General features: G+C 47.7%; 3 protein-coding genes across 7 annotated transcripts; 2 read left to right on the forward strand and 1 right to left on the reverse strand.

Annotated features, from left to right (window-relative positions):
* Positions 1-319: 319 nt before the first annotated feature.
* On the forward strand, positions 320-13,170 carry CAVIN1 (caveolae associated protein 1). The gene is made up of 2 exons (XM_059148227.1): positions 320-962; positions 10,663-13,170. The coding sequence occupies exons 1-2, from the start codon at positions 492-494 to the stop codon at positions 11,362-11,364; spliced, it is 1,173 nt and encodes a 390-aa protein (XP_059004210.1). The 5' UTR covers positions 320-491; the 3' UTR covers positions 11,365-13,170.
* Positions 13,171-25,409: 12,239 nt separating this feature from the next.
* STAT3 (signal transducer and activator of transcription 3) lies at positions 25,410-99,180 on the forward strand. 5 transcript variants are annotated; one of them, XM_059149473.1, is made up of 24 exons: positions 25,410-25,632; positions 66,584-66,734; positions 68,294-68,438; positions 69,199-69,297; positions 75,599-75,694; positions 75,883-75,964; positions 76,161-76,255; positions 76,433-76,584; positions 80,917-81,075; positions 81,186-81,278; positions 82,204-82,263; positions 86,026-86,055; positions 86,155-86,248; positions 86,361-86,408; positions 88,781-88,864; positions 90,213-90,311; positions 90,408-90,543; positions 91,696-91,748; positions 91,974-92,068; positions 92,171-92,310; positions 92,820-93,029; positions 95,926-95,968; positions 96,305-96,367; positions 97,065-99,180. In XM_059149473.1, exons 2-23 carry the CDS (start codon positions 66,607-66,609, stop codon positions 96,327-96,329), a joined length of 2,166 nt encoding a protein of 721 aa, XP_059005456.1. In that variant the 5' UTR covers positions 25,410-25,632; positions 66,584-66,606; the 3' UTR covers positions 96,330-96,367; positions 97,065-99,180. The 5 variants fall into 5 exon arrangements, with proteins under 5 accessions (XP_059005456.1, XP_059005453.1, XP_059005455.1 ...); XM_059149470.1 differs by having other exon boundaries at positions 25,411-25,632; positions 92,820-93,032; positions 96,255-96,367; XM_059149472.1 differs by having other exon boundaries at positions 25,411-25,632; positions 92,820-93,032.
* A 1,275-nt stretch (positions 99,181-100,455) lies between these two features.
* STAT5A (signal transducer and activator of transcription 5A) lies at positions 100,456-121,397 on the reverse strand. Its single transcript, XM_059149469.1, has 19 exons — positions 121,289-121,397; positions 120,310-120,447; positions 119,820-119,976; positions 118,328-118,417; positions 115,660-115,834; positions 110,562-110,692; positions 110,142-110,293; positions 109,549-109,704; positions 108,947-109,126; positions 107,169-107,256; positions 106,937-107,059; positions 106,476-106,568; positions 105,550-105,756; positions 104,849-104,943; positions 104,624-104,754; positions 104,013-104,168; positions 103,269-103,320; positions 102,827-102,934; positions 100,456-101,777 (listed from the first exon to the last, which is right to left on the reverse strand). The coding sequence occupies exons 2-19, from the start codon at positions 120,435-120,437 to the stop codon at positions 101,615-101,617; spliced, it is 2,385 nt and encodes a 794-aa protein (XP_059005452.1). The 5' UTR covers positions 120,438-120,447; positions 121,289-121,397; the 3' UTR covers positions 100,456-101,614.
* Positions 121,398-125,288: the final 3,891 nt, after the last annotated feature.

The raw sequence follows: 125,288 nt of genomic DNA on the forward strand, positions 1-125,288 counted from the left end.
GTACTTTTGTGCGTGAGCAAAAAAAACACAGGAGGGAAAAGGAGAGCCCCACTCTTGGACCTGTTTCCCTTCCCGGGTTTACAGCTCACATTCCTCCGCCCCAGTCCCGCGGCGTGGCCTCCGCTGGCAGCCGAGGCCCTAGTCTCCCGCTCCAACTATTCCAACCATCCTGGGAAGGGTGGGGCCCTCGGCTCTTGGGTCCCCCTCGGTTGCCCCCCTTCCCCACCATCGGTCTCCCCTTCGGCCCCGGTCCCTCCCTTTCTGGGGTGGGGCCAGCCAATGGGCGAGGAGACTCTGGGGTTTGGCCCGGGAGCCAGGGAGCTCACCGATTCCCCGCCCTACAGTTCTGGCCACCGTCCCGGTGCGCACGGACGTGGCTCGAGTTTCCTCGGCTCTCCGCTCTTTCTCGCTTTCCCCCCTCCTGCTCTTCCTCCTCTTCTGGGCTTCAGCTCCAGCTCCACCCGGCCGGCCCCGCACGGCTCCGGCTAGCCATGGAGGACACCCAGCTCCATATCATCGAGCAGCCGCTTCCCGGGTACCCCGATGTTGGGGACCCGGGGTCCTCCCCAATGGCGGCGCCAGCGGCGGAGGAGCCGTCAGGGGCCGGCTCTGAGGAGCTGATCAAGTCGGACCAGGTGAACGGCGTGCTGGTGCTGAGCCTTCTGGACAAAATCATCGGCGCCGTCGACCAGATCCAGCTGACCCAAGCCCAGCTGGAGGAACGGCAGGCGGAGATGGAGGGTGCCGTGCAGAGCATCCAGGGCGAGCTGAGCAAGCTGGGCAAGGCACACGCCACCACCAGCAACACCGTGAGCAAGTTGCTGGAGAAGGTGCGCAAGGTCAGCGTCAACGTGAAGACCGTGCGCGGCAGCCTGGAGCGCCAGGCCGGCCAGATCAAGAAGCTGGAGGTCAACGAGGCTGAGCTGCTGAGGCGCCGCAACTTTAAAGTCATGATCTACCAGGTGAGCTGCGGGGTAGACGCGTCTGGCCCGGGGTCTCCGGAGCTTGGGGTAGGAGGACCTGCCCGCCGCGCAGCGCTCCCGCCAGCCTGGCGTGGGTGGCTCACGGGACCCACCCTCCTTCCGGGAGCACGCAGAGGGGCGCGCTTTGCACCCCACGCCTTCTCACGGAGCCCCGTCCCTCTGGCAACAAACTAGCAAAAAAGTTAGGGGGCAGGGCTTGAGGACGTCCCCCCTCGCAGACTGTTCCCAGCTCTGCTGTGCGAAGTCTTCCTGCTTGGCGGAGGTTTTGGGGAAAGCCAGGGGTCCGTGGCGGCCGGTGGGCCCACTGTAAGCGGACACTGGCGGCGTGGCCCGGGTTTGGGGCCTCCGGCCCTGCCCGCCCGATATAGCGGGTGATTCAGGGCTCAGGCACGCACCGGCGGGGGCTGCGCCAAGCGAGGGCAGCGACCGCCAGCACACGCCCCCGGACCCGCATGGGCCTCGGCAGCCCCCGCGTCCTCGGGCTGAGAGCTGCCCCGAGCCTCTGGGCACTTTCAGGCCCTTGGGGACGCAGGCAGCGCTCCCGACCCCTCTCTGCTAGATGGAAGAAGGCGCGGGGGTTGTGGGGGGTGATTGGGGAGGGGAGGTGGGGGTGCAACGTAAGGAGTGCAAGCGGGGTTGGTGGGGCAAAGCCGACAGTCCCTGCCGGGCCCGACGATCCAGGCGCAGGAATCACCCTGCTGGCCTGCGGGACAGCGGAGCAGCTGGCAGACAGGCGGGAGGAGGCTGGCACGCGCCAGGCTCCGCCCAGGCCGCTTGTTGCTTCCTTTGCTCCTCTACCGGTTTTGCTCGGATAAAAATGCCATTTTTGTATCCTGACCGCAAATAAACCTGGAAATCTCAGTGTTGCTGGTCCTCCCCGCTCCCTCCTCCCCAATCACATTAGAAGAGGCTCTGAGCTGAGGGCTTGGGGATCTTTGGACGGGTGGGAATTTGCCAAGCCTCTCCTGCTGTCTTCTTCCCACTGGCCTGGTTGACGTTCTCACCCCAAGGAGGTGAGATCGGGGGTGAAGGCGTTAATCTATGCTCCCTCAGCCCCTTCCTCTCCCTATAGAAGGGAATGGAAAGAAAAGGAAGGCTACATTTCCCACACCCTCTAGGTGAGAGAACCTGTCAGGGAGCTGTGGTTTCCCTGACTGCACCAAGCTGGATTCTGAGTGACCATCTGGGGTTCAGTGAGGTCCTTAACTGGGTCTCTCTAAGAGGAACTAAGAGAGATGCAGATTAGGACAAGTGTTTGGGACAGTAGACAAAGGGAGATGGGTGAACTTGTACCCATCCAAGGAGATGGTGGTGGGACAGATACAGAACTGGCACGGTCCCCTTCCCTCCAATGCCCAGAGACTCCTCCCAAGTGGCGCTAGTTCCCCCATCAGCCCATATAGCACTATCTGGTAGAAATGTTTGTCTAGAGCTGTTTCACTTAATCTAAATGCTTGGAAGACTGTATGTGAGAGAGATTTTAAAAGAAATATGATAAGTCCCAGGAAGGGGGTGTCACCAAGGGAAGAACACTCAGGTGTCTGGAACCACAGCTGCCAGCTCTTTTCTCCACAGCCTCGTGTATTAGAGGGTTGCCACGAAGGGCTTGGATAGGTTCCTGTCTTCACTCTAAATATCCCAGACCATAGAACGTGGGAAAGTTCTCAGACTCGAGGTAAACCTATGTCAAAGGTAGAGATGCTGAGAGAAGGATGAATCCTTAGGAAGCAAAACTCCTGTGCAGAGGCCAGTGGTATCTCTGTTACTCCCACTCAGCAGCTGGCAGGGATCTGTCTGTCATGTATCTCTGGGGGTGGGGGGTGGGGTCTAATCACAGCCTGGAGGTAGAAAGAATGGCTCAAGCTGGGGACCCTGTGCCTCTAAACCACAGGACAACTAACTAATAAGTAACACTGTTCCAACCTGGAGAGGAGCTCAGAGGCAAGGAAAAGATTCCAGCACCAGGGGTGGGGCTCAGGGAAGCATCACTTCCCTGAGATGCAGAGCAGATGTCCAGGTAAGGGGCGAGGGTGTGGGGTACTCAGCAGCTAAAGAAAGAGCAGAGGCTGCTCCTTTCTGAGGTCTTCAGGCCTGGGAAGAGAAGGAGGTAAAAATAGCTCTGCGCCTTGGCAGACCTAATAGGGAAGATTGGGGGCGGCAGCATTTATGGTAGTCAGGCTGAGGGGCAGGATGCTTGGGTGGCCAGGCAGAGAGAGAGAGAGAGATTTGGAGAAAGGCCTCCTGGGAGAATGTGAGTTTTCCCGAGTGGGAACAGGGGAGTGGATACTGCATTCTCCGCTGCAGATGTGGGAGGTGATGATGCAGCAGTGGGGGCAGGGTGGAAGGGAGAATGAAAGGCCAGGAAGGCCCCAGCTGTGGGATCAGGCCACCTGCCCCCCCCATACCTTTTTCCTGGGGGGGATAAAGAAGAGAATCCCTTGTGTGGCCTCATCCCATATTCAAGGAACTGTTAGACATAATGATTCCACAGGTTAAGTTTGTATTCGATTCCCCTGGCTCCCCCATGAAATTTAGCACCTCCCACCCCAGGATATCAGAGCCCTCACCTTGAACCCACTTCTGAGTCATTACTGTCCTCTGGCATTTCCCTATCCCCTAATAAAAACTAGCAGTTTGGCATCCCATCCTATCAGGGTGATACCTAACTAGGCAACATCTAGTGAAGGAGAAGAACGAAATCTACTAGTAGCGAAGGGTCAGTGGACTGAGAACTGACTGCTGGGAAGATCAGGCAGATCGTGGGCACTGCACAAACGGGAGGGGCACTGATCATTAAAGATTCGGTTCTTCCAGATAACGATTTGGATATTACTAGTGTTCTTTTAGAATGCAGGAAAGGGGCCAAAATGGAAAGAAACACTTTCTGGAGCAGTTGTGATGAGACATGATCTCCACAAGGACCCTTTGGACCTGCTCCCAGTGCTTGATGATATGACCAGGAAGCATTTAAGAGATTAAGGACTTTCAGGCTTTAAAAACAAGGGCACCAAGGCTGGAATGAGGGCTTGCTGGCTTTTCCTCCCCAAATCCTAGCCTAACCCCTACAGCTCTTTACTGGACTCAAGGCAAATTAGGGCTCTCTGTTCCAGAACTCCAAAGTTTTGTTCCCAAATATTCCAATGTGAGGCTCTTGCCCCGCTCAGTCCCTGAGCCTAGTGGCCATGGAAAGAGTGCTTACCACATCCTTCCTCTGAAACCCTGAGATTTTCCTGGTCATTGGATCCAAAGCAGGGAGGATACTATTAGGGGTAATCCTAAGACTAAAGGAAATAATACTCCTCCCTCTGATTTTTTTTTTTTAAATAACTAAAGTCTGACTATTATAAAGGTCAAAATCAAAAAGGGATGCAATGACACAAAATAAGCTACTGATAAAGAGAAGTGAGAGGATACTGTTGCTAGGCAACCAACCTCAGAGATGAGTAGTGGTTTGTTCCATTTCACTGAAGCATACCATTGTGCATGTTTCATTATTCTGCCACTACAGATTTTTTTGAGCTGGAAGATGCTTCAGAGATAATCAGCTTAAGCTCCTTCATTCTATAGCTGGGGAAGTGGAGGCCCAAAGAGGGGAACTTACTTGCCTACTGTCACTCAAGTCAGTGGGGGGGTCAAAGCTGGGACTAGAACCCAGGTGTACCCCTTCTTCTGCTAAATTCTCTGCTCCCCACTTCCTCCCTCCATTCCCGGGCTCTGCGGAGAAACCAGGGCAGAGATTATTCCAACAGTGGGTTTGTTCTGGCTCCGTCATTCTCTAAGGGAGACAGTTGCACCATCCTGGCACTTGGGCTGCTGTCTGAGTACATGTGTGCGTGTGCATGTGTGTATACACGTGAGGGTGCAATCAACATTACTAAGAGTAGCTAAGGTTGGTGGCCATTAGTTGCTTAGTCTCCTAGTACTGAAGCAGAGGCAATGGCCGATGACAAAGGACCAATGACAGTGAGGGAGGAGGGAGGGGTACAGAGAGTAAAGCATAGAGCTCCCTGGCCGGTATGGGTATCCCCCTGGCATAGGCTCCGCAGCTGGCTATGAGAGGACCATGTTGGCTTTCTCCTTGGCCTTCCCTCTCCTTATACTCCACAGGGAAGGTTGGCACCTGCTACTTTGTGTTTTTGTGGCTGCAGGCGTTTACCCACCACTGCTGTCACTGGAGTCTGGTAGTGCCCCTAACTTATCTCTCTCCCTGACTTCTCATGATGGTCCAAGGCAAGAGTGGCAGCTCAGCCCCTCAGGAGGAAGAATGGGAGCTGCTGCTAGGTCTTCCAGGATGCAAGCCCAGCTGTTCCTGATTTCTCTGTGTATCTTGGTGTCTGCTATCCCAGGCATGTGTAGGGGGAGGAGTGGCAAGGAAGACAAGAGGTGGGGACATGGCCAAAGGGAAACAACCAGGATGTCCCTCTTCCATGCCTCTACCTCTCCTTATCCTGGGCGGCACCCAGTGCCCACCCTGCCCTGGGGAAATAATAAGAACTAGGACTCTGAAGACAGTAGAGTTGTTCGCCTACTTGCCTTCTTTTTCACTTCTCAGAGCCTCTCCAGCTAGAGTCGGTAACTGACCGCTTAGAGAGCCCCTTCTACATTGCAGCAGCCTCTTACTCCCGCACTCCAGCCCTCAACAGCGTCATCCCATGACTATGGCTTGGTAGGGGCAGAAGGCAGAAGGCTAAGGATGGGAGTGGGGAAGATTATAGAGGGAAGAAGAGAGGAGCTCTGTTTAAACTGTTTATTAAACACGGGCCTGGGTTTGTCACACTTTCATCCCCGGGGCCCTCTTGATGAAGCATATAAAATATGGTTCCTTTCCAGCCTGATGCATGCCATATTCCCTTCTCCCTACTCGCCAACTCCAATTCTGCATGCCCACTAAGGCCTCTTTCTCTCAACCGCATCCATACCCAACTCAAGCCCCATTTACACCCCTTTTCCTCATCTTAGCCCGAGAAGAAGCTGAAAGCACCCTCTGACCTGGCCACACCCAAGATCGTGCCTTTTGACCTTCTGCCTGAGACTGAGCCCATTGACCTGAAGCCTGAGACAGTGCCTGAGCTCCCACCCTTTGACCAGACGCCTAGGACACTGCCCTATTACCCAGAGCCTGTGTCTCTGCCCACCCCAGAGAAGCCGACAGCTGGTGGGGGCGCTTAGGGTCTTTTGGGTGACATGGCGCAATGGGCATGGGCCGTCACTTCAGTCCACCACCAGCTCACTGCTTAGTGGTGGTCAGTGCTGGGATGAGAGGCCTTTTTCAAGCCCTGGGTTGGTGGTGGATATGGTGAAAACACTCTCGCAGTACGCAGAGTTCAGGCAAATGTGGTGTGTGCAATGGGGTGGGAAGCGAAGGGACGGGGCCCTCCCCCACCTCTGGGTTTCTGTCTTAATAGTAGACGCTCCAAACCCCATATTGGAGCTGTAGCCCGTGCTGCCCTGCATGAAATTGCATGAAACTGTGCCATGGCATCTGATTCTCCTTCCTGTTCCCCTTCCGCCTCCTCCTCAGGGACAGGCCAGTTTGGCTCAAAGCTTCTTTGGAGAGGGCCCTCATGAGGCCTAGGCCTGGGGTCTGTTCTGTGCCCCATACACCCCCTCCCTGGAGCTGAGGAAAACATTTAAACTTATTTTTTCCATTTTTTTTTTTAGAAAGTGTTTTGCAAAGGGATCCCTTATGTTTGCCAGATCCTGCCTTGGGTGGGGCACCCAAAAGCTGCCAACTCGGAGAGGCCGGAAGGGGGGACATTTTAGCTGGCTCTGGCTTGGATCCTCTGGCTTCCCTATAGCACAAAAGGGTTTCCTCCAACTTTTTTTCCTTTTCCAAAATCATCCTCCTAAGGAATCCTTTTAAACATTTTCCCTAACTGTCCCCTCCTCCACGAAATTTTAATGCTACAGATATACTATCTATTTACATATGTATTGGGACTCTTTGGCACTACAAACTACTGGGATACCTAAATTCACCTCTCCCCTCAAGAATTAATTTCCACCCTCTTGGGGGCAATATGAATCCCTCAGCAATCCTGAGATTTTATGACTTTCCCTCGTTTCTACCTCTCCCCAAGTCTTGCCCCTCTTCTAACTTACTCTCTGAGCAGATCCTGGGTCTCTGAATGCCCTCTCCAGAGTCTTCTCTGGCTAGTCCCAGGCGGTAGTTGGGGACAGAGCGTAAAGTCCAGAGAGTCTCCTGGGGTGCCTGGCTCAGTCAGTAGAGCCTGTGACTCCTGATCTCAGGGTCATGAGGTTGAGCCCCACATTGGATATAGAACTTACTTAAAAAAAAAAAAAAAAAAGATTAAAGAAAAAAAAAAGGAAAGAAAGGCTCCTACTTAAAGAGTCATATAACATTGTCCCTTCTCCCTGACAAATGTGAAGTGCCTGGCCAAGGACTAGGCACATAGTAGGTGCTCGATTAAATTATAATCATATTAAAATCTTCTTCCTAGACCAGAGGATCTTCAGTTTATAAAGCAGAGTTGGGCAGTGGAGTGGATGGGGCGGGAAGTTTCCCTGGGGCTCCTGAAACCCATCTTGGACTGGTGCCTTCCTGGGTTGGAGAACTGTGTGTGCTTGGTTGGGGGGAGGGAAAGCTGTGCATGCTTTTGCTCAGACCTGGTCATTAAAGGTAACTCTGGAAACCAAGCCTGTCGGGAGTGGTGGTTTTCTTTAATAAAAGCGTGAAAACAGAACAAGCAGAGCCACCCCCTGAGGCCCCTCCTTTGGTGGAGGAGCTCTGCCAGGGCAGCAGGGGTGGGACAAGGGTCCCTGGCCATTGTGCCCAGGGTAGGGGGAGGTGCTTTGGAATTGTGTTGGTGGTTGTTGTAGCAACAGGCTGATGGGGTGGACCCAAAACAGCACTCCAAGCCTATGAGTCATAGGGGAAACCTGGCTTGGAAAGGGGGAGAAAAGAGAAAATCCATTAATGGAGGAAAAAAGCTAAAATCATAGTGGTATACCCTCTGCAGAGCCAGTCTACTGGACGTTGTCCAGGGAGTTAGGTCAAGTTATTTCTTCCCCCATCCCCTGATCTTCCACCAAAGCAGCTCTTCTGGTGTAAGCTATCACTGTGGGGGGAACCTACAATGAATGGTGTTAATATATTTTCATATAACTTTCTGGATTGGGAGAGACACCTCCAAATCCAGGAATAAACCCCCTTCACTGGGATTGTTCCCTGATGTTGTATTTGAGACCTTTCAACAAGAATTAGGAAGATGGGATTGGCTACAAGAGGTCTGCGACTCTGTCCTTAGCCCCGTTCAAGCTCAGCTGGCAAACACTTTTAATTTAGGAAGCCAGAGGCCAGGAAAACCAGTCAGCTCAGCCTTTAAGGGATGGGGTGGGGCAGGGGTGAGGGGGCGGTGGTAAGGGGAGGCATCAGGGATGTTGGGGGTGGGGCAGGGGGACAATGTCGATTTGTTTTCCAGCAGCTGGGACTATTTCCTTACTATTCCCCCCCATCACCCTAATCCTTCCCTAGCCCATCCACATTGTCTGAGTTTAATGAAAGGAGGGGTTCTCTACTATCCTTTGGTGGAGCATGTGTGGGGTTTTAGTCAGAGAGTCTTTGAAGAAGATCAGAGCTGAAATTTTTTTGATACTGGGGTTGCAGGTAAATTCTGGGTGAAGGATGAAAAGGTAGCAGAGAGCTTAGATCATGGAGAGTCCTAAAATGGTGTGTAAGAGAGAGGACTTGAGTAGCAGGCAGAAAGACTGTAAAAAGGAAACCCAAAGGGTACAACTGGAAATAAGGAATGTTAAGAGAGGTTGGGATCCTCTTACACTCAAAACAAGGAAAACAATCCCTTCAACTCCTCTGTGAGTGATAAGAGGGAGAGGGATGGCAGAATGACAGTACTAAGCCAGCTATGGCAGACGGAGACTACAAGTCCCAGAATGCCCTGAGCCCAGATCACCTTGCCTGCTGGGAGGTGTAGTTAAATAATGACAGCTTGAGGTGGCTCGATGCCCAGCAGTACTGGTGTCCAGTTTGGGAGAAAGGGTGGAGCCAGCATTCTGTCTTTGTCCTTGCTAATGCTATTGACAGGGAGGGAAGGAAGTTGGGAGGGGGTGTTCCTAGTTTTCAGTGTAAACCAGGAAACTCTTGGGGGGATGTGGATGGGAGGGAAGAGGAAAGAGGTTGGGGGCTGGGGGAGGAATTTCTGTAGCATGTGGTGCTGAGATACCAAGTAGAAATGTGTGTGTGTGTGTGTGTGTGTGTGTGTGTGTTTATGAGAGGGGTCAATTCATGTTGCCTCATTTTTCTCAGATGGGTTTTTTTGTTGTTTTTTTTACAATTCTGGGAAATTGTCTTCAGAAATCCCTTTGAAGCAGTGCCTGGGTGGCCCAGTGGGTTAAGCTTCTGCCTTCAACTCAGGTCGTGATCTCAGGGTCCTGGGATCCAGCCCCGCATCGGGCTCTCTGCTCAGCAGGGAGCCTGCTCCCTGCTCTCTCTGCCTGCTTTGCCTACTTGTGATCTCTCTCTCTCTCTCTCTGTCAAATAAATAAATAAATAAATAAATCTTAAAAAAGAAAAAAAAAAAAAAGAAACCCCTTGAAAACCTACTGTCTCCTTCCTTCATCTGAAGTCCCTAAAGAGGGTCTAAGCCAAAGAGTTCTGGGTTTATGTTTATGTTCTTGAATATGCCCTCTTGCCCTTTCTGTGCTCAGCCTCCCTTACCTTCTTGTAGAGGGTAATCCTGAGATTTTGGAATGTTGGCCCAGAGTCAGGACCTTGGAAAATCTTCCCAGAATGGAAGACAGTGCTGGTGCTAGGTACTCCCAGAGGCAAAGGGAAGAACTGGCTCTGAGCTCTAGATCTCAGGGACTCTGGGACCACTACCCCATTCCTGGCCCCTTAAGCTCTGGTCTGGGGAGAAAAAAATCACAATGGAAAAAGTAATCCCTCCCTTCCACTCCAAGGCTGGGAAGTCAGAACCAGAATAATTGTCCATGTTGGGGAGAAAACATGCTCTTGGCTGCCAGCCAGCTTCTTCCTCTTTCCTCTCTCAATTTCTACGTGGGTGTAATGACCGCTGCTGGAACAAATCAGTATAAGGAGATCAAGGATGGGGCGCATGGGCTCAGCACAGCTCTCCTTCCCTGAGACTGGTTTTGAACTTATTTGAAGTCTGGGAAACACTCCCTTTATCTCGCCTTCAAGTTACCGTACCTGGGGGTCGCCTGACTGGCTGTGAGCTCACTCCCTCCCCCCACCCCCTCAACGACTTCTCAAACCCCTTTGCATTTTTTGGTCTAGCTAGAGCAGTGTGCACCAGGGGGCGCTCTGCCCATTTCCAAAGTTAAACTGTGTTCCCTGAGTTAGGAGTAGTAAGATGCGTGGACGCAGGATGTAGGACAGGTTTGGGGACTGCAGAGATATTTAGCTCAAGTGCAATGACTGCACAAGCCGGAAGCTCCGTTCGCTCCTCGCCCGGTCTGTATAGTTACCGTTCATTTAGCACATAATTTACCGGGCGCCCACGCAATGTCCAGCTCACTGGACACTGGCACACCGGCGAAGGGGTCGGGCGGATGTCACAGCTACCACGCACTCCCCCGAATCACCACCCACCCTCCTGCCGCGGGTTCGTCCAGGGTCCCCCAGGTCCCCGCCCAGCCCTCCGCTTTGCCCCCTCACCTCTTCGCTCTGCTCTCCCTTCAGGACGAGGTGAAACTGCCGGCCAAAGTGAGCATCGGCAAGTCGCTGAAAGAGGCGGAGGCGCTGCCCGAGAAGGAGGGCGACGAGCTGGGCGAGGGCGAGCGGCCAGAGGAGGACACGGCCGCGCTCGAGCTGTCGTCCGACGAGGCGGTGGAGGTGGAGGAGGTCATCGAGGAGTCGCGCGCCGAGCGCATCAAGCGCAGCGGCCTGCGGCGCGTGGACGACTTCAAGAAGGCCTTCTCCAAGGAGAAGATGGAGAAGACTAAGGTGCGCACCCGCGAGAACCTGGAGAAGACCCGCCTCAAGACCAAGGAGAACCTGGAGAAGACGCGGCACACGCTCGAGAAACGCATGAACAAGCTGGGCACGCGCCTCGTCCCCGCCGAGCGGCGCGAGAAGCTCAAGACCTCGCGAGATAAGCTGCGCAAGTCCTTCACGCCTGACCACGTGGTGTACGCGCGCTCCAAGACAGCGGTCTACAAGGTGCCACCCTTCACCTTCCACGTCAAGAAGATCCGCGAGGGCGAGGTGGAGGTGCTAAAGGCCACCGAGATGGTGGAGGTGGGCGCCGACGATGACGAGGGCGTCGCGGAGCGCGGCGAGGCGGCCGACCTGCTGCGCGGGAGCAGCCCCGACGTGCACACGCTGCTGGAGATCACCGAGGAGTCGGATGCCGTGCTGGTGGACAAGAGCGACAGCGACTGAGCGGACGCACGCGGGGCTCTGCCCGGGAGGCCGCGCCACCCTGCCCCGCCATTCCCCGCCCCCTCCCCATGCCTTTCCCTCTGGACCCTTCTCTTTCGCATTCTCTCTCGGCCCCACGCGGGCTGAGATGTTTCTAAATTGACAACACCGCCCAAGGAGCACCTCTCCAAGTCTTAACGGCTGTTAAGATGGGAGGGGGAGGCAGCCTCCACCATAGATCGCCCCAGTTTGGGCACATTCTGGGTGGGAGTGGAGAGGGGAGTGATGTGTGTCATGGTTGTCCAAGTCAGGGATCTTAAAGGAAATGGCTGTCGTTTCCGTGGCTGCCCCACCCCACTTTGGGGTAGGCTGCCTTCCCCGCCCCCCCACCCAACCTCCACCTCACACTTGTACCCAGCTGCTGTCATTCCTGCTCACTGAGCTCTTGTTTCTCATCCTGATCCCTGGAGGCTTGAAAGCTAAAACTACCATAAAAAGAAAGAGTGAATCCTGAAGAGGACCCTTGCCCACACGGGAGGCCCCATACTGGAAGGACTTAAAAGCAGCTTTCAGGAGAACCTCGGGCAGTTGGGGGAAGAGGGCAGAGTGAGCGTGACCCTGGAATGAGAGGCTGGCACTGTTGTATCTGTATAGGGTTCTAACAAGGAAGTCTGCAGCCAAGCAGAGCCCTGGGGAAGGAGGAGATGATGTAGGGAACATTTACGATGTTTCTGCATCTGCAACAGCAGCACATGGCTCTGGCTTTGGGAAGAGAATGGGAAACAGTAGAAAGTGGAAATGGGTGAAGAGAGGAGAATTCTCCTCATTAGCAGCCTGAGAAACACAGGACAAGAATCCCGTGGTAGTGGGGTTCTCAGAGGACAGCGGGACAATTTTCAGAATAAGGAGGAAGGACAGTGAGAAAGAGATGATCCAAAGAGGAGAAAGAGGTACGCCTCACTCACCCCTGTCCCTTGACTGAGATAATGGTGCCCCTTGTGGCAGCCCATTTCTCAAATCCAGAATATGAGGGTTCCAGAAGGGGGCAGCACCAGACTGCAGAGAGCTGGGAGGTAGCAGGGAGGCGGACTGGAAGGACAGCAACGTGCTCATGGCCAGGCCACCAAGCTGAGAGCTGGAGGGGACATGGAGAGAGTGTATGGAGCAACCCGGCCTTGGCTCACTCCTGGTAGTTTCTTCTCAAGGTCCTTCCCTAGAGCTAGTATCATAAAACTGCGAAACTTGCCAAGATCTCTGCCAAGACCTCCTTGCCTTTGTGGGTTCTCCTGAATCATTGGGGATGATGGGTATGCTACTTCCAGTCCTGTTGTGCACTGAAAGGTTCTCCTCAGGACACTTCAGTACACCCCCCCCCCATTCCTCTCCAGTAAAGGCCGCTTGTCAGAAGCAAAGACAACTCCCTTCCCCTTCAAGCACAGCCCAAAAACGAGGATTGAAGGCTTCCTCCTCCCCCATCTCCTCTGCCTTATCTTCCCTGCTTTGCTTTTTAGAGTTGCAGCTAATAGTTTTAAGGGGTGGAGGGAGGGAGCCTGGGGACACAAACTTTTTTTTTTATAATACAAAGCTTTGCTTTCCGCTCCCAACCCCTACCCCTACCCCCCTTTTTGGTTCCCTTCTCTCTTCTGAACGGTTGGAGACGCTTCAGCTGAGGGAGGATGGGGATTGTGGGACAGGGTCCCTTGGTGCTGATGGGCTGAAGGGGCCTGAGTTGTGGGCAGTTACAGTTTCCTGTGGGCTCCTGGGAGCCTCTCATGTTGCTGTGTCCTGGTAAGCAGCCCGACCAATAAACCCGCTTTTCTAAAAGGATCTGTGCTGGATTATATTGTCTAAAGGCAGTTACATAGGCTGAGTGGTAGAGGACAGGAGAGAACCAGGGTGGGGAAGAGGGAGAGGACTGTTGGTTTAAACCTGTCCCATGTGCCTGGAGTGGGTGTGGGAGTGGGATATTATTATCATCCCCATTTTAGAGATGAAGAAACACAGAGTGACTTGTCTAAAGTCACGTACTCAGTAAGTGGCAGAGCTGGGATTCTGAGCTGGGCAGCCTGGCTCCATGGTCTTAACTGTCAAGAATCTGTAACCTTCTCTTGGTGTGGATCCATTCCCTGCTGTCAGGGCATTAGCCCTTCAGACACACTGTTAACCCTACTCAGTTTGAGCTTTCTCCAAATCCACCCTTCAGAATCAGATCTGGCCTAGAGGATGCAACCTGGGAGGGGAAAATTCACAGACCCTGACTCAGAGGGCTGAATGTCATAGAGAAAGGATTCCAGTGCATGTTGGATGTGCCGGTCATAGCCACACAGCATAGTTAATTCTCCCCACAATCCTGGGATGAGCACCTATTTTGTTGTCTATGCAGTCTCTCTTCCCCTTGAGTAAGCAGCCTGCCCTACCTGTCCACAAGCTATGGATTTTTTTTTTAGAACAATGGACTCAAGTCATCATGTGGATTCCACCTATATATCAGAATCTCCCTAATGAAAATAGTGTCACTTCTGGGGCTCCATCCCAGCTTTTTCCCACAACTCAAACAAGCTGAGCCCTTCCTCATGAACCATGCATTTCCCTTCAACTCCCCTATCCCTGCCACCAGCAACAAGTACAGCAGCAGTCTGGAGTTCTAAATCTCCCAGAAAGGGTTGGCTTCCTGCCAAAAGAAATGAAAACAGATGCTGAAAATTCAGAGCCTGGGAGCCAGGAAACTTCCTTCTTGCCAGGAGAGGATCCTTCTTCCTCTGGGATCCAGATGTACAGCTGTGAGAAGCAGGGAATGATGTCAGGACCCCAGCTGTGAAGTAAGAAGGCCAGGGGAAGTCCTGAGATACCAGGCTGTAATTTACTTCTCTTATCCACAATCGGGCACCTGACACACACACATCCCTTCTACAAGCCATGCCTCTCACTGGTCCACCACAATTTTAATACCAGGGCAATGACTTTGCTGTGCCTTCCCTACCCAGATTATCCTGGGCACTGCTTTGTGAAGAACAGTCCTAATTCTCTGAGCAGCCACATTTCTGCTACCCCTTGCTCCACGGCAAAGTGAGGGACCACAGCCTCCCCAGAACCAGAAATTACTCCCTTCCGTCTTCTCTTGCTGCTGAAGTGAGGAGGAGGGCGGGTCTCAGGTACTGATGAGATAGTCAACAGCTGACCAATAGGATTTGAGGGCATTCCAAGGTCCCACAGCTTCAAAGCATCTTTTCCACAAAGTAATCCTTGCCCTGAACTTGCCCACCCATCATTAGCATTATTTCCATGACAATAAACTAGGGGTATTGTCTTCTCAAAGGATAACAAAAAGTGCGCCTTGGGATCTAAGGAAGTTCTACAGCCTCAGATTGAGTTGGTCAGGTCTCTAAATTGTACCTCCAAAGCGCTAAGAAGGCTGGGGTCTGTTGAGGTCAGAAGAAAACAGTTTAAGCCCGTCTCTGGTCCAGACCCTCATCTGCTCCCACCTGGATTTTTGAATGGACTTTAAATTCTCTTTCCAATCCATTCCCCAAATTACTACCAGATAGAGATAGAAGATCTAGAGATAACAGATTTTTTTTTTTTAAAGAAAACATACCTTACTCGGGTGCCTGGGTGGCTCAGTGGGTTAAGCTGCTGCCTTCAGCTCAGGTCATGATCTCAGGGTCCTGGGATCGAGTCCCGCATCGGGCTCTCTGCTCGGCAGGGAGCCTGCTTCCTCCTCTCTCTCTCTGCCTGTCTCTCTGCCTGCTTGTGATCTCTGTCAAATAAATAAATAAAATCTTTTAAAAAAAAAAAAAAAAAAAAAAAAAAAAGAAAACATACCTTACAGTTTAAACCCCTTCTTCTGACCAAAGGGTTAAACTTAGTGACGTGGCTCACAAGATCCCTTAAGAGACTAGTCCCCACCCCAGTTCTTACTGGTCTTCAACATGCTCTTTACTGAGTTTGCTGGCCAGAAATGGACCACACATTTTCAAACCTGTGGGCCTTTGCTCAGGCTGCTCCCTCTCTATGGAATGGCCTCCCCTTCACCACTTTCTCTCTTAAGCCAACCTCTTCCCCAGCTCCACCCTGATTATACTATCCCTGCCTTTTTCAGGGCTCCCATAGAACTTTATTTCAATAAACACTTGTTGAATGGATGAGAAGACTCCTTCTATTGAGTCATAAACTCAAACCAGCTGCAATAGAAACAAAGCAAAAAAAAAAAAAAAAAAAAACAATCATGGTGCCTGGGCTGGCTCAGTCGGTAGGGCACATGAGTCTTGATCTCAGGATTGCGAGTTCAAGCCTCATGCTGGATATAGCGATTACTTATAAATAAATAAATAAAGGGGCATCTGGTGACTCAGTCAGTTGAACAGCCAACTGGTGATTTCCGCTCAGGTCATCATCACATAGGTCATGGGATGGAGCGCCCCCTCCCCCTCAGCTGGGAGTCTGCTTGAGATTCTCTCCCTCTGCTCCACCCCTCACTGGCGTGCAGGCTCTCCCTCCTAACTCTCTCTCTCTTTAAAAATAATAAAAAAATAAATCTTTTAAAAAAGAATGAAGGGGGAAAAAAGCTGAAAACAAATGCAGAAGGAATTAATGTGATAAAATAATTCCTGGTAATAGGTTCCAAGGGTGTCCAAGATGCAAATTCTGATATAATGTCATTGGAAGTTTATTTCCCCTCTTATTTTATCTTTTTCATTGTTTGTTGGATTAATAATCAGATTTTCCCCCATGTTTTGGCAAAGATGACCATCAGTAACTGTAGGAGGGTTCCTTTCCAAATCCTTCCAGCCAGAATTGCAGATAGGATGTCCATTGGCCCTAAAGGTCATAAATAGGTCATAAATCTGAATCTCTGTGCCTCTGACCACATCTAGGTTATGTACCACTTCTGGAACCATAGACTAGAGAGTGAAGGAAGGCTGATTTCCCAAAGGAAAATTGGGCTGCTGTTATCAACAGCAAAGGGAGAGGACGATAGCCAGACAATGAAACAACAGTGATCTGTTTGTGATACTGTGCTAGGAGCCAAGAGACTAAAAAGATAACATATCTAGCTTTTGATTTTAAAGCATTTGCAATTAGTGGGAAAAGCAGATATACAAAATAGCTCAAGGTGGGAGGTAAGGGAGGTAAAGCAAAATGCAAAAGCAGTACACTGGAGAGGGATTAATCCTGCTTGGGGAAAATGGGGACATTTGAAAGATGCACTCCTAAACATGGGTAGGATTTCAAATAGATGTTGGTGGAGGGCTGAGATAGCATTTTCCATGATTTCTGTGCCACCAGAGCCTAATGGTGTCTCAGTTATTGCAGTGGTTAATGATTATTTGGTTGGAAATATAAAAAAAAGACACTGGCCATAAAGGGAAAAAGGAACCTACATTGGAAGGCTGCCAAGATATCCCGTGGACTCCAAGGAACCGCTGAACAGCTAAGGTAGGAAGAATAGGAACCAGGGGATCTCCAGGGACTTCTGAGAGGGAGTTGATGGATAGCCCTCTCTAACATGCTGACATTAATGGAACTTAGCTCTAAGGGCTCCCAGGCTCTGTGGTTCTCAGTTTCAAATTCCAGATTCCTGGCACAGAGAATCTGATTAAAGCAGTTAACATCAGTGTTCACCCTGGATTTAATCATCTATGGCCAGGAGGACAGGCTCATGTAATATAGGCGTGGCTGAAAGGACCCATTCCAGTGTACGATTGCAGAGTGGGGAGAGGAGCAATCCCCAGGAAAGAAGGATTTGTTGAGCACCAGGCAGGACCCAAGAGGTATCTGTTAATATGGTAGGTATTCAATAAAGGTAATTGAACGAAAGCAGTGATGTGGGACAGGGAAAGTTCTCCAGGCAAAGGGGATAGTGTGTGGAAAGGTAGAGGCAGGAAAGCTGAAGGCATGATTGAGGAAGAATTAATAGAATTATGGAATGTTGGAACTAAAAAGGGTTTTGTTTTATAGATGAGGCAATAGAAGGAGTCATCTTACAGAGGATGTTGCTGGGGACCCAGAAGAGAAAGTAATTTATCTGCACCTAGTAAGACTCAGCACAAAAGAGCTGACAGAAGAGAGGTGGCCCTGGAAGTGCTAGGAATATATGAGTGTGCCAAGGGAGGGAATGTGGGGGAGAAGAGAATGGAATTTAGAATTAAAGGCAGGAGTGCCCATCTTTAGGGATGGCACATCTTAGGAGGTCATGGGGATTGGAAGGGGGGAGCAGCAAAGTGGACCATGGATAGTCAGAGAGGGGGAAGTACATCCTGCTACATGCAGGGCACTTTCATAAACATTATCTCAGGTAATTCTGAGCAGCATTGGATGTCCCTCTGCTCAGAAAAGACCCTGCCCTTTCCCTCCAGGGCTCTGCTGGTTGACCTAGACCCCTGCCCCATCCATAGCTGCCTTGCCAAGGATGTCCTTTCTGGGCCAATGAAATCCTCTCAGCCAGCAATTTAGAATTTTGAGCTGACAGCCAGAAAGACTGAACATTTTCAGCAACAGCTTCCAGTCATAACAAAGGATAGACAGAACTTGAGTGAGATGTTCTGCAAGGACTCGCTCTGGTGAGGACCCTAAAATTGCCCTTCCCAGGGTGTGGTTGTTCAACTCTTTACTGGAATTTGGGAGAAATCTCGGTTTTCTTCCAACAAGTCTCCCCGATTTTGTGATTTAAAAAGACATTGCATAAGACAATGAGAGCTAATGTCTATTAAGGGGTTGCCATGAGCCAGATGTTGTATCGAATGCTTGGCAGGTTATCTCATCTAATCTTCATAGCAACCTATGAGGGAGGTGCTCTCATAGTTATTTCATTGAGGAGGAAACTGAGGCTCAGAGATGTCGCACAACTGGCCCAGGGTCACATTGCTGCGTAGGTGGGGTGGCTGAGTGGTGAACACTGCTAGGGTCTGGCTTTTTTCTTTTCTTTTCTTTTCTTTTTTTTAAGATTTTATTTATTTGGGGCGCCTGGGTGGCTCAGTGGGTTAAAGCCTCTGCCTTCGGCTTGGGTTGTGGTCTCAGGGTCCTGGGATCAAGCCCCGAGTCGGGCTCTCCACGTGGTGGGGAGCCTGCTTCCTCCTCTCTCTCTGCCTGCTTCTCTGCCTACTTGTGGTCTCTGTCTGTCAAACAAATAAATAAAATCTTTTTAAAAAAATTCATTTATTTATTGGACAGAGAGAGACATCATGAGAGAGGGAACACAAGCAGGGGGAGTGGGAGAGGGAGAAAGCAGGCTTCCTGCGGAGCAGGGAGCCTGATGTGGGGCTTGATCCTAGGACCCTGGGATCATGACCCTAGCCGAAGCAGACAGCAGACGCTTAACAACTGAGGGACCCAGGTGCCCCGGGGTCTGGTTTTTATCAGCCATGCTTCACAGTTAATTTGAGATTATCTTCCTTCCGATCAAAGACATTTTAATGCAAACTAATCAAAGTCAGAATTATGTTCTCCATTCAAAGATGTGGATGCTGAGGCTCAGAGAGGGTAAGGAACTTGGCCAGGGCGGCACAGTCCATTCCATGTCAAAGTCAAGATTCAAACCGAGTGTGTCTCACTTCAGCTCCATCAGCTTTGTAGTTAATGCAATGGCTTCTATTGACGGCTGCAATGGTCAAGGGAGGAGAGAATGTCTAGGAGACAGGCGAGTGATTGACAGTACCACATTCTACTGCAACGTTAAGTAAAATGACAACAAGAAGACATTAGCTTTGATGAGGAGGGGATCCCTGGTGGCCTTCAAAAGCACTGTCCTATGAAGAAAAAGGACAGAAGCCACCTTGGCAGAACGAGTGGAGGTGAGGACATGGGGGCCATGATGGGAAAGGGCAGGGGTAACTTGAGGGTCAAGATAGGAAAGAAGGAATATCTCCAGAGACATTGAGACAGAGACATGACCAGAGACAAGGTCAGGAAGGAGAGGAGAATTGATAAAACTCAAGAGAGGGGAAGGGTGAGACCAAGAGCACTTCCACTCATTCACAAAGCATTTATTGAGCACCTACAATATGCCTAGCACTGGGAAGAGAAGGGAGCAGCAAGCAGGTAAGATTCATTTTCCTGGAACTGACAGATAAGAAAATTTATACAGATAAATAAATGAGAATGCTAAGAGTTCACAGGAAACAGCACATAAAGATAGTGATTAACACACTGGAAGCAATTGTCAGTGGGGGTAGTTACACAACACAGTTACACCTGCCTCTCTGAACAAGTGAGACCGGTAGGGTGAGAAGGAACTAGCATGTGCCAAAGCTGGCAAAGGGTTGGGGGGGAGGCCTGTGCAAAGGCCCTGAGGTGGAAAAGGGACTAGCTGGAATTTAGTGGGCAGGAGAGAGGTTGGTGGAATAGGCAGAGACTTGACAGGGATAAGAAAAAGGAGAACCATTTTATCCCAAGCCCCATGGGAAGCCACTGAAGGGACAGAATGATATGGTATGAATGATGTTTTAAGCAGTATAGGAAAAGAGCTTTGCCTTGAAAGTATTGAGGAGGGAGGACGTTCTTCAGACAGGAGGAAGGAGAGATGATCTTCTCTATTATTTCAGTGAGGGGGAAGTTGGGCAGTCCTGATGAGCCTTTCTGTTGCTGAGCCCCACAGGGGTCCCATCACACACCCAAGTTGCCCCTTGCTCCCTTGTGTCACTGCAGTGAGGCACCACTCATTTGTCACCCCCAAGATTCTTCTCCAAATCTCTTCTTTGCCATGTCTTCTTCTTCCTTTTTTTTTTTTTTTAAATTATTATTTATTTAGGGATGCCTGGGTGGCTCAGTTGGTTAAGCGGCTGCCTTCGGCTCAGGTCATGATCCCAGCGTCCTGGGATCGAGTTCCGCATTGGGCTCCTTGCTCAGCAGGGAGCCTGCTTCTCCCTCTGCCTCTGCCTGCCATTCTGTCTGCTTGTGCTCTCTCTCTGACGAATAAATAAAATCTTTAAAAAAAATTTATTTATTTATTTGACAGACAGAGATCACAAGTAGGCAGAGAGGCAGGCAGAGAGAGAGGAGGAAGCAGGCACCCCGTTGAGCAGAGAGCCTGATGCGGGGCTCTATCCCAGGACCCTGGGATCATGACCTGAGCTGAAGGCAGCGGCTTTAACCCAGTGAACCACCCAGGCACCCCCTTTGCCATGTCTTCTTGATTTAGAGTTTACCTGCTAGTTCCTCCAGGGAAAAGAGAGTAAATAAAGTTTCTAGAACCTTACAAAGTTTGATCAGTCTCCCTTCCTGATCTAGCTTATCGTTCCAGAATCTCTCTGAAATGATAAATGGGAGCTTACCCTACTTACTTAGTGTTATGTAACAAACCACCCCAAAACTTACCAGCTTAAGACAATGTCAACACTTATTTTGCTCATGAATTTGTAATCTGTATAAGGCTCAGCAAAAACCACCCACCTCTGCTTTACTTGGCCTCTGTTAAGGTGACTTGGGGCTGGAATCATCTGGGAGCTGGCTCCCCTCACAGCTGATGCTTGCTGTCAGCTGGGCCTTAGCGGAACTGCTGGCCAGAACCCCTTCATGCGGCCTCTACATATAGCTTGGGCTTCCTCCATCAGTTCCAAGGGTGAGTGTCCCAAGGGAAAGAGTGCAGTGGAAGCTGTATGGTGTTTTATGGCCTCACCTCAGAAGTCACACAGCATCATTTTCACTGTGTTCTATTTATTAGAAGTGAGTTACCAAGGGAATGGAATAAGTCTATCTTTAAATGGGGGAAGTATCGAAGAATTTGCAAACGTGTTTATAAACCACTACAGGCTTGAATGGGATGGACGCTGATTTATCCACTTAGATGGGTTGAGGATGGTGGGCACCTCATCTTTCCACTCCTTAAGACTCTTCCTTAGGAATCCAAACGAAGCCTCAGCCTGGGGATATAGTTAAGGAAGAGCAGCTATTCAGGCTCTCAAGTTAGACACACTTGGATTTTTTTTTTAAGATTTTACTTATTTATTTGACAGACAGAGATCACAAGTAGGCAGAGAGGCTGGCAGAGAGAGGGGGAAGCAGGCTCCCTACTGAGCAGAAAGCACAATTCAAGGCTCAATCCCAGGACCCTGGGACCATGACCCGAGCCAAAGGCAGAGGCTTTAACCCTCTGAGCCACCCAGGCGTCCCATACATACACTTGGATTTGAATCCTGGTTCTGCCATTTACAGGGTCTGTGTTCTTGGGTAAGTCACTTAAACTAGGATAAGCCACCTATTTGTCATCTGTAAAATCACAGTATCCTCTTCATGGGATCATTACAAGGATTAAGTGGGTTAATAATTGGGTTAATAATATATGCTCAGAGCAAGAGCTAGTTCATAGTGAACACTCCATGTTAGCTGTTGCAGAAATGATTATTCAATATATGTTTATCAATATTTAACCCATGCTTAGTTGAGTTTGCTAGATGCTTCATGCTAGAATTATGAAAATAATATTGCTATAATAGTAATAATATATGCTAGAATTATGAAAATAATTCTAGCATATAGCTAGGGGTTTAAGCTTCCAGGAACCTACAACTATATTCCTACAGGAATATATATATATATATTTTTTTTCTATGGGAATATATGTATATATATTCATACATATATATATATATATATATATTTTTTTTTTTTAAGTAATCTTTATACCCAACGTAGGGTTTGAACGCATGACTCTGAGATCAGGAATTGTATGCTCCATGGACTGAGCCAGCCAGGCATCCTTGGGATGTGTTTTAAGCATGCAAGCAGAGTCCAGGCTTTGGAGCCAGCCATACCTGACTCTCATTCTGAGTTAGTCCATAGTTTCTAGTTGTGAGACCTTGGACCTATCTTCCACTGTCTCAACCACAATTTTCTCAGTTGAAAATGAGAATTACGGTAGTACCTACCTTACTGGGTATTGGTAAGGATCAAAAGAGATAATCTAGGGAAAAGGCTTAGCACAGTTCCTGGAGCACGGTAATTACTTACTATGTGTTAATTATTAATTTCATTTATCAGGAAATAGGCTAATTAATGGAGACATTGCAGTCCAAGGTAAAGAGCGCCATCCTGGATGGGGAAACAAGCTGCTAAAGGAGTCCGGCAGGAGATTAACTTTGCCAGGAAGAATCTCAGAAAGCCCTGAGGAGGTAACGTTGGACTGGGCTTTGAAGAATGAGTAAGAGTTTTTTGGCTGAGAACGAGGAAAGAGAAGGCATTCCAGGCGGAGGGAAGAAGATCCACAAAGGGATAAAGTAACAGAAGGTGTTGACATGTTTGGAGGAAGGTGATAAATTCAGTGTGGGAGTTTAAGGTGTGTGGTATGGTGGGAAGAGGGCTGGAAAGCAGAGTTCAGGTCAAAACATTGGCTTATGTGGGAGAAACTGTGAGCCATCTGTAAGCTGGGGGGATTTGGTAGAGTGTGGAGAAAGGCCAGTAGTGGGGCTGGAGAGAGGTTTTATAGGTGGAACAGACAGGCTCAGGCGAACATTTTATGTGACCTGTGGCGGGGGTGGGGGGCAGTGAGGGAAGCAAAGGCCACCTGCTGAAGAGTGAAGGGAAGAGGGCAGGGTTTGTGTGGATGAACAAAGCTATGGGATGGGGAGTCCAAAAATTTGACTCTAAATCTACCTGGTATACTGCTGAGTATCTCTTTGATCTTGAGAGTGTCACACTATATATATATATATTTAATTTTACGATTTTATTTATTCATTTGACAGACAGAGAGCACAAGCAGGGGGAGCTGCAGGCAGAGGGAGAGGGAGAAGCAGGCTCTCCGCAGAGCAAGGGGAGCTCAATGTAGTACTTGATCCCAGGACCCCAGGATCATGATCTGAGCTGAAGGCAGTTGCTTAACCAGCTGAGCTACCTGGGCACCCCAAGGAGTGTCACACTCTTTTGTCCTTAGTTTTCTATTGGTAAATAATACGGCTTCTATCAGCTACACATAATTTTTTTTTAAAGATTTTATTTATTTATTTGACAGAGAGAAACCACAAGTAGATGGAGAGGTAGGCAGAGAGAGAGGGAAGCAGGCTTCCTGCTGAGCAGAGAGCCCGATGCGGGACTCGATCCCAGGACACTGGGATCATGACCTGAGCCGAAGGCAGCGGCTTAACCCGCTGAGCCACCTAGGCGCCCCTGCTACACATAATTATTGTGAAAAAGACAAGAGGTAAAGAGTAAGTGCTTTGTAAGCAGTAAATAGTTAAACAAATATCAGACCTTACGTTTTTAGGGAGGCAGTAGTCGCCTGGAAGAGCACAGCTAAAGCAGAGTTTAGGTGAGATGGAAGGTAAGGGTATCTGTTCTACTGTTCAGGGGTGAAGATAAACACAGGAACACACACACACACACACACACACACACACACCCCAGACAAGTACAGTAATTTCCACACTGGGACTGGGCTGGGTCTGCAGAAGGGGATGGGAAAATCAATTCCACCACCAGGGACTTTACCAATTGTGCTACAGACACCTTCTCCTCTTAACTTGGATTTAAGGTGGTCCAAAGATCCAAATCTGGAGTCTGGCTAGGCTTCAGGTATCTGGGGAACCATCAATGAGTAAAAGTTATGCTGCTGATTTCTTGGGGCTAGAATTCATAGTCTCCAGCCGACTCTCAGAAGCACTTGTGACACCCTTACCCCTGCACCCCAAAAGTTAAGAGCCATTGATTTTCTCACCAGAAATTGAGAAATTTCTCACCAGAAAGTGATGGAAGTTCATTTTTAATTTTTGACTTTTCTGAACTACATCAGTTTTTGAAACATGAACATGTTTCACTCAACCATGAAATGAAAAGTTTCATTGAAAAAAAACTCATTGGGGCTCCTGGGTAGCTCAATTCGTTAAGCATGGGCTTTCAGCTTGGGTCATGATCCCAAGGGTCCTGGGCCTGCTTCTTTTCTCCCTCTCCCTCTGCCTGCCGCTCCCCCTGCTTTTGCTCTCTCCCGGGCCCGCTCTCTCTCTCTGTCAAATAAAAAAAATAAAATAAATAAATTTTTAAAAAAGAAATGAAGAAAACTCATCAGGGGTTACCTGGATGGTGTCGTCAGAGCCCTGTTTAGATCTCATCTTTATACTGTTTTGTAGTAAACACAATAAACACAAATATTAATAGCTGTTATTTTAAAAAATCCTGATAGTGTCAGCGGGCACCTCCCCCATTTCATTATGCAAGGTACATCCCCTATTTTGTAAGGTAAAATGTCTACATTTCCTATAAACTACTGGCTTCAATGCAGTAAAATTTGCAATCGAAATAGACTAGACGAAGAAGAAAAAGGCAGGCAATTTCAAGTATTTTCGGCTCAGACTTATAAAAATAATGTGTTTGTCAATCTTCACATGCTTTATCGTCTGCCTTTTTGTGAACCCGCCAATATGCGAGCCGTTGGCGTTTGATGCTTGAAGCGACGGAACGGAGAACAGGGTTAAATCCACTACCCTCTCCCCACGCACTCTAGTAATTACTCTATTTCCACGTCATGTTTCCGGGTGTCTGTGTGTCCCGACTCACGCAGAAACTGAAGTTCAAAGCAGGCGGGAGTCACCCATGTTCCTTTTGCTGTCCCCAAAAACCCAATTCTGGCGCTGGGCCCCTGAGGATCTGGCGATACCTGGGGACTGTCTAACTGGTTGATTCCCACGTGGTAAGTGGCCTGCAACCTCGACCCCACGTGGTGCCAAAAGCTGGGAAAAGGGAGAGCAGGCTGAAGAGAGCCGCATCAGGGGCATTTAAAGTGTCCTGACGTCACGCATTGCCAGGAACTCAGCTGAGTTTTCAGCAGGACATTCCGGTCATCTTCCCTCCCTCCCCCCGGGTTTCTGTGCCCAAGGCCGCGGCTCCTCCTCTGCTGTGGCGGAGGGAGAGATACTTAGTGCTCGGAACAGCCAGCACAGGGGCGTTCCCAGCCTACTGTTGTCCCCGCCCTTTCCCCAGAGGCTCTCCTCATTGGCCAGTGGGTGGGGCTTCGGGTGTACAGTACACGCACCAGTGCCTCTGGGCGGCCGCGAAAACTGGCCGTCTCATGAATTATGCAGAAGCGGCGTGTCCCTGCCAAGTTGGGGCTGGGCGGGGATTGGCTGGAGGGGCTGTAATTCAGCGGTTTCCGGAGCTGCCGCGGCGTAGACGGGGAGGGGGGAGTCTGGGGTTCCGACGTCGCCGCGGAGCGAGCGAGCCCGAACCGGATCCTTGACGAGCACCCCTGCTCTGCGTTCTCTCTCCGCGTCTGCCAGGAGAGGCCCTGCGGCCTGAGGGAGACCCGCCGCCCGCACCCCGGCGCAAGCGCAGCCCCGGTCTATCGGGCCTGAGCCCGAGAAACAGGTGAAGGGGGTGAAGGGTGGGGCCGCCTTCCCTGACGGCCCCCAGGCCTGGGGATCCCGGGGGGTCGCGGGAGGGGCCGGGAGCCTCTGCGGTGTTTGGGGGAGTTGTGGATGGAAACTTCAGTGGGGCGGGGGGGTAGTGGCGAATACGTGGAGACGCCAGGGTTGAACTGAAGGGACAACTCCCGGAATGACAGGAGCGGGCCTCTGAAGGGACGGGGCGCTGGAAGGAAGTTTCGTTCTTCGGAGAAAGGGCAGACGCCGAAGAAGAGAGAAAACGGGCTCAAGGGGGAAGACAGTGGGGCGAAAGCACCCAGGGTGGGGGTGGTAGGAGTGAGGGACAGCCCCCCGACTTCCTGCTCCCCGAGGCTCTGGGGACGTTCCGGCAACAGGAGCAACTGTCACGCAGGCAGAGATCACGGGCAGGGGCGTGGGGGTGTTGGAAAGAGCTTTCTCCCCTCTCCCCGGCGGCCAGTTCCCGGCTGAGCCAATTCCTCGGCCTTGCCCTGTTCTCTTTCCTTTAGGAGCCAGCTGTGCCCCTCTAGAGGTAGGAATAGGTGTCTCCCCCCTGCAGCCCCACAGGCTGGTTGGTTGTGGCTAGGATTATTGCATAAGAATCAAGTTTCCTGTAGGGAAATTGACAGTCTTGGACTCTTTTTTAAATTCCCTCCCGTCTTTTTTTCCCCCCATACATTAAACCTTGCTTCTCTCCTCCCCTTCTAAAAACAAAGCAAAATAAAACCTCTATCAAGCCAGTTCTAGAGAGAAATAAACCTCTTTCTTCCTTGACATTGTTCTTTTATAAACACCTGGTAAACTTGGCCAGAAGATAAATAATTGAGCCCTTGCGTTTACTGGATTGTGGTGTTGCTTAATTGCATAGGACAGAATGAACCAATCGAGAGTGGGAGTTTTCTGTCTTAGAGCCAAGATCTTGGGTAAACGCAGAAGGAAACAAAGACAGGCTGGCCTTGGCAAAGCCATGTGTGCAAACTTTACCTGTGATTGGGGGGTGTGGTTGGGCTTAAGTTAGCAAAATTCACACCGTCATCCAACTTGCTTTTTCCATATTTAGTGCACATCTTTGTGTCTGGTATTGGCACACACTTTTTTTTTTTAAATAAAAATGTGCATAATGTGTATCTGCTGGTTTTTATCATGTGTGCATCTACAGGTTATATTCTGTGTATGGTTTGTAACTTTTTGGCTGGCTTTGCTGATAAAGCATTGGTTGGAATAAATCAGAACTATAAATCATCTCAGTCTTTCATATGTGGATTTGGACTGTTATGACTTGATTCAGCCAAATTTCTGTTCTATATTAAATATGTCTGTGTTCCTTGAATCAACACATTTGTTTCCTTGTTACATGTGCCAAACTGGCATACTAGCAGAATTTTTGCTCAGATATTTGCATAGTGAGATGGAGAAAAGAAGTCTGCAATACCAGGGGAAAAAATTAGATATTAGAGGTTTGATCTTAAAGTCTGTATATTCGTTAGCATATCCACCACGGAGAACCACTAGCAAATTCACGGATCTTTTCTTTCTGTATATAGTACTTTTGGCAAGAATAACTGTTTAGAAATATCCACAGCTATGACTTGCCCTACAAAGGCTAGATAGTTCACATGACATTATCCCCATTTTATAGATAAGAAAACTGAGGCCAAAGAAACAAGGCGCTTGCCCAACGCAGCAGAATGTCACAGTGGTGGAACTCGTATTTTTGGTATATTTTGTGTTATTTTGTCTGTCTATGTTAAGTATTAGGTCTTGATTTACAGTGAGTCCAGACCCTGCTGGGAAAAGTGTCACTGAAATTATAAAATCTCTCTGGACAGTGAAATACCACCATTAGGCTGTTAAGACTCCAAGGGAGATAGCCAGTACAGGTGCAAAAATAAGTAGAAACAGGGTATGCTTAGGTTATTTTTTCATCTGCTGTGTCTAACTTGGGAAGTCACAAACTTTTTAGTTAGTGTAACTTGTCAGAATTTAGCTATTTGCTAATGGAGAGGGAGAAAAAATTGCTTTGTGGCTTGATCGGTGCTTTGTGGCTTGATCGGTGATCATTCGTGTCTCTAGAAAGTTGCTTTCTCCTTCCTGGCTCTGGTTCTCTTTAACTTTCCAATGGGAGATGGGGCCGAGGTAGTGAGCATTCCAGATGCTGAGTCCAGCATCTTTTTTACCTTATGGATTCCCCAGAGGTGGTGTATAGATCAACACATATTTGCCTTTTGTGACTTTGTGAAAGTTGCCATGAAAAATCAGAGGCTTTGTTCACAGGACTTGCAGTCCACTGAGGGGCTTGATAAATGCATTATCCCTGTACAACAACATGTCCTTAAAGAGGTGCTGAGACCTTAAATCTGTGCCATCATTCAATGAGGTAGCTGTTACATGTTAAAAGTATCATAGCTGGTGCACCTGGGTGGCTCAGTGGGTTAAAGGCTCTGCCTTTGGCTCAGGTCATAATCCCAGGGTCCTGGGATAGAGTCCCACATCGGGCCCTCTGCTTGGCAGGAAGCCTGCTTCCCCCTCTCTCTCTGCCTGCCTCTCTGCCTACTTGTGATTTGTCTGTGAAATAAATAAATAAAATCTTAAAAAAAAAAGTATCATAGCTATAGAACATTTTCATTGTCCTGGAAAGTTCTTTTGGACAGTGCTTTACTAAGTGCTATAGGTCTTCAGAGGAAGAAGAGGTTATAAGGTCTGGAATGGTCTAGGAAGTCGTCTTGCCAAAGGAGAGATTTGATCTGAGTCCCAAATAATAGCTGAATTTGATAGGTGTAAAGAATTGGGGGTAAGGAGGTATGGTGGTACAGTAGGAATAAAATCCTGGTAGATTAGGAAGGTAAGTAGGGGAGGAGTGTCTACTCATAAGAGGTCTTGAGGCCAGACCATGGAATTTCAGGTTTTGTCCTTTCAAAGATGTAGGAGGCCAAGTATTGGTGTTTAATTGTGGAGTGAGTGCCTCCTGTGTGTTGGGCACGTGCCTAGCATTGGTTAATTTGTACAAAGTAGATCAGTGCACATGGCATCTTCCCTAGGGGAATTGTCCTTGGGGCTGAGCTTATAAATTGGGCCAGCACCCAGAGAGGTGTTCTGACTTAACAGATCTGTGTGTTTAAGGGCAGAAATGTCTTTTAGGATTTTTGGTTGGCTGTAAATGGCCACTTATATTTTATGTCTTCCATATTTAAACAATTCTACTGGAACTTTTGGGTCATTCATAAAAACCACCAAAAGAGCACTGAAGGGTGTCCCCAGATCTTGAAGTCCTGGTTCCTAGAGCAACCTTGGTGAGATACAGTAGGATGACTTTGCCCGGCCTTTTCAGACTTTGTCAGTCACGGTGAAAAGGATTAATATCCCAGTTACATGTTTGTCCCTCAGAACCTCCGCTTACTGTGGTGTACTTTAGTCCGGATGGCCAGATGGTACTTTGGTGGTCAGTTGTTTGAAATGTCTCTAGTTCTTAAAAGGAGCAGCATGTGGAAGAATGAATTTCTATTCTGCTCAGTTCTCATTATGTGAGGATTGTCAGAACTCTTAGATCAGGCCGGCAAACATTTTATTTCATTTCATTTTGTTTTAATTAATTAATTATTGGCAGACATTTTATACTGAGAGCCAATTACTGTGCTTGGTGGTATCGAAGGGTAATGAAATATGCTTCCTATTTTCAGGGATCTAGAGGCGTGATGCAGACGAGGGTGTGTGTTGCTTTAGTAAGGAAACAGGGCAGGGGAGGTGACAGGATAAGAGGTTCACATCTAATGCTCTGGAGTCAGACAAGTCTGGGATCAGATCCTGGATCAGCTGCTTCCTCCTCAGAACCTGAGTCTCAGTTTCTTATCTCTAAAGGTAGAGGGTAACAGGGCCTATCTCCTGGAACTGTTGAAGATGCATTGAGAAAATACAGGTAAAATGCTTAGCATAATGCCTGGCACACAGTAAGAACTCCATAAATGTAAGTTCTTACTAATTGTCCCAGAAAAGAGATTCATTTTCTTTAGGGGTGAGAAAAAGGCTTATGACCAAGGGTCTTTATCAGGTCAGAACACCTATGAAAAGGGTCTTTATCAGGTCGGAACACCTATGTTTTGTAGGTTTGAATAGGAGTTCTCCTGATAAAGTTGAGTGGTGAATGTTGCATTCAAGGCCAGGGAACATGAATGTGCAGAGGCTTAAAACAGCAGTGTGTCCAGGGAGCTGCAAGTGTAAGTTCTTAATTTAGGAGGACTGAACTGAGGGGAAAGGAAGCTGCTGAGCTGTGGCTCTTCCCCCTTCTTTTCTGTTCCTTATTGGGTTCACATGTTATCAAAACTAAGTTGTTTGGTCCTGCTTACAAAAGAAATATATGCTGTTACAAAATATTTAAATTTGTAGAACTATAAGCTCTATGTATTTTATATATATATATGTATGTGTGGATATATATATAATATATATCTTGTTAATACTTGTATTAATGGTTAATGGTGTGTGTATCTCCAGATTTTTTGTACCTTTTTCTACTTACCAGTTTAACTTGGACTTTTTTTTAAAGATTTTATTTATTTATTTGACAGAGACCACAAGTAGGCAGAGAGGCAGGTGGGGGGGGGGGTGAGCAGGCTCCCCGCTGAGCAGAGAGCCCGATGCCGGCCTCTATCCTAGAACCCTGGGATCATGACCCGAGCTGAAGGCAGAGGCTTAACCCAGTGAGCCACCCAGGTGCCCTAACTTGGACATAATTATAGCAAATTTCTTTCTAATAGCCTAATAAAAAAACAATAAGGAAGGCAAATCTACCTCGCAAAATATGATAAGGTTTGGATTATCTGGGTTTTCTTTCTGCTACCCCCACCCATAAGAATAAATGACTCTTTTTTTTTTTTAAAGATTTTTTCTTTATTTATCTGACAGAGATCACAAGTAGGCAGAGAGGCAGGCAGAGAGAGAGGAGGAAGCAGGCTCCCTGCAGAGCAGAGAGCCCGATGTGGGGCTCCATCCCAGGACCCTGGGATCATGACCTGAGCCGAAGGCAGAGGCTTAACCCACTGAGCCACCCAGGTGCCCCAATAAATGACTCTTTTAATCACTGAACTTTTGCCTGACCTTTGGCTTGCTTTATAACTCCATTGGACAAGGAACTCATTTTGAGCATTCCTAATGTAACATTGTACTGTCAAAATGCTTGGGCCTTGTGTTTGAGGGTCTCATGAGCCAAAGCTGCTATGGGAAGTAAAAGAATGGACTGTGAGGTCAGACTCCTTGGGCTTTATTTCCGAATCCAGCACCTCTTAGACCTTGCAAGGTCAGTGCTTTAACTTCCTGGCTTCAGTTTCTCTAGCCATAAAATACAGATACCAGGCTTTGTTGCTGGGAAGTTGTGAGGATTAAGCAAGATAATGTGTGTATATATGTATTTGTATATGTTTGTCTTAAAGAATTTATTTGCTTGATTATCGAGCACAAGCCGGGGTGGGGTGGGGGGAACAGCAGCCAGAGGGAGAGAGAAGAAGGCTCCACTCTGAGCAAGTTGCCTGATGTGGGGCTCTATCCCAGGACCCTGGGATCATGACCTGAGCCGAAGGCAGCCACCCAACCAACTGAGCTGCCCAGGTGCCACTGTTTGTTTGTTTATAGTAGACTCTATGGCCAATATGGGGCTTCTACTTAGCACCCCTAGATCAAGGGTCTCATGCCTTATGGGCTGAGCTAGCCAAGGACCCCACAAGATAATGCATAAGAAGTACTTTGTCTGGTGCCTGGCAGATAGCTAAAATTTGAATGCTAATAATTAATATCATTAAAAACTACAGTATCTATCCACCTACAAAGTCAGGCAAGTTATGATTCATGGGGGCCATTAATGACCCAAAGGAAAGAAGGAGTAATTGGGAGATTCTAACCTAATAGGAAAAAACTAAATGAATAGGGACCAGGGGGATTTACATTGTGGTGGAGGAGATGGAGGCTGTCACGTAAAAGGAATAGGCAACCCGTAAATTCCTGTTTACACGAATGCTCTTGTGACAGGTCTCTCTACATCTTCCAAAGGCTCTGATTATGGGCCATTTATTTTAAGTAGTAGTCGACACATTAAAAATGTATTACCCCTGGGACGCCTGGGTGGCTCAGTTGGTTAAGCAGCTGCCTTCGGCTCAGGTCATGATCCCAGCGTCCTGGGATCGAGTCCCACATCGGGCTCCTTGCTTGGCAGGGAGCCTGCTTCTCCCTCTGCCTCTGCCTGCCACTCTGTCTGCCTGTGCTTGCTCTCGCTTCTCTCTCTATGACAAATAAATAAAATAAAAAAATCTTTAAAAAAAAAAATGTATTACCCCTTAGGAATTTGAACAGCCGCTTGGAGTTCCTAACACCAGAAGTACACAGGATGTTGAAGGTTTGAGGGGGAGAGGCGTCGGGCTCTGAAGGTGGGGCAGCATACCGTTTTGGGGGGGATGGTGTGGTGCTTCCCAAGGGGAATGAATGACATGTCTGTGGCTAGGAGATGATTTGTCCTTTCGTGTGTGTGTGTGTGTGTGTGTGTGTGTGTGTAAGTGCATATGTTTTCACCCGAGGAATAGAGCATTATTTTCTTGTCCTGTAACTTTCCTTTGCAAAGTGCATCTGTATTCAAAATAGTCTTGCGGTTAAGAAGAACCACTCAGCTTCTCCGTGAAACAGGTTTTCTCACACTAGCTCTCCAGTTCGGGATCCAAGAAGCCAGGAAGGAAGGGCCGCCCCATTGCTTCTAGCAAGTATGTGGGGCAGGAGGAAGCCTGCGGAGCTTGAAAGAGAAAGTAAACCTTCTGGTAGATAAATGGCTTCCCTGTTGTGGAGGAGGAGTACAGATTATTAGGGGGATGTTTGGGTAGTTTTTGTAAAAGCCATTTCTGAAAACTGATTGAGATTAGCGAAGGTGAGCTCAATTTAGGAAAACCCTGCCCCGCCTGGTGTTAACCACCTGCTTTCCCGCTTTGTTGATTGATTTTATTAGTTTTCGGTAGCCTGACCACTCATTCTGGTTATGAGAAATGGAGGATTTGAGTCTGAATTTGAGCATCTGCTTAGGTGAAAGCTTCCTAAAATGCATGTTTTTCGAATCTCTTCTAATGTACTTTTGTTTTGCTATTTAGCCTATGCTGTTTTTATGACAGAATGAAAAACGTAAGACCTTCCTTTGTTCTCCCCTTCTCTCCCAACCAGGGTAATCCTCAAAAACCCCCAAACCCAGATGTTAGCTGTATAATTATCTCTCTTATAAACCAAACAGAGGGCAATGTTGCATTGAGTTAGCATTAAAATAGCCTTTGAATTTATTTTTTCCTACTTGTGGCTTAGATATGGTAAATATTTAATCTTAGACTCATTTTGTCTGATAAATCAGTTTGGTATTTGGGCTTCTTTTTATCAGTATGTTTAGGGAAAGCCAATTTATTGAAACATTAACTAAAATCAAACATAATTAAGTTGGTGACTTTTATGCATAGGGGGAGGTGGAATAATTAAAGTGTTCTGGAGCCAAGTATCAATATTCTTTTTAAAAATTATTTATTTATTTAGGGGCGTCTGGGTAGCCCATTGGGTTAAGCCTCTGCCTTCAGCTCAGGTCATGATCTCAGGGTCCTGAGATGGAGCCCCTCATCCGGCTCTCTGCTGAGCAGGGAGCCTGCTTCCCCCCGCTTTCTCTGCCTGCTGCTCTGCCTGCTTGTGATTTCTCTCTCTGTGTCAAATAAATAAATAAAATCTTTAAAAAAATTTTTTGAAAAAAATTATTTATTTATTTGAGAGAGAGAGAGAGAGAGACAGTGATGGGGGAGTACAAGCAGGGGGAGTGGGGGAGGGAGAAGCAGGCTTCCCTTGCAGCAGGGAGCCCGATGTGGGACTCGATCCCAGGACACTGGGATCATGACCTGAACCAAAGGCAGATGCTTAATGACTGAGCCATCCAGGCACCCCAAATAAAATCTTTTTTTTTTAAAAAAAATATTTATTTATTTGAGAGAGAGTGAGGAGAAGGAGCAGAGGGAGAAGGACAAGCAGACTCCGGAGCCCTAGGTGAGGTTCCATCTCAAGACCTGAGATCATGACCTGAGCCAAAACCAAGAGTCAGACACTTAACTGACTCTCAACGGAGAGAGAGGGAACCTAGCCCCCCCCCTTTTTTTTCTGAACTGATACTGCATTCTGTTTAGGATCTCTTGGGTTGTTTTTGTTTTTGTTTTTTTTAAGAGAAAGAGAGAGAGAGAATAGCAGAGGGAGAAGGAGAGAGAGAATCCCAGACAGACCCCTCGCCCGCATGGAGCCCCATGTAGGACTTGACCCCATGACTGCAAGATCATGACCCAGGCCAAAGTCGGGAGTCAGGGACTCAACCGACTGAGCAACCAGGTGCCCCACAAATATCATTATTTGTTCTTTTTTTTCTTTTTAAAGATTTTATTTATTTGACTGAGAGAGAGAGTACAAGTAGGCCGAGAGGCAGGTGGCAGGGTGTGTGTGTGGGGGGGAAGCAGGCTCCCTGCTGAGCAGAGAGCCGATATGGGCTCAGTCCCAGGATCCTGGGATCATGACCTGAGCTGAAGGCAGAGTAACCCACTGGGCCACCCAGGCGCCCCTCAGTATTTGTTCTTAATACTATGTGTTATTGTCCCTTTGCATTTACGCGCATAAGAGTGGACTGTAACTGCAGAGAAGCACGTGGGGACCCTTAAGGTCCTAATAATGGTTGGAGAATATTGGGTTCATGGAGCCATCTGAAATTCCTGTTTCTCGATGTTCCACTGTGGTGCCAGACATTGATAATGGGCGAGGTTGTGCCTGTTGGGGTTGGGGAGGTGGTTTATGGGAACTCTGTACTTTCTGCTCAATTTCACTCAATTTTGCTTTGAACCTAAAAACTGCTTTAAAAAGTAAAGCTTATTTTTTAAAAAAGATTTTATTTATTTATTTGACAGAGAGAGCAAGAGCAGGAACGCAAGCAGAGGGAGTGGGAGACAGAGAGAAGCAGGCTCCCCACCAAGCAGGGAGCAAAATCTGGGGAGGATTTTGGATCTGGATCCAAAATCTGGATCCCCGGATCATGACCTGAGCGAAAGGCAGATAGATGTTTAATGACTGAACCACCCAGGCACCCCTTAAAATAAAGCTTATTAATTAAAATCTTTCTATAGGAATATCTAAGGTGTCCTGGGTCAGAAGTGCCCTGTGTGATCTGCCTTAGTTTACCCTAAGCTTTACAATGAAAGTACCATTCTTATATACCCAGTGAGAATATCTTCCGAGTAAGGGAGAAGGAGGTTGGAGGTGGCAGGTAGAGAAAACCCACACACCCTACAGTCTGTGGATTCAACTACTTCCCCTTTCCCCCAGGAAAGATAAATGCTAGCTAGTCTTAACCACAGATTGGCTGCAAGAATATCAGTTTTGTTTTTCGGTTCCAGACTCTGGCTTTCTTTATCGTAAAAGTAATATTTTAGGAAAACAAAAAAAAAGAAAAAGTTTAATCAGTACAAAAATTTAGTAGTAAGTGGAAGGTTTTCTTCCAGATTCTCAAATTTTCTTTCAAATTCTCTTTCTCAGGGACAGCTAGTCGCCTAGTTTTTATTCTTCTCTGGGTGATTTCATTTGTATGCAGGCAAACATATTATTTTCTCTTTTTCCCTTGCCAAAGAATATAGTACATTATACATATAACTGTATCTTACTTTTTGTCACTTTGTTTATCTTAGTAAACCCTCCATGTGGATATGTTTTGTTTCATGTTTTTGTGTGTGTTTGTTTTTAAGATTGTATTTTTAAGTGATCTCTACAGCCAACCTGGGTCTCAAACTCATAAGTGTGAGATCAAGAGTCATATATTCTTCCAACTGAGCCAGCCAGGCACCCCTGTCTGGTGTTTTTTAAGATCTGCCCAGTATTCTAGGCTATGGATGCTATAATATATTTATATATTTTTTTCTTTTTAAAGTATAATCTACCCCCCAAAGGTGGGGCTCAAACTCATGACCCCAAGATCAAGAGTCATGTGCTCTACTGGCAAAGCTAGCCAGGCACCTCTTTCTTTTAAGTGTTTTTTAAAAATTTTAATAATTTATTTAATCTCCTAATGATAGCCATAGACTGCAGAATCTAAAGATAGAAAACAACGTTTTCAGGAAAAAAGCAGCTAGTTTGAGATGATAACTGAAATGTTCCACAAGAGCTCTTCCCTGCAACATCATGGAAGTATGATGGTTGTCTCAGGGGAGATCTCTTGTGGGAACATTTTCAGTTATAATCTCAAACTAGCTCCTTTTTTTTCTTGAAATCCTGTTTTTACTGTGAAAGAATGATAGACCAGCTGGGATGTTGGTAGACATTTTCTCAAAAATGAAAGAAGAGAAGCTGTCTCTTCCAGAAAACAACTGGCTGGCAGTATTTGTTGCCAATGATAAAATTGAAACTTTTGAGTAAGAATTAGAATTTGAGAAAACTTGGGAGAAAAATTGTGAGTTTGACAGCTTTCCCATATTAACGAGTGGAATTTTTTTATGGTAAAACAGATGTGATTTTTTGATAGTTCATAATGAAATATATTGACATGTGGAAGGTTTACGTGTCTCTGAGATAGTGTTTTCCAGATGATTAATGCACAACATGAATAGATCATGCTTGGGAAAACATTCTGTTCAAAATGCCAGATAGACTAGTGGATCTCATTGCAGCTGAGTATGAAAAGTTAATTGAGATCCAGTGGCATGCAATCCACATTGCATCTGATCTTTAAGAAATGACCACTTGTTGGGGCGCCTGGGGGGCCCAGTGGGTTAAAAGCCTCTGCCTTCGGCTCAGGTCATGCTCCCAGGATCCTGGGATTGAGCCCTGCATTGAGCCCCGCATTGGGCTCTCTGCTCGGTGCGGAGCCTGCTTCCCTTCCTCTCTCTCTGCCTGCCTCTCTGCCTACTTGTGATATCTGTCTGTCAAATAAATAAAATCTTAAAAAAAAAATAAAAGAAATGACCACTTGTGAATTTTGGTGTGGTGTTATGTGGTGTTATGGAATATCCAGAATTATCTGTAAAGGCTATTAAGATAGTCTCCTCCCTTTTCCAACCAGTGTGACATCAAGTTTTCTTCATCAAAGCAACATCCTGCAACAGATTGAATGCAAAAGCAGATATGAGACTCCAGATGTCTTCGATTAAGCCAGACATTAGAGAAATTTCTAAAACTTTTACAGTGTCACTCTTTCCACTAATTTTAGAAATTATAGTTACTTTTCATAGAAATGTTATTCATGTTATCATATAATAGGTTTATTATTTTTAAGCAAATTAATATTTTTAAAAAATTTTATTTATTTATTTGACAGCTCACAAGTAGGCAGAGAGGCAAGCAGAGAGAGAGGGGAAAGCAGGCTCCCCACGGAGCAAAGAGCCCGATGTGGGGCTCGATCCCAGGACCCTGGGATCATGACCTGAGCCGAAGGCAGAGGCTTCCATCCACTGAGCCACCTAGGCACCCCAATGAATTAATATTTTTAAATTTCTGTTTTAATTTCTAATATAGTAAATAATTGGTAGATAGAACCTTCATAAACAAATGTTCTTTGAGGTTCTTATTTTTAAGGATATAAAGGGGTCCTGAGAGCAAAAAGTTTGAGAACTGTTGGTCTAAAGATTTTAGTACAAGAACCTCCAGGACACTTGTTTCAAAAAGAAAAAGAAGATTCTACTGTTTTGACCCAGAGAGTCTGATTTAATAGATCTAGGGTTGTTTTAACAAGCAGTCAGGTATTCTGATGTAGGTGGTCCTTGGCTTGAGACATTTTTTTTTTTTTTAAGATTTTATTTATTTATTCGACAGAGAGAGATCACAAGCAGGCAGAGAGGCAGGCAGAGAGAGAGGAGGAAGCAGGCTCCCTGCTGAGCAGAGAGCCCAATGTGGGCCTCGATCCCAGGACCCTGAGATCATGACCTGAGCTGAAGGCAGTGGCTTAACCCACTGAGCCACCCAGGCGCCCGGCTTGAGACGTTTTGCTCTGAAGAACTGTTAAGTCTTAAAATCTTTCTTCAGATTAGCAGAGTCATGTCCACAGGGTTTAGAATCATTGTTGTTTTGGAGATAAAGGTAAATGGTAGGCATGTAGTTTACTAAGGAAAAAAGCTTTGGAGATCCTCCCTCCCTCCCTGCCTTCCTTTCTATTTATTTATTTATTTATTTATTTAAAAATCCTAAGTAATCTCTATACCCAATGTGGGGCTTGAACTCATAACCCCAAGATCAAGAGTCACATGCTCAGGTGCTTAGTTGGTTCAGTTAGAGGGGCACATCGCTCTTGATCTCGGGGCCCCTGGGTATTTCCTTTTCGTCTGTTTACTCCTCTTAGTATTTATGAACTTTAATATTAATTAGGGGTGGATTATGACTATCAAAAAAAGTCATGACTTTACCAGATTAATGTTCAGTCTTACTATATTGGTAGACCATACATAAACGTATTAAGACAGTTTCTGACTGCTTTGATTAATTTCATACATGTCTTTATAATAAGTTTCAGGCATGTCTATTTCAGACGTCTTTTTTAAAAATAATATTTCATTTTTTAAAATTAAAGATTTAATTTATTTATTTGACAGAGACTACAAGTAGGCAGAGAGGCAGGAAGAAAGAGAAGGAAGCAGGCTCCCTGCTGAGCAGAGAGCCCCATGCGGGGCTCAATCCCAGGGGTCCTAGGACCATGACCTGAGCTGAAGGCAGAGGCTTTAACCCACTGAGCCACCCAGGCTCTCTTTTAATACTATTTCTTAAAGATTTTATTTACTTAATTGTTTTAGTGAGTATGAGAGAGGAGAGAGGCAGAGGGGAGGGAGAGGGACAAGTGGACTCCAGAGCCCTGCATGGGGTTCAGTCTCATGACCCTGAGTTTATGACCTGAGCTGAAATCAAGAGTTGGATGTTTAACCCACTGAGCAACCCAGGCACCCTTCAGACATGTCTTCATAATAAAGTTAACTTTCATTTATTACATGTAATAAATGAATGTAAAATTCTTTTTAAGTGTGCATTTTTTTTTAAAGGTTTTATTTATTTATTTGACAGAGACAGATCACAAGTAGGCAGAGAAGCAGGTAGAGGAGGAGGGGGAAACAGGTTCCCTGCTGAGCAGAGAGCCTGACGTGGGGCTCTATCCCAGGACCCTGGGATCATGACCTGAGCTGAAGGCAGAGGCTCAACCCATTGAGACACACAGGCACCCCTAGGTGTACATTCTTTTAAAAAGATTTTATTTATTTGACAGACAGTGAGAGAGGGAACAGAAGCAGAGGGGGAGAGAGAAGCAGGTTTGCCAAGGAGCAGGGAGCCAGATACAGGGCTCCATCCCAGGACCTTAGGATCATGACCCAGCCGGAGTCAGATGCTAAATGGCTGAGCCACCCAGGTGCCCCCGTACGTAAAATTACGATTTTCCTTTCTTCTTATGATTGCTTATATAACCAATTCGAAGAGGAATGTGCTTGTCAGAGATCGCACACCAGAGATAAGACAGATCATTTGCCTCCACTAGCCTGGGAATTTGAAGATTCTAAATTTGTGTTCTGGTGGTACCATTATCTTTGTGATTGCTTCACATTTCAGTCCTTATCTGTAAAATGGGAACAACAACCTATTTGATAGAATTGTTATTGTATCTTGGCCGCCTCAGGGTTCTTTTTGGCTGAGTGATTGACTGGGGCATCCAATGTGAATTCGTGCTTCAGGCCAGGTTCTGTACAGCTGTGATTCTAAGTATTTATTCTTTCTCTAAATCATGTCCACCACCTCACATTGTTGGGTTATAATTTCATGAGTAATTGAGCCTTTTCATAAGCTCTTATGGAGATGCTAATGGATAAGTTCAGTTCTTTTCTGAGTATTTACATCATGAAAACCATGATGTATATGATATGACTTATTTTTCTAAGTATATTATTCATTTTAAGAAGGCTTAAGAGAGAAGTTTGTTTTAATTGGGGAGATAGCTCATCTTTTATCTGGAATAAAATTTAAGCCTTGTAGGTCAGATTTATCTTTAAAAATCCTTTTTAGGGCGCCTGGGTGGCACAGTGGGTTAAGCCGCTGCCTTCGGCTCAGGTCATGATCTCAGGGTCCTGGGATCGAGTCCCGCATCGGGCTCTCTGCTCAGCAGGGAGCCTGCTTCCCTTCCTCTCTCTCTGCCTGCCTCTCTGCCTACTTGTAATCTCTGTCTGTCAAATAAAATAAATAAAATCTTAAAAAAATAAATAAATAAATAAATAAAAATCCTTTTTAGGGCGCCTGGGTGGCTCAGTGGGTTAAGCCGCTGCCTTGGCTCAGGTCATGATCTCAGGGTCCTGGGATCGAGTCCCACATCAGGCTCTGTGCTCAGCAGGGAGCCTGCTTCCTCCTCCCTCTCTCTGCCTGCCTCTCTGCCTACTTGCGATCTCTCTCTGTCAAATAAATAAAATCTTTAAAAAAAATCCTTTTCATAAAGCTCAAATCCTATATTTAAAAAATTAATAGATTTTATAGATACACATGCATATACATATATATGTGTGTATATGTGTATGTGTATATATATATATATATATATATATATATATATTTTTTTTTTTTAAAGAGAGAGAGATCGCTCACAGGGGTGGACTGGAGGGGCAGAGGGAGAGAGAGAATCTTAAGCAGACTCCATGCCTGCCACAGAGCCCAACACGGAGCTCAATCTCATGACCCTGAGATCATGACCTGAGCTGAAATAAAAAGTCTGGGATGTTAACTGACTGAGCCCCTCAGGTGCCCCTATAGACTGTATATATTTTAGAGTCATTTTAGGTTCATGGGAAAATTGAGCAGTATAGAGTTCCCATACACCCTCTCCTCTCCCCTCACCCATTTTCTCCAATCATTAACATCTTGTGTTAGTGTGGTACATTTGTTAGTGTTGAAGAGCCAGTATGTATTTTTTAAATCTCTACACCAAATGCGGAGTTTTCAAACTCAGGACCTAGAGATCAAGAGTCACACCAGCCAGGTGCCCCATGAGCCAGTATTGGTACATTGTTATTAACTAAAGCCCACAGTTAACATTAGAGCTCACTTTGTTGTACATTCTATGGATTTTGACAGATGTGTCCACCATTATAGTATCTCATAAAATAGTATCCCTGCCCAAAAAATCTCCAGTGTTCCACCTATTCATCCCTCCCCCAAACCACCGTAACCAGCTCATCTTTACTCTCTCCATTGTTTTGTCTTTCCCCGAACACCATATAGTTGGAATTATACAGTATGTAGCTGTTCCAGATTGTCCTCTTTCACTTAGCAACATTTATCCAAATCACTGCATGTCTTTTTGTTGCCTGATAGGCCCATTCCTTTGTATTGCTGATTAATACTCCTTTCCCTCTATGCTCCACAATTTGTTTATCCATTCACTTAATAAAGGACTTTTTGATTGATTCCAGGTTTGGGAAGTTAAGCTGCTATAAATATTTGTGTGCAGGCTTTTGTTGTAGATACAAGTTTTCAGCTAATTTGGGTATATACCAGGGAGCATGATGGGTAGATCATATGTTAAGAGTATTTTTAGTTGTGGGGCACCTGGGTGGCTCATTCAGTTAAGTGTCTGACTTTGATCTCAGGGTCCTGGGATCGAGCCCTGGGTTAGGCTCTGTGATCAGTGGGGAGTCTGCTTGTCCCTCTCCCTCTGCCCCTACCCTCAGTCATGCTTTCTCTCTCTCTCAAATAAATAAATAAAATATATATATATTTTTAAACAACAGTATGTTTAGTTTTATAAGAAACTGCTAAAGTATCTTTCAAAGTGGCTGTACCATTTTGCATTCTCACTAACAATGAATGAGAGTTCCTGTTGCCCTACACCCTCACTAGGATTTTTTGTTGTGAGCATTTTGGATTTTGACCATTCTAATAGGTGTGTAAAAGCATCTCATTGTTGTTTTAATTTGCAGTTTCCTGGTGATGTATTAAGTTGAACATCTTTTCATACGCATATTTGGCATGTGTAGTATATCTTCTTTGGTGAAGTGCCTGTTCAGATCTTTTGCCCATTTTTATTTATTTATTTGTTGATTTATTTATTTTTAAAGATTTTACTTATTCATTTGACAGAGAGAGAGACAGCGAGAAAGGGAACACAAGCAGAGGGGGAGAGAGAGGGAGAAGCAGACTTCCTGCCAAGCAGGGAGCCCGATTCAGGGCTTGATCCCGGAACCTTGGAATCATGACCGGAGCTGAAGGCAGATGCTTAACGACTGAGCCACCCAGGCACCCCTTTTGCCCATTTTTATTTTTTATTTTATTTTAAAAATATTTATTTATTTGACAGAGATCACAAGTAGGCAGGGAAGCAGGCTCCCCACTGAGCAGAGAGTCCAATGCGGGGCTCGATCACCGGACCCTGAGATCATGACCTGAGCCAAAGGCAGAGGCTTGACCCACTGAGCCACCCAGGTGCCCCTTGCCCATTTTTAAATTGGGTTGTTTTCTTATTTTTCAGAGAATTTTAAGAGTTCTTTGTATACTTGCGATATATTTAATTTTCTTCCCTTAAAATGTTTTTAATTGGCATAAATTTCTCTCCTAGAGTTCAAGTTGATACAGAAACAAACTTCAGGATGCTTGTGGTTAGCACTTTGAGAACAAGGAAATGAAATACTTAACCTCGCTCCCTCTCCACATTTAATTTTCAAATTCTTCTGGGTCTAGATGGGGCTGGCTGGAGGGTTGTAGTCCAGAGGATAGACCTAAACACTGATCTTGATGTTTAGCGTAATCTCTCTGCCATGTGCCCTTCCATGGCATATGTTGGATAGAGTGTTGATTCCTCATTTAAGACCTGAACATTTCTGATCCCAGGTATATTGAAATAGTGGAGAAATACTGGAGATTTCCAAATCTTTTTCGGGAAAAAGAATAGTATTTCTAGAGATCATCCTTCTAGGGGCCTTTTAAATTGCCTTTTTTTGGGGGGGGATATGTATCAGATTAAGGGACAAAAGTGAGAAGATACTCTTCCAGGGGGTTGAGTGCCCTTGTGATCTTGGTGAATTTGTCTTGGGGTTCAGAAACATTAACCTAATTGAAGGAAGGACTAGGTATGTCACCAGAGACTTCTGCATTTACCACATTGAGTGGATGCTGTCACCATTTTGCTCATCCTTTAAGCGGTTTTGGACACAGTTGAACACCTTTTTCGTAAAACACTCTCTTGGCTTCTGTGACAACATACTCCCTTGGTTTCTCTTCAGTCTTACTTGTCTTCCTAGTTGCCTTCCTGGTTCATCCTCTATCCGAAACTAACGTTTGAAGGCTCTCAGGTCTCTGGGGCTTTCTTTTCCTTCCTTTTTCTGTTTTTTGTCCTCAGGTTATCTCCTGCATTACTTCGGCATTAAACGTCATCTCCATTCTGGTGATTACCAAGGGCCTCTCCAGGCTCCCAGTTCCTGTGTCCTGCTGCTCACTTGACATTTCCCCTTGGACAACTTGTAGTTGTCTCCTGTTTATCTTGTCTGAAACGTAACTCTTATTAAACTTTCTCACCGTAAGTTTGTGCCATTCTCCGTACCCCATTTTCCCCCATCTAAATAAATGGCATTATCATCTAACCCACTGTGCAAACCAAAAATCTGGAAATAATCCCTCAACCCCCTGTTTTCTCATACCTCTGCTTCTCTTCAATTATCTGCAAGTCCTTTTGGTGCTACCTTTAAAGTTTTCTTAAATTCCTGTTCTTGTCTCATCCTGATTGACTTCTGTTCTAGCTCTTTGGTAGACTAGATATCCTGAAAACCCTCCTGTGCGAAACACAAAGAAATGTTGCAGAAACTTTTAAGAAAATTGGGGAAGTTGGGGCACCTGGGTGGCTCTGGGTTAAGCCTCTGCCTTCGGCTCAAGTCATGATCCCAGGGTCCTGGGATGGAGCCCCAAATCAGGCTCTCTGCTCAGCAGGGAGCCTGCTTCCTCCTCTCTCTCTCTGCCTGCCTCTCTGCCTACTTGTGATCTCTCTCTCTGTCAAATAAATAAACAAAATCTTTAAAAAAAAAAATTGAGGAAGTCTTGAGAGGCCAAAAGCAAATGGAATCTCACCCAAAAAAAGAGAGAATTTACCCTTTTATAATGGGGCTTGGAGTTTAGCATTTACCTTTTTACCATGGACTTAAAAAAATAGATTTTATTTATTAGAGAGACAGTGTGTGCGTGAGTGGAGAAAGGAACAGAGGAAGACAGAGAGGGAATCTCAAGGAGACTCTGTGCTAAGTGTGGAGCCAGACTCATGACCCTGAGATCATGACCTGAGTGTAAGTCTAAAGTTCAATGCTGAACTGGCTGAGAGCCACCTGTGTGCCCCTTTACTAAGGATTTTTAGTTTAAAGGCTGCTCTAGGCAGGAGACCAGGCCTTTGTCCTTGGTGAGGAGTTGGAGCAGCCAAGTCTCCCAAAACCATTCCTAAGCATAGGCCTGCCCATTTTAACATTTAAATCTACACTACCTTTTTGGTCCTGGAAACTCCAAGCTGAGATTTTTTTTTTTAAATATTTTATTTATTTGTCAGAGAGAACAAGCAAGGGGAGCAGCAGGCAGAGGGTGAAACAGGCTCTCCAGTGAGCAAGGAGCCCAATGTGGGACTGGATCCCAGGATCTTGGGATTGTGATCCAAGCCTAAGGCAGACACTTAACCTACTGAGCCAAGCAGGCATCCCTCCAAGCTGAGATTTTAACATCAAAAGGTGTGTTTGCCTTTAGAAGCCAGGACAAATAATTCCTTCCTCTAAGATGCCTTTCCTGATTTTCTCAAGTTTACCAGCCTGGCCCCAGTCACTCATTATCCTGTCATCTTTACTGCTCTTATCGTAAGTGGTAATTACTTCCTTATTTACTTGTCTGTCTGCCTCCCTGTGTCTTGTGTCTGTGTCTTGAGGAGGGCAGGGACCTGTCCTGTTCACCATTCCATACCTTGCCCTTGCTTCCTACCATGTGTTTCTCTTTTATGAATGAACAGATGAATGAATGAGTCAAGTAAAGAGGTTCCTTCTGAAAGAAGAGAACATGATGTTACCTAAGTTTTATTTTGGTATTAAGCATTTCACTTAGAAAACATAATTACAATTTTTATCCAAGGGGCACCTGGGTGGCTCAGTGGTTAAGCGTCTGCCTTAAGCTCAGGTCATGATCCCAGAGTCTGGGATCAGGCCCTGCATCAGGCTCCCTGCTCGGCGGGAAGCCTGCTCTTCCCTCTTTCACTCGCTCTGTCAAACAAGTAAAATCTTTCTAAAAATTTTTTTAAAAATAATAATTTTTATCCAAGTAATGCACACAAATAATTTAGGAATTGAAGAATACTGAAAAACTTACATTGAAAATGACAGTCTTGGGCGCCTGGGTGGCTCAGTGGGTTAAGCTGCTGCCTTCAGCTCAGGTCATGATCTCGGAGTCCTGGGATCGAGTCCCGCATCGGGCTCTCTGCTCAGCAGGGAGCCTGCTTCCTTCTCTCTCTCTCTCTCTGCCTGCCTCTCAGTGTACTTGTGATTTCTCTCTGTCAAATAAATAAATAAAATCTTTAAAAAAAAAAAAAGAAGAAAATGACAGTCTTTTGTCCCACCCTTCCTTACTTCCCAAGCTACTTTCCACCTATCCCATGCTTCTCAGTAATACGTATACACTGCTATTTTTGACCTCTCAGAATTTTAGATGCCCTTTAACTTCCTGTTACCATTGGTGAGGATGTATTCTTTGCCACCGCTGTTCTTCCCATCCCTCACAATAGAGTGGTCATAAATTTTAAGCCACTTTAGCAAAACCACTAATCATATGTTTTATTTTGACCAAAGGTGGTTCACTGGTAAGCCAAGAAGTATGCTATGGTTATGTTTCCTTTTATATACAAATACTTGTTGTTGTTGTTGTTTTCTGGAGTTAATACTTTTATTTTTAAAAACTTGCTCGGTTTTCTTAACACCTATTGCTGACTTCCCCCAAGTGTTCCAGCAGGTTTCTCAAGTGCCTGGCAGTTTGCTTCAAATGCTTAAAACACATTGGGAAACTAGTCTTTATGTTCTTGGCAATTAACCCTGCCCCACCCCCTATTCTGCCACAATCAAGGTCTCCTATGTTGGAGTCCCTCATTCCCAGATCCAATGTCTTCCTCTTTCTAGCTTTACTACTTCATTTCTTTTTTTTTTTTTTTTTTAAGATTTTATTTATTTATTTGACAGAGAGAGATCACAGCAGGTAGAGAGGCAGGCAGAGAGAGAGAGAGGGAAGCAGGCTCCCTGCTGAGCAGAGAGCCCGATGCGGGACTCGATCCCAGGACCCTGAGATCATGACCTGAGCCGAAGGCAGCGGCTTAACCCACTGAGCCACCCAGGCGCCCCTACTACTTCATTTCTTGAAGCACCTATTCCAGGAACATGCTGTCAAGAAAAAGTACGTGGAAACTCAGTTCTTTGAAAATTTGAGTATTTGGAATGTCTTTATTCTTTCTTCTGACTTGAATGATCATTTGAGCATCGAATCGTGTGTCCCATCATTTTGAAGGCATTTTGGCTCAGTGATTGGCTTTAGAATCCTTCACAGTTTGTGTTGAAAGTCCAGTGTTGAGGTGCTTGGGTGGCTCAGTGGGTTAAGAGTCCAACTCTTGGTTTTGACTTTGGCTGAGGTCATGATCTCAGGATTGTGGGGTGAAGCCCTGCCTCGAGCTCTGTGCTGCGCTCCTCAGTGGAATCTCCTAGGGATTCTCTTCTCCTCCCTCTGCCCTCCAGGCCCCAGTAAATAAGTAAATAAAGTCTTAAGAAAAAAAGTCTAAGGCTTTTCTGATTTTGATCCTCTCTGGGAGACGTAGCTCTTTTCTCTGGAAGCTTCTAGAACTTATTTATTCCCTCTCTCAAAATTTCACAGGATGTGCCTTAGTGTGGATCAGTTTTCATTCATTGGATTGGGTAGTAGATGGGCCCCTCTTTTTTTTTTTTTAAGATTTTATTTATTTATTTGACACACAGAGAGGGAGAGAGATAGAGAGGGAACACAAGCAGGGCAAGTGGGAGAGGGAGAAGCAGACTTCCTGCCAAGCAGGAGCCTGATGCGGGGCTGGATCCCAGAACCCTGGGATCATGACTAGAGCTGAAGGCAGGCAGATGCTTAACAACTGAGCCACCCAGGTGCCCCTGATGGGCCCCTTTTAATCTGGAAAGGGAAGTTCTTATTCTTTATTTGATAATTTCTATCTTACCCTTCTTCCCTTCTCTTTTTCTGGGAATCCTCTAGGTCAGAAATTGGATCTTCTGGACAGATCATCAGAGTTTTATTTTGTTTCCCCTCTGCTTCTATTTTCCATCATTTTTTGTTCTGGAGAGTATTCTGGAAGGTTTCCTTGGCTCTGTCTTTCAACTCATCCACTTAATTTTCAATTCTGGCTCCCATTTTCAGTTTCAGTAGCACTTTTTCACTTGTCATTTTCTTTATCTTCATTTTCATCCTAATCCTGTTTAATATGCATAATTTGTCTCTCTGACAATACCATTTATAGTTCTGTGATATTTTTGTTTTGTATTTTAGGTAGGCTCCATGGCTACCATGGAGCCCAGCTCGGGGCTTGAACTCATGATTCTGAGATCAAGACTTGATCAAAGTCTGTCTCTTAACCCACTGAGCCACTCAGGCACCCCTAGTTCAATGAAATTTTTATATGCTCCTGGCATTCTCTGATTCCTGGGTTCCTCTTATTTTCATCCCTCTCTTTCTTATGTTGGAGGTTTTCTTCAAAAGTGTGGTAATTCTTAAGGGCATCTGGCTGGCTCAGTCAGTAGAGCATGTGACTCTTGATATTGGGGTTGTGAGTTCAAGCCCAAGCCCATGTTGGGCTTAGAGCTTACTTTAAAAAAAAAAAAAAAAGTGTGGTAGTTCTTACTTCTCAGTTCAAGTTGGTTTTATTTGCTTGTTGGGCTTCACTTTGGGGTAACTGGGGAAAGCCCTGGCTCCTAGGATTCTGGGAGCTGATGTTAGCTTCTTACCTAATCTCTGTTGTTTTAGTTCAGTGACTGCCTTGCCCTAAGCTGTGTCTGGCATTCCCGGGTCTGTACTTGGTTTTTTCCAGACAGTGAGTACTTTTTCTCCTGGGTTCAGAGAGAGGTAGTTATTTGGAAAATCTCAACTATACAGATTGTCCAGCCAGTTCTCTTCTTTTCAGCCAAACTTTTCATCCCTGCCATTGAACCACACCTATTTCCTCTAACTTTGAGCTTTTGGGGGTCATATAGCATAACTCTGGCTGGAAATCACTTCTACAGGCGCTTATTATTCAGTTCTCTGCTGTGCTAGGTCAGTGACCCTGTCTCCACTTGCTGGATTCCAGCATCTGTTGATTTCTTTAGTCCACAGTCATCTCATTTCCCACTTTTTGTCCTTGTGGGTTTATACTCATTGCCCTTGCTTTACTATCACTTTAATAAGCTTTTGGGTCATGGTTAACCAGGAGATCCGTGTCATGTTCTCTGGAGATCTTCCGTGTTTGCACATGCTGTTCCCTGTGCTGGGACTGCTTACCCCTTCCTCCATAGCATGACCACCAGTCCTTGTAAAGGATTGGTCTTCTAATGTTACACCATTCCATTTATACGTAATTATCTTGTTACATGTCTGCTTTTCTTTTCTTTTTTTTTTAAGATTTTATTTATTTGAGAGAGAAAGCACACAAGCAAGGGGAGCAGCAGACAGAGAGAGAGAGAGAAGCAGGTTCTCTGCTGAACAGGGAGCCTGAGCTGGGGCTCAGTCCCAGGACCTTGGGATCATGTTCTGAGCCAAAGGCAGACGCTTAACCGGCTGAGCCACCCAGGCACCTCCTGCTTTTCTTTGAAAAGTGTATCTTTTTTTTTTTTTTAATTTTTAATTTTTAATTTTTTTTTTAAAGATTTTATTTATTCATTTGACAGAGAGAGATCACAAATAGATGGAGAGGCAGGCAGAGAGAGAGAGAGAGGGAAGCAGGCTCCCTGCTGAGCAGAGAGCCCGATGCGGGACTCGATCCCAGGACCCTGAGATCATGACCTGAGCCGAAGGCAGCGGCTTAACCCACTGAGCCACCCAGGCACCCTGAAAAGTGTATCTTCATGGACAGTGGGGACCAGGCTGCACCACTCCCAGGAGCACCATTTGCCTTGTTGTTTTGGACTTACGTTCCAGGGGTTCCCCCTGAAATTGTGCATCCCTCTTGCTCTGGTAGGGACCATGAATTCTGCAGTTTGGTGTCCCCACAGCTTGGCAAAGCATGTGGTAAAGAGGCACTCAGGTGTCGAGTGAACCAAGGACACCTCTACATGTGGCCACCTGAATGTCACAGGTGGGCCAGAACACCTATAGGGTGGGTATGTAATATACACCAGGGGGACCGTAGTTAATAAGACGATGTTATATATGTGAAAGTTTGTAAGAGTAGATCTTAAAAGTTCTCATCACAAAAAAATTTGTGGGTATGTGAGATGATGGATGTTAGCTAAACTTGTGGTGATTATTTCATAATACTACATACATCAAAACACTATGTTGTACAGCTAAAAATAATGCAATGTCATATGTCAATTTTATCTCAGTAACACTGAAAATAAAAGAAAGAAAACCTCTGAGAAATGATGCATTTGGCTTCTGTGCATTTTTATTTAGCAAGGTCACAGTTATGTGATACATTATTATTTTTTTTTAATCCCAACAATAAAGTACTTCTCTCTTTGGGAGAATAACAACTATGACTCTCTTTTTCTGCCTGGATAGATGATTTTCTCTTTGCAGTCACATGTCTTTTCCACTCTAGCCACATTTTTCCAGTTACAAAGTTTACGGCTCAATGTACTCCTTGCCTCTTAAGTCATAGTGGGGTGGAAAGAACCATAAATCAAGTCAAGAGGCTGCCCTTTTGATTATTATTCCCGATGTTCACATCCGTGGTCTGTTTCCATGTCTGTAAAGTGAGGAGGTTGGATTTTCTATTTTTTAAGGGCTGTTAAACAACAACCATCACCAACATATTTTTTGTTAATAAGTTTGAGTCCATGTGTCTTTTTTTTTTTTTAAGATTTTATTTATTTATTTGACAGGCAGAGATCACAAGTAGGCAGAGAGGCAGGCAGAGAGAGAGGGAGAAGCAGGTTCCTCGCCGAACAGAGAGCCCGATGCAGGACTCGATCCCAGGACTCTGGAGCGATAACCCGAGCCGAAGGCAGAGTCTTTAACCCACTGAGATCCCAGTCACCCCGAGTCCAAGTGTCTTGAGGGTAAAGCATTGAAAAGCAGATAATTGATTTACTGTGTAGAGAAGTTTGCTGTTGATTCTAGGTTGGGTCTTACCTTTTACTTTGGGAGTATCTCAGAATAAACTTACTCATCCCAGGGGTTTTATGTTTTATGAGATGTCTCATTTCAGTGTCTACCCATCAGTATTAACTTAGGGTATAATTTCTTAGATTTCCAAATACTACCAACAGGCACATGTCACGAAATACCTTCTTTTAGATGATGACAGGTGCAAAAGTCTCCTTTTTGCAATTTAAGGAGGAAACAACTCTATAACAGTTTAGCCTTTTATTTTACTTTTTAAGTTTTTTTTTTCAATTTTATTTATTTATTTAACAGAGAGAGATCACAAGTAGGCAGAGAGGCAGGCAGAGAGAGAGGGGGGAAGCAGGCTCCCTGTTGAGCACAGAACCAAATGCAGGGCTTGATCCCAGTACCCTGAGATCATGACCTGAGCCAAAGGCAGGGGCTTAACCCACTGAGCCACCCAGGCACCCCTATTTTTTAAGCTTTTTGTTTCTTTGTTTGTTTTTTAGTTTATTTCTTTAAGTAATCTCTTAAGACCAGCGTGGGGCTGGAATTCAAAATCCTGAGTCACATGCTTCACCACCTGAGCCCATCAGGAGCCCTAGCTTTATATTTAAAATCATTTTTCTTTTGAGGTTTAACATTTTAATATAAATTCTTCTATTGGGAAATGTTACATATTTGCTTGTCACTGACAGTAAATCTGCATGAATTAGTTGCACCTGTTAGCTCATGCTCAAGGAAGATCAGTGGATACCCTTCCCTGAAGTTAATTACCTTCTTAAGGTGTTTCAGGCTTCTCTGTGCTAGCAGTATGTTAAGATTTTTAAGAATTATTTATTATTTTTTAATTTATTTTTTTAATTATAAAAAACTATTTGAGAGACAGAGACCGTGCAAGCGGGGGAAGGGGGGATTGAGGGAGACGGGGAAGCTCAAGCAGACTCCTTGCTGAGCCCAGAGCCTTTGTGGGGCTCGATCCCACAACCCTAAATCATGACCTGAGCCCAAACCAAGAGTTGGGTGCTCAACCAGTGGAGCCATCCAGGTGCCCCTGTCACAGATTTAAAAAAACAAAACAACAATTTAACTAATTTTCATTCATTTGGTCAACAAATATTTAAGCATCTTCTAGGCCCTGGGGACATAGCAGTGAACAGAAAAAGGTCTTTGTTCTTATGGAGCTTACATCTCTAGCTGCTGGTGGTGGAAGGAGTTAAAAAAGAGGGGCACCTTGATGGCTCTGCCCAGGTGGGTTAAAGCCTCTGCCTTCAGCTCGAGTCGTGATCCCAGGGTCCTGAGATTGAGCCCTGTATCGGGCTCCCTTCTGGGCAGGGAGCCTGCTTCCCTTCCTCTCTCTCTGCCTGCCTCTCTGCCTGCTTGTGATCTCTGTCTGTCAAATAAATAAAATCTTTAAAAAAAAAAAATACATGGTGTATTAGAGGGTGTTGAGTACCATGAAGAAATACTCAGCAGGGGTAGATGTGCTCTTCGATGAAGTGACGTGAAGTGTTTGTGCAGAAGTCTGAGTGAAAACAGAGAGCGAGCCAAGTGATAGTCTAGGGAAGAGCTTTCTGGGGAGGCTTGGCATGTTCCAGAAGCAAAAGGGGGACCAGTATGAGCAAAGGGGGAGCAGTGGGAAAGGATATCAGAGAGATCTCCAGAGGCAAATTGGGTCATCTGGTGGGCTGAGGTAGGAGCTTGAACTTTTTCCTACGTGGGTTTTGAACAGAAGAATGGCATGGTGGGATTTCTCCCCTTTTTTTTCCCCCCAAAGATTTTATTTATTTATTTGACAGGCAGAGACCACAAGCAGGCAGAGAGGCAGGCAGAGATAGAGAAGAGGAAGCAGGCTCCCTGCTGAGCAGAGAGCCCGATGTGGGGCTCGATCCTAGGACCCTGGGATCACCACCGGAGCCAAAGGCAGAGGCTCTAACCCACTGAGCCACCCAGGCGCCCTGGGATTTCTCTTTTGAAAGGATCTGTAATGGGGAGAATAGACTGTGGTGGGATTAGAGTGAATACCAAGACCAGTTAGGAATTCAGCACAGTGGTGGCAGCCAGGTAATAGAGGTGGCAGTGGCTCAGATTAAGACTGTAGCAGCAGTGGAGATGGTGAGAGGTGCTCACAGTCTAGATACATTTTGAAGGTAGAACCAACAGGACTTGTTAATGGATTGGATGTTGGAGGGAAGAGAAGGAGAAGAGAGATTGGAGTCAGGGCTTATTTTATTTATCTTTTTAAGATTTTATTTATTTATTTGAGAGGGAAAGAGGGAGCGTGCCCGCAAGCAGGGAGGCAGGTTAAAGGGAGAGGGAGAAGCAGAATCTCTACTGAGCGGGGAGCCCAATGTGGGGCTTGATCCCAGGACCCTGAGACCATGACCTGAGCTAAAGGCAGATGCTTAACCGAGCCACTGAGGCACGCTGTCAAGGCTTATTTTAAAGGTTTTTAGCCTGAGCCTATGCAAAAATGGAGTTGTCATTTGCTAAAATGGAGAAGTTGGCCAGAGAGGTTTTTAATGAGGGGATTGGTGTGGGGTACATTAAATATGAGCTCCTTGTTAGACATCCAGGTAGAGATATTGAATAGGCAGTTAGATGTGACTCTGGAACTCACGAGAGGGGGGTTAAGGCTAGGGATGTAAATTTGGGGATTGTCAGGGTGTAGATGTCATTTTGAAGGAGTGGGATTAGATGGATCACTTAGAAGGGGAGTGCACAGAGGAAAGAGGTTTACTATGAAAACAGTTTTAAGGGGTGTGTGATGACTCAGTTGGTTTGACTTCTGCCTTTGACTAGGGTCTCCCTGTTCAGCCGGGAGGTTGCTTCTCCCTCTTCTGCGCACCCCCCTCCTTGTGCTCGCTTTCTCCCTGTCAAATAAATAAATAAAATCTTTAAAGCAAAACAAAACAATTTTAACAGTAGGGGCGCCTAGCTGGCTCAGTCAGAACAGTGTGCAACTCTTGATCTCAGGGTTGTGAGTTTGAGCCCCATGTTGCACGTTGAGATTACTTAAATAAATAAAGTTAAAAAAAATAAAATAAAATGGGCGCCTGGGTGCTCAGTCAGTTAAGTGTCTCCCTTCGGCTCAGGTCATGGTCCATGGGGTCCTGGGATCAAGTCTCGAATTGGGTTCCTTGCTGAGCAGGGAACGTGCTGCTGCCTCTCCCTCTGCTTCTCTCTCTCTCTCAAATAAATTTTTAAAAAACTTCAAAAAAATAAAATAGTTTTAACAGCAAAGCCTTTTCCTTTAAAACTGCAAATTCTTTTCTCATGGAAGTTAGACTCTATGTAAAGACAATATTCTATCACTATTTAGTAAAAATGGTGTTCTAGTACCAAATGGAATAAACCTCTTAGATTCAGGGGCACAAGGCAAGAACCATTTTGGTATGCTCAGAGATGCTAGGGGCAGAAAATGTGATCGGCACAGCAGGGGTGGCTGCCTTTGTTGCACAGCTTTGGGAAGACGGGAACATCTGGGGCAATTGTCTTCTGGAGCTGCTTCACTCACATATTTGATGCCTGGGCTGGGATGAGCCAAAGGCTGATCTCAGCAGGGACTGCAGACCAAGTGCCTCCTCGTGGCTCCTCGTGCCTTTGGGCTTCACACAGGGTGTTGGCTGGGAAATGAGCCTGCCAAGAGAATCAGGCGGAAGCCTTGAAGTTGTGTATCGACCCTTTTGTCTTAACCCGATTGGTTGGAGCAGTCATGGCTTTAGCTAGATTCAAGGGGAGGAGACAAAGACCTCTTGTCTCAACTGGAAGAGTATTAAAGAAATTGGGGCCATGTATAACCACCGCCAATGCCCTTTGAATTTAAGGTTCTGCCCCCAAACCATCGTTTCTTTGGAGGAAGGAGTTCCGACACGGGATCCATGGCTGTGTGTTCTCAGCCCCTCTTGTGCGTTGCTGCATGCTAAGTGACCAGGATTACCTTGATACCTCTTTTAGGGAAGTGACTTGAATAAGGTTGGGAAAAGGTACTTGCTTGTCTCCAGTAAGTAGTGAGCTATATTATGGGTCTGTGATAACAGATTTAGAAATTTAAGTTCCCTTTTGCTGGTTTATTTCAGTTTTCCTGTCTTTGAAGAATACTATAACTTACTAGCATTCCAGATCAGTGGGTGCTTTTTTGACTCTTACTTGGGTTTTGTCCAAGGATACAATATCTGCAGGCTTTTACCAGCAACTTGCCCTTCACCCTTCAGTTGCCCTCAAGCCTGGAAATTTTGACATGATGTTTGCTTGCCCAATCTACAGTTTCTCAAGGGCTATATTCCTTCTGTTTTAAAAAGTTGGCAGCCTGGGGCACCTGGGTGACTCAGTCGGTTAAGCATCTGCCTTTGGCTCAGGTCAGGGTCTTGGGGTGTAGGGATCGAGCCCTGCATCGGGCTCCCTGCTCAGCAAGGAGTCTGCTTCTCTCTCTCCCTCTGTGCACACACACTCTCTCTCAAATAAGTAAATAAAAATCTTTTAAAAAAAAGTTGGCAGCCTACTTTTGATTCCTGCGAGGGTGAAGCCCTCAGCATTTGTACGTTGGAAGAATGCTTTGCTTCTCTCCAGAAAAAAGTCTAGATCACCAGTCATCCAGGCTAGAGCAGATCTTGTTCCCAGATGCAGTTAGTCATATTCATGTCCTGCTTTTCAGTATTGTGGCCATCAGTAGACACTTCTGCAGTGGGAGCTGGTATTTATGTCTGTGTGCAAAGGCGAGGAAAGGAAACTAAAGGCAGTGTTCATTTGGCATCCTCTAACATCCGGTCAGAAGCTCTAACTCAGAAGGAGACATGAGGGCTGCCAACGGAGAACTCCTCACATGGAGAAGGAATCAGAATTGCCATGACTCATGTCTAAGTGCTGTGGAGGTTCATCGTTAAAGCAGGGGTTGTGCCAGAGGTGCCTTTCCATTGGGGACAGCGAAGGGACATAAGTGTCACCAAGGGGAGAAACACTTCAGGCAAGAACATCTCTCTGCAAGAAAGGAACAAAGGCTGGTGTTTGGGGTGGGGGATAAGGGGGAGAAGATAAACAGACCTGAGAGTCCTCTTGAGGCTGGAGAGAGGAGGGAGGTGGCAGAATTGGCCGAGGAGTCACAGAACCTTGGCCAGGGGTAGAGATGTGGGATTGGACAGTGAGAAGTTAGTGTACGCTTTTCTGCTTGGGGAGTGTTGTCTGGGATTTTACTCTTACTGAAAGATCCCTGAGGGACCATTCTTGAATTTTTCCGACAGCAGAACTGAAAGGATTGGTCAGTTGGTCTGCTCCTCCGAGTAATTCTTACCAGATGTGGTGTCCTCGTCTGGCTGATTGAATTAGAGTGGTAATAGCCCAGCAGTTGATTCATTCAGTACATTTTTTGGACTCCCTTTTGTGAGCAGGGCACTGTGTTGGATGCTTGGGGCAGGGGTGGGTGAGGAGGAGAACACATTACAGAGCCACACTAAGCAAGGCTCTTCCTGACCTCACAGAGCTGGCATCCGGCCAAGTGGTTGCAGGTCTGGGTTATGGAATCCTGGTGCTCAGCGCTGGGCAGGGAATGGTGATAGAAGGAGGACCCCGAGAGGGAGGCCTTGGTGCTTTTGAGCAGCTGGAAGAAGAGCAGGGTGAGTGCTGGGTGTTCGGCCAGCAGGCCAGTAGCAGCTGAGGCAAGAAAGGCGGGGCTCACCAGGCCCTCGGTTGCACTAATGACACTTAGAGACATGTCCTGCCTGCCTGCTTGGGCATCTTAAGTCCTTTGTGTACATTGACTCATTCAGTTCTTAAGTGACCCTATGAGGTGAGTCCTGTTCTCTGCCCTTTTTCACAGGTGGGGAAACTGAGGCACAGAGGCTAACTGGTAGTTGGTGTGCGAGCCCCAGATCCTTGTTGTTAAATATCCGTGTACTCCTTTCGCTGCAGCATTTTTTCTTGGGTCACAGCAACCTTAATGTCTTGAGGGAATGGAGCCCGATCGCAGTTTACAGATCGAATAGTTTCTGGAGGCCATCCAGCCTGGGGTCTCCCACTGCGTCTCAGTGAACAATGAACCTCCATTTGAACCCCAAACACAACAGGAGCCTGGGAGGTTGTTCCTCGTCCTCCCTTTGTCTGAGTCCCATTTGCCCTTCACACAGTCACCAAGCCCCATCACAGCTCCCTCTATTTCTGGAAGATGTCCACCTTGCAACAACTTCCGGTCACTGCCAGATCTTACCTCTTATTGCTGCCTGAGGGATCTTAAATGTAAATCAGATTGTCCCCAGCCTGCTGAACACTTTTCAGACTTTTCAGACTTCCTTGTAACCCCCGGTCAGTGTTCATGTTTCTCAGTATGGCTTACGTGGGGGCTTGGTTACATCTGCCCGGACCCCATCCCTGGAGATGATTATTCAGTACATCAGGAGTAAGGAGCAGCCTCCGGCTTCTGAAAGCCCCTCACGTCATCCTGACCACCCAGATCCTGATCTCTGCGCTCATTCCTGGGTCCTCAGTCTGGCCACGCAGTTAGCGTCGTCCGGGGAGATTTTAAATATCGAAACATGGGTCCCTCCCTTGGCAGTTCTGATTTAATAAATCTGGTTTGATTTCCCAGGCATCTCTCCCTTCAAAGAAAAAAGAACTGCAGCCAGGATGGGTACCTGTGGATGCAGAGGGAGTGCTCCAGAGGGCAGAACAGGGGTCGGTCTTGAGGGGAAGCAGATTGATTCTGGAGTGTTTCGCCCTTGCATGTACAGATCTCCCCATCTTTGAAGAGCTACTCCTCTGTAATTATCTTCTCCTCTCCTAACCACACTTCCTGTTCCCAAGCCTTCGTGCTGGGCAAAATGCTCAAGTTCTCAGACTCTTCACAACCTGATTACCCTTCCCTGAATATGTTTATTTTTTAGTCATGCCATTTAAATTATGATACATTTAGAGATTCATTGTAGATGTGAGCCTGGTTATAGCGGGATGGATAGCTTTAATTCAGACACCGTATGTGGCTGTTGAAAATGACGTAAGATGGGGATACCTGACTCGGTAGAGCGTGTGACTCCTGATCTTGGGGTCGTGAATTCAAGCCCTATGTTGGGCAGAGAGCTTCCTTTAAAATTAACACAAAAACAGGGACACCTGGGTGGCTCAGTTGGTTAAGCGGCTGCCTTCGGCTCAGGTCATGATCTCAGTGTACTGGGATCGAGTCCCACATCCGGCTGCTTGAGCCTGCTTCTCTCTCTGTCTCTGCCTGCCATTCTGTCTGCCTGTGCTCGCTCTCACGCTCTCTCTCTCTGACAAATAAATAAATAAAACCTTTAAAAAACAAAAAACAAAAACCCATATGATCACATTGGCTTGATGTCATGATTGACTCATGTGTTACTTAAAAATCAGTGAAAACTCCTTCTCTAGCCTAATGGGTAAGACCAGGAATTCTGAAAACAGACTGTTTGGGTTAGGATTCGAGCTCCATGATGTTACTATCTGATGAGCTTGGGTGAATCACTTAAAATTCTGTACTTAGTTTCCTCCTCTGTAAAACAGGGTTAAAAATGTATTTATCTCATAGGGTTGTTGTGAAGATGAAATAAGTAACTGAAATATGTCAAGTGCTTAAAACAGTGCCTAGAACATAGTGAAGTGCTATATAAACATTAGTGATAATCATTAGTTATTTTGGCCTGCTCTTAAACCAAGGTTCATTCTTTCTGTCTTCTTTCATTTGGTTATCATTTAGTGGTTTTTGTGGGTTTTTTTGAGATTTTACTTATTTATTTGACAGATGGATCACAAGTAGGCAGAGAGAGAGAGGAGGAAGTAGGCTCCCCACTGAGCAGAGAGCCCGATGCAGAGCTCGATCCTTGAGACCTTGAGATCATGACCTGAGCTGAAGGCAGAGGCTTTAACCCACTGAGCCACCCAGGTGCCCCTCATTTAGTGTTTTTACCTTTGGTCTTTCTAGCACCTGGAGCTATCCTTAGGTGAACTGTGTATGGAGGGAGATAAACTTCATCAGAGCACCCCCCAGCCCTCCTGCTGTTCTCTCTTCCCCTTAGACACGTACACTAAATCACAGCATTACGAACTCCCTCCCTCAGGAGATAATACAAAGACTCATTGAAATGCATGCATTTTGCATGGCAGAGAAAGCTGACTTCATCATTTAACATGGTTAATCTGATGAATTAATTGTTTCCCTGGGCATTGAGGAGATAGATGTAGCTAAGAAGTACCAGTGGAAGGAATGCTGTGGGAGGGAGGAACCATCCAGCTCCCTTAGGCACCCCGCACCACCTGTGAGAGATGCTGTATATCCATTATTACTATTTTTTTTAAGATTTTATTTTATTTTTTTGACAGACAGAGATCACAAATAGGCAGAGAGGCAGGCAGAGAGAGAGGGGGAAGCAGGCTCCCTGCTGAGGAGAGAGCCCGATGCGGGGCTCGATCCCAGGATTCTGGGATCATGACCTGAGCAGAAGGCAGAGACTTAACCCACTGAGCCACCCAGGCGCCCCCATTATTACTATTTTTTTTAACTTTTACGGCAGTCTTTCAAAAGAATGATACTTCCCCATTTTAGTGAAGTCAAGTAATACCCATAAAAGAAATCACTGATAAATGGCAGGCAGGGTTTGGACCCAGGCCATCCTGTGGGATAGTCTGTCCCGTGTCCTTGGCCTCCCATCACCCTGCTTCAGTGGAGCTTGTCTGGTCGGGGGAGTGGAAGTGTCACAAAATGGGGAGGCCATGTGACGCACCAATTTGGTCTGTTCTGTGGTTTTTATCTAGAGCTCAGACCTGTTCTCAAACAGCTTTAACCATAAACTGCACACTTAGTAATTGACAAAAGCACGTTACTTGTGTTACTTTCAGTTTAGAAGCAATTATGTTTATATTGTTCCTTTAGTCTGAAATATTTGTGATCAGATATGGTGCCTGTACCAAATCAAGTATGGAGAATACATGGGTTTTTAAAAGATTTTATTTATTTATTTTGAGAGAGAGAAAGAGCACGAGCATGCAAGCACAAGCAGGAGGGGCAGAGGCACTGAACGAGGAGCCCAGCTCAGGGCTTAGCCCCACAATCATGAGATCGTGACCTGAGCCACACAGGTGTCCCAATCATTTTTTTTAAAATGTCACTAATGCTATTAGATTTGACATAATTGGAGACTTGGTCAATTCAAAGTTCACAGAATCCTTTTGGATAGCTGGAGGAGCAGTAGATCTGAGTAGTTCTTGTAGTTTTGTTTTTAAGACCTTTTTATTGTTTTTTAAAGTAGGCTCCAGGTCTGTTGTAGAGCTCGACGTAGGGCTTGAACTCATGAGACTGAGATCAAGATCTGAACTGAGATTGAGTTGGACACTTAACGGACTGAGCCACCTAGGTGCCCCATTATTTTTAAGATCTTGATTATTCTTCATGGATCAGAGCCCTAGATCTTTTTATCCTTTCTGCTGTTCACATTCCTGGCACAATTCATTTCTTAAAGTTAACTGTGAATCTGGTAAATTTTATTCTCTATGTTTCTAGATATGGATTAGAGAACTATTAGAAGGTACTGCTAGTGGTAAGACCTTACACCATGTTAGGATTTAGAATGGAAAAAATAAGGTGCTTGGCACAAGATTCTTTAACTCTACCAAGAGTTAAAGTGAGATATGAGCAGTGAGGGATAATAGACTTTTGGGTTGAGAATGTTCCAGAGTGCCATTGAAAACTCCCCTTTCGGGCGCCTGGGTGGCTCAGTGGGTTAAGCCGCTGCCTTCGGCTCAGGTCATGATCTCAGGGTCCTGGGATCGAGTCCCACATCGGGCTCTCTGCTCAGCAGGGAGCCTGCTTCCTTCTCTCTCTCTCTGCCTGCCTCTCAGTGTAATTTCTCTCTGTCAAATAAATAAATAAAATCTTTAAAAAAAAAAAAAAAAAAAAAAAAAAAAAAGAAAACTCCCCTTTCTCGGGGTACCTGGGCAGCTCAGTCAGTTAAAGTCAGTCAAAGTGTCTGCCTGACACTCTGTCATGATCTCAGGGTCCTGAGAATGAGCCCCATATCAGGCTCCCTGTTCAGTGGGGAGTCTGCTCCTCTCTCTCCCCCCTGCTCCTGCTCTCTCTCACTCACATTCTTTCTCTCCAGGAAAATAAATAAAATCTTGAAAAACCATCCTTTCCTTTCCCTTGCTTCCCTGAACTCTACTCCCCAGTAGTTTAATACTCTGTCCATATATTCAATTTTGCCACATTAGTAGGGAACTAGAATTCATGTTCTTTTATATCTCAATATCCATTTTTACAATGAAAAGTTGGTTTCTGACTTAAAAGCAAATCCCATTACTTGTAATTAAATATATTTGAATATTACAGTAACTATAGTTGGATTGGGCACTCAACTGTTAATATTTTCTCTTCTTAGGAAATCAAAATTAGATTTATATATAAACTTCCTATTACTTAAACTAAAAGTACTATTTGGATTTGTAAGAAATAAAATTATATGTTTACTATACAAGCCTACTTTAAAAAGAGAGAGAGTGTGTGTGTGTGCTTAGGAGGGAGGGAAAGAGAGAGAATTTTAAGGAGGCTCCACACTGGGTATGATTTCACACATGGGGCTTGATCTCACAACCCTTAGATCATGACCTGAGCCAAAAGCAAGAGTCATAGGCTTAACATCTGAGCTTCTCAGTCTCCCCCAGGCATAGTTATTTTGAATTATCTTTTTCTGATTTGAAATCACAGAGTGTTAATGTCTAAGGTAATTATGAATGGTTAAATTATCAATGGTTATGGGTGCCTGGGTGCTGGGTGGCTTAGTTGGTTAAATGTCTGCCTTCAGTTTAGGTCATGATCTCTGGGTCCTGGATCTTTTAAAAAAAATTTATCCATGGTTAAATTGTTAAAAATACAGTATTTAAATATGGGCTCCCTGCTGTTCATTTCATGCAGGTTGAGTGTCTTGATCTAGCATTAATTGCATTTTAGTTTAATAATTTTTCTTCTCCCTAATTTACTTTATGGAGTTTTCAGCTACCTCAGATTATTTTAGAAGTGGTATGGGGAGGATAAACAAATTGGAGCTTGCATGTCTAAATAATTTTGTGGCCCTCGAGATTAGTAGGATTAGATTGAAAACACTAATAGAAATGAGATAGTTGTTTCAAGGGATTTGAACAAAAATATCTTCTCATAGGGGCGCCTGGGTGGCTCAGTGGGTTAAGCTGCTGCCTTCAGCTCAGGTCATGATCTCAGGGTCGTGGGATCGAGTCCCACATCGGGCTCTCTGCTCAGCAGGGAGCCTGCTTCCTCCTCTCTCTCTCTGCCTGCCTCTCTGCCTACTTGTGATCTCTGTCAAATAAGTAAATAAAAAATCTTAAAAAATATATATCTTCTCATAGAAAAGAGTTTGCTATATATTAATGTTTTTTTTTTAATTGTATTTATTAGAGAGTGCATGTGCAAGCAGAGGGGAGGGGCAGAGGGCAGAGGGAGAAGCAGACTCCCCACTGAGCAGGAAGCCCAACTAGGGGCTCCATCCCAGGACCCTAAGATCATGACCTGAGCTGAAGGTAGACATTTACCTGACTGAGCCACCCAGGTGCCCCTAAAAATATCTTCTTAAAGGGGTGCCTGGGTGGTTCAGTTGGTTAAGGGCCTAACTCTTGCTTTCCACTCAGGTCATAAAACCATGACCTCAGTCCACCTCATGCTCTGAGCTCAGTGGGGAGTCTGCTTGATGAGTCTCTCCCTCTGTCAAATAAATAAATCTTTAAAAAAAAATCTTAGGGCACCTGAATAGCTCAGTTGGTTAAGCATGTGCCTTTGACTCAGGTTATGATCTGAGGGTCCTGGGATCAAGCCCTGAGTCAGGCTCCCAGCTTAGTGGGGAGCCTGCTTCTTCCTCTCCCCCTTTTGTGTGCTTTCTCTCTCTTCTCTGTCAAATAAATAAATAAAATCTTTTTAAAAAGTACCTTCTTAAAACCACTGAGCCACCCAGGTGCCCTTGGTGCTTTACTTTTATGGAAAGTAATGTCTATAGAAATTAGTGCAAGGGTACTTCTGTTACTTCTTTGTTTGCTTTAGTCACCGGGCCTTTCCTGAAGCAAAAGGGGCTTAGTAGAGGCAATGGATAAGATACGGCTTCGTTCTATTTATAATATAGGTATTTCTAATACAAAGTATGGCTGACACCCAAAAGAATCTTGTCACAAGGTGGAACAGAAATTATCTTTAGATCACTTTCTGTTCTGGATTATATGCGCTGGGGTTTCGTCTCTCTCCTCACTTTGGCCCCTCACTCTACCACAAATCCATTAGTGCGTGGATGTGATTTACAAATCTTAATTTAAAACGAGGTTTTACGAAATGATGTAATGAATCCCTTTTGTAAGGGGTCCTGATTTGTGTTTCTTGACACGTCTCTTGGTTTCCTTAGAATGTAATACATAAATGAAAACTGCGCCTTTGGACAAATTTTACTGGTCCTTACAGTAATCAGTTCCTCATCAGACAATAGCTGTTTGAGTTATGACTTGTTGCTAAGTTATCCCCAAGGGGTTGAGAAATTCCTGTTTTGAAAAGTCCGGAAAGTCTTTGGTGACTTGCTGTTTCATTTTTATTTTTCTTTTCTCTGAAGTTGTAGAAAACAGAATCAGATTTAATATTCCCTTTATATGCTCCCATCTGCTGTCTGCTAATGTAAACTTAGCACTCACCTCTGGAGAGAATTAAGCCCAGCGTGATGCCCTAAGCCAGTCTCTCTGTGGAATGAACTCATTTCTCTCTGTACCCAGAATGGCAATTGGCATTCAGATTGTACAGATCACTTTCTGTGTCCTGCGGGTCTGTGAAAATGGTTATTAAATCACAGGCTTTGCATTATTTCGTAGATAAATACTTCAGTGAGAACTTAAGTGGAGTTCTTTAGATTAACTTGTAATTTTAAAAAACAGAATTGAGATTGTGAAATAAGGTAGGCTCTTGTAAAACTTTTTCCGGTAAAACAGTGGCCACAAGCTAGTTGGCAATGGCTTTCCTAGACAGTTTGGCTGGTGATCTCCTAAGGATATACAGTTCTTATGAAGAACATTGGGCTGATTGCCTCATGGCTGTTGTTGGTTAAATATGGTTTGTAGAAAATCATCACTATAAGGCTCTTTGCTCATCTTCTCTTTGAGAATGCTGTCTGCTTTTGGCTTTAACTTGCAGTGATTTTTTTTTTTTTTAAAGTATAGCTATTACAGTGTTACCTACAGTGATTAGACTAAGAAGTGAAGCATAATGCCAGTCATTTTTGGTGCCTTACTTTTTTTTTAACTCTTTTTTTTAAAGATTTTATTTATTTATTTGACAAAGAGAGATCACAAGTGCGCAGAGAGGCAGGCAGAGAGAGAGAGGGGGAAGCAGGCTCCCCGCTGAGCAGAGAGCCTTACGTGGGGCTCCATCCTAGGACCCTGGGATCATGACCTGAGCCGAAGGCAGAGTCTTAAACCACTGAGCCACCCAAGTGCCCCTGGTGCTTTACTTTTACGGAAACAAAACAAAACAAAACTAGTAACTGGTTTGTGGTTTAATAAATGACAAAATTACTGTACTACTTACTATCCCCTTTGTGTTGTCCTCCCCAACCCCCAAGCCAAAACTACAACAGCAAAAAACACTGCTGAGTTATGGACCTAGAAATGAACTAGACAGTTTTCAACAACTTGTACTTTTTTAATGGTTTGCTGAAAATGTGTATATTTGTGTGTGACCCAACGTTCACGTCCAGTTGAGCAGGTATAGTGGGGTGTCGCTTTATGGTTCTAACATGGAACTTTAGGGAGTAGATTGTGATGGCTATACATTTGTATCCAAGTTAAGGAATTAAGTAATTAGTCTATTTTTTAAATTAACTTATAACATTGGACTTTATTATAAAAATTAGGTGTCTAGGGGCACCTGGCTGGCTCAGTTGGTGGAACATGTGACTCTTGATCTTGGGGTTGTGAATTCAGTCCCCACATTGCAGGTAGAGAGTGTACTTTATTTTTTTTTTAAAGATTTTATTTATTTATTTGACAGAGATTACAAGCAGGCAGAGAGGCAGACGGGGTGGGGGGAAGCAGGCTCCCCTCTAAGCAGAGAACCTGATGTGGGGCTTCGATCCCAGGACCCTGGGATCATGACCCAAGCTGAAGGCAGACGCCCAATCCACTGAGCCACCCCGGCATCTTGGCCTTTCATTTCTTATCGAGGGTGATACCCACCGTGGTTATAATGCCTCAGCTACTGCTTTTGTTCCAGCCAGTGCTTAGTATACATGTACCATGGCCCAAGCAGCATCTGTCCTACAGCAGGTTGGTCTTGGGGGTAGTGAGGACAGGGGCAACAGCAAAGGTGTGGTAGCTGAAAATGTTTGGGAGATGCCTAAGAGGAAGGAAAACATTGTTTAAAAAAAATTAAATCAGTGCCAAGCACCACCTCTGGTGTCGTCAGAAGGTTCAGTTTATTTATGGAAACATATTGGCCTGATGGGGTCAATTACTTCATTCTGATATTCTCATTTCTTGGCTTTATTGAACTTTTCTTCTTTTAAGAAGTTATTTATTTATTTATTTATTTGAGAGAGAGGGTCCTCCTGAGCAGGGGGAGGGGCAGAGGGAGAAGCAGGTTCCCCGCTGAGCAGGGAGCCTGATGCGGGTCTCCATCCAAGGACCCTGGGATCATGACCAGAGTTGAAGGCAGACACTTAACCGACTGAGCCACCTAGGCGTCCCTCAACTGAGAGCTTTTTTTTAAATATAATTTTTAAATTTTTTAATAAACATATAATGTATTTTTAGCCCCAGGGGTACAGGTCTGTGAATCGCCAGGTTTACACGCTTCACAGCACTCACCATAGCACATACCCTCCCCAATGTCCATAACCCCACCCCCCTTCTCGCAACCCCCGTCCCCTCAGCAACCCTCAGTTTGTTTTGTGAGATTAAGAGCCTGTTAATAGGGACGCCTGGGTGGCTCAGTCCCACATAGGGCTCCTTGCTCCGCAGGGAGCCTTCTTCTCCCTCTGACTCTGCCTGCCACTCTCTGCCTGTGCTCACTCTCGCTCTCGCTCTCTCTGACAAATAAATAAATAAAATCTTAAAAAAAAAAAAAAAGAGCCTGTTAATGGTTTGTCTCCCTCCCAATCCCATCTTGTTTCATTTATTCTTTTCCCACTCCCTAAACCCCCCATGTTGCATCTCCACTTCCTCATATCAGGGAGATCATATGATCGTTGTCTTTCTCTGACTGACTTATTTTGCTAAGCATAATACCCTCTAGTTCCATCCACGTCGTTGCAAATGGCAAGATTTCAATTTTTGATGGCTGCATAGTATTCCATTTGTGTGTGTGTGTGTGTGTGTATGTGTACACGCACACCACATCTTCTTTATCCATTCATCTGTTGATGGACATCTAGGTTCTTTCCATAGTTTGGCTATTGTGGACATCACTGCTATAAACATTAGGGTGCACATGCCCCTTCGGATCACTACATTTGTATCTTTAGGGTAAATACCCAGTAGTGCAGTTGCTGGGTCGCAGGGTAGCTCTATTTTCAGCTTTTTGAGGAACCTCCATACTGCTTTCCAGAGTGGCTGCACCAGCTTGCATTCCCATCAGCAGTGTAGGAGGGTTTCCCTTTCTCCGCATCCTTGCCAGCATCTGTCATTTCCTGACTTGTTAATTTTAGCCATTCTGACTGGTGTGAAGTGGTATCTCATTGTGGTTTTGATTTGTATTTCCCTGATGCCGAGTGATGTGGAGCACTTTTTCATGTGTCTGTTGGCCATCTGGATGTCTTCTTTGCAGAAATGTCTGTTCATGTCCTCTGCCCATTTCTTGATTGGATTATTTGTTCTTTGGGTGTTGTTTGCTAAGCTCTTTATAGATTTTGGATACTAGCCCTTTATCTGATATGTAGTTTGCAAATATCCTCTCCCATTCTGTCAGTTGTCTTCTGGTTTTGTTAACTGTTTCCTTCGCTGTGCAAAAGCTTTTGATCTTGATGAAATCCCAATAGTTCATTTTTGCCCTTGCTTCCCCTGCCTTTGGCGATGTTCCTAGGAAGAAGTTGCTGCCACTGAGATCGAAGAGATTGCTGCCTATGTTAACTGAGGACTTTTTTCAAAACAAAATTACTTTTCATTGACTTGGAGAATCTCAGGCAGGTCCTTGCTTATACTTTTAAGCCTGTATTCTTGGAATTAGCTTTGTTTTCCCTAAACAGTCACATCCCCCCACATTTTGGTCTGACTTTATGCAACATACTTTACTAACTTCTTCAGAAATATCTCAACAGCCATGAGAGGTGGGAATGATGATCTCTGTTTTATAGACGAGGGAGTGGAAATCTGAAAGTTCTTTTTCAACTTCACACACTGTCTGCTAGATAACAGATTCTGGAACTTGGCTGATGCCACGCCCACAATGGCATCCCAGTGCAGGAGAAGCTGTGATGTGCTTCCAGAGGCAGAGACTGGGGAGGTGTCTGTATTACTGTAAACTGGGAGAAACACAGAGGATCCTATGCAAAGCATCTTTTATCCCTAATCACGGACCCTATGCCTGTGTTGGGTAGATGGGGTGTTCCTAGGTGGTTTGCTCCTCCTAAGGCTTGCAGTGACCCTGTGGACGCTTTGGTTTACAGTTGGGACCCCTGATTGCCACAGGATGGCCCAATGGAATCAGCTACAGCAGCTCGATACACGGTACCTGGAGCAGCTTCATCAGCTGTATAGCGACAGCTTCCCGATGGAGCTGCGGCAGTTTCTGGCTGCTTGGATCGAGAGTCAGGATTGGTAAGTCCTTCCTGAGAAACTCCCCAGAGTGTCGGGTTTGGGTTTGGGTTTGAGTCAAGAGACCTAACCTGTTCTAGCTTAACTCTGTGCTATTTCATCAGAAAACTTAAGGGTGTAGGTGATGGGGTGAAAGCGATCAGGAGAATAAAGACGGACTCTCCGTCTTGCAAAATGTGTTCTATGTTAGAAGTGTGTGCAGGCAGCCGTCTCTTGGCATCTGGGACAGCAGCCTGCTTGGTGGTAGATGTTTTGAAGGCTGATTTGGATCTTGTCTCCTTGGGGAGAGCCTCTGTGTGTTCTGACACTCCAGGGATGTGCTACAAATATATTTTATCTCAAGGACAGTTCTCCCATGGGTAGAGATTTGGGTATGTAATTCTGATTCCCCTTTAATTAAAAGAAGGCGACACAGAGTTAAGAGAAACAGATTAATTCATAGAGATGATGGCCCAGAATTCCAAGGACTGTTTCCTTCATTTTTTTTCTCCTTCTTTTTTAGAGAGAGAGTAGAGGAAAGGGCAGAGGGAGAGGGACAGAGAGAATCTTTCTTTTTTTTTTTTTTAAGATTTTATTTATTTATTTGTCAGAGAGAGAGAGCCCACAAACAGGCAGAGGCGGAGAGAAAAGCAGGCTCCCTGCCAAACAAGGAGCCCTATGCGGGACTCGATCCCAGGACCCCAGGATCATGACCCGAGCCAAAGGCATTGGCATCGGCTTAACCAGCTGAGCCACCCAGGCGTCCTGACAGAGAGAATCTTAAGCAGGCTCCATGATGCTGGGATCATGACCCCAGCCGACCAAGAGTTGAATGCGTAACCGACTGAGCCATGCAAGCACTGTTTTTTCCTTCATGTTAATGTGTTCAGATCTACCTACTGATTTTCATTTAATTCAGGACTATGACCTAGTTTTTCTAGAATTTGAAGAGGGTCCAGGAAGGTGAGTCAGAGATGATGGAGATGGGCCATCCTGATCTGGGTTTGCTTATTTGTTACTAATAATGTGACTGCAGAGCTGACTGAGAGAGAATTTTAAAAAGCAAAACAGCGTATCTGTCCACTTCACTTGAGTATTTTTTTTAAGATTTTTAAAAAATCTATTTATTTGTCAGAGAGAGAGCACAAGTAGGCAGAGCAGCAGGCAGAGGGAGAAAGAGAAGCAGGCTCCCCACTGAGCAGGGAGCCTGATGCAGGCCTCGATTCCAGGACTCTGGGATCATGACCTGAGCCGAAGGCAGCTGTTCAGCCAACTAAGCCACCCAGGCGCCCCCACTTGAGTATTTCATAAGTATAGACTATGGCAGTGGCTAATAGTGTCTGGAATAATTTTTAATAATCTTTGAATTCATGATATTTCTTGCAGCTGAGCAAGGTGAATCTAAAGTGAGGAGTGGGTTAAAGTATCAAGTTTGGTTTTTTTTCCCCACCTTTCCCAAGTTTGTTTTTTTTCCACCTTGATGGTGATTTGTCTGCATGCACGCATGCACACTTATGGTGTATGTGTGTGTATGCGGATGTGTGTTGGTTTCAGAACCGTTGTATCCTTCTTCCTTTTCCTAGGGCATATGCGGCCAGCAAGGAATCACATGCGACTTTGGTGTTTCATAATCTCCTGGGTGAGATTGACCAGCAATACAGCCGTTTCCTGCAGGAGTCAAATGTTCTCTATCAGCACAATCTGCGGAGAATCAAGCAGTTCCTTCAGGTGGGATGCGAAACTGACCCCGCAGAGTAGGCTGTTAGCTTTCTGTCCAGGAAGTATTTCTTTCCTCATTTGCCTAGGTAATGGGATCCTATCTTGTACTTTAAATCAAAGGAGAAATTACTAGCTCTTCCTCAAACCTCTGTATACCCAACCTTGGGCATCATTATCTGAAATACACTTCTTTTGTCCGCTGGAGACATAATTGTTACAGTAATCATCTTACATTAGTACATCTTAATGACATGATCAGAGCTAGTGGTTTCATAGGAAAATGACTTTTTTTTTTTTTTTTTTTTGGGAAGAGAGGAAGTGGTGGAAGGGGCAGAAGGAGGGAGAAAGAATCTTAAGCAGGCTCCACACCCAGGGTGAGCCCCACTCGGGACTGATATCATGACCCTGAGATCATGACCTGAGCCAAAATCAAGAGTCAGACGCCCAACTGACTGAGCCACCCAGACACCCCAGATGATTTATTTTTAAATGTTAAGTATTTTAAAATCTGTAATCAGAACTCTTGGACCAGGTCTGTCACCTCCATAGGACACCAAGATAACATATTGTGCAAAGACTCAGTATGCCCTCGGCCACAGAAGGACAGCTCACTGTGACGGTCTTTTTTCTGTTCTCCCCTTCATCTCCCACTGGTGGAAGCCAGGCTCTGAGGGCCTCATTTTATTGTTTCATGTAGTAGGTGTAATATTCTGTGTCCACAACTCCTTGGTCTACTGCTACTTTTCATTCTTTGTCTCCCCCGTTATAGAGCAGATATCTGGAGAAGCCAATGGAAATTGCCCGAATCGTGGCCCGGTGCCTGTGGGAAGAGTCCCGTCTGCTCCAGACCGCAGCCACTGCAGCCCAGGTGAGACGGGGGAAGAAACAAAGCACCACTGAAGATGCGCTTCCCTTCTTGTGTGCAGAGATGGGCTCCCTCTCACACAGTCATAACAGTGTGCAAAGACCTCCATGGGAAAAGTGGATGCGTGGGGTTTTTCTTTTCTTCTTTCCTTTTTTTTTTTTTAATTAAAGATTTTATTTATTTATTTGACAGACAGAGATCACAAGTAGGCAGAGAGACAGGCAGAGAGCGAGGGGGAAACAGGCTCCCCACTGAGCAGAGAGCCGGATGTGGGGCTTGATCCCAGGATCCTGGGATCATGACATGGGTTGAAGGCCGAGACTTAACCACCTGAGCCACCCAGGGGCCCCACTTAGGGTTTTTCTTACAAACAATGAAAAGTTGTTTTTTTTTTCTTTTTTTAAAGATTTTATTTATTTATTTGACAGAGCGAGATCAGAAGTAGGCAGAGAGGCAGGCAGAGAGGAGGAGGAAGCAGGCTCCCTGCTGAGCAGAGAGCCCGATGCGGGACTCGATCCCAGGGCCCTGAGATCATGACCTGAGCCGAAGGCAGCAGCTTAACCCACTGAGCCACCCAGGCGCCCCAAGTTGTTTTTTTTCTTGAGTGCATAATGCACTGTCTTTTTTAAAAAAATTAAAATTTGACACAATAGTATAAGGAAGAAAGTTGTTTTTTTAAAGATTTTATTTGTTTATTTGAGAGAGAGAGAGTGAGAGGGGATCCCGCTCAGAGGGAGAAGCAGACTTCCCGTGGAGCCAGGAACTTGACACGGGACTGGATCCCAGGGCTCAAGGACCTGAGGGGAAGGTAGTCGCTCAACCAACTGAGCCACCCAGGCACCCTAAGGAAGAAAGTTTTACAAAAATCTGAAATGTCCCTCCCTCTCTTTATTATCTCTTCCCAGGAGACCAATGTGAATAGTCTGGTGTATATCCTTCAGTACCTTTCTTCAGGCTCATACAAACTACAGAAAATAAACACACGCACAGTATATTTAAATGAGTTTACTTCTCTGTATCTTGCCTTTTTCATTTAATATTACATTATGTAAAAATGTTGGAAAGCTGGAAACAAAACTGTCATTGTTTATAGATAGATAGGTCTTCCTATAAGATCCAAGAGAAATAATTAAAAAAAAAAAAGCCATTGGCATTAACAAGAGTTTAGAAAGATGACTGCATTCAAGGTAAGTATTTTAAGAATCTTATATAATAGCTACAGTAACCTGTTAGAAAATGTCAGGAAAGAAAAGATCTGATTCATAATAGTAGAAACCATTGTATATAATATGCATGTATTATTGGTAAATATGATAAAATGACTGGAAGTTTATATATTGACTCATCACAGTAGTTGGTTATAGGAGGTTTTTTTTTAACTTTCTCTGAGGGGGTTTTATTTTCTTTATTATAATCAGAGACTTTTTTTTCTTCCCTGACCCCACTTTTTACTATTTATTTAGTTTTAAAGATTTTATTTATTTATTTGACAGAGAGAGAGATAGTGAGAGTGGGAACACAAGCAGGGGGAGCTGAAGAGGGAGAAGCAGGCTTCCCACTGAGCAGGGAGCTGGATGCTGGGCTTGATCCCAGGACCCTGGGTTCCTGTCCTGGGCCAAAGTCAGACAAGCACCCCTGGCCCCACTTCTTTAAAAAAAAAAATTGTGCTAAAATACCCACAACATGAAACTTACAATCTGAATCTTTCTTTTTTTTTTTTTTTTAAGATTTTATTTATTTATTTGAGAGAGAGAATGAGTCGGGGGAGGGAGTGGCAGAGGGAGAGAAGAAGCAGACTCCCTGCTGAGCAGGGAGCCTGATGCAGGGCTCGATCCGAGGACCTTGGGATCATGACCTGATCCAAAGGCTGACGCTAAACCGACCGAACCACCCAAGCCCTCATCTGATATATTTTCAGGTGTACACTTCATAGTGTTGGAGTTCAGTTACATCGTTGTGCAGCCATCTCCAGAACTCTTTTCATCTTACAAAACTAAAATCTAGACCCATGAAACAACAGTTCTTCGTTCCCATCTCACCGCAGCCCCTGGCAACCACCACTTTCCTTTCTGTCTCTGTGAATTTGGGACCTCATAGAAGTGGACTCCTACCCTGTATTTTTGTGCCTGGGTCACTTTCCTTACCATAATGCCTTACTGTTCATCCTTGTAACATGTCTCAGGATTTGCTGTCTTTTAGAAGCTGAATGATGTTCCGCTGTATATAGACCACATTTTGTTTATACATTCATCTGTTGAGGGACACTTGGATGGCTTCTGCCTTTTGGCTATTGTGAATAATGCTGCTGTGAACAGAAGTGTACAGTTTTTTCTCTTACAAGACAAAAATGTAGCAGGAACAGAATAAAAAGGACATCTAAGTCTAACTGAGGGAGTTGGGGAAGGTATCACAGAGAGAGAGAGAGATGTGTTTGAGCCAAGACTTAAGGCTGATGGCAAGTACACCAGGCTGATGAGGAGAGAGCACTCCAGGCAGAGAGAAGATCGTGTTCAGACAGGGAAGCATGAACGCATGTATTGTTGGGAGGAGCTGTGGAAAATTCCGCATCTGGTTGGATAAGGAACGGTCAAGGGCCGTATTGTGAATCTCTTTAGTCAGTCATGCCCAGCAGCTGGGCTTTGGAAGAGCAGTTTATCACAAGGGTTCAAGGGCCAGGCTGCCAGGTTTGAGCCTCGTAGCTCTGCCCCTTGCTGGATAACCTCAGGCTGTGGGAATGTGCCTCCATGGGAATGGTCATCATACCTCACTTCATAGAATTACATTGACTCGTGCCTGTAAGTGCTTAGAGCCTGACACATACGTGCAAAGTAAACATGAACTGCTCCCTGCTACTGCTGTCACAATCATGGTCATCATCGTCGCGGTCACCACTACTGTAAGAAATGAGAACCCACTGAGGAACCCAGAGCAGAGCACTGATGTGCTCAGATACACATGAGGGGGGCTGATAACAGTCACTGTTTGAGACACCAGAGACAGTCCAGCTTGCAAAGAGGCACTCCTTGCATCACAGGAGTTCTCTGTTGTGGAGAACCTTTATGTGTTCATCCTGTCCGGTAAGATAAAAATACTCGATTTAAGCCAATTTGGGTAGAGGCTCCCAAATTGATCACAAAAGGCAAGGGAACAGTGGGTTCCCTGCGGATGTTCCCAATCTTACAGATCCGGGGTTGGCAAACAGTGCCTGTGGCCTTCGTCCAACCTGCCATGCCTGTTTTTAAATAAATGAAATTTTGGGGAACACAGCCACACCCGTTTATATACACGTTGTCTCTGGTTGCTTTCATGCTGCGGGGCCAGAGCTGAGTCTTGACAGCAGAGACTGGATGACCCAGAAAGCCAAAAATATGTACCACAGCCTTTATAAGGGAAAGTTTGCCACAGTTGACCTAGAACTACAAATTGGATACTTGATGTCTTAATGCAGGCCTTCTATAAGTTTCTCTTTTTACATCATCTGGCATGTTCTTAAGTGTCTTTTATGGGTAGAGCACCAGAAGCTAGGAAGACGAGTAGTTGTGAGCCCTTCCAGGCAGGGCTCTCAGTCTAGTTGGGATGATAGGTATACAAACACTCAAAGCGAGAGAAATGTAGAGGAAGATGTGAGTAATTTTGCCTACAGAAGTTGAATAAGGTTTTAAAGGAGAGCAGACAGTTGCACTGAGTTTGAAGGTGAAGTACAGGTGTCCTTGGGTGGAAGCGCATGCCAGCCTGAGCCGATGGTGTGTGGGGAGCATGCTGTGTGTGGGGAAGAGTGGGTAGTTTGGGGTGACTGAAACACAGGCAGGGTCGGCTTCCCTTGTCATCAGATTGCATTGGTGTGTGCTCGGTGGAGATGTATGTCTATACCTGGAAGCAGAGGGAGCCGGTAGGTTTTACACTGGTCCTGGAGGTGGGCTTCTGTGCGTGGCAATGAACCATATCTGTTTCCCTTTAAGTGCAGTACCAATTTAGAAATAGACAGGGCAGTCCAAAACAGTAAACTGTCAGCTGTATTGTTGATAAAACAAGACTGGAAAATGTGGTTTGGGCAGATAACCATTGGGGATTTCTGATGCCTGCCACTGTGTTTGATCTGGGGGTGGTTTGCAGGACAGTATGTCCCTAGATATCCTTATGGACCCACTGAACACAGAGTGAGAGGCCCCTAGAATGGCTTCTACAAACCAGGCCCCTGCTCCTGCCTCGTGTGTGCCCCAGGAAGGCAGAGGTGGAAGAGAGAGGCACCAGCTAAAGTGCTGGGTTCTTCGAAGATCTGTGTGTGCAGTCTTTCTCCTAATCTCACCAATCAGATGAGTCACTCTCACTGTGAAGAGAATAAATAGGGGTGGTGGTTGCCTTCCCTGAACTCATGGAAGTTGGTGTTCTGTGGGCTTGGATGGGGACTGTTGGAAAGGGAGAGAGTGGGTCCCTGTAGGACTGGCAAGTTTGGGTCTACTTTGGGGACGCCTGGTAGCAGTATAGAGGACAGATTGGAAATGAGAGACTAGAGGCAAAGAGATCAGTAGTTGGAGCTTGAGCTGAGCCAGTGGAACTAGAGATCTGTATGTGAGATTATGGAGCCCAGAGCCAGGAGGATTTGGTGACTCAGTGTGAAATCTGTCTTTGAGACGGAGATGTTCTAATTTGGAAAACTGGGACTAGGATGTCTTTCCTCAGTCCCATACCAATATGTACTGTCTTGAACACTGCAGCTTTTTTTTTTTTTTTTCTTTTAAGATTTATTTAGGGACATTTGGGCAGCTCATTTGGTTAAGTGTTGCTTTTGGCCCTGGTCATGATCCCAGGGTCCTGGGATCGAGCCCCATGTTAGGCTCCTTGTTCAGCGGGAAGTCTGCTTCTCCTTTTTCTGCCCCTTCTCCCTGCTTGTGTTCTCTCTCTTGCCCTCGAGTAAATAAATAAAATCTTTAAAAAATAAAAAAGATTTATTTGAGGGCAAGAGAGAGTAAGCACTTAAGCAGGGGGAGGGACAGAGAGAGAGGGAAAGAATCTCTAGCACATTCCCCATTAAGCACAGACCCTAACGTGGGGCTCGATCCCATGACCCCAAGATCATGACCTGAGCTGAAATCAGGAGATGGTTGCTTAACAGACTGAACCACCCAGGCACCCTTATGTGGTCTTTTTGGGGGGTCAGGTATCTTACTCATTTTTTAGCAAGTTTTTATTGATTTACTCATTTTAAGTAATCTCTGTACCCAGCATGGGGCTGGAAACCATGACCCTGAGGTCGAGAGTCACAAGCTCCTTCACCTAAGGCAGCCACGTGCCCCAGATATCCTACTACTTTGACGAAATATACCATGTTCACGTTTCATGTGCTATTTGACCTTTTCAGGGTACGTCCCGTGAGGTATTCTCTCTTAATAATGCATTTCTCCCCTGGGACAGTGGTTTTTTCTTTGTTTTAGGGTGTTTTTTTGTTTGTTTGTTTGTTTTGTTTTTAAGATTTTATTTATCCCTTTCACAGACAGAGATCACAAGTCAGGCAGAGATCCCAAGTAGGCAGAGAGGCAGGCAGAGAGAGAGAGGAAAGCAGGCTCCCCGCTGAGCAGAGAGCCCAATGCGGGGCTCCATCCCTGGACCCTGGGATCATGACCCGAGCCGAAGGCAGAGGCTTTAACCCACTGAGCCACCCAGGCGCCCCTGGATGGTGGTTTTTCATTACACCACCAAAATGTGTCGGATACCAACTACACTAAGTGGGCATCCAAGATCTGCTGTCATAATTGTTCTGATTTTTTTTTAAGAAGTTTGTTTTTTTTCATTCGAGAGAGAGCAGTGGGAACATGAGACAGCACATGAGAGCACGAGCCAAGGCGAGGGGCAGCAGGAGAGGGAGAAGTCGGTTTCCCACTGAGCAGGGAGCCAAACAGGGGACTCAGTCCCAGGACCCTGGGCTCATGACCTGAGCTGAAGGCAGACACTTAACCAACTGAACCACCCAGGCACCCCGGTTCTGAATTTTTTTTTTTTTTTTTAACATACTTAACTTAGAATGAGGTTTTTGAAGGTAGGGACCATGTCTTAGCTCAATGTGTGGTTCCGTAGTCCAACAGAGAGTGGCTTTAGAGTTGGCCTGAGGTCAAGGCAAGGACACGGGCCAAACTTCGGGGTAGTGTCCTTGCACCATGCTGATGACGCCCAGCTTGCGGCCAGTATCCCTTCCCCTCCCAGTGGCAGCAGCACCTCAGCCAAACAGGAAGGGTGGTGGGTGCGATGGCACTGGACAGCTCCCCGTAGTTCCTGTGTTCATGTGTGTGTTGATATCTTTTTCTGACAGCAAGGGGGCCAGGCCAACCACCCTACAGCCGCCGTGGTGACAGAGAAGCAGCAGATGCTAGAGCAGCACCTACAAGATGTTCGGAAGCGAGTTCAGGTGAAGCAAGTCGTGGGCAGGAAGCCTTTCCTGGGGGACATTGCCTGTGGGTCCTGCGTGTGTCTTGTTTGAGGTTTTGGCTTCATTTTAATTCTCAGAAACTTTCCTTTCCCTCTTCCCAGGAAACTCTTGTTCACTTCTGCCTTTTTGTTTTGTTTTGGTGTGTTTTGTGTGTTGGTTTTAAACAGGATCTAGAACAGAAAATGAAAGTGGTTGAGAATCTCCAGGATGACTTTGATTTCAACTACAAAACCCTCAAGAGTCAAGGAGGCAAGTGACAGTTAGAGACATTACAATCTGCTGGAGAAAGTGCGTCTGTTACTTGAGTCCTGGGACTCGTGTATCGGGTGCCTGCTCAGACTTGGTGGCCGGGATGGAGGTGGTGCACAGAGGGGCTCTGGTGCTTCTGGGAGGGTTAAGGACACAAGTATTCCATCGAATCAAGGGGGTTTTCCTTCATCCACAGACATGCAGGATCTGAATGGAAACAACCAGTCAGTGACCAGGCAGAAGATGCAGCAGCTGGAGCAGATGCTCACGGCGCTGGACCAGATGCGACGGGTAAGAGCTCAGACCACCTTCCCTGTCTGCACCATCCCCCCCGACCTGGGCGGTCATGGCACTTCCTGGCAGAACTTGCCTGGTTTCTAATGAGTTCCTTCTCTGGAATTGACTAAAGAGTGTGGTTAGAGACGGTCTGAGGAAATGTTTCCTGACTTTGTTTTGGTTTCCAACCAGAACATCGTGAGTGAGTTGGCGGGGCTGTTGTCTGCGATGGAGTATGTGCAGAAAACTCTCACAGACGAAGAGCTGGCTGACTGGAAGAGGCGGCAACAGATTGCGTGCATTGGAGGCCCTCCCAACATCTGCCTAGATCGCCTCGAAAACTGGTAAAAGATGACAGGCAGAGGAGTGTTTCCTTCTTTTCTAGAACGCTGTTCTGAAATTACGGTCTTAACTGCAAACTCAGGAGTAGACTGCATCTCACAGGTGCAGACTTGGATGGACACAGATTAAGCCTAGGGGCACCTGGGTGGCTCAGTCAGTTAAGTGTCTGCCTTTGGCTCAGGTCCTGATCCCAGGGTCCTAGGATCAAGCCCTACATTGGGCTCCCTGCCCCGCTGAGGGGGGGTGTCTGCTGCTCCCTCTCCCTCTCCGTCTACCCCTTGCCTGGTTTGTGTGTGCTCATACTGTATCTCAAATAAATAAAATCTTTTTTTTTTTTTAAGATTTTTTATTTATTTATTTGACAGAGAGAAATCACAAGTAGATGGAGAGGTAGGCAGAGAGAGAGAGAGAGAGGGAAGCAGGCTCCCTGCCGAGCAGAGAGCCCGATGCGGGACTCGATCCCAGGACCCTGAGATCATGACCTGAGCCGAAGGCAGCGGCTTAACCCACTGAGCCACCCAGGTGCCCTCAAATAAATAAAATCTTAAAAAAAAAATAGTTAAGTCTGAGAGTTAAAATCTAAAAAGTTTTACTTTATTTGGACAATTTTCTTTTTAAAGATTTTATTTATTTATTTGACAGAGACAGAGAGGGAATACAAGCAGGGGAAGCGGGAGAGGGAGAAGCAGGTTTCCTGTGGGCCTCCATCCCAGGACGCTGGGATCGTGACCTGAGCTGAAGGCAGACGCTTAATGACTGAGCCACCCAGGCACCCCTGGACAATTTTTTAATAAAATTTTATCTATGTTGCGATATCTTAAATATGTTTTTATTTATTTGAGAGAGAGAGAGAGCACGCACATGGAAGGAAGGGCAGAGGAGGAGGGAAAGGGAGAGAGAGAATCCGAAGCCAACTCTGTGCTGAGTGCAGAACCCCATGCCTGAAAGGTCACAACCTGAGCCGAAACCAAGAGCCAGACACCCAGCTGACTGAGCCACCCAGGCGCCCCGTTTTATTTAATAATTTAAATAAAGCTTTTGGTTTTAACTTACGTGGCACAGACCAAAGTTTGAATTTTAGTTATTCTAATAATCTTAAAGTGATGCATGCTTTTTATAAGGGAAAATAGTTGATACACAGCAAATTAATGAAGAGAAGAAAAGTCTTTTAAAAATCCATCATTCAGGGGTGCCTGGGTGGCTCAGTGGGTTAAAGGCTCTGCCTTCAGCTCAGGTCATGATCCCAGGGTCCTGGGATTGAGCCCCAAATCGAGCTCTCTGCTCAGCAGGGAGCCTGTTTCCTCCACTTCTCTCCCTGTCTGCCTGCCTCTGCCTACTTAGTGATCTCTGTCAAATAAATAAATAAATAAATAAAACTTAAAAAAAAAACCAAACAAACAATCCTTCAGAGGTCCCTACACGTGGTATTTTGGTAGCTATCCCCCTCGCCATATGTTACTGTATCTATGGACATAAAGATAGTCATCTCTAGGGGCGCCTGAGTAGCTCAGTCAGTTAAGCATCCAACTCTTGATTTCGGCTCACGTCCTGATCTCAGGGTCATGAGATCAAGCCCCATGTTGAGCTGTGCACTCGGTGCTGAGTCTGCTTGTCCCTTTCCCTCTGCTCCTCCACCCCAGTGCATGCATGCTCTCTCTCTAAAATAATACATTAATTAAATCTGAAAAGATGGGGCGCCTGGGTGGCTCAGTGGGTTAAAGTCTTTGCCTTTGGCTTGGGTCATGATCGCAGGGTCCTGGGTTTGAGCCCCGCATCTGGCTCTCTGCTCAGCAGGGAGCCTGCTTCCCCATCTCTCTCTCTGCCTGCTTCTCTGCCTACTTGTGATCTGTCTCTGTCAGATAAATAAACAAAATCTTTTGAAAAAAAATCTGAAAAGAAAATACGGTAGTCATTTCTATATTTTCACATTGGTGGGATGATTGTTCATCTGCTCTTTCCGTGCTGTTCATGCAGCATGTCCTTAATGAGCATCCTTGACGTGCAAGGCCCAGCAGTGCCTATGATGCACCAGCTTAAACTATGAGAAACTTGACATAAAAGGACACGCAGCAGGTGTAGAGCATGAAACTGGAAATTTAGGACAGCCCTACACGAGAAAGCCTGCTTGTTCATATCCTCACTAACCTTGAATTTTGTTAATTCATTGAAAGCAGTTTTAAGTGCTTTTTAAAAAATACATTCTATTTTTTTAAGAGTTTATTTATTTATTTGAGAGAATGAGGATGAGAGAGAACACGAGCTGGGGAGAGACCGAGGGAGAAGCGGATTCCCCTCTGAGCAGAGACCTCGACATGGGATTCAGTTCCGGGTTCCTGGAATCATGACCTGAGCTGAAGGCAGATGTTTAACTGAGCCATGCAGGCGTCCCACATTTTTTTTTTTTTAAGATTTTGTTTATTTGTGAGACACAAAGAGGGAGATGGGGGTGGGGGAAGGGCAGAGGGAGAGAGAGAAGCAGACCCCCTGCTCAGCAGGGAGCGCAGTGCAGGACTTGATCCCGGGACCCTGCGATCAGGACCGAGCCGAAGGGAGATGCTTAACCAACTGAGCCACACAGGCCACCTTAAGTGCTTTCTGATCAGGGAACCAAAAATCTTAGGTTCTGGGAATGGGAAAATGTAAGTGCCAGAAGAGAGTCAGGGAGCCCAGAAATTCCAGCAGCTGTCCTGTTCCTACCTGCCCCCGCTACCCCCACCCCCTAGCACATCTACACCTTCTCTCTGAGGTCTTCTAGTCTTTATTAATCATGCGCTTCAACTCCTTCTGTCATGCCTGGAGTCATGAAGACCCGCGAAGGTGAAGGGACATGGCCAGGATTGCACAGATAGTGGCAGACCTAGCTCAAACTCATCTTCTTGAGCTGTCTAATTGCGTTTCCCCTGTCCCTACATTTTGGTACAAGGACAGGTGAGGATGAAGACAGCAAGTGCCAAGTTTTATATTTCATATTTTTCATAATTCGAATGCTTGTTCAAATGCTTGTCACTTCTTCATGCTTCTTGGGAATATAAGTTTTTTGTTTGTTTGTTTGTTTTTAAAGATTTTATTTATTTATTTGACAGAGAGAGAGATCACAAGTAGGCAGAGAGTCAGGCAGAGAGAGAGGGGGAAGCAGGCTCTCCGCCCAGCAGGGATGCTGAGGCGGATGTAGGGATCAATCCCAGGACCCTGAGACGACCACGACCTGAGCTGAAGGCAGCGGCTTAATCCACTGAGCCACCCAGGTGCCTCTGTTTTGTTTTGTTTTGTTTGTTTTAAGATTTTATTTATTAGAGCAAGAAAGCATGAGGAGAGCATGAGCAGGGGCAGGGGCGGGCAGAGGGAGATGTTGGAGAAAGCTCCTGGCTGAGTAGGGAGCCTAATGCAGGATTTTGTCCTAGGACCCTGGGATCATGACCTGAGCCAAAGGCAGACACTTAATGACTGAGCCACTCAGGCACCCCTTCTTTGGAGGATAAATTTTTTTTTTTTTTTTTTTTTAAAGATTTTATTTATTTATTTGACAGAGAGATCACAGTAGGAGAGAGGAAGGGAAGAGATCACAGAGAGAGAGGAAGGGAAGCAGGCCCCCTGCTGAGCAGAGAGCCCGATGTGGGACTCGATCCCAGGACCCTGAGATCATGACCTGGGCCGAAGGCAGCGGCTTAACCCACTGAGCCACCCAGGCGCCCTGGAGGATAAATTTTAACACTTCTTCCTCTATGCCTAGCTTTCTCTTTGAAATCTTAAATTTTAGGAAAGGACTATGTTTAAAAAAAAAATTTTTTTTTTAAGATTTTATTTATTTATTTGACAGACAGAAATCACAAGTAGGCAGAGAGGCAGGTAGAGAGAGAGAGAGGGAAGCAGGCTCCCCGCTGAGCAGAGAGCCCAGTGTGGGGCTCGATCCCAGGACCCTGGGATCATGACCTAAGCTGAAGGCAGAGGCTTTAAGCCCTTGAGCCACCCAGGTACCCCAGAAAGGACTATTTTTAAAAAAACAAAATAGATTCCCTTATTTTTATTTTAATTTTTTTAGTAAGCTCTCTGCGCAGTGTGGGTCTTGAACTCATGACTCGAGATCAGGAGTCACGTGCTCTCCTGACTAAGCCAGCCAGCCACCCCCCACTTTTTCTTATTTAATACCACTGAATTACACACTTAAAATGATCAGTTTTATGCAATATATATTTTACCACAATAAAAAAAAATTCCCTTTCTGATCTGAGGGGTCTGCATGGTGGTGTCTGTATCTGTGGGATTCCCTGCCTCTTCTCCAGCTCCCTGGTACGCACTGACTCAGGTAACTAAGAGCTTTCTTATTTTATTGGCAGGATAACCTCATTAGCGGAATCTCAACTTCAGACCCGCCAGCAAATTAAGAAACTAGAGGAGTTGCAGCAGAAAGTGTCCTACAAAGGGGACCCCATTGTACAGCACCGGCCAATGCTGGAGGAGAGGATTGTAGAGCTGTTTAGAAACTTAATGAAAAGGTAACATAGAATTCTGGTTTCTTTCCTTTATCCTCTTGCTTCGGAGGCACAGGATGGAGACCGGTTCCCCGTGAAGCATGTGGACCGCTGTCCCTCTCTTTGCCTTTCAGTGCCTTCGTGGTTGAGCGGCAGCCGTGTATGCCCATGCATCCTGACCGGCCATTGGTCATCAAGACTGGAGTCCAGTTCACTACCAAAGTCAGGTGGGCCCCGCACTTCCTCCTTCACTAGATATTTTATTGAGAGACGCTCTTAGGATGAGAGCAGAGTTGGTGGCCATGGTTGTCCTTTCTAGGCATCACAGGCGGTAGGATGGGAGGTATGGAATTTGTTGACATAATACCAGCTTATTCCGTGATTCTCCTGTCAAAAGCCAAGGAATGGTTACCTCTTTTGGAGATTACTGGGCATAGTCCTATGATTTCAGGCCTGTATTCTTAGGCTGTTGTGTCTCCTTCTGTCCTGCAACAGAGGCAGAATAATGCTGGTTTTTTTCTGTTCTTGGAGCCTACTTTTCCCTAAGGATTTTAAGAGAATGAGTAAGGCTTTGAGATCCAGAAGTTAAGAAGCCCTGGAGCAGATGGGTGGTGTGCCTTGCAGCGGGGTGGGGGGAGGGTGTGGGGTGGGGGGTTGGGGGTGGGGATTGGAGGGGGAGGAGGTGGGGGGCAGGAGGTGTGTGTGTGGCTTTCACACCTAAGTAAGAACAGGTATGTTGGGGTTTGTCCTTCTGCAGTGAAATTTCCCTCTTCAGAAACTTGGTGTTAGGTTTCAGGTTTAACAGAAAGAACACCAGCTGCGGAGCTTGTATTCCTGTAATACTTCTCATGAAACGACTTTTACTATTCTTTCGTGAATCTCTCACAACTTTGTCCAAGTTCGAGGTTCTTAGGCTTTCTTTCAGTACCTCTTGGCCCGAAGAGGTGATACTCGGCATAAGGTCAAAGACACACTACTAGCAGGAAGAGGAATTTGGGATTATGCTTTTTTCACCTTTTAGAAACAAAGGGTTTTGAATTTTATATTCCTCTAAGTAAGAGTTGCTTGGCGGGGAGCCTACTGACTTTTCTTTGTTAACTGTTATTTTTTTTCTTTACTCAAAACCTTTTTTTTCCCCGTTTTTTGAAACAGATTGCTGGTCAAGTTCCCTGAGTTAAATTATCAGCTTAAAATTAAAGTGTGCATTGACAAGTAAGTACTCTGTATCTTCACTCTTCTTTCTTCTTTTTTTCAAATGAGAAACAGAAATGAGAACTTAGATAATCATGTGACGTAAGAGACTTCATCTCCATTCAGGGAATCTTCATTTTTTGAACAAAAGTTTTCAAAAGTCTTGTAGTGCATTGTCACTTACGTGCCTGAACAAAATCATAAAGCTGGTGATACAGATGTGAGTTGCGATTGCTGCTGTGACCCTGGGTCCCCGTTTTTATTTAATTTTTTTTACCTATAAATGTAATTTATGCATATCATATAAAACCCTGACTATACGGGAAAAATTGATGCTGTTTATTGTTCCACGCTTCACCACATAATGGAATACATACTTCTCAAAATTTAACTATACTTTTCAAAAATTAAAATGCACATACACTTTGAAGAGATTTGAAAAAAGAAAATTACCCTTCATTTCTGGTGATGTAAGTATCTGGAAATTAACCATGAGAATGATTGGAAAATAATTACTAATGAAATAAGGGACTTATGGAAGGCAGTAGGTTTAATAAACAAAAATTAATAACTTCAGCCATACATTAGCATTAACCAGTCAGAAATTATAATAGAAAAAATAATTCCGCAATAAGCAAAAAAGTAAAAAAATATATTGGAATAAACTTAACAGAAATGTTTAAGGGCTCTTTGAAGAAAATTATGAAATTTTATGAGGAAGCGATATTGTAAAAAGTAACAAAATAATCATATTCCTGAATTGCAGACTTGCATTATAAAGATGTTGATTGTTCTCAGTTAATATGACACCAAACAAAATGCAAATAGAATTTCTTAAACTCTGTAACTTAACTCTTCAAGTTGTAGCTTAGATGAGAAAAATGAGCAAAGATAGTTTTTGTTTTTTAGGGTTTTTAAAGATTTTATTTATTTGAGAGAGAGAGAGAGAGGAAACACGAGCAGGGAGAGAGGGAGAGGGAGAAGCAGACTCCCCACTGAGCAGGGAGCTTGACACGGGGCTTGATCCCAGGACCCTGAGATCATGAGCTGAGCTGCAGGCAGGTGCTTAACCAAGTGAGCCACCTAGGCACTCCACAAAGATAGTTTTTTTAAAAAATGGATGTATTTATTTATCTTTAGGGTAAAAAATCTTAACATAGAATTTACCATCTTACTCATTTTTAGGTATATGGTGTTAAGTATATTCATATTGTTGGGCAACACATCTCACAACTTCTTCATCTTGCAACATGGAAACTACATCCATTGACAACAAGCCCCCGTTTCCCAATCCTCCCAGTCCCTGGTGACCACCAGTTCACTTCCGAAAAAAAAATTTTAATGAATAAAAATAAGTGGGAGTGGTATGGGAAGGTGCCTGGCCAGATACTAAAATGTAGTTTCAGCTACTCAATGAGTGTGTTACTGGTGCAGGAATAAACTGATTGACTATTGAAATAAAATCTTGAGTCCAGAAATAGACCTTCAAGTTTATATAAAGAATGCATATATGTTTAAAATGATACCTCAAATCGGGGAGTAAAGGATGGATTATTCAGGAAGGAGTTTTGGGAAGACTTGCTGTTGGAGAGGATTTGAATGAGAAACTCAAGTTGTACTGTTTGCTAACCATCAGATGTATCTGTATGTTTAAACTCATGTATCTTAAATACATGTGGATGAATGTATATATAATATAATGATGGTAAAATCACAAAATGATAAAACCAATTTGGAAAAGAACTTGGCAGTTTCCTACCAGTTAAACATGCACCTACCCTAGGAGCCACCTATTCCACTCCAAGGTATTAACCCAAAAGAAATGAGAGTATATATCCACACACAGGGCTGTACAGAAATGTCCATTAATTGGGGAACAAATAATTTGTGGCATATCTATAAGTTTGTGCTAACCAACTGCGCCACTGGAACGTCATAATTTATGGTCTATCTATGAATGGACTATTCACCAATAAAGAGGAATGAACTACTGATAACTTAAAACACATAAGAAATCTCAGAATAATTACACTCTGTGAAAGAAGCCAAGCGAAGAAAAAAAAAAGACTTTCCTTTAGTTTCCATTTATATAGAATTCTAGAAATGAAAATGAATCTATGAGGACTGAAAGCAGATCAGTGGTGGCCTGGGGACAGAGGTGGGGTGGGGTGTGGGATTCGGGAATGGATTGCAAATGAGCGTGGGGAAACTTTGGGGATCACATGGGTCTGTTCATTATTTAGTTCGTGCTGGTGATTTCACAGGTATATGTAGCATATGTACATACATATGTCAGACCTTATCCACATACGTTTTCAGTAGTGCACTTTATTGTTCATCAGGTATGTATCAAAGGTATAATACACAATTTTTTTTTTTTCTAAAAAAGAAATCTAGAGGGGCGCCTGAGTGACTCAGTCAGTTAAGTGCTGCCTTCGGCTCAGGTCATGATCCCAGGGTCCTGGGATCAAGTCCCGCATCGGGCTCTCTGCTCAGCAGGGAGCCTACTTCCTCCTCTCTCTCTCTCTGACTGCCTCTCTGCCTACTTGTGATCTCTCTCTGTCAAATAAATAAATAAAATCTTTAAAAAAAAATCTTAAAAATAAATACATAAAAAGGAAGTCTAGATTAAACAGGAGGGAGGATTTCCTAGTAACAAGACTCTTAAATGTGATATATGGAAAGATATCTTCTGAATGGCTTAAAATTTAATTAGTTTTAATCTATAAACCCACACAAAATGCTCTGATTAATAAATAGGAGCTACACTAGTGCATATATAGCAATGGAGAACCACTCTTTTTTTTTTTTTAATATTTTATTTATTTATTCGACAGAGAGAGATCACAAGTAGGCAGAGAGAAAGGCAGAGAGAGAGGAGGAAGCAGGCTCCCCGATGAGCAGAGAGCCCGATGCGGGACTCGATCCCAGGACCCCGAGATCATGACCTGAGCCGAAGGCAGCGGCCCAACCCACTGAGCCACCCAGGCGCCCTGGAGAACCACTCTTAAGATAATACTTAAAATAAGAAAAAAAAGAAGAAAGAATGAGAAATGCGACTATATAAAAAACCATATATTCAAACACAGTAGAGCAAAAGACACTGGACACACCAGGGGGAATGTTTCCAGCTAATACCAGATGGGATGGTCTGAGTTACTGGTAACAGTAAACCTTTACAGAAAGTCCAGTGTGGCTTAAATAATAAGGAAATTTGCAGCCCAGTGTAACTGGAAATGCAGAGTTAGGGCAAGTTCCTGACAGTGAGATTAGTGACTCACTTACGTCACCCAGGACCCAGTATCTTCCGTCTGCCGCCTCCACCATCATGAGTACCATCAGCTTTGCAACATTCCCTTCTGAGTTCCAGTATGGCTGCTTCTGGTAATTAAGGTCCTGTGCTTCCTTGCTTCTGTTCAGTTGAAGCTGTGGAAAAAGTAAATCCAGCTAGGTTGTAACTCCTTCCCAGCTTGAGGGAGACAGTAGAGGTCATGTCTGCACCCTCAGGACGGCTGCTGATGTATTCAACAGTCAGGATCCCCTGGAGGTGGGCACAGGAAGGACACTTGAGCAGAACCAAGGGTCTCTTGAGAAGGGAGAGGTGATGCTGGGTAGGTACAGAGAGGGTTGTCATGTTGCCCATAGAAAATGCAATTGAATCGTTTCTAGAAATTCCCTGGAAAACCGTGGTTTTTCCAGCAGAGTAAATGACAGGTATTCAGAGTAGACTTTTCAAAGAAACCCAGGGCCAGTTTTATTAACACCAGTTTATATTCTTCACAGAGACTCCGGGGATGTTGCAGCTCTCAGAGGGTAAGTTCAGTCTAGAGGCTTCCTTTTGATTTGCTGAATCTGACTTTGTCTTCTGGCTGCCCAGTCACCTGAGTGCTTGGTTTCTCTGCTGTGATTCAGGTCCCGGAAGTTTAACATTCTGGGCACAAACACAAAAGTGATGAACATGGAAGAGTCCAACAATGGCAGCCTGTCTGCAGAATTCAAACACCTGGTATGAGGGGGGAGCCTGGGTCTCTGTCTCCTGGGGAGTCAGGAAGAGGGAGAGGGAGGTTGGTGGCAGGGGGGGCCTCACGTGACACAGGTGTTCCCTGCCTCTCTTACAGACCCTGAGAGAGCAAAGATGTGGTAACGGGGGCCGAGCCAATTGTGATGTGAGTATTATTGCGGATGGGAGCCACCTGGGAGGGTCGTCTTTGATGGGGAGAGAACAAGAGCCTTCCTGTTGCCCAGAATTAGAGACACCAACCTGTGGTTAAGCTGTAGTCATACAGAAAAATCACCACAGCTCAGAATGACATGGTCAGAAGTCACATCTGCTCTGGAGTTCTCCAACTTGGAGCATTTCCATGATGGTCCTGGGAGTTGGTGGGAGTTGGCTCATCTTTAAGGAGGAGTGGAAAGTCCCTGACTGACTTACCCACACCCATTTGGTAGAAAAGAAGTTTTCCACCTTGCCTGGGGCTTTCCAGATTCCCCTTCCAACTTCTGCTGGCTGAGATGGCTTGGCTCCATTTTTGGTGACCTGTTTTTCTCACTGAGGCCACTGAAGGTTGTAATTAAGTTGGGGTTAAACATCTAAGAAAAAGAATAAAACCCGTCCCCCTATTTCCCTTACTGTCTCTCTCCCTTTGATTCAGATTATTGAATGCTTGGTGTCAATAATAAACTTAAAAAAAAAATAGGTAAATGTGACCAGAAACTGGTTTTTAATCTTTTGAAAAGATTGTGACACCCTGTTCTTTTTCTGGTGTTTATGTCCTGAGCCAGTCTTCCCTCTTCTCTAAAATGCAGCAAACCTTTTTTAAAAAAATGAATTTATAGTACTTGACTATTAAGAGTGAAGTTCAACAACATAGAAAAATGTATGTGGCATGTTTGTTTTGAAAAAGCAAGATATGGGGTAGAGCATGGGTGACTCTTGATCTGGGATTATGAATTCAAGCCCCACATTGGATGTGGAACCTACTTAAAAAAAAAAAAAAAAAAAAAAGTAAGATGCAAAATCATTTGAGTAGTAAATTAGTATATTTGTTTGCAAAGCGTACTACACAGTTTTTTTGCCCATTTGTGTATGTATTCCAGAGTTCTCAAAGAATATATGCCAGTGTTGATGCATTTTTGCTGCTGTCCGTGCCCGGGACTGCTCTATCCTATCTTCATAATAATTGTATTTTAAACTGAACATATATTATTTTTATAGTTAGGAAAAAAAGTGTTTTAAAAATGAATTGGAATTGGGGTGCCTGGGTGGCTCAGTGGGTTAAAGTCTTCTGCCTTGGGTCAGGTCATGATCCCAGGGTCCTGGGATCGAGTCCGCATCGGGCTCCCTGCTCAGCAGGGAGCCTGCTTCCTCCTCTCTTTCTCTCTCTCTCTCTCTGCCTGCCTGTCTGCCTACTTGCGACCTCTGTCTGTCAAACAAATAAATTTTTAAAAAAATCTTAAAAAAATGAATTGGAATTGTGTTTCTGAAAATTCATTGGAAGTCTCACTGAAAATAAGATTGCGATATTGCTGGTGGGAGTATAAACAATTCAGAGACACAGTTTGGGATTATAAAAAATGAACCAGCAGTGCCACTCCCAGGATTTATTTATTTATTTTTAAAGTTTTATTTATTTATCAGAGAGAGAGAGGGGAAGAGAGAGAGCACAGGCAGACAGAATGGCAGGCAGAGGCAGAGGGAGAAGCAGGCTCCCTGCTGAGCAAAGAGCCCGATGTGGGACTCGATCCCAGGACGCTGGGATCATGACCTGAGCCGAAGGTAGCTGCTTTACCAACTGAGCCACCCAGGCTTCCCTCCCAGGATTTAATAGTAGACAAATCTTTGCACATATGTGTGAGACGACATGTACAAAATGTCACGGCAGCCTGACGGTAAGTCCTAAATGCAGCCCACCGTCACCACGGAGTTGATAAAGGATTTGGTGTAGAGTCCTGTGATGGAATATGATATAGCTGTAAATATGAATAACCAGCAGAGTCATACAGCCGCGGACGCAAAAAAGTGAGGCACCCCAGTACATAGGGTATGATCACATCTGTATTAGGTTCACAAACATCCAAAACTAAACAGCGCATACGTTATTAGAGATAGAAATTCGGTAAAGCCATAAAGAAAAGCTAGGAAATGATAAACCCAAAGATAAACCGAAAACCCAAACCCAGTAGGGACAGGGATAACAGTGGGGAAAGGCACCCTGAGAATCTCAGTGATAACAGTCTTTTCCTTAAACTGGGTAAACTGTACCCATACAGGTGTTCTTCCCCGTTTTACAAATAATCTCTTGGGTCTGTATTAGTCTGATAAAACTAGTAAAGGATGAGTTTGAAGATCATAGCACTTAAGAGTCGTAGAACACATGTGCCCAGAGTTGTGTCCCTGGCCACGTGTCCATGGCCTCCTGGTGAACTAACTGCCCTTCTTGGTGCAGTGTGGCTGTGGCCTATCACTCTCCTCAGCCATGGCTGTTAGTGTCCAGGGCCATTTTCTCTGAGGAAGAGAGTGTCCTCCTTGTTGTTGTAGGCCTCCCTGATTGTCACTGAGGAGCTGCACCTGATCACCTTTGAGACTGAGGTGTATCACCAAGGCCTCAAGATTGACCTTGAGGTGAGTTCTGCCACAGAGTTGGGATGGGGCTGTGTGCGGGGGTGGTTGAAGACAAGAACCTCTAGTTGGGACTTTAGAGACGGTAGAGAGATGACTCTCTGCTTTGCACTGTGTTTATTTTTGCTTGTTTTTCTCCCAAAACCTCAGCGTATCCCACTGAAAGTAGAGTCTTGCTTGAGTGCTTAGAAGATGTACTTCTTGACCATTGAACAGCATGGGTTAGGGGCCAACCGTCTGCCCAGTTGAAAATCTGGGTGTAACTTTTGACCCCCACCCCCAAACCTAACAACTTACAGCCTGTTGTTGACTGGAAGCCTTCCCAATAGCATAGTCTATGAGCACACATTTTGTATGTTACATGTTTTCTATGTTGTATTCATACAATAAGTAAGCTAGAGAAAAGATAATGTTGTTAAGAAAATCATGAGAGAAAATACATTTATAGTCCTGTACTCTGTTTTTTTTTTTTTTTAATTTTTTTTTTAATTTTTTTTTATTTTTTTAAACATTTTTTTTTTTTAAAGATTTTATTTATTTATTTGACAGAGAGAGATCACAAGTAGACAGAGAGGCAGGCAGAGAGAGAGAGAGAGGAGGAAGCAGGCTCCCTGCTGAGCAAAGAGCCCGATGTGGGGCTCGATCCCAGGACCCTGAGATCATGACCTGAGCCGAAGGCAGCGGCTTAACCCACTGAGCCACCCAGGCGCCCCCTGTACTCTGTTTTTAAAAAAAAAAAAAAAAAAAAAAAAAAAAATCATCCACGTATAAATGGACCCATGCAGTTCAAACCCATGTTGTTCAAGGGTCAACTCTAAAGTCAGCTATTAGCGGACTTGATGTGAAAAATCTGTATTTAGAATTAGTTATCGTTGACTTTATAAGGTTTGGGCAAAATAATCTTTAGACAGCCAGTGTTTTAGTACACAGGCAATCATGCCCTTAGCCTTCTCTTTTTACCAACTTCCTTGATCTTTAAGTTAAAAGATGGAGCTGAAGAAAGCAAAAATCCTTGTCTTTGACTCCTGGGACCTCTGTTTTAATGGGTAGATACAGCTTCAGTTCTCAGAGGCTGCCTTCCAGGTGTTATAGATGGGGAATCAGAGGGCTGTGAGTTCCAGGTTTGAGCAAGTGAGATTTTCAAGTTCCTGGTTGTGCCCTGTGGCCCATGTTTGGCATTCTCTCCACCCTGGCTGTGGAGCTGACTCAGCCACGCTCTTTCCCAAAAGTTGGCGGTAGGTGTGGTTCACGGCACATTCTTTTATTCCAAAACCTGCAGGTATGACTGAAGAGCTGTTGGATGCTGGGAGGGCCCTGTGCCTCCCCAGCTCATTGCCTACTTTCTCCACAGACCCATTCCTTGCCAGTTGTGGTGATCTCCAACATCTGTCAGATGCCAAATGCGTGGGCATCAATCCTGTGGTACAACATGCTGACCAACAACCCCAAGGTAGGTGCCCGTCCTCTGGAAACCGTTGTAGTCCCTCATGTGGGTCCTCGGCCACCGCTGTCTCATCTCACTGAGCAACCGTGTCATTTTCAACAGAACGTGAACTTCTTCACCAAGCCCCCGATTGGCACCTGGGATCAAGTGGCCGAGGTGCTGAGCTGGCAATTCTCTTCCACCACAAAGCGAGGGCTGAGCATCGAGCAGTTGACGACACTGGCTGAGAAACTCTTAGGTCAGCATTTTCCCTCTTTTCCCTGCTGCCCTCCTCAGAAAAGGAATCTGGCCCGTGGGGCTGTTTTCAGGAAAATGTGCTGAGCGAGGCTCCCGCTGGGGCTAGGACGCATGCGCTTGTGCAGTTAGGGGGGTGGGGGGTGCCTGCGGAGGTGGGTGCCTGCGGAGGTGGGTGGCAGATGTCTCTTCTTCTGGTGGCTGGACCCCTCACCCTTCCAGAGCACCACTTTGTCTAGCCTTAGGAAGAGTTTGTTTTGTTTTGTTTTAAGATTTTATTTATTTGACAGAGATCACAAGTAGGCAGAGAGGCAGGCAGAGAGGGCAGGGGTGGGAGGAAGCAGGCTCCCCGCTGAGCAGAGAGCCCAATATGTGGCCTAACCCAGGACCCTGGGATCATGACCTGAGCCGAAGGCAGAGGCTTTAACCCACTGAGCCACCCAGGCACCCAGGAAGAGGGGTTTTTAAGTGCGTGTTAGAAGGCGGAGGTAAAAGCTTGACATCCCTGTCTGTTTCTTCAATAAACTGGGGGCTTGTTTTTATTTTTTTCTCCTGAAAAAAAAAATTTTTTTTCTATTTTGCATGCTTCCTGGACTGAAAGCAACTTTATCCTGTGCTGTCCCCAAACATGAGCCTCTTAACACTGTCAGCTTATTTGTGTATGCTACTGGTCCCCAGTCCACCACGCCAAGATGAGGAGGAGGTGGGGGGGGGGGACTTGACATGTCATCCACCACCACACCCCAGGTGCTCTGATGATGGGGTTTTGTGAGGGTGGATGTGTGTGTCCGTGTGCAAGCACAGGCATGCATACAACAGTAGGAAGCTTCAAACACGTGGAAGCCGGTGGTGTCTCAGCCCATTGTGGGACAGATGTGTATGAATGTGTGTTCTTTTACAAGAAAACAAGACCGTGGGCGCTGGGTGGCTCAGTGGGTTAAGCCTCTGCCTTCAGCTCAGGTCATGATTCCAGGGTCCTAGGATTGGGCCCCGCATCAGGCTCTCTGCTCACCAGGGAGCCTGCTTCCCCCTCTCTCTCTGCCTGCCTCTCTGCCTACTTGTGATCTCTCTGTCAAATAAATAAATAAAAATATTAGGAAAGACGACCTTGATTCAAAGCTGTGAATTACACTGCTTTATTCTTTTTTTCCTTCAGGACCTGGTGTGAACTATTCAGGGTGTCAGATTACGTGGGCTAAATTTTGCAAAGTAAGCCATCTTGTTAAATCCTCGGGCTGCCTCTGGGAGTGGGAGGGAGTGCTCACCTGTGAGGTTGTCCAGGATGGTACTGGGCTTGAAGGCTAAAGACTCATAGTCTTGTGGCCAGTAGGACCTACTTGAGGGTAGATGGGCCTGGGGATTTTGGTGGCATCGTGCCCCAAGGAAAGAGGTGGCTGTGGGTAGACTTAGCTGTTCCATTATTCTTTTCTTCAGGAAAACATGGCTGGCAAAGGCTTCTCCTTCTGGGTTTGGCTGGACAATATCATTGACCTTGTGAAAAAGTACATCCTGGCTCTTTGGAATGAAGGGTAGGTTGAAATGTGTCTGGCTGAGTGCATGTGTGTAACAAGTCACCTGCTTTCTTGGAGCCCCGTGGTGGAGACCCTCTTTTTGCTTTTCTTTGGCTCCAGGTACATAATGGGTTTTATCAGTAAGGAGCGGGAGCGGGCCATCTTGAGCACCAAGCCCCCAGGCACCTTCCTGCTACGGTTCAGTGAAAGCAGCAAAGAAGGAGGTGTCACCTTCACTTGGGTAGAGAAGGATATCAGCGGTAAGTTGGGACTCTAACCCGCCCCACCTGGTGGCAGTTTCTGCGGTCCCCACTGCTGCTAGTTTCAAGCACCTGCTGCCCCCTAGTGGGCAAAGATGGCTTCGCACTCTACTACCTTGGACTTGAAGTGACGCTTTACAGTGAATTCTCTCCAAATTCTTTCAGCTGGTGGGTTGTTTGCCAGATTTATTTTGCTTATTTTGGGAGCTAATATTTGCCTAGAAATATTTGCCATTTAAACCTCATTCTTCATCTCCTTTCTTATCTGCCTTGTTAATACACTTTATGCAAGTAGTTCTTCTGGTATATTGTCTGTGAGTCACCTGGGTTGTCTCTACAGAAGGCAGCTGGGCATTTCCACAGTTCCCACTGACTAGACAGGACATTCAGGGCCCAGGAGCTACGTTGGCATAAGACTTTACCTTTTAAGGAAGCATAAATTGGGTCCTTTTCTCTGCGATCACCTGGCCATAGGTTCCCTTATCTTCCCTTACAATATCCCATGACAGGTAAGACCCAGATCCAGTCAGTGGAACCATATACTAAGCAGCAGCTGAACAACATGTCGTTTGCTGAAATCATCATGGGCTATAAGATCATGGACGCTACCAATATCCTGGTGTCTCCGCTGGTCTATCTCTACCCCGACATTCCGAAGGAGGAGGCGTTTGGAAAGTACTGTCGACCAGAGAGCCAGGAGCATCCCGAAGCTGACCCAGGTAGTTGTTGATTTTCCGCGCCAGGCATTTAATTCTGGGGAAAGGGGGGAAATTGCAGGATCTCTGGGAGATACACAGGTAAATGCCTGAAGAGCCTAGTGATGTTCTATTCCGCTTTGTGGGAAAGAACTTTGTAGCGAGTGCTTTTGGGGTGGCTGATGGGGTTGGAGAGAGGAGTGGAGTCGGAGTCACTCGTCCCTGCCCCACAGGGATCCTGCCAGGCTAAGAGTGCACACGCACTCAGCGCAAACACCTAAAATGCTGCTGAGAGGGCGAGAACAGGCTTCTTCAGTAGCAGGATGTCCAGCCAGCACAGCTCTTCTTACGAAATAGCTGCTGGAAGGTTTGCAACTCAGACTTGAGTCTAGCGTGTTTCCTTTTCCCCATCACTGAACAATGTCAGCGGTGTCGTGTGGGATGGAGAAAGGCTTTCTGGAGGAAATGAGTGTTCGCAACACGGGAACGCGGTTTACCAGCAGAGGCGGGGGAGTGGCGGTGGAGGGGGAGCGTGTAACCTGTGGCAGGGCGCGGGATAGGATTTAGAGTGTGCAGCAGTTGAATTAAGCGGTTGGGTCATGTGCAAGAGCATGGGTGTTTCTGTAAGTCTGTAGACACTGTTTCATAGTAAGTTTGTACCCGCCAGCGTCATCACCATGGAAGGGCGGCCCTCTAATCTGCCCCATCCCCATTTGCTGCTTTGGCTCTCTGGGTTCTTCTCTGTCCTGATCCTGGTGGGGAGACTGTGGTCCGCCATTCTTTTATTTATTTATTTATTTATTCTAAACTTCCCCTACTTGGAGAGCCAGCAGGGGGCTCTTCAAAATGATCCTTGGAGGGTAGCTTCTCTATCCCACTTGTTTTTGGAAAAACTATTTTTTGTGCAAAGACCTCATGCATCCAGGCACACACCCCTTTCCTAGGAATCCCCCTCTTTTGAGGAATTTCTCGTGATGGGGGAAAGACAGACTTGGAAGAGGGAGTTTGAGTTGCTTGCTAACTGACTTCCCTCTTTCCTTTGTTCTGGTGTGGGGTTTTGTTCTACTGTAGAAGAGCTAACTTTTCACTTCCTGTCTGCTACTTATCTGGCTTTCCAGCTGTGCTTCAGTTGGAAGATGTGCTTATCAACCCCAACATGCTACTCTTTGTTCCTTTTGCAGAGGACCTTTCGGTCCAAATGCATGAAAGCAAATAAAGTTGGCTTTCATGATCCAGTTTCCCAATCTTCCTTTATCATCAGTCATCCCATGTGACCGGGAGGCAAGGTCCTTTCCTGCCTGGAGTCCGTTTTCGGTGCGGGGGGCGTGGCCAAGACTCCAGGCAGGAGAAAGGAGTTAATTACTTGAGTGCTGTGCCCGCCTCCTGGGGGAGGTGAGTGTAATCAGTGGGCACTGAGGGAGCATGGTAATGGGGTGTGCCAAGTGCTGGGGGCGTCCCTGCATTCAAGTGGGTGTCCTCTGCTCATTTCCTCTTGTTTTCCATCATGAAGGTATTTTCCTCCCCGGGGATAGCTCCGATTGTCTTTCCTAGGACTCTGCCATCCTCTTACTTTGCCACTAGACCCCGCAAAGGATTTCTCTATGGCTTGAGGGCGAGACTCCTCTCTCAAAAATGACAGCCCCCTAACCATACAAATTGGATGAAGTATGTTGACAGCCTGATACACAGCCATGGCTCCTGTTTCAACTCGGTTCTCCTTCGTTTCTGCTCTGGCTGAATTCAGGCTGAAGCTAGCTTTCGGAGCTACCTGATCACTGGGAAACTAAATCCTTCTCTGTCCAGGATGTCGGCTCCCCTCAGGTCCTTGCCACAGTGGATTTATAAGACCCCAGAACCCTGCCTGGGTAGTGTCCTTGGATTCTGCTCCACGTGAATCTATTTCTTGGCCCCACATAACCTTGAGTGGCAGTCTGAGGACCCCCTGACAATGCCTTTTCTCAGACTGTCAGCACACTTTCAGATTCCTCCATCTCTCTATAAACCTGAAGCTTTGTAACTGTTTCTCTTGGGCCACCCTACCCTGCCCCATACCTCCTAAGTGATTTGTGCACCAGAATCCCCCAGATTTCATGCCAGTGCCTCCAAGCCTCCTTGACCTCTTGGTGTAAACATTCAGCACCTAAAATTCAGTTACTCCAATCCCCACACTTCTAACTATGGAATAAGAATTGTAAATGACTGAGATGGGTACCTCCCTCTCACTCTTCCCCCTCCCTCTTATGGTAGGTAGAAAGTGCTTTGCTCTTGGTGTCTTAGCTGTGGAAGACATAATGAGGCCCAGGCCTCCTGTCTTCAGTCCAGAGTCGATGGTCCTCCCTTCACAGAGAGGCTGCTTTTTTGTGTGATGTCGCTCTCCAGCTGGGGAGTTACTAACACGGCTCGCCTAAAAAGTAGTTGGAATGCCCATAGGAGCGGGAAGTATGACTCTGGCCCTGGAACAGCATGAGCCCTGGAACAGCATGAGTCTCACTTAGAGACTCGGTGACTTTGGCATCTGAGCAGGACTAGGTTGTGTTGGAGCCCAGACGAGAGAGGTTGTAGCTAAGACATTCAGCCAGTCCAGAGGGCAGTCCACAGACCCCATGCGGGCAGCTCAGTGTTCCCGTCATCTGGGGAAAGAACCAACGAGGCTGGTGGTGGTTGAGGGTCAGGTGGGACCAGAGTGGGCTGAAAAGTCTCTGCAGGTCAGGAAGGCTTTATGGAAAGCCTTGAACTGCCAAGCTGCCAGCGCCTTGCACACCCAGTAGGACACAGTGGCCGGAGGACAGCTCTGGCGGGAGATGGGGCTTCCAAACAGTCTCTGCTCCAGGATGAAGGGAGGTGTTCGGCAGCCGGCTTCCTCCTGCCCCCTGCCCGCAGTGGGGTCCCAGTTAGTAAACCCCAGTTTTCTTCTTCCCAGGTGCTGCTCCATACCTGAAGACCAAGTTTATCTGTGTGACACCGTAAGTGGCTTCCCTTCTCAATTTGACCTTTATTTCTGGTGTCCTCAGTTCTCCCGGGAGTAGGACACTGGGTGACAGCCACCCGGTTAAGGGGCGGAACGCCCTGGGCTCCGTGGAGTACTCAGAGTGACCTTGTGTGTTTAAAAAGCTTGAAGCTTTTATTTTTCTGTTGGAGACCAGAGTTTGATGGCTTGTGTGTGTGTGTTTTGTTCTTTTTTTTTTTTTTTCTCCATTGTGTCTTGTCAACCCGGCCCTTTCCCCTCCTGCTGCTCCCCATTTCCTACAGAACGACGTGCAGCAATACCATTGACCTGCCGATGTCCCCCCGCACTTTAGATTCATTGATGCAGTTTGGAAATAATGGTGAAGGTGCTGAGCCCTCAGCAGGAGGGCAGTTCGGTGAGTGTTGGGTGACAGAGCCTGTCCTTAGGAGGGAAGTCAGGCCCCTTGGCGTGCCATGCACCAAGCTGAGAGCTGGCTCCCTGGGATTGGTAGAAAGTTCTAGAGCCATGTTCTACCTTAGAAACCAAATGTGCACCACCAGCGCGAATTTTCTTATAGCCACGTGAGAAACAGCAGTAAGAAACAAGCGAAGTTAATGTTCATCATATCTTTTCTATAACCCAATAAATCCCCAGTACTAGCATCTTAATACACAAGAGAAAGCTAATGAGGGTTTTTTTTTTTATTTTTGTGCTAAGTCTCTGAGACCTTCCGGATGTTGTGTGGCTGCAGCCCATCTGGAGTGGGAAGAGCCATATTTTGGTGCTGAGTTCCCCCCTCCCCGCCCCGGGGGGGCCCCAGGCTTACATCTTCAGGAGGACAGCCTTCCATCTTTCCACATGGATGGTTGGGAACGAGTTAAGAGAGGAAGAGGGCTGAGCCCTTCCACAAGACCAGACCCTCTAGGGAGGAAAGTAAATCTGGAGCATCCGACCCTGTCTTGGCCATATGGGGCAGGGACACTGGATGGCAGTGGTGGCTGAACCTCTGTCCCCACAAGGGCTAAGGGAGTGTGCCCTGCGGGCTGTCGGGCTGGGGAAAGAACTGAACAAGCTTGGGCAACTGAACGAGCTCTCCCGCTCTGTCCCCCCAGAGTCCCTCACGTTCGACATGGAGTTGACCTCGGAGTGCGCTACCTCCCCGATGTGAGGCGCTGCGGGCTGAGGCTGCAGAGAGCAAGGACGGAGGCACCTACCTGTGTTTTACCACCCCTTACAAAGCCAGCCCCAGATCGTCTGAGACTCCTCTAACTCTGTGCTTCCAGATTTTAATCTCCTACTTCTGCTATCTTTGAGCAATCTGGGCACTTTTAAAAATAGAGAAATGAGTGAATGTGGGTGATACGCTTTTACCTAAATGCAAATAAGAATGTGTTCTCTGAGACTGTGACCGGCGGGGATGTGGAAGGGGTGGCAAGAGGGAGAGAGAGTGGAAATGTTCTGGTCTTTTCTTGCTGGCCCGGCCCTCCTCTCTCAGCAGCTCGTGTTGTCCTTGGACAAGTGCCTCCTGGTGCCCGCGGATCCCTCTGCCTGTCTCTGTAAGCCCACGCCACAGGCTGCCTCTAGCTACGTTACTCCTGGCGTTGCACTTTTAACCTTGCTAACAACCAAATAGAAGATAGGACTTTCACAGCCCCTAGGTTTCTTTTTAAATTAAAAAAAAATTAAAGGGCAAAAAACACTGTATTGGCATAGCCTTTTCTGTATTTAAGACAACTCAGTCAATAGCCTTCTTGGTGCTTTAGGCATTCAGCTTTCTTCAGGCTGATAATTTATAGAAATCCTGAAATGGGCTTCAGATCCAGTCCTTAAAAGACATCTGAAGCTGTGGCTTGGCCTTTGGTTATGAAATAAGGAAGGTTGAAGGACAACCTAAACATCCTAGACATTTTTTAATAAAGTTTTTATTTTCCCCTTTAACGTGTTGGCCTATTAGTAGGTAAGGCTGGGCAGAGGAGTACTTCCCACCTGTTGTTTCCCGACGCCCCAGCCCGCCCACCCCCATCTCCCTGGACTTCTGCTCCTGTTCCAGAGCCTGGGCTGTTCTGTGGGTGCCTTATAAGGGATGGGGTGATCCTTCTTTCCTCCCTGTCCACCTTACTTCCCTGTGTAGGGCTCCTTCCAGTGTGGAAAGGTCCCCTGTTCTGTTTGCTTTGGGTATCCTGGAATAAGAAGGCGAGAGTTAGCAGGTGGAACACGACAGACTGTGGGGCCCCAAGGGTCTAGTTGAGCTCAGGGAATACGGTTCTTATCCCAGTTTCTTGATGTTTTCCGGCGGCACCTCTAATCCTTTCTTCACTTGGTTAAGCCAGGGGCAAAGGCTTACTGATAAACTTGAGGTCTATCCCTTGTGTGAGGGAGTATACACCCTGGCCTCCTCCCCACCTCACCCCCCAGTGCTGGTGACTGTTTTCCCCTCAGTGTGGCCTCACAGATGAAGCTGGTGACTGTCTTCTCCCCATTGGGGCCTCCCAGATGAAGCAGAAGCACTCCCCATTTACTGTACGTTTCAGAACACCTTGTGCTCTCCAGTATTTGGGCCGCCTCTGTCCCAGAGGCCCGACCAGATCAGGCAGTCCAGGACCACCTTATCCCAGTTGGGGGGAGTGCTGTTTGTTTTACCCATACTCACCAGGTTCAGAAATAAGGGAATGGGGACCTTCTCTCCAAGACAGACAGGGCTTGTGCTTGGCCATCCATCCCTGTCCTTTGGCCTAGACATGTTGGTAGGTAGCACAGAGCTCTCCCTTTTCCAGCAACACTCTTCACTTCATAATAAGCTTAACTCAGAAACTGAGAGAAGATTTAGATCAGAGGGACCTGGGGCAAGGATCCAGGCTTCTCTGGCGCCGATATTGTAAAGTTCGTGGCTTTGAGGTAGCATGTGTATCTGGTTTTAACTCTGATTGTAGCAAAAGTTCTGAGAGGAGCCCAGGCTTGGCCCCTCCCTTCAAGAATCGAGCCCTCCAGGCCCTGCCTGCTTTCTCTCCGCTGTCTCCCCCTGCCCGTCCCCAGCCCCGTCCCTGTAGATGGCTCAAACTACCTGCTCAGTGGCTTGTGGGCTGCTCTCCTGGTCACCGCATCAGATTCCACTGTATACTTCGTAGTGTAAAAATTTATATTATTGTGGGGTTTTGGTTTTTTGTTTTGTTTTTGTATATTGCTGTATCTACTTTAACTTCCAGAAATAAAAGTTATATAGGAACCGTCTGAGGGCGTGGCAGCTCTGTATCTGGCTGCTGGAGGTCCCCCCCCTTCCCCTCCCCACTTCAGTTCTGAGGGGGCCTTACCCACAGGCTGAGCCTGGATGCTGACAGGAGGTGGGGGCCCCTGCTCCCAGGCTGGTCTCTGCAGCCCATCTCGGGGGCCCTGGGCACCCAACCCCTCCCCATCATGTTAGCCGGGTGGCCTCTAGGGAGGTCATACTCCTGCATAAAGGTCTCCCGTGGAGCCCTGCCTCTCTCCCTCTTCCTTCCCCTACTCCTCAGGCCTTTAACAAGCTGCACCAACCTGTCTCGCGTCAGATAAGGGCTACCTAAGGGGGCTTGGGGTGAAGATAGTCCCACCCTGCCCCAGGGCCTCCCTCCCACAGTTGCTTCATTATCGCTTTCCCTTCAGTTCACTCCGTGGGGATGAATGGAAACACTTCACTGGCTGCCCGACCGGTGGTGATAATTCACAGACAGCAACGCACCCACTTGGCTGGCTCCCCACCCCCTCCCCGGGCCCTCCCCGGGCCCTCCCCGGGTGCCAAGCACCATGGAGACCGCGCCGCCAGCCCCTGCAGAGATGGAAGGGGAGATTAGCGGCTGCTCTCTCTGCCACCCCACCCCCGCCAGCCCCGTGCAGGCCCCTGCGCTGCCTGTCTGCGGGCTGCAAACCCCTCTTCCCTTTCTTTGAGCTCTGAGGAAACATCATGGCTTCACAACCCATACCCCCTGCAAACACCCAGGGCCCCAGTGACAGCCTCTGGACTGGCAGGGGGTCGGCACCAGAGGGTCCAAATGGGGAGACTGTTGTTACAGGTCACCTGTTGTCTGTCCCTTTCAACAGGCTGGTGGCAGTGGGATGGTGCCACCTGCTGGTGTCCAAGAAGAGGCGGGGCAAGGAGGGACTGCTGGTGAGGTTCTCTGCTGCACCCCCCTCCCCCTACCACCATGCCCCCCCACCCCCAAGGGCTTCAGGATTGCCTAAGCAATAGCTGATTAGGAGAGGCCCAGACTCTGGATCTTAATGCTCCTGGCCCCTGCCCCAGAATTCCTGCCACCCCCCACCCCAACGCCTCCAGCGCTAGTCATTTTGTCTTCTGAGGAGCACAGACTGCGTTCCAGGGCTAGTGGGCACCCCTAATCCACGGAAGAGGGAGCAGAGTGGTAGCTTTGGAAACATGACAGCATCAGCCACACGGGAGGGAAACAACAAGACAAGCCCACCGCTGGGGTCCCCATTACCCAGGTCTGCCCACCCAAGAGCCAGGCCAGCAAATTTATGAAAAAAATACTTTATTTGAAAACACTGTTTACACAAATATGTGGCCTATGTACAAAGTACACAAGGATCCCTCTTCTGGTCCCCACCTTCCCTCGGGATGTTTAAACCTCGGACTCTGAACCTATGCCACCAGCTGCCCCGGCTGTAGGTCGCAGTGCCCCAGAGGGACGAGCACTCGAGGCTGGGAGCAAGGCCTTCTCAGACCTCAGCGTTCTGCAGCTGTGATGAGGCCTGGTCCGGGTCCACCCGGCAGAAGGGAACGAGATCAGCTTTCACCCCTCACTCAGCATTCCACAGGCACGTAGCAAGTGGCTCTGCGGCAGTCTCTCACTGCAGGTTTTTTTCCCCAGGAGGAGAGGGGGTCAGCCCCGCAAGTCACCACCCCCCGCCCCCCCCCCCCCCCCCCCCGCGTCTTATATCAGCTCCTGCCTCTCTCCTACCTCTCCTGGGAGCAAGGTTGCAGAGCCTCAGGGAAAGAAAGCTGTGGCCTGATGGAGGGGAGGCGATCACGGGAAAAGACAGCAGGACTGGGCAACAGCACCACAGACATGAAGCACAGGTCCCCTGGCTGGAGACTGGAAGGCCCGGAGGCCAGGAGGCCCGGAGACCAAGCAGCTCTGACTTCGGAGCAGCTCTGACAGACCCGAACAAACAGTCTCCAGTCCATATGTCATTAGATAAAATACAAAATATTACTCAAAACAAGCCCAGCCTCCCTCCTGAGGGAAAGAGAACCAATAGATCAACACACGTGCATGACAATGGACACCCAAAACACGCACACACACGTTTGGGAGCCAAAGCTGCTAACTCCGGAGCATGACTTAAGCTCGGAGGCATTACCGAGCAGGAAAGGACCCCCCCGCAGGAACAGGGGACCTGCATCGCCTCGAGTACCTGCGACAGCAGCAAAAGCAGAGCCCCTCCCATAACAGTCACAGGCCCGGTGGGCTCGTGGGGACCTTGATTTGAGCAGCAAGCTGGTGGTTCCTGCCACCGCAGCCCAGGAGGGCGAAGGCGAGGCAGGTACACCTCGTGCGTGCGCGCGCACACGTGCACGGGCGGAGGCATCAGTATGCACAGAGACACTAAAATCCCCATTAACACGACCCCTTCACACTGTGTTGTTTCCAAATGCGTGGGATTCGAATGTTCATGAGAGCGAGCCTCGGGCCGAGGTGAAAAGACCAGCGGGCGGGGAGAGGCGGGGGTCCAGACCGTCCATCCGGCGGCGCAGGAGTTCCTCCACGTGCCGGGCCACGTCCATGGTCTCATCCAGGTCAAATTCTCCATCCTGGTCGAGGACGGCGTCAGGGCTGGGAGAGAGGGGGAGAAGGAGGTCGGAGGGAGCTGGCATGCCTCTGGCCCCCTCCCTATTCAGACCATGGTCTCATGGAAACAGGACTGGCTCTGGTGGGATGCCCCTCCGCCCCCCACCCCCACCCCCGACCTCAAGCTGAAACCGTGTCATGGCTTATTGACAGACAGATACTCAAGCTCTAGTCTCAACTCTCCCTGCCTCACTGAGGGGGATCAGAGTCCCTCTCCCCTGTTCCTGTCCTCCTCCGCAAAACGAGGTAGTTGGGCCAGTGAATCCTGCCCACTGACACGCTAGACCACCCAATCATGGGCTCCAGGTGCCGATCACCTGCAAGGGGCGGGGCCTTTAAACCACGTGACCCCAGTCCTTAATCTTCGGTTAAGGCCCGGTATTTGCTCAAACTCCACAGAGGGGGGAACTGAGACTCGGCCATGTCTGGAAACTCGCTCTGGGCCACCTGGCTGGCAACTGGATTCAGGACTGGAATTCCAGTCTTTGTGACTCTCAGGCCTACGGTCATCCCAGTGCAGCTTGTGCCTCCCAAGCACCCAAACACCCAGCTGGGGCCACCCACAGCTCAGCAGAGAATGAATTCTCTGGGACCTCCAGAAAGGAGCAAGTGATACCCCGTCCCCATCCAACTCCTGACAACAACTGCCCCTTCCATAGCTACCTTTGCAACAGCCTCCCAGAGCTAAATGTGTAACCTGACTCAGTCCCGCCCCCCCACTCCCATCCCATGGGGTAGGTGTTCTTGCCTCCCTTTTACAGAGGAGGAAACTGAGCATCTGGGAGGCTCAATCATTTCCCCAAGGTCACACAGCTAGTCAGCACCAAAGCAAGGACCCTGCTACATGTAGCTTATGCTCTGCATTTTTACTGGCTGATCTCCCTCTCTGCTCCTGAGCATGGGCCTGAGCCCTGCCTGGGTGGTCTCGAACCCACAGGAGCTCTGCGGCCCTTTGCCCACCAGCCCTCTGGGGGCCCGGCCTGAGACCAAGTGCACAGTACCTCCCCACAGAGCCCCATCAGAACACAACTTACTTCTGGGGGTACATGTTATAATGAGCCGGGGGGCACACGGCTGGGGAGGGGGCCTGGTCCATGTAGGTGGCGCTGCCCCCGGCAGAGTCTGCAGATGCATTCACAAACCTGCAGGAGAAACACGGCAGAGCCTCAGCGGCCTCCGGGCAGCAGCTGCCCTGGGGAGGGTTTGGGTGGGGGGGCCTTTTTACATTTTGGGGGGGGGTGTGGAAGGGCAAAGTGCCCACTGGGCCTGGGACTCCAGCTCGAGTGGGGCCCTGGGTCCTGGTCCCATTGAGACTAAGCCCAGTTCCCTCTCCAGGGCTAAGCCAGGTTTTAGGGGGGAAGAAAGGGCTGGGCTACACAGGGCTGGTGAGTGGGCAGAGCAGGGCTTAGCGGTGAGGGGGGCTGGGGGAGGCAGCAGGAGGCAGCAGGAGACCAGAGCCAGACCCTGGGTACTTACTCAGGGACCACTTGCTTGATCTGTGGCTTCACATATCCATCCACTGCTTTAGCTGCCAAGGGGGGAGCATGATGAGAACCAGCCTCCGGGAGCTCCCAGGTAGTGGAAGCCCACGGCATGCGGTCTGCCTCCTACCCAATCACTGTGAGGCCTCAGCGGTGATGAGATTTCCCCAGACTCCTATAAACACCTGCCCGTGAACCCCGTCCAAGGGCCACCCAGACCCCTCACTCCAATCTCCTCCTTCCTCCTCCTTTCTTTTCTGGTCCTTTGCTCGCTCTCTCATCACCCCACCCCTGCCAAGGAAGCAGAACCAATGCCAAGCAGCAAACGCAACAGTGGACTGGGGACAAGTTGAAGAGGAAAAACCTGTCAATTTTGCTTCCCTTATTCAACTTGGGGGCAGATTTGAGGGTGGGAGCCATGAGAGCAGCTGATGAAGATGGGAGTAGTGCATTATCTGTGGGTATCATTATCCTGGCCAGCTCTGCCCCTTCGTCCTCCAAGGGTGCAGAAGTGAGAATCCACCCAGCTTTCCACTTTGCAGAGAAGAAAGCTGGGTCAGAGGTTTTGTTTTCCCTCTCGGTTGTGAGCCCTGAAATCCCCTCTATGGGCCCCACACCAAGCCACCGACCAAGCCCATGGGGGACATGGCCCTGGGGCTCTTCATGGGGAGTCCCTGCTGCCCCAAGAGCTTTGCCCACAGGCTGCGGTAGGGTCCAGGAGTACCAGGGCAGGACGCACCGAGCACAGGGGTGTAGTACTTGGAGAAGACCTCGTCCTTGGGCCGGTCGGGAAATACGTAGATGAGATAGCTCAGGTCCCCTAGTCGGTCAGCCAGCGACCGAATGGAGAAGTCCCGCGTGGTGAATGGCTTCAGGTTCCACAGGTTGCGGTCAGCTGTGAAAAGGACGAGCTCATTCCCACTACCCACCACCCTCGGGAGAAGGGTCAGGGTTATGGGGTTTGAGATCTGGTGTGTGGAGACATCTGGGTTTTTACTAGTCTGCACAGCAACCCTCCACCTTGTCTGGAACTCCTTGGCACAGGGTGTGCAAGTGACCAAGGGAACATTCTCCCAGCGAACCAAGCAAGTAGACGCCAGCAACACTAGGTCAGGGCAGAGAAGGGAGAACTCAGAACCTCTGAAGGAGTCCCCCAGTGGCTCTTGGAGGCCACAGGGCCAGTGATCTTAAGTTCTCCATGATGGAAAATGGTAGAAAGGGAATGTATTTCTGAGCAACAGTTATCCCCTACTTCTGCGTTCAGTTCCAGTCTTTCCCCTGGGGAAACCATTTAAGGATGCAGACCTGATGGGGAATGGGGAGCAAGGAAATGGGAGCCAGGGCACTCACGAGAGTCAAACTTCCAGGCAATGGTGATGCCCCCGATTTCGGAGTCGCTAAAGCGTAATAAAAAGGTCCCATCGGGCTTGTTGATGAGCAGGTCATGGGCCTGTTGCTTGTTCACAAAACCTAGGATGGCCCTGGGTGCATGGAGCATAGAGTGTCATTACCAGTCCAGCATCTCCTGTCCCCTGAGCCCATGGCCTCCCACTCCCGGGGCCCCCCATTCCTCACCCGTCATTCCAATGGGGCTTGTGATGCTTCTTCAGCACCTCCATGACCCCATCAAACCACTGCCAGAAGGTGTAGTTCCAGCCCGGCAAGTTCTCCTGAGAGTCCCCAGGAAACCCCAAGTCAGGGTTTGTGGCCCCATCATCACAGGTGACCCAGGGAATAGTCTGTGCCAACTTGTCCTCAGGGAAACCTCTCCCAATCCCTCACCCTACTCGCCCTGCACTCCAGTGGGCCATAAATGGACACAGCCCCCAGCCTGCAGCCTGGGAACGAGAGACTAAACCTGCCTTTTGCCTCTCAGGCACAGGGGCAGGGGTAGAGGTGTCCAAAATTGTGCAAGCTGAGACCTCCAAAGTCACTTCTGTCCCCAGTGGACAGAAGGGGAAACTGAGGCACAGAGAAAGGAAGGACCTGGCCACTTAGTTAACCAACCTAGGGCAGGAACCCAAGGATCCAGACTCCCAGCCCCGGGTTCCTTCCACTGTCCTGCTCCGGCTCAAAGAGCTCTGTGCAGTTTCCTGCTACCCCTGCCTCCGTTCCCTGGTGTATTAGCCCCCGTCTCTTCTGGCTGTAGGAGAGGGCAGGTCGGGATGGAGAGGGGGTTTGCTGACCGAGGCCAGGAACGAAAGTGTCTGTGAGGTGGGGAAAGCCTGGCGGGGCACAGGTGGCCCCGGGCAGGCAGCTGGTGGCAGGTCCCTCACCCTGTTGAACTGGGACCAGGACACGGACATGCCATTATAGTCTTCAAGGTGGCTGCTGCTGCTGTTGAACAGTTTCTGGGCCAGGAACACGAGGTTCTCCTTGGTCAGGCCGCGGTTGCTCTGCACTTCGGCCTTGAATTTCATGTTGAGTGCCTCACACAGCTGCGGCCACAGCACTTTGTCGGGCACGGCGAATGGCACCCTGCCCTGAGGCGGAGGGAAGAGAAAGCAGACCGAGGGAGTAGGAAATATTTACACGCACGCGCACCCGTGCACACACCCACACTCTCAGGCCCACAGACACCAAGAGACAAAGAAGACTAAGAAAGACCCAGAAAAGGAGACACAAATACAAGAAAAAGAAAGGCAGGGCGGTGGTCGCCTGGGTGGCTCAGTCAGTTGAGCATCTGCCTTCTGCTCAGGTCATGATCTCAGGGTCCTGGCATGGAGCCCTGCATTGGGCTCCCTGCTCGGTGTGGGACCTGCTTATCCCCACCCCCTATTTGTGCTTTCTCTCACACATGCGCTCTCAAATAAAAACAAAATCTTAAAAAAGAAAAGAAATGAAAAGAAAAAAGAGAAGAGAAAAGAAAAGAAAAGGCAGGGCAGCAGGGGTGGGCAGATGGTGATAGAGACCCAGACCAGGGGCCTGGGATAGAGGTCAGGGACCCAAACCATAAGCAGAAGGAAGATCAGAGTCCAGAGCCCAACAGCTAAGCTCATAGACCTAGGAAATCCCCCTCCTGAGACCCGGAACCCAGACGAAGCCTAGGGACATGCCACAGGCAACAAGCTCACGTGAGCTGTCCCTTACCGCACCTCAGCTCCGGTGGGGCCCTAAGGTTGACAGGGGACCACGGCTTGGGGCCGATCCAGGGAGACTCCAGGATAGGGGGTGCTGAGATGGGGGTCCCATGAGGACTCACCGGCTCGGCAAAGGCATTGTCCCACAGCACGGTGGCGGTTGCATTGTGGTCCTGGCTGCCGTGAACGATGACAACCACGGGAAGGGACAGAGTCTAACGGGAGTCACAGGAATGAGTGTAGCAGGCACACGACCACACCGAGCCCTCATTCCTCACCCTCGATCCCACCCACGAAACCTCCCAATGACACCAAAGCAAAACTAAACAAACAAAAAAAACCCAAACCTAGTTCTTCTTGGCCCATTACTTAAGCTCTGTGGCCGGCCCCAGATGAGAACACAGCAAGCACGCACCAGCAGAGTGAAACAGGTTTTCTGAGAGCCTTCTGGGCTACATGGGCCAATGGGCCATGACTGTGTGAGCATTCAGAGCTCTCTGGCTTTCCCAAACCAGTCAGGTGGCCTCAGGGAAGTCTCCACCCTTCTGGGTGACCTGTGGGGGATGGGAGAGTGAGGCCTCACCTTCACCTGGAACACAAGCTCATTGCTGCCAACGCTGAACTGAGACTCAAACAGGACCGTGAATTTCTCCTCCGTCACAGACTCCGCGCCCCTCCGGTCAGCCCGCTTAATCCTCTTTAGTGACTGTGGTGGGGGAGGGCAGAGGGGGACGAGGAAAAAGTGGCTGGTTACAGGGACTCGGCCCCGGGGGCGGGGGGACGGACCCCCCTCAGGGATCAGGCCCTGGACTCACCATGTTCCTGAAGTGAGCGCTGAGGGTGCCGGTGGCCTGGTGATACTCCATCACACAGCAGTTGTTCAGGATCTCGCCACTGCACTCGCTGCGAAGGAGAGGTGACCCCCACAGCCACGTGGGCCCCAGGTCAGGGAGGTGGCTCTCTGTGTGCCCTGGGCCCAGTGTTCATGCCCGAAAGCCCAGCCATGAGAAGCTGCCCCTCCCCCTTCCCCTTTGAGTGTTCCCCTCTGGGCGCCTGGGTGGCTCAGTCGGGTAAGTGGACAACTCTTGATTTTGGCTCAGGTTGTGATTGCAGGGTCCCAGGATCAAGTCCTGCGTGGGGCTCCCTGCTCAGTGTGGAGTCTGCTTGCCCCTCTCCCCTCTGGTTCTCCCTCTGCCCTCTCCCTGCTCGTGCTCTCTCTCTCCATGTCTCAGGCCTGAGTGTAAAGCAAAGTCTTCAAGGGTGGGCTCTGGGTCTCTATCATTAGGTTAACAATTCTGTCGGCATTGAGACTGATGCAGGGGCCTTCGGCTCTGACAGCTTCTGGTGCAGCTAAAATAATAACCATGACCAGGGGCGCCTGGGTGGCTCAGTGGGTTAAGGCCTCTGCCTTCGGCTTGGGTCATGATCTCAGGGTCCTGGGATCGAGCTCCGCATTGGGCTCTCTGCTCAGCAGGGAGCCTGCTTCCCCTCTCTGCCTCTCTGCCTACTTGTGATTTCTGTCAAATAAATAAATTTTTTAAAAAATGAAAAAAAAATAATAACCATGACCACAGCCTACAAGGACCCTGGGGTCAAACCCAGCCTGGCTCCCTGGCCTCTTGGGTTCCTCTCCCCTCACTCAGGACAAGCAATCCAGGCCGCCTTATCTGTTTGCCAAACACGCAAACTTGGTGCTACCTCAGGACTTGGGCACCCGCTCTTCCGGGTGCCCCGAACCCTCTTGTTTAGGTCTCAACTCAAACATCTCCTCAGAAAGGCCTTCTGTGGCCCCTCACGTGGTGAGGTAACATCTATCTGGATGCCATGATGTCACTGTTTTCATTTTCTTTCTAGAGTCTATCGCTTTTTGACACTGCAGGATTACCACAAGCATAGAACTGTCTCCTTCCCCAGCCAAAATGTAAGCTCTAAGAACAGGAGAACCTCTCTGGCTTCTTTATCATCCTATTCCCAGATGCCACAGTAGGCTCTCAATACACACGACCCAGTCTCCCACTTCACCCAGTCACTCCCTCATTCACTGCATCCTTCGTGCGGGCCTGCCCTGATCCCCGGATCCCACCCTGGGTTCTCCAGCCACAGTCATCTTTCCTACACTCTCCTTTCGGATAAGGCCCATGTTTTCTATCTGAGAGTCTCCCCGGCCGCCCCCGCACGCTCTCCCTAGCTGCTCCCATTCATCCCACGACCTGACACTGTCATTCTGCCCCGCCCCCAGCGCGACCCACTTCCACGGTGCCTTCTGTCTCCCCTGGTGCACACTCCCCTTCTCATGACCACTGCTAGCTCTGCGGGGGCTAGGCGAAGAAGACAGAGCCAAGTACGGTGTGGATTGCAGCTCTGTCCCAGGGATTAGCACAGTTACCAGAACAAGCCAACAGTGCAATCCATGTTGACCTACTACATGTCAAGAAGCACAACGTGTATCCCAGGACAGACAGAAAGAACCGGAGAGACACTGCACCACGGCTGTAGGGAGGGAGGCTGAGCTGCCTCCATCACCCAGAACCTTAGGTACAGAACAGACAGGCACTCCCAGTCCAGACCGTAGGGAGCAGAGAGAAACGCGTACTTGCGGGTGTTCTCGTTCTTGAGCAGCGACTTGGCCTGCTGCTCGCTGATGATGGTGGCCTTCACCTGGGGGGGGTTCATGTGCACGTTCAGCTTCCCGCCCACCAGCAGGCGCACCGTCGCTGCAAACTTGGTCTGGGTCTTCAGGACCTGAGGGGGCTGCTTCTCAATAATGAACGTGCTGCGGGGACACAAGGGACCAGACCACACATGATGCTGACTCAGGGGACAGGGTCTGCCCACAGACGTGGGGAGGCTACCGGGGCTCGGCAGGCAAAGGAAGGGCACACGGCACAGCTCCTGTTCCCAGAGAGGACACCGAGAGTCAGAAGAGGTGGTGGGAGGGGAGGCAGTGACATGACTCAGCAGCTGGCCCAAGCTGGGGGGCGGACAAGGGTAGTCCATGGAGCGTCCACAACAGAGACTGGGCAAGGTCAACACCAAGCAGCCACTGCAACTGAGGACAGAGAGGGATGGGGACCCAAGGCAAAAGAGACAAGGATTCCAACGAGAGCCTCCCTACCACAACCCCGGTGGGCAGAGCACCCCCGCCTGCTCCACGCCAACCACCCAGGAGCTGGACGTACTGGAGGCAGCAATCACCTGGTCACCAGGGCTGAGATGATGTCTGTGATAGTGGCGTTGACCTCAGCCAGCATCTCCTCCACTGGGCCGGGGATGGGCAGCTGCTGGCAGAGGTGCTCAGCCCTGCGGATCTGCTGCCGGTTCTGCCAGATGATCTCGGCCAACTTCTCACACCTGCACGGGAACCCCAGGCCACCGGGAGGACAATGGTATCACCCCACACCCCAGGCTCGAGGCCGAGAGGCCCCAGTCTGGGGAGAACGCCCCAAGACCCAGCTCCTCCCTCCTCCTGGAAGGTTCTGCACCTCAGCCACCACTCCTGACCCCAAAGCAGAGTGCCCCCCGCCTTTCAGGAACACAGAGCTGCGCGGGACCAGCACCCCGGAACCGGTCCGCTCTGCCTGAGGCTTCACTCTGCATACCCAGCCCTGTCCCCTCCCCAGCACAGGAACTCCCTTCCTGGGCACAGGGCACATGACGGGGGCCCCAAAGCCGGCATCAGGAGCCAGAACCCTCGGTGAACTAAGCCTTGCTGCAGCACAGAGAGCTGACTGCTCAAGGAGTCACCAGAAGCAGCGCCCCTGCCCCCAGCCACCCCCAAACACCATTACCAGGACTGCAGCACGTCCAGGCTGCCCTCGGGGGGCCCTCCGTTCCCTGCCAGCTGTTGCCGCCGCTTCCACTGGATCAGCTCATCGTCCAGAATGATGGTCTGCTGCTTCCGCAGCAGCTGCAGGGTCTTTTGGTGCTTCTCAGCCAGCTCCTGAAGGCAGGTGGGGACAGCAGGCTCTTCTGGGATCCCACAGAACAGCCCTCACTCGGGAGGCAGGGCTCGGACCAGGCCTTGGGCACAGGCCCTCCCCTCTCCCAAACCCACTCTGCCTCACATGCTCCCCACAGGAAAGAAGGTTCTGGCCTCCAGCTCTCCAGGGTCCCGCTCTCCTCCCGGCCCTAGCCCTCTCTCGGGCTCCCCGGATGGCCCGGGATGTGGGCCTGCATGCTTGGGAGCAGAGGACGCAGACTGCACTTACCACGCGGTACTGCTGCAGCGTCTGGGCCTCATGCTGCAGCCAGGCCTCCAGGGACACCTGCTTCTGCTGGAGGGCAGTCTCCCGGCTCAGACGCTCCTGGGGACTCAGCTGGGCCAACCCGGCAAACTGAGCTAGAAGAGGCGATGGGACACCCGCGACCATCATTTCCTGGCTTCCTGCAGGAAGCCCAGTAGAACACCAATACCTGTTCTGGAGGCAAGGCCCTGAGGGTCTGCCCAGCATTGGACCGATGGCTACTTGGGGCTCCAGCAGCCAAGGGAGCCAGACCTGAGCGGGCTCTGGGCCCTGGCCTCTCAACTGTGATCTCACCTTTAGGGACTGTACAGATGGAAGCCTGGGGGCACAGCCCCCTGAGGCCTCCCTTCCCATCTTAGTCTACACAGCTGCCTGCCCAGACCTCCTCATGCCACACGGGGGTCCAGCGTGGAGCCTTGCTGCCTGGTTCGATGTGTGCCCTCACCGTTTACTAACTGGGGAACCTCGGGCAAATCATTTCCCTCTTCTGGGCCTCAGTTTACCCATGTGCAAAATGGGAGAATCTTGGCCCCTGCTTCAGTGAGTCGACAAGGAATAAATAAGGGATGATCCCCCAAAGGCTCAAGGAATCTCCCAGCTCGTGGACCCTGAAGGTCAGAGCTGGTCCTTCCTGGGCAGTGGTTTCCAGTGCAGGTTACAGGGTGCCAGAGACAAAGGGCTGTTCAGTCCCACCGCCACAGAAGGACCGCCTAGGGAAGTCCCCGCCCCACAGGCTCTGTCCCCCCCCAGGAGCCCAGCAGCCTCTCCTCTGGAACAAGGGGTTTCTCCAAGTGCTGGCAGGGGCCTAACATGTTGGTTTGTCCAGGCTGGGTGACCGTGAGCTCAGTGGACCAACCAGAAGGAGATGGAGAGGCACAGACAGGCACACACAGGGACAGAAGGAGAAGGTGGCGAGAGGAAGGGAATGTCCAGCGCCCACTGGCAGCAACACAGAAACAGCAAGATTCTCTCAGGACAGGGAGGCAGCTTCTCTCCACGCTAGCGTGGGGCTCTCATCCATGGCACAAAGTGGGAGTCAGGGAGGCCTCCCTACCATTTTACCAAAAATCTATTATGAAATACTTCAGACCCAGGGAAGGTAGAAAGAGTGATGCAAGGAACATCTGTGTATTATAACCCAGCTGAAGAAACCACAGGAAAGCCACCTGTACGTCCTTCCCTGCTTGCCAACCCATCCCAGCCTCCAAAGGTAACCACTGTCCTCCACGCTGGGATTATCACGGCCTGCCCAGCGTCTTGCTGAGTATCCCAGTGTCCTCACTTGGGCTGAGACAAGGAGATGGGAGCATCAGCATGTTGTGGTCAAGGGCCATGTCACACTGACCGAGGCCCTGCCTCATGGACACACAAGCTGGGACAGACGAAAGCAACTCAAGACAGCCCGGGAAACCCTAGCACTGGAGGAGAACTAGAAATACGGTTCTGATCCCATGACTGGGGACTGAGAGAGAAGACTACCGTCCAGCCGTGGCACACAGCAGAGTAGTCTGAGGCCACCTCAGAAATCCTGCCACCCACAGGGGGTGCTGGTGATCCCCATACCTGGGCCCAACCTCCCTAAGGCCAGTGACCCACTTAGGTCTCTCCTGGCACTTTGTGGAAGCTTCTGGAAGGGAGGTCAGGAGATGGGAGGCAATTCTCTGCTCCACTGGAGGGAGTTGAGCCTTCTCTTGCACAAACAGAACAATAGTCTGTTTCTGATGAGTCAACTTGATAAAGGAGACTGAACTGACATTGCATGATGGGTAGAAACCCAAAGCAGAATCTAATGCAAACCCATAAATAGGAAACAGAAAACCCAAGAAGGGGACTGGAAGTACTATCAACCATCAAAGACTGGGGTTAGAACTGACAGCCTGGGGCAGAACGTGTGGCTTTTGCTCAGGCAGGTCATGATCTCAGGGTCTTGAGAAAGAGCCTTGCAACAGGCTCTGTGCTCAATGGGGAGTCTGCTTTTCCCTCTTCCTCTGCTCCTCCCCTCACATGTTCTCTCTCTCTCTAATAAATAAATAAAATCTTAAAACAAACAAACAAACCAAAAACCCGACAGCCTGAATTCTCCTGTTCCTTAATCTACGAAGAGGTCCACCCTTTCTCTGGGGTCAGTCCAAGATGGATTCAGAGGAAGACATGCTAGAATCATACCACCAACATTTACTTAACACCTACTATGATTCTGGCAATGCGTTGAGGAATTCAGAGTATGGGAAACACTGACAGAGCAGGGTGAGGAGAACTTAAATAGTTAAATTAAAACAGCATAGGGGCACCTGGGTGGTTCAGCCAACTAAGCATCAGACTCTTGATTTCTGCTCAGGTCATGATCTCAGGGTCCTGAGATAGAGCCCTGCATGGGGCTCTGCACTAAACCGGGAGTCTGCTTCTCTCCTTCTCCCCCTGCCCCAAACCCCGCATGCTCTCTCTTTCTCTCTCTCTCTCTAGTAAATAACTAAATAAATCTTAAAAAGAAGTAAAACAGCATAACAGCATTCTAAAAAAAAATTCAAATAGTTTTAAAAAGGGAGGAATGGAAGAAAATAATTAAAAATTTAGGGAGAAAGCAGAAAATAAACATTAAAATGTAGATCCCAGTGCAACTGTATTAAATAGTATGTTAAATATTAGTGGACTAAACATCTCTATTAAAAGCAGAAATTGTCAGAATACTCATAAAAGCAAGAATCAGTGATATGGTATCCACATTTTAAATTTAAAAAACATGTTATCAAGATGCCTTGTGGCTATATAGAATAAGAAGGCTGAAGTAGACTTCAAAGCAAAAGGTATTACCAGAGATCAAGAAGGGCATTTCATAGTTATTACGGTATCAGTCAATCAGAAAGATATTATAATCATAAACTTATATGCATCTAATAACAAAGCTTCAAAATACACAAAATATTTACAGAAATAAGAAGCGGACAATTCCACAATATAATAGGAGATTTTGGTCCTTCTCTTTCACCATTTGATAGAACAATTAGGTAAAAAAAAAAAAAAAAAGAAATCAATCAATCAATCAATCAATCAAGACTGAGATCACAGTGGTTCTCAAAGTGTGGACTAGGGATCTCTAGAGGGTTCTCAAGAACTCTACTGGCAGCCTACAAAGTCAAAACTGTTTTTATGAGGACAGAAGACCTTACTCGCCTTTTTCTCTTTCAATCTCTTATAGACATACAGTGACATTTTCTAAAGGTTTCAAGATATGTGATATCATAGTAGATTGAAAGCAAGACCCAGGGCGCCTGGGTGGCTCAGTGGGTTGAGCCTCTGCCTTCTGCTCGGGTCATGATCCCAGGGCCCTGGGATGGAGTCCCGCATCAGGCTCTCTGCTCAACGGGGAGCCTGCTTCCCCCACCCACCCTGGCCTGCCTCTCTGCCTACTTGTGATCTCTGTCAAATAAATAAATAAAATCTTTTAAAAAAAGAAAGCAAGACCTAGGTATCTCCTATTAAGCCTCACATTAAAGAGATATGTAAAAATCTAAAGCAATGCTTCTTACTAAACTTTGTTTTGGAAAATACAGACGTTGGTTTGGGTGACTTTTTTAGTAAAACTTTCTTATGTTAACATTATTTAACTTAAAATTGCTACTTTTAAATGAAACAATGGTGAGACATGCACTCTTTTGAAGTCCACAAGATACATTCACCAAGATACAGTATACACTGGGCCATAAAACATGTCTCAATAAATTTAAAAGAACTGAGATCATTTAGAGTATGTTCTCTGACAATGGTGGAATTCAATAATAAAATGCAAACCAAATCAATAACAGTATGACATAAAAGGGGAAAAACCCCAATACTTGGAAATTAAACAATATACTCCTAAATAATGTGTGGACAAAATAATTATTCAGAAAAGAAATTTCAAAACTGAATAATAATGAATATACAGCATCGTTAAAATCATGAAATGCAGCTAAAGCGTTGCTCGGAGGGAAATTTAAAGCTCTGAAAATATGTATCAGAAAAGAAGAAAGGTCTAAAGTCAATGGCCTACGGCTTTACCTTAAGAAGCCAGAGAAAGAAGAATAAAAGGAAAGGCAGCTTGACAATTCCTGTTCTCCAGAGGATGGGATGGAACACCTCTGGGGTCAGTCTGGAGTTGGGGGACGATGCGCCAGGTCTCAAGACTCCTCAAATTGTACTGGGAGTTAATATGCTCTGAGTTAAATTTTCTTTCCCCACACACTTATCACAATAGCCACTGGCTAACTACAGACCTAGGAGACAGGACAATGTTTCACTGTCACCTCCACTTCCCAGTTCCATCTCCTATCGGGGAGGCTCAAGAAGGGGCATTTCTGGAGTCCCACCTCTCCCCAGCCTGGTTCAACCAGAAGACTCCCCACCTAAGTCCTCCCTCTGAGTGGGGAACACTTTGTCTGTGTTCATCCAATCATTGAGATACTCACTGAATACCTACAATCAGGGGGAGAATGTTGTTTAGTAAAGTACTGGGATTTTACGACATTATCTCTAGTTGAGATCTGGTTCTGCAACTTATAATATGCAATCCAGGCCACATAACTAGAACCATCTACAAAATAGGAATAATACAGCTACCTACTTCTTGGGACTATTGTAAAGTCTGGATTGAAAAAGCATGCATGCAGGGTGCCTGGGTGGCTCAGTGGGTTAAGCCGCTGCCTTCAGCTCAGGTCATGATCTCAGGGTCCTGGGATCGAGTCCCGCATCGGGCTCTCTGCTTGGCAGAGAGCCTGCTTCCTCCCCTCTCTCTCTGCCTGCCTCTCTGCCTACTTGTGATCTCTCTCTGTCAAGTAAATAAATAAAATCTTTAAAAAAAAAAAAGAAAAAGCATGCATGCAAAAGAAAAGAAAAATGCACGCAAAGGGCTGAGCTTGGGGTCTGGCCCACAGCAGGAGCTCAGTAAGAACTATTACTTCTCCAGAGCTTTGGGTAAGGCTCTGTGGAGACAGACACAGACACAGCCCAGACCCTGCAGGAGCACACAGAGTGGTCCTCACTCCTGGCCTCGTGACACACACCACCTCGGTCGTGCGGGCCTCACCCTGGATCCGCAGGCTCTCCTGATACTGGATGATGAAGTACTCCTGGGTCTGCTGCAGCTTCTTCAGTTCATTCTCTGTGTCCTGTGTGACCAGCCGCAGCTCCTCAAATGTCTGGTTGATCTGGAGGTGTTTCTGGGACATGGCGTCAACCAGGATCCCAGCTGGAGAATTCCCCTGGGGACATAGCAGAGGGAGAGTGCAGGCAGCACGGGTTGGAACTGGTATGGAGTTGGAAAGGAGGGGGACACAAGGGACCTGGCAGATTATGGCAACTTCATAAAGGATAGGGGAAACTTCTGTTGGTAGCTCTGGCCTCCACCAGAGTCACCCAAACAGGGTCCATCTAAGCCCTCTTTGGAGAGTAGAACTCAGCACAGCCAGGGGTTATCTGGGTTTGCAGACTAATGATCGTGACCCCTTGTTCCACATTCGTTCATCGACCTGATGCCATGGACCGTGTAAGGTGCTGGGGACACAGCAGGGAACAAGGCTGTGTGAACACACATCATCTGTGTCCTCACTCAAGACCTTCTTGTAACTGAGTAAAGTTACAGGGGAGGTATAAGTAAGGCCATTTAAGTGACCCAGTCTGATCTACTACTTCCACAACTGGCTGAGAGTCAGTCATCAGGGCCTGTCCAGTAAACTGTTCTCAGAATAAAATCCAAACTCCTTCCCTAGCTCTAGCGGAGAGCTTCTGCCTACCTCCACCATTCCCCAGCATGACTGCTGCCCAAGCACACCAGGTACTTTCCGTTCCTTGAATACACAAACATGTTCCCGCCTCAGGGCCTTTGCACTTGTTGTTCCTTCTCTCTGGAACATTCTAACACCAAAACTTCCTAAGGCTGGCATTTCAACTGGCACCTTTCCAGATTGGCTTTCTCTGATGGGCCAATTTCAAATAGCCACACCCTTATCTGAAAGTGTCTTATTCCTTTATGTTTTTATTTCTATCTTGTCTGCCTCCACGCACTAGGATAAGCTCTCAAGTGCTAGAACCTTGTCTGTCTTGTATGCCACAAAATCCCCAAAGGGTAGCACGTCAGAGGTTTTCAAGAACAGCCTGATGGTTTGGAGAAGGAACGATTTTCCTCGTGACCATGACAACACGTATGCTGTAGACATGTATTTCTTTTCTTTTATTTTATTTTAGACATGTATTTCTTAACTGGAGTGGAATTCATTTGTATGTTTACAGATACTTCTGTGGTGGCAACAAGTCAAGGGCTACAACAGTTTTCCCAGAAGACTCTTTGTGACCTGGCTTCTGCCTCCTCTCTGGCTTTACCCACTGGGGCTCCCCAACTGGCTCCCTTCTCCCCAATATCACTGACCCCTTACAGGTCTTCAGATGTGTTCAGATGGTTCCTGCCTTCCTGCCCACACATATAATACTCTTGTTCCTTTTGTTCACCTTTCCTTCTTCCCCTTTCCCCCCTGTTTAGACACTCCTGTCCTCAAGACATTCCCCTGCCAGGCTGCCCTAGTCTGAGTTGGGTACTTTTTCCAAATATGCCCCCTTAGTACCAAGCTCACCCCTACTCACTCCTAGAGAATCTATCATTGCTTGAATCCCTTTTAGGTAGGGACCAGGCTTTGGTCTGTTTGTCCAGTCCTAGCCCAGTGTCAGACACCACAGGACCTCCATACATGTTAACTGAATGAACTGTAAAATTCCTGAAATCAGCATCCACTGCAATAAATAAATATGTTCTGGGCACTATTCTGTGGTCTTTACCCATGTGTGGCCACTTTATGAAATTCATCTTGTGGGGTGCCTGGGTGGCTCAGTGGGTTAAGGCCTCTGCCTTTGGCTCAGGTCATGATCCCAGAGTTCTGGGATCAAGCCCCGAATCAGGCTCTCTGCTCAGCAGGGAGCCTGCTTCCCCCTCTCTCTGCCTGCCTCTCTGCCTACTTGTGATCTCTGTCAAATAAACAAATAAAATCTTAAAAAAAAAAAAAAAAGGAAATTCATCTTGCTTTTACTCTAGATAAGATAATATTTGTCCCATTGTTCAAGCAGATGTTCAATGCCTTCATGATTAGAGAGCTTGGGGGATGAGTCCCTTCCTGCCTCTCTGGACCTCACCTCTTGGAACTGACCAGGGTTCTCTTCCAACCCAGACCTCAACTCCACCTCCCCTCACAGACACCACCAGAGAACATTTCTCCCTTCAACCCTAGCACCATTTATTAAACGCCAAATACTTCTTCTCCCTGGTGGCTTGTGATCCCAGGTCTAATGAGGGTTGAATTTGCAGGGTGTGTGTGTGTGTGTGTGTATAGGGCTTCCTTTTCTGTTTCATTAGTCTGTTTGTCTATCTGTGGCCCACACAGTATCTCATTTAACCCTGACACTAACTCTATAAGGAAGATACTGTTACTAGCCCCATTTACAACTGAAAAAACAGAGGCTCAGTGAGGTTAAGTAACTTGTTCAAGTCACACAGCTAGTAAGTGACTGAGCAGGGGGGCCGGAAGCCAGGGCCTGAAGAGAAGGTACAGGGACTGTAACTACCATGTGCTGTTGCTTCTCACACTTGCCCATGTCCCTTATCTCCTTGGTGCTCTCTTGTCAGCATTTATAGAATACAGTTTTGTCTGCAGAAAAAGGCGTGTAGAAGGACTTCCCAGCTCCTCTCCCCACACCCACGGGACACTCACATTGTTGGCTTCTCGCACCAGCCTCTGTTCATTGTACAGAATATGTCGGATGCAGCGGACCAGCTCCATGGGACAGCGGTCGTACGTGTTCTGAAAGAATCCAATAGCAGTTACAATTGGCCTCCTGACTTTCCCATCATGGCCCCCCATGGTGCCATGTGGCACCCCCCCCCCCAACTTCCTCTCCTCTACCTTCTGCCTCAGCTTTCCTCAAGAAACCTCAGGAACTGTCACCAGACACCTCTATCCCTCCTTGACTCGATTCCCCTCTACCCAGCTCTTCATACGTGGTTTGCAGTGCATTAGAAACCCAGTTTCCAAAGTTTCCAAAGCTCCTCCAATCTACTTTGTCTCCTTTGACTTTCAGAGCACAGATTCCCTGAAGTCCACAGAAACTATCAGCCCCATTTTGCAGGTGAGAAAACTGATGCTCAGAAAGGTTAAGTACTTGTCCAGAAGCAAACAACTGAGCAGATGACTCAAGACTTGGAGAATCCAATGCCAAGGCCAAGGTACTTTCTACTGTTGCCCTGGCCTTGGGTTCCTATTTTGCCTTCCTCTTCCTCCTAGCTTTCTCCTTTTTCCTCCCTCTTCTGTGATGGACTTTTTATCTCCCTGGCACCCTGCTGCTTGTATTTAAGAAGGGTTCTGTGAGGAATACAAGTAAGTTCCAATAAATGCTTGACTTGTGATTACCACCCACACCCCTTTCCTTCTTCCACAAAAACCTCCTCTCTCCCCTATATCATCCCTGGTACCTCCCCTACCCCCCACAGAGAAGGAGAAGGCACAACTGTACAACTACATCCTTCATTCAATGCTCTTCTATCTAGCTCTTGCCTCCAGGGCAATTCTGCTCCTTGTCCACCTGACTTCCACAGCTCTCCCACCTTTAAGAGAGTCCTGACGTCTGCTTGCCTCATTCCTCATTTCTAGGAGCTTTCAGTCTTCCTTTGTCAAACAAAGGACTCTTGACTCAATCTACCTCCATCCCTTTCGCTTGATCTGTTTCGAATGCCACTTCACCCAACTCCCTTCTGTTGGTGACAAACATACCTCACCCTTCGCTTTGTAGCATGCTCAAGGAATCTGACAGGTCTGATTTAGAAAGAGGGGGTGGGGGAAATTGAAGAGCAGAAAAGTTACCGATCAGCTCAGGGTCACACGGTGAGTCAGTGACCAGGCCAGGAAAAAACCCAGGGGTTCGGTTGCTGGAAAGAAAAGGCAGACAGGGGCGCCTGGGTGGCTCAGTGGGTTAAGCCGCTGCCTTCGGCTCAGGTCATGATCTCAGGGTCCTGGGATCGAGTCCCGCATCGGGCTCTCTGCTCAGCGGGGAGCCTGCTTCCTCCTCTCTCTCTCTGCCTGCCTCTCTGCCTACTTGTGATTTCCCTCTGTCAAATAAATAAATAAAATCTTTAAAAAAAAAAAAAAAAAAAAAAAAAAGAAAAGGCAGACACTGCTTTCCTGCAGATGAGCCCGTGTTCACACCCACCTGGAGCTGCGTAGCATAGTGCCCCAGCTTGATCTTCAGTAAGAACCCATCCTCCCCGACTTGGTGCTCCGCCTTCTTCTGCAGCTCCTGCACCAGGCCCTCCAGGAGCTGGGAGGCCTGGGCTTGGTCCTGGGGATTCTCCGGGTCGAGGGCATCCCTTGGGGGCAGGGCAGGGGAGAGAAGACTACCATGGCGTCTCCTTGGGCAAGGAGGTCAGGCACCAAGAGGGAGTTGGAAATCCCAGGCTCCAGACCAAGGGCACTCCAGAGCCCACAAGACTTGTTCTGGGCAACTCCACAGGCATCACGGTCTAGAAACACCCCCTCCCTTCCCAAAGTCCCATTTCCCTGTTCCCCTTTCCCAGGGACACCACCCCTTCTGCAGGAGGGGCAGAAAGGGCTAGAATCACACCAAAACACAGAGAAGCGCTAAAGGTCAAAGGGCCTGTGGTAAGGCCCCCGCAGATGATCGCCCAGGGCAGGGGACTTACCATGGCTGGCTCTCAATCCACTGGGCCAAGTAGTGCCGAACCTCGATGGGGAAGTGCTGCCCGTACAGCACCTGCATCTGGCGCAGCGCATCTCCCTGCAGCTGCTGGGCTTGGATCCAGCCCGCCATGTCCGTTCACCTAGGGCGAGCAGAGGGCTGCAGAGGATTCTCCTCGACAGGAGCGAGGGCTGCGCCCGTCTCTGGCCCTACCATGCCCACCCGTCCCTGGACGGCGGTCAGGCCAGGCTCCTCCCCTCCCACAGACACGCTTTCCTTTGCGGGAAGAAAGGCCGTGAGGAGGGGAAGGCCGCCCTGCCCTCCAACAAGGAACCCGCTAAGGCTTGGGGAGGGGCTCTTGAAAGTCAGGTGCCCTCCCCCTCTTCCTCTCCCCTTGCCCCACCGGGGCTTCCCCGGAGGGGGGACAGCTAGAAAACTGAAAGAGAAACTTGACGCGGAGGCCCACGGGCCCTCTAGGGAGGGCTGCAAGAACCCACCCCCACCCCGGTCCCCCGCCCAGCCCGGAGCCCCGAGTCCCAATTTCTGGGCGGGAGGCGGGGGGTGGAGGTTTATTCCAGCCCAAACTTAGGGCACCGACGGCTCCCACGGAACGGCTCGGTCCCCGCCGGCACGTGGCTGGAGGGGGTTGAGGAGGGAGGGCTGGGAAGACAGAGGCTGCCTCTTCGGAGCCTCCCCCCGCCCCAGCCGGACCCCCGCGTTCTCCCACTGTCCGGCCCGACAGCGCCCCCTGCTCCCCGCGGGCGGGGACGGCGCCCACTCTCGGCTTCTTCCCCGCGTCCGCGTCCAGTGTCCCGCGTCCCGCGCCCCGCGCGGAAGCCAAAGCTCCCTCTCGGTCCCGCACACCGGTCCCCGCGCCCCCGCCGGCCGTCGGGCTCCGAGCCCCGGGGCGCGCGGGCCCGAGGTGGGAGTCGAGTGCCCCATCTCCGCGCGCGCGGCTCGGGACCCACTGGCGGGCCACCCACCTGGTGGCGCCGAGCCGTCCGGCGACGGGGCCGGCTGTCCGCCCCGCGGCTCTCGCTCCGGGCCTGGGCTCCGGCGGCGGCGGCGGCGGCTGTTACTACAGGAAGGAGCAGAGAGCAGCGATTTCCTCCTCGAAGGTCAGCTGCCTCCGATAGACCATACACAGCGCGCGAGCTCTCGCCAACACCCCTCCCAGCCTCTGTCGCTCCCTCCCTGCCTCCGCCCTCGGTCGCTGGCTCCCCCCGTGAGTGCGCAGCGGCCGCGGCCGGGCCCCTAGCGGCGAGGCTGGGCGGCGCCGCGCTTGGGGGCTGCCCCGACGGCGGGGTCCCCCGGGAGTCCCAGGCAGCCCTCGCCCGCGAGCCGCGGACCGTCGGGCAGCAGGCGCTGGAGTGGCCGGGTTGGGGTGGGGGATACGGGGGTGGGAGAGCCGGGAAACCCCGGCCTCTGGAAATCCCAAACCAAGGCCTCAGTTTTCTCACCTGTAAAAAGGGAGGAGGGGAGAGTTGGACTAGCTGGAGATGACTTCCAGCTCTGCGTTTGTCATCCTTTGAGTGTCTAGATTAAAAAAGTAAATGTAAATGTGTGTGTGTGTGTGTGTGTGTGTTTCTGTGGGTTGGGGACACAGCTTTTGTGACCTCAGAGGCAAAGCGGTAGGGAGGGGAAAGACTGGGGATTCCAGAGAAGGCAGCTCACCACCAGGGCTCCACCTTCCATCACTCCCACCACCCTGCACTCGCCCCTGCAGTGGAAACAGGAAAGAACCTTGGCAGTCTGAAGTTTCAAATCCCTCCCCAAAATTTTACAGATAAGAAATGGAAGTCCAGAGAGGGGAAGGAGCTTGCCCAGGGTCACACAGGGGGCATCTATGGCCTGGTCTGCAGACTATGATCCCTAAATGATCCTGCCCACCCACTGCTCGCCGGGTCCAGTCCCATCTGAGGCTGGTCCTACCTTCAGAAAGGCTGTCTTAAAACCTTACACATTCACAGCTGCCTGGAAGGCCTTGCCAGAGCCGGGCACGCCCTCCTTGAGCCTTGCCTGGGTCACAACCCCCTCCCTGAAAGCCCCCTACACGGCCTGCTGAATTGGGCAAGGCTGGGCTGGAAGCCTTCCATCCCCTTTGCCCAGCTTCCCTCTCCTCTGGGCCTCCCCTCTGCCTGGCAGCTGGAATTGGCAGCACCAAGGGAGGGCCTTGCTGGGCTAGGACCATGTGTCCTGGGGGGAATCGTTCTCATCTGCCTCCCTCCCTATGCCTTCTTGGATCTACCCTTTTCTCTGCATCCCCTCCCCCCTCCCGTTCCTCCCCCACCTTCTTGCCCCTCAGTACCTTCCCCACTTTCGTTCTTTTTCCTTCAGAGAAAAAGCCAAGTTTCCAGCCCCAGAAGCTGGGATCTCTGGGTCTCGCACACGGCTGCATTCTCTTAGTCTCATAGAGGGGGAAGCACATGGCCTCTCCCTCGCTTCTTTCCTCACTTCCGGCAATTCATTTGGCAGAGGAGGGCCAGAAACACAGAGCTAGGTCACCTGGAATGAGAGTCAAGTGTCAGAGCTGGAAGGACCTGTAAGGATGATTTTACAAAATGGGCAACAGAGACTGGAGAGAAGAAATGACTTGGCCAGGGTCACACCACCTGTCAATGGCAGATGTAAACCCATGGAAAGACGGAGGGTTTGTGGTCTCCAGCCTCTTGCTTCCAGCAGATGGGTAAGGCAGTGGTTGGGAGGAGAGTCCTTGGATTCCAAGTCCTCTGAGCCCCATCTGGAAGGCAGGGGGCCACACTTGCCATGCACCCATTTTTGGGCATCTGGAGAAGGTGACATGAGGGTGGCAAGTCTGGAGTGGGAGCCTTGCCTGTCCGCTTTCAGGCAGCCACCTCTCCAGCCTGCTCCCCAGGGCCTGTAGGGACCTGCTGCTCCAGCTGGCAGCTGTATCCACCAAACATCTAGCTAGATTGGGCTGGGCTTGGCTAGAAGGTGGATAGCCCTGGGTACTAAAAGAAACTAGGACTAAGGTGCCAGTGAACCACACTGGAGGGGTTGGCCCAAATGGATGTGCCCTCATAGCGTCGGGGAGTCACGTGCTGTGCCCCCCACCTTGTGTTCAGTGGCTGCAGCTGCTCCCTGGGCTAACTCTGGCTCTCTCCCCAATGTGGCCTCTGTGTTTGAGGCTCTAAATCCCAGTGTCCTTCATTGCCTGCTGCCTCCTCTTGCTTTTTTATTTCCTCCTCCTTTTGATTCTTTCTCTCTAGGTCTCTGGTCTCTGTCTGATTCTCTGATTCTGTCTGGGTTTCTCCCATTTCCCTGTACCTCTGTCCTCCCTTTGCGATGCAATGGGGAGAAGGAGGAGCTTTGGAGCTTTCCCAGGATGGGCAAAGGCCACCCAAGGGAGTGGAGAAGGGAAGGGTGTCAAAGCTGGGTTGGGGGCAGAGGTGACTGTGGTCGTGGCTCTGGATAACGCAACTCCCTAGAAAATGTAAAATTTGGGGTTTCTTTTTGCTTTCAGTCCCCTGCTTTGGTCTCTGCTATTTCCCACCACAAAGCACCCTAGTGATTTTAGGGGCCCAGACTATAGAGGAGAAAACTGAGGCCTATGGGATGGAGTTCAGGAAGGTCAGAAACTGCCTTGGGTCTGGACTGAGCTGGGGTCCCAGGCTGACCTCGGCTAATTGCTCCTCAATTCCCAATTCCAAGATACAACATTACATGGGGAGTGAGGAAGGATTATAAAAATCATATGGGAATGCATTCCCCCAAAGAAGACAGACCAGAAAATATTACTAGGAATAGTAATAATCCCCAGCCTAGTTTGTAGTTAGCATACTAAAGACATAGCCTGAACTGAATCATGGCCCATTGGTACACAAACATCGCTGTACCCTTTAACTCAACTAATCCTTGCAACAACCTTGAAGGCAGGCAGAGGTGCATTTGATTAGCCGGGAAAGGAGAGCTGTCCACAACCAGCTGGCCAGTAAGTGCCCACCTGGCACGACGATCCAAGGGGCCCAGCCCCGCGTGCAGGTCTCAGTATAGCCTTCCCGACATCCCTCATCCCCAGCACGCACTCACAGAAGGAAGACGTCTCCTCTGGCTGGGCTAGCCAGTAACGGTGCTGAAGGACCTCCATCTGAACACCAGTCCGTGCCCTGGTTCCTTTGACCTGTGCATTAAATGAAGGTGGGTTTGAACTGATGGAGGAAGGGAAGAATCATCTCGAGTCCCATTTCTCGCCTGCCCTTGCCAACCAGGTTAGCCCAGAATGCTGTGCTCATGCCCCTTCCTTGGGGAGAACAGATTGAGGTCACCTTGACCTAACCGTCCCCGGGGGGTGGAGGGAGGGGGTACAGAGATGTCTTTGTTTCCTCTGTTCTAAGTACCTTCTTCAAGGAGAGTTCCTGGGGTGTGGGAGCCAGAGGGCAGAGGGGAGGCAGGGTAGGGTGTAGAGCTTTCCAGAGAAAGCTGGAGGCATTCCAGGAAGTATCTCTGTGCCCACAGAGGGAGACCTGAAGCCCTTGGGCTTAACTGCCCTGCTCTCCCCCACCTTGCCTCTACTGGGATTTTCTATCTCCTCTTCAGCCTCAGCCTCAGCCCCCACCCCCAAAGCTCTGAGAAGGGGAGCTGTTGGCCATACTCAGCATATACTGCACCCCAAGGCCACTGTCCCTGCCTCTCCCCTGTCTCTCTATCCTGGTTCCTCCCTGTGGATAGGCTGCATCCATTCTTGTCCTTGAGGACAGAACAGGACCTAGGGAAGGGGTGTGTGTGCAGTGAGTAATTCTGTGTAAATTTGGGGGAGGGGAAGGAGCTTCTGGATCCTGGATGAAGCCTGTCTGCCCTTCCTGCCTCTGTCCCTTGTCCTCTACCACTCTTCAGGGAAGTCAGTTTACAGTGAAGTTACCAAGAGAACACAAGGCAAGCCATCCTGCCTGAGGCACAGTGACTCTCCCCCGTTTCTGGGAATAGGGGCGGGAGGGGCTCAGGCCTGACTGGGTGGGTGGGAGG

The sequence above is a fragment of the Mustela lutreola genome, chromosome 15 (genome assembly GCF_030435805.1).
Source record: "Mustela lutreola isolate mMusLut2 chromosome 15, mMusLut2.pri, whole genome shotgun sequence".
NCBI classification, from domain to species: Eukaryota; Metazoa; Chordata; class Mammalia; order Carnivora; family Mustelidae; genus Mustela; species Mustela lutreola.

What these genes read in the sequence shown, in the direction of transcription:
- CAVIN1 (XM_059148227.1), top strand. Translation starts at nt 492, where the DNA reads ATGGAGGACACCCAGCTCCATATCATCGAGCAGCCGCTTCCCGGGTAC. An exon ending in TTAAAGTCATGATCTACCAG is followed by an intron (nt 963 to 10,662) that starts GTGAGCTGCGGG and finishes CTCTCCCTTCAG; the next exon opens with GACGAGGTGAAACTGCCGGC.
- STAT3 (XM_059149470.1), top strand. Translation starts at nt 66,607, where the DNA reads ATGGCCCAATGGAATCAGCTACAGCAGCTCGATACACGGTACCTGGAG. An exon ending in ATTAAAGTGTGCATTGACAA is followed by an intron (nt 82,264 to 86,025) that starts GTAAGTACTCTG and finishes TATTCTTCACAG; the next exon opens with AGACTCCGGGGATGTTGCAG. An exon ending in TCCCGAAGCTGACCCAGGTA is followed by an intron (nt 93,033 to 95,925) that starts GTTGTTGATTTT and finishes TCTTCTTCCCAG; the next exon opens with GTGCTGCTCCATACCTGAAG.
- STAT5A (XM_059149469.1), bottom strand. Translation starts at nt 120,437, where the DNA reads ATGGCGGGCTGGATCCAAGCCCAGCAGCTGCAGGGAGATGCGCTGCGC. An exon ending in TGGTGCGAGAAGCCAACAAT is followed by an intron (nt 115,835 to 118,327) that starts GTGAGTGTCCCG and finishes CTATGTCCCCAG; the next exon opens with GGGAATTCTCCAGCTGGGAT. An exon ending in GTACTACACCCCTGTGCTCG is followed by an intron (nt 103,321 to 104,012) that starts GTGCGTCCTGCC and finishes CCCCCTTGGCAG; the next exon opens with CTAAAGCAGTGGATGGATAT.